The 144,179-nt window shown below is 36.1% G+C and overlaps 1 protein-coding gene across 1 annotated transcript; it reads right to left on the bottom strand.

Moving 5' to 3' along the window:
* Positions 1-34,998: 34,998 nt before the first annotated feature.
* Positions 34,999-143,183, bottom strand: LOC103000372 (uncharacterized). The gene is made up of 4 exons (XM_007180439.2): positions 142,919-143,183; positions 129,433-129,562; positions 124,992-125,166; positions 34,999-36,310 (listed from the first exon to the last, which is right to left on the bottom strand). The coding sequence occupies exons 1-4, from the start codon at positions 143,040-143,042 to the stop codon at positions 36,137-36,139; spliced, it is 603 nt and encodes a 200-aa protein (XP_007180501.2). The 5' UTR covers positions 143,043-143,183; the 3' UTR covers positions 34,999-36,136.
* Positions 143,184-144,179: the final 996 nt, after the last annotated feature.

Here is a 144,179-nt window from a genome sequence, read left to right as displayed (position 1 = left end):
ATAAAGATAGAAGGTGTTGCAATGAGTCCTTATTTAATGAGTGGAGAGATCTGTGTGAGGATGCAGAGAGAAGAGGGGCTGGAGCTGAGGACAAGCCCGGCTCTGTGCAGCAGGACTAAATATGGGCAGGGATCTATGGCAGTCGGCAGTTAATAGGAATTAGGGGCATGGCAAAGAACCCAGATGTCTAATGCAGATTCTCTATTGAGTTTTTCTGTGCAGTACATATTGTGTCCTTCTCCTCTGCCTCTTCCTGAAAACTTCAGCAAAACTTTATTTTTCTCTTATACTTTGTAAAGGTAGATTTTCTTTGAGGGGTGGTGACCAGGTGCAGAGTCCTGCTGAGGGGCAAGAAGCAAGGCTGCCTGAGGGGCCCGCCCACATTGGGGATATCCTTATGAAGGAAAATGCACCAAAATATGAGACAGTCATTAGCTGTGGGTACAGAAATAAGAAGGGGATTTTCATTTCCTTCTTTGTACTTTAATGGATTTTCCAAATTTCTGTAATGAATGTGCATTTCTATCATAATCAGAAAAAATGTTTTTTTTTTTAAATGTCGAATGAATAAGTAAGCAAGTCAATGAATGAATGACTTTAAAAAGTGGTAGTTCTGGACTTCCCTGGTGGCGCAGTGGTTAAGAATCCGCCTGCTAATGCAGGGGACACGGGTTTGAGCTCTGGTCTGGGAAGATCCCACATGCCTCGGGGCAACTAAGCCCACGAGCCACAATTACTACGCCTGTGTACCATAACTACTGAAGTTCCTGTGCCTAGAGCCCGTGCTCTGCAACAAGAGAAGACACCACAATGAGAAGCCCGCGCACCACAATGAAGAAGAGCAGCCCCTGCTCGCTGCAACTAGAGAAAGCCCATGCGCAGCAATGAAGACCCAACGCAGCCAAAGATAAATCAATCAATCAATCAATAAATACATTTACAAATAAATAAATTTATTTAAAAAAGTGGTAGTTCTGAGAAAGACTCTGAAGTATACTCTCAAATGGAAATTGCTATATTTACAATCAATATAAGAAACCCCAGAGCCTCTTTTCAGTTTTGGGTTGCCTTTTGAAATAAGACACTTGATTTTAGAATATACACACACATGTGTATTTTTGCCCAATGAGTTCTACAAAGCCTGATTAGTCAAATAATAAATTTGCTTACTTTATTTTCTTGAAAAAAGAAAAAGTTGGATCTTATTTTAGTAAAAAAATAATATTAGTTGTGCCCACAGTTGAAAGTAATTTTAAAAATTCTATTTCTATGTATTTTCCATTAAAAAAGGGAACATAGCAAAATAAGTATGTGCATTTAACAAACTAATGAATGCAGTTGTGCTGACATTACTGTTCTTCCAATTGTCAGCTCCAATGCCTAAGAACATCGATACTCACCAGACAACTAGGGCTTGAATCCTGGCTCCACCACTTACTGGCTGTGTGATCTTAGGACAGTTATTTACCTTCTCAATGTCCTCACCTGTAAAATGGGGATAACACCAATTCCCATCTCAGCATCATTATGAGAATAATAGAAGCATTTTTAGATTCGTCTACATGATCACCTTATATTTGGATACTGCCACATATATTTATGACCATGTTTACATTTGTGTTGATGCCAGTGAACATTTAAAGTACCAACAGTTACATGTTGCTTTTAGAATCCCTGCTCCAGTCTGTATTCCCCCCAGACAGTGTTAATTGCTCTGGGATTCTGGGCATCACTTAACTCCTATCTCTATTATAGCTTGCCGGCATTGCCCTACCATTGTTTGTTTACATGTCTATCTACCCTACTAGACTCCACCCTTTGAAAGCGATGTTTGTGTCTTCTCTCCTTTTATATCCCTGACAGCAAACAGAGGCTTGAGCACCCAATAAATGTTTGCACTCAGTAAATTAAAAAAAAAAAAGTACCAACGGTTAAAGTGCTCATTTGCCACTAACATATACAAACATGGGCACTGACTATTATAGTCATTCTTGTTCACTATTATTGCTCTCAGAGTCTTTTGTCAATTATAAGGACAAAACTCTGCTTTGTAGTAAAATTTCACCGTTAAAAATATTTTAATAGAATAAAACTTTAGCTTCCTAACATTTAGTAAGTTGAGATTATGATTTGACATCAAGATATTAATATTGCAGTACAGTAATGTACTACTGGGTCTTACACTAACAGGAAGAGAACTTAGGTGGACTTAACACATAAATGATGCCCTAGTGCCAAGTAGAGGCCAAATGATATCATGACATTCTGCTCAAAAGAAGGTTTTATAGTGGTTCACATAGAAATAGTGGGAGAAATGAGTCCTTACCTGTCACATTGCAGTATAGCTAAACCAGCCAGAAAAGAAGTCAAACCATAGGAGTCAGCACTTATTTGGTTAGGAGATATATTACGAGTCCTACTTTTTAAGTATTAATTTGCAGTAGTTCATTAGCAGTGTGTAGAAATAAATATATAATAGGATATCTGTTTAATGATATTTCTTTATTAATCAGTTAGGGTTATTAAAATAATTGTTCTAAATAAAGATGTATACATTTGTGTAAATTATATAATTTTAAAATTAACTACAGCATGTGTCACAATAAAGCGATGCCTTAATTATAGTTGTACTGGTTTTGTAGGTTTATTTTTATTTACCCTTTATGTTTTTTTCATTGTATAGCTGATAAAAAGCTACAGGTAAAGGAGTTCATAGCTAGTTTTATAGTGTTACATGTACAGTAACACTATAATAAAAAGAATACAGGCCACAACTGGACATCTGCAAGAATTTTTTATTACTTTCAAGAGTAAAAAGCTGGAGAAATGCTGTACTAGAGTAACCTGCTTCTCTTTGCAGAATGTTTCAAACCATGTTATTACCAAAAATAATGTGCAGTTTTGGCTGAAAAGGTAATACATTTGGCTTCTATTCAAGAAATAGGACAGCTTTGTGGATGATTATTGACAAAGACAATAATGAGAGTGGTGAGGATGACTCTGCAAATCTAAAGATGACCATCTTACTCCCCATCGATAGGATGTGTGCTGATTTATACAGACCCATTGAGAATTTTCATCCACTTATGATAAATAAGATGCGTTTTCAAGTTTCCAGTTCTACATCTATAAAATGAACAGTACCTATATGATTGCTTTAGAAAGTTAAGGTGAGGAGCAAAGGAATGTGTGAAAGTTAAAATAGCAAGAGTCTATAGCTATAAAAATGACATTATTATTTCATTAACAATAATCTCAGGGCCCATTTACTCTCTGAGTTCTTGTTGCTTTTGTTTGGGTGATCAGGCATAGGTTACAAGAGTTGGGCATAGGTAGTTCATTAGTTCTTGACTATAATAAAATACTATTGCTGAAACCTGATTGTTTGCAGAGGCTACACATCACTAAAACTCTGGCACTTTCTAGAGGACCAAGGAAGCTTTCAAAGCAAAAAAATACTGTTAAATCTCTTTGATAAATGTAAAGCATATTGGTATAGATGCACAATGCAAAGCGAAGACTATACCTCCTGAAGCTGGAGCCCACATTACAGAAACTGAGAAACAATTCCAGTGTTACCACCTGAGCTTCTGCCCTTGAATTGATATTAAGTAACCATATCACTCATTATGGCCTCCAGTCTCCCTTGCTGATACCTTTTAATTTTTAAACAGTCCTACTTTATAAATCATATCCTCTTTCATGTGTTCTCTCAGCTAAATAATTAATTTTGCAAGCAAAATATCTAAACAGTACGCATAACAACAATGAAACAGGTTAAAGCTCATTAGCAGCAGGGAGCAGATGTAGTAAAACTCTGCCAGTTCCCCTACATTTCCTTCTCAGCAAGGACTGGGCACCAAGCTGTGAGTTAGTTCTATAGCACAATGCTTGGCTGCTGTTTCAGCAATTGCACCTTATTGCTTCAAGTATAATACTAAGAATTCACTCTGATTTTTGATTTTTCTTTGCAATAATAACGTCTAAAAGGACCCTGCAGAGCTAAAATGTAAAGTTAAGTACCAAGTGCCAGCTAATCAGGAGATTATAAAATTGTAATTGATAAGAAAATAATTATAGATTATAAAGTCATTTTATTTTTAAAAAAACATTAACTTCTTGACAAACAGAGGCACCAGACTCTGGATGAAATCAATAATTGCTCAAGTTAAATTTCCTTGAAATATCATGCAATATCTAACATTCAGTATAACGTTTTACACAACTGGTAAAAGATAACTGTGTAAGGACCAAAGCAATAAATACACTGATTATTATATAAACTAAAAGCAAATGAATTCTGTCAGATAAAACATAATCTCAAATTATTAAACTAGGATTTCTTCCTTCATGTGCAACATTAAAATAGAACCATCTTTTAGGAAACAGAAATATCAGCCAAATTGAGGTGCCTACAGAGGTGAATATTAGCAAGGCTTTATTTAAAAATCTTTTCTAGAGACTAGAAACCTTTCCTGGGGCTAAAAGTAGTACTTAGATGTGCCAAAACACTGTTGGAGAGACAAACCATCAGCATAAATTCACCTGCTAGATTCTGGATATCCAGGATAGACTGTTGGGACACAATTTGTTCAGCAAAATAAACACATGCTGTAGAATCCAATTGATGTAACTTCCAACAAATCAAACTGCGACAGATGTAAATTTAACAATTGATAAATTTATCTGTATATTCTTACAATTCTGTAAATTACTCTCAAAGCTGATGCTCTATGTTTGTTTGCTGTTTTTGTGTAGGTTTAGTTTTTGCAATGGATTCATTCAGCCACATCTGATAGACAAGATGCTTTTAGAAGAATGACATTAACAGTGTTCTAGGAAAGCTACTCTAAATCTTTCAAAGAAAGAAAAAGAAACTAAGAAGTGCAATGCCTGGGAGAGTGGAACCCATATTCTGAATCTTCTAGGCTACGAAAATAAATTCATAATCCTTCTTCTGCAAAGTAACAGGACTGGCATCAAAGCCTGGAGCAGATCTAAGCCTACAAGCAAGGTTAATTAAACTTGCCCCATTTCACGGAAATTAAAATGGCAAGGTCATGAGGATCATTATAGTATGAAAAGTTGACCTAAAAAAAAAGTCACCTATGTACTAAGGTTGATTGCTCTGAATTGCTTGACCCATTTTCCATTGGAAAAGGAGAGAAATTGGGTTTCCTGACATGTCTTCTTTAATGCAAACATTTTTGTGTATCTTCAGATACAACTGGGTCCTATGAGTTTATATCAGTTAGATCACGCCTTTGGGAATGTGGGTTATTCTTCAAACTCAATAGATTGTAGGTAACATTTGAAGTTGTGGTAACAGTCACCTAGGACTTGTGTGTCCTTAAAGGGTACTCAGACAATAGGTCACTTTGTGGTATTAGCATTTTGGTGTGCAGTTTCAGTAGCTCTAAACACAACTGAGCTCCTTTAGCCATCTCCAGCATAGATCCTGTGGGCAGTTTAAGGTTCTTCACTGGAGGTATGAAATTGAAAACTTCCAGGGATTTCTGCTTTAAGGTTTCATTAGATATTGACTAAGGGTAATGGAATTGAATTGAAAGAGATACATATGTAGAAAAATTGACAGAAAATACAGCTGTAATGTGGCAGAGAAACCCAATCCACAGCAAATCACACACAAAAACAACCAGTGCTGTCTGATATTCAACAGGTATGTAAACATGAACAACTGCTGACATTATATCTACCTTTTGAAATAATTTCATCCCACCTGAAAAATCAAATGACAAGAAAAGAGTAATAACTACAAAGTCCTTGAAAGCTGCCTGACCACCAGGACTAAAGGGATGCTCATTGAAACACAGTTCTGCTGATTGGCCTTGTATGAGGAGGAGACAACAGCAGGATACTCAAGGAACTGGAGTATAGCGTTCTAAAGTGTGACATTGCCAAACAGAGAGGGCAGAGAAATGCTCTAAATTACTATTGAAGCAGAAACTAGAGCAAACTGGATTTCACTGTAGATGACTATGACACTGGTGACAGAGCAGCCTGGTATGTAGCTACAAGGAATGGAGTTGTTGATCTTCAGAAAAAAAAAAAAACAAAAAACTTCAGGCTGATTACTGCCTAGAAGACAGAGTTGCAAAAAGTGATAAACCTTTCAGGTGGTAGCTGCTACCAAATACGTGACAATTTTCACATCAAAATTTCTGAGTGCAGAAAGTATTAAAAATCATAGAATTATTAAACTGTAGAATTGGACAAAGCCATAGTCATCATCTCTTAAACCTTCTCATTTTGTAAGGGAAACAGAACTGCAGAAAAACCTGCCTTGCTCACCAGTCAGAAGCAGAGTTAGCACTTGAAGCCACATCTCTGTATGCTTGATCTAGCCATAAACCCTACTCAGAGTGCATTTTAGATGCATCAGCTTTCAAATAGAGGTGTAACCTCTTAAACTAGAAGAATGCCTGTACAATTCCTTTATATCTTCAAAGAAAATCTGGGGAGGGGTCAGTTTGCAAGGTATGACATCTGTATACTCAATTAAAACCTTCCAGGGCTTATTAAATATATGACCCTAATGATAGCTTTGAAATTCTAATCCAGTTGTATCATTTTTAGTCTACCACAAAGGCTTATTTTGATCTTGAAGGACCCTCGGAGGTCATCTTGTCCAACCCTTTCATTTCAAGGAGTAGGCTCTCTCTTAACTCACCTTCATAAGAGTAATCCTTTCCATTCTCTTTATAAACACTTCATTGATACTCATGGAAGGATGAATTATTTAGGCTTCTGGCTCTTCTCTAGATTCCCACCACTCTGTCCCTACCAGTTGAGTTGTTCATTTATAAATGATCAGTTGTCTTTATTCCAAACTTGAATATGCTACTTGCAATTGTTATTGGCATTTTGTACTTTCTCTTAAGTATTACATATTCCTCTGTAATATGAATGTAAAACAAAGCAGAGTTGTTTCTATAAAAATTAAGTTAAATATTTTGGATAGGCTTTACAAAAGTGAAATGTTATTAATAATGTTGTAAGTGTTGGTGAGGATATAGTGAAACTGGAACTCCTTTTCACTGTTGGTGGGAATGTAAAATGGTGCAGCTGCTATGGAGAACTGTACAAAGGTTCCTCAAAAAGTTAAAGAGAAATACCATATGATCCAGAAATCCCACTTTTGGGTATTTATCCAAAAGAATTGAAATCAGAATCTCAAAGAGATACTGCATTTTCGTTTTCATTGCATCATTTTCACAATAGCCAAGAGGTAAGAACAACCTAAGTGTCCGTCAAGGGATTAATGGATAAAGAAAACATGGTATATACATACAATGGAATATTATTCACTTATAGAAAAGAAGAAAATTCTGTCATATGCTACAGTATGGATGAACCTTGGGGACATCATGAGAAGTGAAATAAGCCATTCACAGAAGGACAAATACTGCATGATTTCACTTATATGAGGTTTCTAAAGTAGTCAAACTAATGGAAGCAGAAAGTAGAATGGTGGTTGCCAGAGGCTGGAGGAGTTGTTCAACAGGTATAAAGTGTTAGTCATGCAAAACGAAAAAATCCTAGACATCTGGCGTGTACAACATTGTACACGACAGGCATCTTATTACAAGGTGTGGAAGGCACATGAAATTTGAACTAAGATTTGTGTTCAAAGCCTGACTCTAATATCTGCCTCATTAAGTTGCCTAGAAGATTAAATAGTAGGCTACCTGACTCATGGGAGGTGCTCAGTAAATATCAGTTTCCTTAAAAATATTATTGCGGGCTTCCCTGGTGGCGCAGTGGTTAAGAATCTGCCTGCCAATGCAGGGGACACGGGTTCGAGCCCTGGTCTGGGAAGATCCCACATGCCACGGAGCAGCTAAGCCCGTGAGCCACAACTACTGAGCCTGCGCGTCTGGAGCCTGTGCTCTGCAACGGGAGAGGCCGCGACAGTGAGAGGCCCGCGCACCGCGATGAAGAGTGGCCCCCGCTCGCCACAGCTGGAGAAAGCCCTCACACAGAAACGAAGACCCAACACAGCCATAAATAAATAAATAAATTTATTAAAAAAAAATAAAAATAAAAATAAAAATAAAAATATTATTGCATTGATTTACCATGATAACTGACAAGGAGGTACTATTATCCTTATTTTATAATTACACAGCTAATAATTCAGAAAGCCTGCATACAAGCCCACATCTGTCTTTAAAGCCTGAGCCTTTCCACTACAAGACACTGTTTAATCATAGTGTAATTTTGAGTGGGATTCCAGTCTGAATGATTTAGCCACGTTAAGTTGTAAATGCACTGTCAGTAGCTGAAAGCATTGATATTAACTGAAGATGAACTGGACAGAATTGCCTAGTGGTCCATTTATAAGTTGGGGAACAGCTGACAGATGCAATGGTTTAAATTTCATTAGTGTTAAGTGTTTGTGTCTGTTTTTTGGGGAGGTGGTCTATAATTACTTATGTCCTACTGCTTCTTGGGTCTACTTTTTTATTATTATTGATTTATTATATTTTATGATTTAAAAAGTAGTCATACAAAGTAATTTAATTTAAGGGAGTGTCAAGGGCACAGTTCTACTTTTCACCAGTTAGAATTAGAATTCATGATTTCTGTCCACTATGATTTCAGAAAAATTGCTCTGGGATTTGAAGAAGCATTTAAAGCATGGTGTCAGTAACAAAGTACTATTGTTATTAGTGTTGTTATTGTTCTGCTTTTCCAATTTGAAGATCATCATGGGTTGGAGATGACAGAAACAGAATAGGAAGTGAATGATGATGACGTTTTCTTTCAACTTTTAACTTTACGGTATGCTTCCCAACCAGTGAGATGATCACTTCTTTGTTTTAATTCTCACTCTAAAAGTTGCATTTAAGTGACTTGTCATGATTAAATTTTAGCATTGTCACCAGCTTTAGTTTATACTACATTTTAGTTTTTCTGTCACTATTCTTACGTTTGTACCACATAGGAAGCTAACTGTCTTGGTGTCCCTTTCTCTATTTTTCTCATATTCCTTTAGCTTCTGAGAGTCCATTCCAATGATTTAAGACCCAGAAAACCCCAAATCTAGAATTATCTTCTAAACTTGGAATTATCTTTCCCTGTTTTGACTTCTCCATTGCATTTATTATGGCACTGATTATAATTTACAGTATATTATATTTGCAAATTCCTTGAGGTACCTTTGTAATATTTTTCTCAAAAATAGTTTGTTCAAAATTTTGATGAATTTCAAGATGTATTATCAATCACTTAAAAAATATATTTATTTATTTATATTTGGCTGTGTAGGGTCTTTGTTGCTGCACACGGGCTTTCTCTAGTTGTGGCAAGCACAGGCTTCTCATTGCAGTGGCTTCTCTTGTTGCGGAGCACGGGCTCTAGGTGCGTGGGCTTCAGTAGTTGTGGTGTGCGGGCTCAGTAGTTGTGACTCACGGGCTGTACAGTGCAGGCTCAGTAGTTGTGGCTCGTGGGCTTAGCTGTTCCACAACATGTGGGATCTTCCCGGACCAGGGCTTGAACCTGTGTCCCCTGCATTGGCAGGTGGATTTTTAACGACTGTGCCACCAGGGAAGTCCTATCAATCACTTTTTAATGAAGCAAATGACAAGGAAAAATATAAATTCCATATAATAAGCCATATTTCACTGTGTGTCAAAGGCATTTTACATCAAGCTGACCCATACCTTGAGGTATATCCCTTTGTCATAAAACCAGCTAAGCCCTCCCTAGAGATAGCCGCTTTCTTTTTCTGTGCTGCTCTAATGGAAAGTCCTTCTTTAAGTAGCATCCCCAGAAAGAAGAATGAATTACTATTTTGCTTCAATAGTGATTGAAACAACCACCAGTTTTGAAGGCCTTCTCTGCTTCAGGCATTGTACTTGTCCATTTGGAAATTCTATGAACATCTTCATTTCATAAATGATATAATCAAACATTAGTATGGTTAACTAACTTGCTCAAGAAAGAGGCAGAACAGGGATACAGATCAAAGTCCATTTCAAGTCAGTCTGTGCTCTTCCATTGTGAAGACCCTCCTTGACACTCACTCTTCCCACTGCTAAGATGGATGTAACTTCTAATAAAGCTGGTGGGAATAATTTGTATAATTGATTTGTGCCCTGCCTTATTCTAGAAAGGATTTAAGACAGGAGTGAAACACAATCATGTACTCTGCTATGATGAAAAAAAAAAGAGTTTTAGATTTTACAGTTTAGATTCCAGGACTCCTACTTGGTAGCTGTGAGGAATCTGTTTCCTCATTAATAAAAGGGAATAATACTATCTAACTCCTATTGCTGTTGTGAGAACTATAGGAAGTAACATGTAAAGCTCCTGGCTTAGTTGCTGGTACAAAGTAGATCATACATACTAGTTCCCTCTTCATTCTACCCTGTCCTTTGACCATGACTTGCCTCCCTCTAAGGGGTGGTCCAATTTGAAAGCAGACTAGCTCTATTTTTCCCTATCAACAATTACTTTAAGTTTAATCATTATTTCCCGACAAGTGTCAACAGCTGGAAGTCTCACTCCAAACTTTAGGGAAGGTCTTTAGTGACCACATCCTTCTCGCTACATAGCATAGAGCCATATAACCTGCTTGGGATTAAGTTTGAGTATTGGTCTTTACAGGGTTCTTTGCTGCTTCTTGATGTACACTAAGATACGGATAATTAATTGACAGTTTTATAAGACTATTGAATTTGAACATTTATAGCAACTGTACACAATTTTTATGCCTCTATAACACCAATATCATTCATTTATTTAATGACAGCACTTATCGAGCACCCACTATTTGCCAGGCACCATGACAAGAACCTGTATGATGATAAGGAATGAACATAAGGCAGGCAAGGTATTTCTATCCAGAAACCACCAACCTTGAAGGGGAGGGTGATGAAACAGAGATATAAGTTAATACTGTAACTCAAAATGATGTGCTATATTGAATTATATGAACAGTTCTAATAGATAAAAGAGAGTGTTTCACACGTTTGTAGCACTAAATGCTTATCTTCCATCTCAACACCAGTAACAAATACCAGTAGCAAATATAATGTAAGTGTTAAGAAAGTAAACATAATATCTATGATTAATTTCCAAATAGTAAAATATTTACATAGATTTGTATTACTGGGGGAGACCTTCAAGATGGCAGAGCAGTAAGACGTGGAGATCACCTTCCTCCCCACAAATATATCAAAAATACATCTGCATGTGGAACAACTCCTACAGAACACCTACTGAACGCTGGCAGAAGACCTCAGACTTCCCAAAAGGCAAGAAAATTCCCATGTACCTGAGTAGGGCAGAAGAAAAAAGGAAAAACAGAGACAAAAGAATAGGGATGGGACCTGCACCTCTGGGAGGGAGCTGTGAAGGAGGAAAAGTTGCCACACACTAGGAGCCCCTTCACTGGTGGGGATGAGCAGGGGTGGGAGGGGGGGAAACTTTGGAGCCACAGAGGAGAGCGCAGCAAGAGGGGTGCAGCAGAGAGATTCTCACACAGAGCATCAGTGCCGACCAGCACTCACCAACCTGATACGCTTGTCTGCTCACCCACCGGGGCAGGTGGGCGCTGGGAGCTGAGGCTTGGGCTTCGGGGGTCAGACCCCAGGGAGAGGACTGGGGTTGGCTGCGTGAACACAGCCCGAAGGGGGCTACTGCACCACAGCTAGCTGGAGGGAGTCGGGAAAAAGTCTGGAACTCCCTAAGAGGCAAGAGACCATTGTTTCGGGGTGCGCAAGGAGAGGGGATTCCTGCTCCATGTGCCCACAGAAGGCAGAGCACCACCTAAACAAGCGCCAGAGTTGGGCGTGAGCTGCAGCTATCAGCTCAGAACCCAGAGATGGGCATGAAACGCTAATGCTGCTGCCACTGCCACCAAGAATCCTGTGTGCAAACACAGGTCACTATCCACACCCCCCCAGGAGCCTGTGCAGCCCGCCACTGTCAGGGTCCCAAGATCCAGGGAAAACTTCCCCAGGACAACACATGGCACACCCTCAGGCTGTTGCAATGTCATGTTGGCCTCTGCTGCCACAGGCTTGCCCCGCATTCCAATTGTGACTACCGTACCCCTCCCTCTCCCTGGGCCTGAGTGAGCAAGAGAGCCCTAATCAGCTGCTGCTTTAACCCCTTCCTGTTTGGGCAGGGACCAGATGCCTGAGGGTGGCCAACCTGCAGAGGCGGGGCCAAAACCAAAGCTGAAACCCAGGAACTGTGCAAACAAAGAAGAGAAAAGGAAATTTCTCCATGCAGCCTCAGGAGCAGTGGATTAAATCTCCACAATCAACTTGATGAGGGCTTCCCTGGTGGCACAGTGGTTGAGGATCTGCCTGCCAATGCAGGGGACACGGGTTCGAGCCCTGGTCTGGGAAGATCCCACATGCCACGGAGCAACTAGGCCCGTGAGCCACAATTACTGAGCCTGCGCGTCTGGAGCCTGTACTCCGCAACAAGGCCGCGATAATGAGAGGCCTGCGCACCGCGATGAAGAATGGCCCCCACTTGCCGCAACTAGAGAAAGCCCTCCACAGAAACGAAGACCCAACACAGCCATAAATAAATAAATAAACCCAAAGTTTAAAAAAACAAAAAAAAACTTGATGAACCCTGCCTCTGTGGAATACCTGAATAGAAAACAAATGTTCCCAAAATTGAGGCGGTGGATTTTGGGAGCAACTGTAGACTTGGGGTTTGCTTTCTGCATCTGATTTGTCTCTGGTTTTTATGTTTATCTTAGTTTAGATTTTAGTGCTTGTTATCACTGGTGGATTTGTTTATTGGTCTGGTTGCTCTCTTTTTTAAAAAAATATTTTTTTATTATTATTTTTAATTAAAAATTTTTTTTTCCTTTTTTCTCTTTTTGTTTTGTGAGTGTGTATGTGTATGTTTATTTGTGTGATTTTGCCTGTTTATGTTTGCTTATACCATTTGTCCTAGAGTTCTGTTTGGTTTTTTTGGTTTTGTTTTTGTTTGTTTGTTTTCTTTATGTGAGTGTGTGTGTGTATGTTTCTTTGTGTGATTTTGTCTGTTTAGTTTTGCTTTTCCCATTTGGTATGAGGTTTTCTATCTGTTCGTTTTTTGGGTTTTTTTCTTCCTTTTCTTCCGAGCCATGTGGTTGGCAGGGTCTTGGTGCTCCGGCTGGGTGTCAGGCCTGAGCCTCTGAGGTGGGAGAGCCGAGTCCAGGACATTGGACTACCAGGGACCTCCCAGCCCCATGTAATACCAATTGGCAAGAGCTCTCCCAGAGATCTCCCTCTCAACATTAAGACTCAGCTCCACCCAACAGCCAGCAAGGTCCAGTGCTGGATGCCCCATGCCAAACAACCAGCAAGACAGGAACACAACACCACCCATTAGCAGAGAGTCTACCTAAAATCATACTAAGTTCACAGACACCCCAAAACACACCACCGGACGCGGCCCTACCCACCAGAAGGACAAGATCCAGCCCCACCCACCAGAACATAGGCACCAGTCCCCTCCACCAGAAACCCTACACAAGCCACTGAACCAACCTCAGCCACTGGGGGCAGACACCAAAAACAACAGGAACTATGAACCTGCAGCCTGTGAAAAGGAGACCCCAAACACAGTAAGATAAACAGAATGAGAGGACTGAAAAATATGCAGCAGATGAAGGAGCAAGGTAAAAACCCACCAGACCAAACAAATGAAGAGGAAGTAGACAGTCTACCTGGAAAAGAATTCAGAGTAATGGCAGGAAAGATGATCCAAAATCTTGAAAACAGAATGGAGAAAATACAAGAAACGTTTAACAAGGACCTAGAAAACTAAAGAGCAAACAAACAATGATGAACAACACAATAAGTGAAATTAAAAATTCTCTAGAAGGACTCAATAGCAGAATAACTGGGGCAGAAGAGCAGATAAGTGACCTGGAAGATAAAATAGTGGAAATAACTACCACAGAGCAGAATAAAGAAAAAAGAATGAAAAGAACTGAGGACAGTCTCAGAGACCTCTGGGACAACATTAAATGCACCAACATTCAAATAATAGGGGTCCCAGAAGAAGAAGAGAAAAAGAAAGGGTCTGAGAAAATATTTGAAGAGATTATAGTTGAAAACTTCCCTAACATGGGAAAGGAAATAGTCAATCAAGTCCAGGAAGCACAGAGAGTCCCATACAGGATAAACCCAAGGAGAAACACACCAGGACACATATTAATCAAATGATCAAAAATTAAATACAAAGAAAAAAATATTAAAAGCAGCAAGGGAAAAGCACCAAATAACATACAAGGGAATCCCCATTAGGTTAACAGCTGATCTTTCAGCAGAAACTCTGCAAGCCAGAATGGAGTGGCAGGACATATTTAAAGTGAAGAAAGGGAAAAACCTATGACCAAGATAACTACCCAGCCAGGATCTCATTCAGAGTTGACAGAGAAATTAAAACCTTTATAGAGAAGCAAAAGCTAAGAAAATTCAGCACCACCAAACCAGCTTTACAACAATTGCTAAAGGAACTTCTCTAGGCAGGAAACATAAGAGAAGGAAAAGACCTACAAAAACAAACCCAAAACAATTAAGGAAATGGTAATAGGAATATACATATCGATAATTACCTTAAATACAAGTTGAATAAATGCTTCAACCAAAAGACACAGACTGGCTGAATAGATACAAAAACAAGACCCATATATATGCTGTCTACAAGAGACCCACTTCAGACCTAAGGACACATACAGACTGAAAGTGAGGGGACGGAAAAAGATATCCATGCAAATGGAAATGAAAAGAAAGCTGGGGTAGCAATACTCATATCAGACAAAATAGACTTTAAAATAAAGACTATTTCAAGAGACAAAGAAGGACACTATATAACGATCAAGGGATCAATCCAAGAAGAGATATAACAATTGTAAATATTTATGCACCCAATATAGGAGCACCTCAATACATAAGGCAAATGCTAACAGCCATAAAAGGGGAAATTGACAGTAACACAATAATAGTAGGGGACTTTAACAACCCACTTTCACCAATGGAGAGATCATCCAAAATGAAAATAAATAAGGAAACACAAGCTTTAAATGACACATTACACAAGATGGACTTAATTGATATTTATAGGACATTCCAGCCAAAAACAACAGAATACACTTTGTTCTCAAGTGCTCATGGAACATTCTGCAGGATAGATCACATCTTGGGTCACAAATCAAGCCTCGGTAAATTTAAGAAAATTGAAATCATATCAAGTATCTTTTCTGACCACAATGCTATGAGACTAGATGTCAATTACAGGAAAAACACAACTGTAAAAATTACAAACACACGGAGGCTAAACAATACGCTACAAAATAACCAAGAGATCACTGAAGAAATCAAAGAAGAAATAAAAAAATACCTAGAAACAAATGACATTGAAAACACGATGACCCAAAATCTATGGGATGCAGCAAAAGCAGTTCTAACAGGGAAGTTTATAGCAATACAATCCTACCTCAAGAAACAAGAAACATCTCAAATAAACAACCTAACCTTACACCTAAAGCAATTAGAGGAAGAAGAACAAAAAGAACCCCAAAGCTAGCAGAAGGAAAGAAATCATAAAGATCAGATCAGAAATAAATGAAAAAGAAATGAAGGAAACAATAGCAAAGATCAATAAAACTAAAAGCTGGTTCTTTGAGAAGATAAACAAAATAGATAAAGCATTAGCCAGACTCATCAAGAAAAAAAGGGAGAAGACTCAAATCAACAGAATTAGAAATGAAAAAGGAGAAGTAACAACTGACACTGCAGAAATACAAAGGATCATGAGAGATTACTACAAGCAACTATATGCCAATAAAATGGACAACCTGGAAGAAATAGACAAATCCTGAGGAAAGCACAACCTTCCAAGACTGAACCAGGAAGAAATAGAAAATATGAAGAGACCAATCACAAGCACTGAAATTGAAACTGTGATTAAAAATCTTCCAACAGGGCTTCCCTGGTGGCGCAGTGGTTGAGAATCTGCCTGCTAATGCAGGAGACACGGGTTCGAGCCCTGGTCTGGGAGGATCCCACATGCCGCGGAGCGGCTGGGCCCGTGAGCCACAGCTGCTGAGCCTGCGCGTCTGGAGCCTGTGCCCCGCAGCAGGAGGGGCCGCGATAGTGAAAGGCCCGCGCACCGCGATGAAGAGCGGTCCCCGCACCGCAATGAAGAGTGGCCCCCGCTTGCCGCAACTAGGGAAGGCCCTCGCACGAACCGAAGACCCAGCACAGCCAAAAATAAATAAATAAATAAATAAAATAAATAAATTAAAAAAAAAAAAAAATCTTCCAACAAACAAAAGCCCAGGACCAGAGGGCTTCACAGATGAATTCTATCAAACATTTAGAGAAGAGCTAACACCTATCCTTCTCAAACTCTTCCAAAATATAGCAGAGGGAGGAGCACTCCCAAACTCATTCTATGAGGCCACCATCTCCCTGATACCAAAACCAGACAAATATGTCACAAAAAAGGAAAACTACAGGCCAATACCACTGATGAACATAGATGCAAAAATCCTCAACAAAATACTAGCAAACAGAATCCAACAGCACATAAAAAAGATCATACACCATGAACAAGTGGGGTTTATCCCAGGAATGCAAGGATTCTTCAATATATGCAAATCAACCACTGTGACACACCATATTAACAAACTGAAGGATAAAAACCATATGATAATCTCAATAGAAGCAGAAAAAGCTTTCAACAAAATTCAGCACCCATTTATGATAATAACTCTCCAGAAAGTAGGCATAGAGGGAACCTACCTCAACATAATGAAGGCCATATATGACAAACCCTCAGCCAACATCATTCTCAATGGTGAAAAACTGAAACCATTTCCTCTAAGATCAGGAACAAGACAAGGTTGCCCACTCTCACCACTATCATTCAACATAATTTTGGAAGTTTTAGCCACTGCAATCAGAGAAGAAAAAGAAATAAAAGGAATCCAAATTGGAAAAGAAGAAGTAAAAGTGTCACTGTTTGCAGATGACATGATACATAGAGAATCCTAAAGATGCTACCAGAAAACTACTAGAGCTCATCATTGAATTTGGTAAAGTAGCAGGATACAAAATTAATGCACAGAAATGTGTTGTATTCCTATACACTAACAATGAAAAATCTGAAAGAGAAATTAAGGAAACATTCCCTTTTACCATCGCAACAAAAAGAATAAAATACCTAAGAATAAACCTACCTAAGGAGACAAAGGACCTGTACGCAGAAACCTGTAAGACACTGATGAAGGAAATTAAAGACAATACAAACAGATGGAGAGATATACCATGTTCTTGGATTGGAAGAATCAACACTGTGAAAACGACTATACTACCCAAAGCAATCTACAGATTCAATGCAATCCCTTTCAAACTACCAATGGCATGTTTCACAGAACTACAACAAAAAAATTTTACAATTTGTATGGAAACACAAAAAACACCGATTAGCCAAAACAATGTTGAGAAAGAAAAATGGAGCTGTAGGAATCAGGCTCCCTGACTTCAGACTATACTACAAAGGTACAGTAATCAAGAAAGTATGGTACTGGCACAAAAACAGAAATATAGATCAATGGAACAGGATAGAAAGCCCAGAGATAAACCCACGCACATATAGTCACCTTATCTTTGATAAAGGAGGGAAGAATATACGATGGAGAAAAGACAGCCTCTTCAATAAGTGGTGCTGGGAAAACTGGACAGGTACATGTAAAAGAATGAAATTAGAACACTCCCTAACACCATACACAAAAATAAACTAAAAATGGATTAAAGACCTAAATGTAAGGCCAGACACTATAAAACTCTTAGAGGAAAACATAGCCAGAACACTCTATGGCATAAATCACAGCAAGATCCTTTTGACCCACCTCCGAGAGTAATGGAAATAAAAACAAAAATAAACAAACGGGACCTAATGAAACTTAAAAGCTTTTGTACAGCAAAGGAAACTATAAACAAGGTGAAAAGACAACCCTCAGAATGGGAGAAAATATTTGCAAATGAAGCAACTGACAAAGGATTAATCTCCAAAATTTACAAGCAGCTCATGCAGCTCAATATAAAAAAAACAAACAACCCAATCCAAAAATGGGCAGAAGACCTAAATAGACATTTCTCCAAAGAAGATATACAGATTGCCAACAAACACATGAAAGAATGCTCAACATCACTAATCATTAGAGAAATGCAAATCAAAACTACAATGAGGTATCATCTCACACCGGTCAGAATGGCCATCATCAAAAAATCTACAACCAACAAATGCTGGAGAGGGTGTGGAGAAAAGGGAACCCTCTTGCACTGTTGGTGGGAATGTAAATTGATACAGCCACTATGGACAACAGTATGGAGGTTCCTTAAAAAACTAAAAATAGAATTACCATACGACCCAGCAATCCCACTACTGGGCATATACCCTGAGAAAACCATAATTTAAAAAGAGACAAGTACCACAATGTTCATTGCAGCACTATTTACAATAGCCAGGACATGGAAGCAACCTAAGTGTCCATCAACAGATGAATGGATAAAGAAGATGTGACACATATATACAATGGAATATTACTCAGCCATAAAAAGAAATGAAATTGAGTTATTTGTAGTGAGGTGGATGGACCTACGGGCTGTCATACAGTGAAGTAAGTCAGGAAGAGAAAAACAAATACTGTATGCTAACACATATATATGGAATTTAAAAAAAAATGGTTCTGAAGAACCTAGGGGCAGGACAGGAATAAAGACACAGACGTAGAGAATGGACTTGAGGACACGGGGACGGGGAAGGGTAAGCTGGGACGGAGTGAGAGGGTGTCATGGACATATATACACTACCAAATGTAAAACAGATAGCTAGTGGGAAGCAGCTGCATAGCACAGGGAGATCAGCTCGGTGCTTTGTGACCACCTAGAGGGGTGGGATAGGGAGGATGGGAGGGAGACACAAGAGGGAGGGTATATGGGGGTGTATGTATACATATAGCTGATTCACTTTGTTATACAGCAGGAACTAACACAACATTGTAAAGCAATTATACTCCAATAAAGATGTTAAAAAGAAATAAACTTGTATGATTAAAACAAAAAGGGGGGTTTCAGATCTCTCCTCTTTCTAACAACAATGCAAAGACAGAGAAATTGGGACATTCACTAAATCTGAATTTGCTAAATGATCCCAACTTTACAAAAAAGACAGGGATTTTTCAGTTAAAGAAAATCATATCAACAGACATGCAAACCTAAGATGAATCAATAATATTTGGATACTCTTTAACATCTGCAATTATGGTTTAATAATTTCTCATATATAAGTCCAGCTTTACATTTTTCTTTCTTTTATTTTTGGCTTTCACTTATTAATCTAGATGGTCATGGCAGTTGTTCCTTGGCAGTAATGAAGATAGCTGCATGGAAAGAACAGGAGGAAAGTGGTTTAAATAAGACTGCTTCAAAGAAGGACCATCATCATATACATATTTTTCAGACTAAGAAATTTTAGAGTTAGAATAATGCAAACAGTTTTGGTTTAGAAATCACTAGAGAATTAGCTGGGAGTTTTTGAAAGGCATCTGAGGAATTTTTCCACCTCGTGGATGATGAAGAAAACATCAAGAAAAGTTAATTAGTCAATGCTAAACCAATATGTGATTGGGACAATGACACACACTTGTGAACGAGACTTTCGAGATGGGAAGTCGGAAAACAAAAACCCCATATTGTGAATATGACCAAGGGGGGAAGAGGAAGCAAACAGACATGGTTCAAAGAAGCTCTCAGCAAATGGCATGCCACAGTGCTTCCTTCCAACTCTTATTTTGATGTTTAGTCTTCATGAGGTCTCTAGAATATAATTGACTTTTGCTCAGAGCACCTAATGTGACATGGTTCAAATGAAGACTCAATGCCAGTCTAAGAGGATGACAAGAAAACCTTGTTAAAAAGACTCATTTACTTGTTAACAGAGTTTTTCTATACACTTTTTTATGCTGCCCTCTAGGATTCATTTTTATTTATTTCCTCCTAAGGTTCCATATCTTTTATGACAGTCTTCTTATTCATGTTGCCCAGAAACAAAAGAGCCTGGGGTTTCCTGACACTGGTGCTTTTAAGATATGCTCTATTCCCCAGTTTTGAGCAAAAGTCAAAGGAAAAGATAATATATGAGTACAGGGAGACCCGAAGCTTGACAAAGGATCCCCCTCTTTCTAGAGAGAGAAGAGCTCTGCCTCATTAGGAATAAAAGCCCAGAAGCCACAAACTGACATCAGTCCCTGCAACCCTTGGCTTCTTCAAGTCATCAGAGTATACAATAATAGCCCTATAGTGTCTGAAAGCATGGAAACCTCTCATACCCAATAATAACCTATTTTTCTGGTCATCTTTTTGTTCTAACACAATGCACAGCATGTGTTCGTGTAAACCAAATATACCGATTTGCTATGAACCTGCATATAGGATTATAAAATTCATTAATTGAAGATCCTGTGAAAAGTAGATAATAGCTAACACTAACTGTATTCCAGGTATTGTACTAAGAATTTCCCTTGCATTGTTTCATTTAAACCTCACAGTAACAGTATGTTGAAATGTTATTAATTTAACTGTTTTACAGAAAAGGAAACTGAGGCTTAGAAGGAAAAAGTCAAAAGTTTGGGTAAACAGGTATCAAGAGTCTTGCAGGCATTAAACCCACATTCAAAGCAGAAGGTCTGATTCAAGTATGGAAGACAAGGAAACATTTAGATAGGTGGCTAAAATGCTTGTTTATCCTCACTGCCTTAAGTTTGGAGATTCAATTTCTTATGATGGGTTCTGAGTAGGTCTGATACTCAGCCAATATTTATAGGTAAATCTCCACAGATTATACAGATTATTAAAATATTTTAAACATCCCCTACAGGTTGGTAAAAGTGCCCTGGCCACACTGGCTTCTCATCCAGGATACTCTTGATATAACAACTAATGAGTTAATATGCCCAGTTAACCAGGTTCCAGAAACCTACTCTGACTAATCGATGCTGAGCCAGTCTCTCAAAGCCTTGCCTCCTGGTTACTGCCAGTGGCTCCCACGGGGATCCCCACAGGCTGGCTGGCCCTTGTCCTGTCCTTGTAGCTGTAGCAACTTCAGTCTCCATAGGAATTTGAGGGAGCCAGGGAGAGACAGAAGAATCTGGAAGTCTGGGCTGGCTGGTGGGTTGGGGTGGGTACTATTGTAGATGTAAATATTTAAGATATCATCTCTGATTGGGAGACCAGAAGAAAAATGCAAGTATTGATAAAATGAGGTATTCTCCATTTAATAGAATAGGGTTCTCAATCACATTTAAATGGGATCTACAGGAAAAAGAAAAACTGGTCTCCAAATGCAAACACGAAATTTAAGGTACCACTGCTGGGTATATATCCAAAAAACCAAAAACAAAAACACTGATTGGAAAAGATACATGCACCCCAATGTTCATAGCAGCATTATTTACAATTTCCAGGAATGGGAGCAACCTAAGTGTCCATCAACAGATGAATGGATAAAGAAGATGTGGTATATATATACACACAATAGAATACTACTCAGACATAAAAAAGAATGAAATTTTGCCATTTGCAGCAGCATGAATGGACTTGGAGGGCATTATGCTAAGTGAAATAAGTCAGACCGAGAAGACAAATACCGTATATCACTTATGTGCGGAATCTAAAAAATACAACAAGCTAGTGAATATAACAGAAAAGAAGGAGACTCACAGATATAGAGAACAAACTAGTGGTTACCAGTGGGGAGAGGGGAGTGGGAGGGGTAAGATAGGGGTAAGGGATTAAGGGATTAAGAGGTACAAACTATTAGATATAAAATAATATAAGCTATAAGAATATATTGTACAACATGGGTACACATAACTATAAATGGAGTATAACCTTTAAAAATTGTGAATCACTATATTGTACACCTGTAACATATAATATATACATCAACTATACTTCAATGAAAAAAAAATTTTAAGGTAAAACAGTATAAACAATTCTCAAAATATTAACAAGTGTCTAGATCATAAAATTATCACAAGTGAAAATCGATTATGGTTCAGAAACTCTGCCACTTGTAGTGAAGAGATAAAAATCTCTAAAGCTTTGTCAATTTGTCATTTTTTGGATCAATATTAATCATTTACTTAAGCAATAGCAGAGTCCTTGGTAGAGATTCCAAGGTTAATAAGAAGAGTAAAGTTCTGAAATCCAGTAAATTTCCAATGATCATATCAGCTGGAGTATTAGCTGGAACAGGTTTATACCTGTCCCATCGTTTTGGGGGAGTAGGTGGGCAGTGAGGTACTTATGCTGGGAGAAGAAGAAATGACAAGGGGGGTTGAAAGTAAGGTACTAGCACAAACCTCCCAAATTCTGGGTAGTTGATCTATAGAATACGCTTGTAACAGTTTATGCATTCTTCTACTCTGAAATTCAGTGGTGGCTTTCTGCCATGTTTGAGCTTGCTTTATAAGGCACTTGACAATGTGTTGAAAAGAGGTTTGCTGAGTTATTTGTGTCCTTGCCTTATTTTTTCCACACCACCAGCAAGCAAGTTCTTAAGGGTAGAGATAGCACTGGCAATGAAGTATCCATTTAGGATGGACCTGAATTTTTAGCATTGTTTCTAAGAAAACTGCATTTTGAGCTAAACCAGTTAAGTTATAAGCAAAGCCCTGAGAATCTATATTTAGGTGAATTGTTTATTACTTGAATATTTTACCATTTTCAACTGGGTACCTCCTTTAAATCAAACATTTCTTTGGGATTCTTGAATGAATTATCCATTGTTTTTGGTACTTCCAAATTTTTTGTAATTGTGAATACAATAAATCCATAACCTAGTTACTACTACTAAAGATTAAATTGCATTGGACTTTTGTCTTCAAAGGCCCAAACAAAGAATTCCTGGACCCAGTCATAATGCTTTTGAGCCCAGTCCTCTAAAATATAGGGAATGTTAATACTGTAATTCACAGTAGAGCTCTGCAATCTTTAACGTAATAAAACGCAACCAAAAACTCATATGACTGGAAGAATATTGCTGTCTAGTGTTGAAATGGATCATTTAAAAAATTGGAACTAAGTGCTGAACAGGGAAATCCACAATAAAAAATGGCAGCAGTAAAGGGAAAAAACAGCTTTCATAAAGAATGTCAACATTTCCTTTCATATGGATGCTTCTGCTAAAATATGTTAATCTGATCATTTTGATTTACTGGTTTTGCTTAATATTTACAAAAGGCCAATCATGTAGAATTTTACATCTTGTAGTAGACATTCCATGGAGTTTTAGTATAATCTCCACCACCCCCAAAAGAAAAAAAAAAGATTAACGCTGTGGCCAGGGCTATGAATGCTATAAAAATGAGACAAGATGGTAACACACTCCTTTTGTAAAGTGCAACTAGAGCTTCAAAAGGTGGCCATGAATCTTACTTAACACATGGAAAATATATACATGCCTGAAGTATATGCAATCGATCTACCTCTGCTTCCGGATTTCTAGGTATTTCAGAATATTGTTTGAATTAAGGCATATTATCAGGCTGTGACTGTGTTTCACTTCCATAATAGCAGTTTTCCTGAACAACTCTTAGGCAGTGATCTGAAAAATAGCCACGTGAAGTTCTTGGCTATTTGCTGGAAAAATGGTGAAGAGCCAAGTGACCTCCTAAAAATGCAAATGGGAGAAATTTTTCTTAGCTGTCAGCATCATTCATTCATTCTGGAAATAGTTATTAAATATCTGAAATAGCTGGGCTTCTCCTGAGCAGCCAGTTTGTTTTTATCTCATTGACATTACAGATTCCTTCGCTGATGGCATTTCCCTTTTTGCATAGACTGCTAGAAAGCTCAGAGCCAAATCTGGCAAGGACATAAGACCTCATGGCACACATTTTATATTTAAAAAACCCTAATCTCAACCCTTGCTGGTTTCATTTCATTGTAAGTTAACAAACATGTAGTGAGCATGCAACATGAATCAGGTACTCTACTTGGGTTTTCTCTTTCCAATTTCTGTATTTATTAAAGACAAAACTTTTACATTTTATGTGCCTTTCTAAGCTATTGAATATAGAATTCTAGGTTCCTAATTTTTAAGGGTACAGATTGCAGCCATAAGACCACACTTCTCCAAACTAGAGAATTAACTCGCCTCAATTCCTGGCAAGAAAGATGGTTTTCTATAAATTCCAATCACATCATATGGTTTGGTGCAAAACGAACTATCTATATGCATGAAGCTAATTGCTTAATAGCCCTACTAACATATGCTTTCTGAAAAAAATGTACACACACATACACATACAACAAATGTAATTGGTGGAATCCTTTGCTTAAAGGTCTCTGGAGTCTTAGCAGAAAGTTGTAAGCAAACCAAGAAACTTGCATACAGAATTATTCATTTATTCTACCCTTTGAGTCAAGTGAAAATCAGGAAGCACTATTCGTCTTGAAAAGCTATCTGGGTATTTTCTTTTAAGAGCAATTTCCTCAGGTGAACAAAAATGAAATGTGTTAAGTTTTTCTTGAGGGATAGTAATAGCAAGCATAACAGGATCAGAAGTATTTATCTGAAAAGTCATCATGCAAGAAAGTTGCCAGCTCAATAATTTTTAGAAGTTGAATATTGGTAGTACACTACTCTAAGTACAACCAAGAAGTGATTATAAAGATATAAATGCATTCTTATAAAATAACATTCCAAATACTTTTAAATACAGAAATTATTTTAAAAATAATGTATTGTCCTCTTGATAGAATGGTATCACAAAATTTAATGCTCTCATTTCAAAAGTCCTTGCCTAGGAAGCTCAATCAGAAATCAAGATTCAACATCTCAATTATAGAATAATCATCTCCCTCACAGTTTCATAAAGGAAGCAATGTAACTGTATCATGGAGGTGAGAATTATCTCTTAATCATTTCTGTGTCCCAAATAAATACCTGGCACAGTGCTGAGGAATTAGCAAGAATTCAATAAATGGCATTGGTTGAAAAAATAAATCAATGAAATGGTCAAAGACTGTTAGCGATAGAAGGCAATATTAAGATTTTTTTTTAAGAAAGTTGAAGCCACAGTTGATTTAACTGCCATTTATTTAACTTGTGACTCAGAGAAAAACAATAAAGACTAGACTCCAAATTTCTTGACTTCTAGACCAATTCTTTTTCATGTCATTATTTTTTTTAATGTAAATCAAGGATGACATTATCAAGCTTTTATCTGGAGAGTCCTTGTGTCATAAAAAAGGATGCAGTAATTCAATTACAACACAATGGCTTAATATAATTCAGCAAAATAGCTGAATATAAATGACTCTGGAGGAAGAAGAGCCTCTCGGAGCAGAACAAGACAATGCTCAGTGGAAGGCAAAAGGAGAGTGGGTATATAATAGAAGAAAGAGAAAAAAAATGTCTCTCAAGATGAGGGCACCAGGACTGGGAGAAAGGTAAGGGTCCAGTATTGTGATGTCATTATAATGTATATTCCAGGGAGTTGTTTTAATGCAAAATGATTCTCTAAGAATTAAAAATTGAGCTCTTTAAAGAAGAGGTGCAGTTGAGTGGTTTCTCTTTTCCCACAAGAGAAGTCTTGGCCTATCCAAAAGAAATGTTAGATCCCCAGGAAGATTACCAAATTCTAGGGTTAGCATGTCAAAATGTAAGGTGGTAAGATGTTTCTTTGGTCATCTCAGTTCTTGCCTTGTGTATTAAACCACATCTAAATAGATTAAATAAAAACAGGTAAAATTTTTAACTAGTCCAAGTTAGATACTAGATAATCAAATGATTGGCATTTCTTGATTAGATTGTATCCTAACAAATGACAACATAAAAAAGATTATCTGAAAGAGCTAATTCATTAATACTTTTTGGAAATAGGTGAGTTTTGTATTGATTAGTTATTTCTTTAGTCAAATACTTATTGCATGCCCTCTATGTGTCAGCCATTATGCTAGGTGTTGGAAATATAAAGGTAAGCGTTGCTGTACGTTCCCCGCTTATAGATCTTATTCTAACTGTACATCATTGCAAAAGGAAAAGAAAATAAAAGTCTGCTGATTTTAGAGACTAAAACAACAACAAAACAGTATCTTCCTGAAGAAAGTCTGTATTTTATGCTAGAAAATATATAATATTTATTATGTACAATTGGCCCTCCATATTTGCGGGTGCAGCATCCATGGATTCAACCAACTGCAAATCAAAAATATCTCCCCCTAGAATTCCAGAAAGTTCCAAAAAGCAAAGCTTGAATTTGCCTGGACAGCAACAATTTACATAGCATTTGCATTTTATTTACAACTATTTACATAGCATTTACATTCTATTAGGTATTAAGTAATCTAGAGATGATTAATCCCCACCAGGGATTGATTCCAGGACCTTCTGCAGGTAACAAAAACCACGGATGCTCAAGTCCCTTATATAAAATGGTGTAGTACAATGAGTACAGTGAACCCTCCATATCCGCGGGTTTCACATCCACAGATTCAACCAACCACGGATGGAAATTTTGACCTGCAGTTTGTTGAATCTGCGATGTGGAGAGCTGACTCTATATTTATTGAAAAAAAATTCACATATAAGTGGACCCATGCAATTCAAACCCATGTTGGATCACCTGTATACAGGCAGATGTACATAGGTTATGAGCGAATTCTACGACATTTTATATAAGGGACTTGAGCATCCTAGGATTTTGTCATCTGCAAAAGGTCCTGGAACCAATAACCCATGGATACCAAGGGATAACTGTACTTAGATAACATGAAGGCTGCTTTAAGTAACAAAGGCAAAAATTTTTATCTTTCTGATTATGTAATATATTATAATTGAAGGAAAAAGTTGGAAATAACAAAAAAGTATAAAGAAGAAAACTAAAATCACCTGCAGTCATACCAACAACTCCCCCCCGTTTTCCTATATATATATATATATATATATATATATATATATATATGTATTTTACCAGACTCAGCTCATATTGTATAAATATTTTCATATTTTCTCTATTTTATGAACATTTCTATGTAACTAAAATTCTTCAAAACTTATATATAGTGTCTGAATTCCATTGTATCACTCTTTTTTTTTTCCTCCCCAAATTCTGGCCAAATCTCTTACTATCCTTCACTGAATAACCTATCCTACCTACATTATTAGGAGCTTCTGTCATATTTGATTCACAGAAATGCTAGGGTTAATTTCATGCTTATCTGTTCCATTTTACTAATATAAGTGTAGATTCTGGCTGTAGTCATATCATGCCACTTAAAATATGGTGTTAGAAAATATTTTCATATTTAATATATGATATTAATATATTTAATATATACTTCACCTTTGCTATTCTGAATCCTAACCATTTTAGAATAATTTCTTCATGCTCCTAAAATAATCCCACTAGGATTTTGATTGATGTGCTAACGTTACACCTATACATTAACTGCTATCTTTACAATATTCCCATTCAGAAGCATAATTCTTTACATTTATTTGTCTTTTTATATGTTGCTCAGGAAAGTTTTGTAATTCTTTCCAGATAGGGGTCTTTTGTGCAATTTGTATTAAGGATATTACCAGATATTTTATAATTGTGATTGTTACCATGAATTTATTTTCCCTTTTCCTTACCCCAAAATCAAGATACTATTGATGGATAGGCATTTTTTAAGTATATTATTTATTTTGTATCTTGCCATCTTAATTAATTCTCTTTTTAGTTCAAGTAGTTTTCCAGTTGATTCACTTGGGTTTCTCCATGTTATAATGTGAGCAACATAAATATATGTTTACTTAAGGTAGGAGTCTGAAAATGTATTAGAAAAGGCATATTATGTCAGCCCATTCCCATTATCCCAATTTATCACATTCTTCTGAAACAGGATGAATAAGCCCTGGGCAATTTTAGGTATGTTTGATGTAAATTATATTGTATGTGATTATATATTTCATGAAAATGAAAATTTGCTCTCCTTTTTTCTAATAAATCTTGTATCATTTCATTACATTACTGAATTGTCTAGAACTTCCAGAATAATTTTAAATTATAGTGCTATGCTAGGCATCTTTGCCTTGATCCAGATTTTGATGAGGATTGTCTCTACTATGCACAATATAGTGGCTGTTTTCTAGGCACATTTGAAAGGCTTTCATCAAGCATAAACAATGAATAGTAACTGTATTAATATATTTATTTCCAGTGGTATTGGGAAGACCAAGGATGGTAGTCATACAGCAGAACTTTCATGTTACCTTAGGGAGTTTACTGAATGGAACACTTTCCCTTCTTTAATAATTCTTGGGTAAGCAATACTTCTTTGTGTCCTGAAGTAGTGACTGGATTTATTGGGACCTTCAAACAAGCTTCCATCCTAGAATGTGCTCAACAAAAATACATTTCCACTTAGGGGAAAAGGCTGTAACTCTCTAAGAAAATACTGTATTATTTTAGCTTGTTACAGTGACCTAACTTATCATTTTCTTTTGAGACAGCATAATCTAGCCCTAAGCAATCACTGGTATATTTTAGCAATAAAACAGTTGCTGAATACCATGTAGAGCTTAATGAATTTTATTGACATTTGCATTGTTTCATAAAGAAACATTCTTTAAGATCTGTGATACTATCCAATCTAATATAATTTTTACATGGTTTTCAGTAGCTGGTCATTCAGTGACAGGCCAGTTTTTGCTCACAGGCTGATCCAGTTTAGCACTCACAGACAAGCAGCACAAAAAAATAATTTATTTCCTCTTGGCTTTAACAAAGTCAAGGTCCTGAGAGGGAGAGTGGTGCTAATATATCTGAGCACATCAGTGAGAAAGATGGAAAATCACTTATGGTGCTCAAATAAAAAGACTGCTTCAGGGTAAAAAAGGAGTCTGGAAAAATCTGTTTGGGTACATAGCTTTGCTGGGTAATTCTTTCCCATGTCTGTGGGCAAATAAAATACAATTTTCCCCCACTTTCCATTATGGGAATAAAAAGGAAACATTAAGAGTTAAAAAATATATATACATATCTCTGACTTTCTGTAGATAAAGATTGTTAACAGTATCTCATGTATTTCAAATGTATAATTATTTGATTCAGATGCCTTCTTATTTTCTAAAATCCATTTGAGAAATTTGTGCTCTTTTCTGTCAAAGATTTCATTAGATTCACAGATAGAGCAATATAACATCGTTAAACAGGGAGTGGTAATCTTTTTCAATCCTACTGTGGAACAATGTATAAAAAAGGCAAATGATTTCTAAGCACTTCCAGGGTGCCACTATTCTCCATTTGACCCATGTTAAATGTTCTCATTACAATTATACTTCAAATGAATACAAAATCTCAATTTAATCCCAACCTTAGGAAAATGAAACATATGCTCGGAGGTGAAAGGCCTAACGTTACCTAGTTATTTGAATGCACTGCATGTTCTTAACATGGATCATGAGCGAGCTGTCTTTTAATAAATCATTGCACATTCAAAACAATATCTAGGGCTTCCCTGGTGGCGCAGTGGTTGAGAATCTGCCTGCCAATGCAGGGCACACGGGTTCGAGCCCTGGTCTGGGAAGATCCCACATGCCGCGGAGCAACTAGGCCCGTGAGCCACAATTACTGAGCCTGCGCGTCTGGAGCCTGTGCTCCGCAACAAGAGAGGCCGCGATAGTGAGAGGCCCGCGCACCGCGATGAAGAGTGGCCCCCGCTTGCCGCAACTAGAGAAAGCCCATGCACAGCAACGAAGACCCAACACAGCCATAAATAAATAAATAAAATAAAAATAAATAAAAACTTAAAAGAAAAAAAAAAAACAAAGAAGCCCTAAACTATAAGACATTGAGAAATTTAAGTTGTTAAAGAGAGCCAGTCTTTACATTTTACCTTGTAAATTACAATAGTAGATAACAACTACACTGAAGTTCATCCTCAAACGTATCAAAATCTTCATCCTCAACCATATCAAAATATGCACTGAACTAGTGCAAATTAGAAGATTCAAAAAAAAAAAAAAAAAAAAAAAACAATATCTAGCTACCAAATAAATGTCATAAACCTGATAACGCAGAAGAAATAAACAGAAACCTGTGTATTTTAACTATTGAATTCATGATGAAGTCTCACATGGTTCATGTCGACATTTTTCAGAACTCCTAGTTTTCTTTTAAAACATAACCGATTATATTAATTATTCTGTAGGAGATCATTGACAATGAAATCTAGGGCATAGCTTTTTGATAATCTAACAGCACAATTTTTGTCAATGTCAGCCATCACTTTGTGTCTTTTAAAATTCTACTTTTGCATTAATTTTCAGACTCCTGAGTAGTCTTTTGGTGGAAATTTTACATTATGTTTTTCAAAAAGGAGGCCTGATTTCAATTAACATTTCCTTGACAAGGTAAAACAATATTGTATCTCTAAATTTTTATTTATTTTCCCTTTCATTGTTGGCAATCTCCTAAGCTTGAAAACATTTTTCTTCTCTCTGATTTGACATTTGGCAAACATCAATCGTTCCTGTACTTAAACGTACTGTAGTTGACAGGCTGCTTTTGTTCAATAACTTCAGCTTATATATTGCCTTAGTATGGCAACATTTATTTCTTTATTCACTAGCATGATCAGTTACTGTTATCCTGTCTTCAGAAATTAAGTGGGTTGCCTGGAAAATTATTTTTTTCTGATAAATTTGATTAAATCAAAGTCCGAATGCTCAGGACTAAATTTAGAAATTTATTATTGAGCACCTTTATTTTATTTCCTCTGTAAGAGCATTACATCTTTAAAGAAGATTAGCTGGATAAATATTCTGGTGCTCTTAAAACATTATTAAAAAAAGTTGCTTCCACACAGGCCTTGCTTATTTAAAACATAATTGTAATATCTTTTGTTTGTCTCTAAATAACTTGGGGTCATATGAAATTACAGGAACACAAATTAAATTCTGAGGTTTACTCTTCATGTCTTACTTTTAGGAATGTATAATCTTTTTTGGGGGGGTGGGGGAGGATGGGTCATACCCAAAAGTCTGGATAAGAACTTTTATGAGAAAAATCTCTAGCAAAATACAGTGAAGAGAGTCATTCATTCACTATAAATGTAATTAGACTTTCCATCAATGGAAAGATATAACAAAATTTCTCCAAATATATAAAATTTAAAATAAGAAGAGAAAAATAAAATCTTCCTAAAATAACAATAATCACATAACAATATGACTATACTTTGCAGTGTTGCCTGAGAGGAAGTTTTCCTGTTTGGAGATTCAAAGTAATAGCTGATTTGTCTGTCAGTTTTTAATTCTGTCTCTCAATGCCTAAAAGAGTATAAAGGGAGAAAGGAGAGAGGGAGAGAAACAAACACTGATAATGAGAAAAGTGAGAAAAGATCAGCAAAGGTTCAAGGCTGCAAATATGATACAAAGTTCAGATTAAAAATTATTCCCAAATTTTACTGGAAAGCACTCATATATTTTGTTCCATAAATAAAGGAAATAGAAGGCTTTAGTGACAACAAAATATTCATGCATTTTATTTTACTGAGACTTTGACTTTTTTTAAAGGAACAGTAAATATATGTAGAATATTTAAAATTCCATATCACTTCAGTTAGTGCCAGCCTTTTTCTTGGTTTATTATTGGTCCTGAGATTTCTATCAGAATATTATCTATGCCATTTTCATCAATGCTTCTGAAATTGTCCTAGAGTGTTGGAGAAATCTGGGATCATCAGGATGTATTTGGTCCATTTGTACTTGCCAGGGCAGTAAGAATGCAAGAAGTTTTTGCCCTAAATCATACATAGACAGTCTGTTTGAATGGGATGTCTCTGGATAGGTCTAAGTTGTTTTGTCCTCTTGACCCACCGCACACTATTACATATTTTGACTAAATAAAGCTTGGTCAACTTACTCTTCCAATATAATTACACTGTCTATTTCTATAAGAACTTTTTAAAAAGATTGATCTTATCAAAATTTAGTATAAAGCTTCTATTTCGTTAGTGGGATCACACTATCATTTTGAAAGCATATAATTAAACTCTATTTCCAATCATCTTTATGGATGTAAACTATCCTACCTTGTTTATCACTATGCAATCAACAAACATTGAATTTGACATGTGCAAGGCAGTGAGCTGGATACTGGGAATTTAGTGGTGTCAGTCAGTATTGGAGGTAACTTGATAAATTTATAACTTAAATGTAAATAATCTTTAGTTCTTAATACCATTGTAATTTTTTTCGCAGTAACAAATTCACAAATTGAAAAAACAAAACACTGTTGGACAATGTGTCCTAATTTTTAGTTTGGTAAAAAAGGTCACTACTCAAGGAATTTACATTACTTCCTAAGTAAAATAGTAAGTAACCTGGAGGTAATATCAGAGAGCTCCCAGCAGTGTTTAAATACATAGTAGGTCTTCAATACTAGGGGTTGATAGTATTTTAAAAATAAAACCATGGCAACAGAAGTTTTAGAATGACTCAAACTATCATTTTTAACTTAGCAATTGCAAAAGTAAGGCATGACTATATGCATTCAGTATGCATTTAAAGAATACAAAAATATAAAATACAAAAGTAAAAAGTGAAGACCTCTTTTTCACTGGATTTCATTTATTTCTAGTAGTGCAAATGTGATTCTGGAATGGTGTCAAACATTTGAGAGGATGGTGTATTAACCATCCAGCAGTAACCCTTCCTGGAATAACTCAATTTCAAATTGAGGTAATAAAATATAAGTAGATCCTGAATTATATCCTTATGTCCTTTTGTCTATGGTTATATTAGAACATAATTTTAAGAAATCTATTGAGAGTAAAAACTTATGCAAGAGGCAAATGTAAAGATTCTTTAAGGGTACCTTTTCCCTTTGGCCTCCCACAGGACAGAGGTGATACTGGGAGAGAACCATTACTGAATCTTCACTTTGCTCACTTCTGCATCCTATATTTACATACTGTCTGCTCCAAATATTGCTTTCAACTTTAAAATCCTCAAGACCAAACTGATAGCTTGGTCAGAAATCAGATAAGTAAACACAAAAGGCTTAGAAAAAGAAATACCCATCATATAAAATGCAGTATTAACTGAAAGGTAATTAATGCTACAATTCACATATTGATATCATTAAATGGATACGTGGCAACTGAATAAATTACTCACTTTGCCAGTTACTGTAGAAATTAAAGCATTAAAATTCAGAAGTCAGAGTCCTTGTGATATCATTATACAATAAATATTTGGAATATTTCCATCTATCAATAATGCCATCTGTCCTATCCAATACAAATGAACTACAACCCATATGGCTCCTTTCCCCATTGATTACTCTGATGAATGAGATACCAAAACCACTCATAAAACCATCATATTATACGACACTGTCATTAAAAAGATATGTAGAAAGGAAAAACACAAGATGATACTTAATTTGAAACTGTCAAGTCAATTTAGTAAAGTTTTAACAACCAACATTACGATCCTAAGAAGTATCAGTATGTTGAATAATATTATGGCAGTCTGTATACTCTCCTAGCACCTTCAAAGAAAACCAAAGAACCAAAAAATTTCTGGAAAGAATATAATAGCTTATTATGATATGTTCCAATTACTAATTATTCCAATAAGAATATACTCAAATATCCTTTCAGGCATGGGTAATTAAATTAAAAACACCTTTCTTTCACTTTATAGAGAATTATAAAATGATCACTTAACTTCTGATAGCAAGTCATTGTTAAAGCAAAACTAGATATATTTCTCATATCTTACAGTCCTGGCCATAAATTTCAACTTGGCAAAATGATCTTTCCCAAACTCATTTCCTTCTTAGCTAAAAATGTAATCTCTTCCAACAGCAAAATAATGACATACAATGATTCTGTAGCAAATTACTCTAAGCGGCACTTAAATTGACATTAATAAGCAGGAAACTAAATACCACTAACTGGAACACTCAAATTTTCTGTTTGATATGGTAATTTGCGTTACATTTAGTTGTAAGGTGGGTATGGTTGGCTTGCCTAGAAATCACTTTATTTTTCAAAATCTATAAAGATGACCAATATTTATTTTGCCCCTTAGCCACAATGAAAATATTCTACAAACTTTCCTTAGTGAAACTCTTTCCAAATTGGAACCCACATCTGTGGATACGTAAGAAGAAATACGTTATTAATAAATGTGTTCACTCTATATCAAAACTTAAGTTTAGCTTAAATAATATAGAAGTTTATATTGTCTTATTTTTAACTGGCATTGAATACCAAATGAAGCCACTGAGGGCGGAGGCGGGAGGGAATCTGTGCAATAGCTCAAATTCACATATGTCAGCCACAGCAAAAATTAAATAAAGCACAAAGAAAGCAACTTTCATAAGAATTCTACAGACCCCATGAGTCATGTGCAGAGGAAAGGCTCTCAGATATGCAAGCCTTAGACCCTACTGGATTCGGAGAAACTCCAAGTCATAATCAGAGTAAGAGGCAGCTCGTGGGGACGGCTAGCAAACTCCACCTTGTTAGTAGAGGCAGCAATGAGCAGGCTCATTCATGGAAAACGAGGCATCGCCAAACCAAGCTTTGCCAAATCAGCAACAGGCAACATGACCTCTGTGTTCCTGCTGGAGCTAAAGAAACACTCCCACCTCTACAAATATGAAAGCACATAATTTTAAGAGAAATTTCCAGTTTGAGACACTGATTATTATCTGTTACTGTACCAATGCTACATGATTTTAATTGGATCTTTACATTATATTTTAATATCTGGCAGTGTAAGGTTTTCTTATTCTTCCTCTTCCTCTGTACTCCTCTTTCCCTTTCAGTTTCTTCTTTTGGTAAAAATTTCCAGTCTATTTTTGCCTGCTTTATTTCTCCATATCTATTTCAGAATCATTATGTTAAATACATTCCCTATGAGACTTGATTTTAATGAAATTAAATTTATTTTTAAAATAAAAATACAAAAAAACAGGTATCTTTAAATCATTTCTATTCATAAATATGGTATACCTTTCCAATTTTTTAAAGCTTCATCTTGCCATAAAGATTTATGGTTTTCTTTATTGAGGTCCTGAAATTTCTTATAGGTTTTGATGCTACTGTACATTGCGTCTTTTTCTCCCATTATCTTTTTAAATTGGTAATTGCTGATATTTAGAAAGTAAAAGATTTTTAGAATTTTCTTCATACCTAGCAATCTTACTAAACTCTAAACTTACTAAAACTCTTACTAGTTTTACTGGTTCTCATGTCTCATGCATTTACTAGGTAGACAATGTCACCTGCAAATAATGATTGTATTGTCCGTATAACTTTTAACGTTAAGAAAGAACAGATTCTTGTAAGTTCTTCCTAGAATAAATTCCAGTCATCAGCTTAATCAATTTTTCATTTAAACAGCCCATTACTTTCTGATGACACAACTGTATAAATAATGCTTTGATCTAAATTCAATATATTTCAGAAATGGCTTTTGATGTCTGTGGGATAACTAGGAGTTACAACCCCAAACCAGGGTACAGATCTCATGCTGAAAAATAGAATTTCTGTCAAATATTTTAGAAGAATGGATAGATAAGGCCCTTTTAAAACGTCCTTGGAGACACACGATAAAACTTACCCTAAGTGAGCAAAGTATCAGAAAAATAAATGCCCATCCCCAGAAAGTACGGTGTGACATATGAGCAGAAATGTTTCTAAACAGAGTATTTTTCAACATTTTCTAAGAGCTCTAAGCTGCTCTTATAGAACTCTTAACTTATTGCTTTGGAGAATTAAGATAAAGTTAGTGATGACTATAACTTTCTATTAAGCAATTTTCTTTCTCAGTTGTGCACTGCCACTTACGAGGCAGAACGTAACAGCTCAATCAAATCTTATTATGGATTTAGTTCAAACCCTTATGAAATACACTGAGAAAGACTTGATATTGTCTGGAGGAAACCTCTTCATAAATTGCTCTTCTGTAGACTAGAAATAAAATAGGTACTCTAGGTACCTCTTTATGTGTCCGTAAGTTCTTCTGCCAGGTATCCAGAGCAGTCGCAATGAACTTGCTGCCTGTTATGTTAACAGTGAGCCATGAGAATGTGGTGAAGTCCAGTGCCTCTATGCAGAGCTTCCAGAATTTTCAGGGTGTGGCTCAAGGACATGGGAGCTTCTGTTTGTATTCTGCCACTCACAAGTTTCATTGTGCTAGGTATTAGTGCAATTTGCCCAGCAGGGTACATGACTTCTCCAACCTAAAACAGGAAAAGGAAATTAAAGTGTGAAAAAAGAAAATATACTTCTATCCTCATTCAAGCTGTTTCTGAGTTCTAACTTAACTGGGAAGAAGGAGATAATAATAACACCTACTTTGGTGTGTTATTCTGAGGATTAGGAGTAATGTATGTAAAACATCCGTTTTATAGAGTTTAGTCTCACAGAGGCAAATCAATATATGGTAGCCATCATTAATATTTCTGAATTAAGACTGAAGCAAATAAAGGTGCAGCTCTGAATAATTAACCATTGTATTTGTTTTACAGGGTGAAATTAACACAAGTATATGTGATTAATGCTTTTATAATATTATATGTCTTCATTCATTGGATGCAGCTATCACTAGGACATTGTTCATTCTTGAAAAGTATTTGAAATAAGATTAGGAGAAAGACCTTGTTGTAAGGCTGTGTGTCCCTCGAGGGTGGCACTATGGTTCAATGGGATGAAGGGCTGTGGTGTTTGGGTCCTGAAAGAGGGTTTTCAATATGTGTGTATAAAGGTATCTGCACCTTACCATTTCAGAGACTAAAGACATAGGATTTTTGGCTCCTAACAGTTGATAGATCACATTTTCCTACAAATCATCCTCTATAATTGGACATGAATTATATGAGACCATTTTACAAAGCATCTGCTTTCTTTTCTGTCGAGACATCTACTAGATCTTGCTCCAAAAGAGCAAGGAGGATAATAAAGGCTCTTAACGCTCTGATTTTCATAAAAATTCTGCGAATTTTTTTCACTACTGTAAAAATTAAACATAGGAACTGTTAAGTATATATAGATGCCAAATACAGAGTGGTGGTGAGTAAAAACTTTTTTTTTCTTCTCCATTCTTGAGGTGTATAAATAATTTAATAGAGACTTTGCTGAACTTTTATCATAACTAAAAATTCCTCAATATTAAAGCTCAGTGAAAAGAAATCTCAGTGCCTGGAAGACAAGGCAATCAAACCATGTGACAGTCCCATATGCAACTCCAAATCTGTCCTCATAACTGTCTGTTGAGCTCACAAAAGAGTCACACATGTAGCTATTGGAAGAATATCTTACACAATTTGGCACACAAGTTCTAAGATTAGCAGCTGAAGAGGGGGAGGAGGAAAAGATGAACATAATAGATTAACTGACACCCATCCACCAGCTTTCTAAATTGTTTGGAATGTTAAAAATATTGTTTTGATCAATCTATATATACACCCTCAAATTTGAAAGAGAAATGCAAAGCATGTTGTGGGTGAAAGAACAAATGGGTTTAAAAAAAAAAAAAAACACTATGAAATATATGTCACTGAACAAGGGAGTCCAGCCAGCTCCCAAGTGGCATGTTAACATGATGAAAAGCAAATCCAGGATGCTGTGAATCAAAGAGGCATGGGTCTATTTTTAAAGGGGCCTGTGTCTCCCCATCCTGTTTGCCAAGTCTGGTTTCTCTGGAGAGGTCCAGCCTCCAAAACAGGTAAGCTTCTAAATGTTCCAAGAGTTACCTACCCAACATTTGACTGCTTCCTGCCTTAAAAGGTCTTCGGCACTACATACATCATCCATGTTAATCACTAGACAAACAGAAGAGCTGTTCAACTAGTTCACTTCCCCTGTTCGTGAACAGATTGTTTGAGACATAATATGAATACTAATTAATGATAAAATATCTGTGAGTGTTTTGAAATATGGACGAAGATAGCACTTTTAGAAAGGCGCCCAGAGAGAGCTTTTGTAACAAGCCCCACTGGTCATATGAAGGGTCAGGGTACAACTTGGATATATGAGAGCAAAATTGGCAGAGATTTTGGCTCCAATTCAGTGGGAAACTGTGGATGATTTTTTTTTTTGAATGGGGGGTGTAGGTTGACTTTCTTTTTAACCTTTTCCCTCTGTTAAATTGGAAGAGTTTAAAATGAAAATTCTCTTCAGAAATGGAGAGAAAAACAGCCAGAATTCTGTTAGAGGTCAACTTGAGTAGATGGACGAATGAGACGTATAAATGTTTAATCAGGATTATGGGCCTGTGCTCTGCAGCAAAAGAAATACAAGCAGGTAGGGTCTGTCCTGGTGCTGAGTGCCCTAGGCTGACTCATACTCTCTGATGAAAGGGCTGAGGAAAGTTATTTAAAAGAATATGATCCCTCTTCAATTCAATTCCTGTTTTACAAACAGTTTGCTTAGTCTCAGAGAAGTGTACTCATATACATATGGGAAATATGATTTTATGTTAAAGGGCAAAGTGTTTTATTATATTCAATTACAAAGACCCAATAATATCCTTTGTACTAAAAGCCTAAGTTACTGCTAAAATATGTTATCTCCCCTCCTTTCCTTCTAAAATTGATTATTGTATTTTCTCCCTAAAACCTTTTTAAACTTGCCCCATCTGGTCTCAGAAACTTTATCCTCTAATGCTAGTCTTTGTATTCTCCTTTAATCTTGATATCAAACATGAATGCTTAAATAGTGCTTTATAATCTTCGGGCTTCAGTAACTGCAATTTGTTCTAATGCCAAAGAAAGGAGAAGAGGATTATCTAAAATTAAACATAACAAAGTAATTTATATTTGACTGTAGACTTATTTTTACTTGAATTTTAACAATGGATTATAAAATATTAGAAAAATTCATTTGTCTCACTCAAAGAAATGAAAATGTTTCATGAAAATCTGATTTGGGAAAATTAAACTTGGCCACAGTTTGTATTTCATGTCCAGCTAGCCCTTATCTGTCTGAGGATTAGACTTGGGATTCCTAAACTTTACTGGAATTAGATGATTCTTTCCAAGACTGATTCAAGGTTTGCCATGTCCCAAACCTTCTTGGAGACCCGAGAAATGATTAATTATTTGCATTTCAAAGGTTTTCTTTGCATTCAACTAAATTTAGAAAAAAGATATCAACAAATTTGAAATTATCAAAAGAGATGCTGTTAATAGTTGTTGCCTAAAGTGACAGTAAAGTCCATACAATAAAAAAGGAGGAAGCATAATAAAGACAATTCACTGTAGATAAGAATTTTGTGATACCACACATTTTATGCTTATTGACATCTATTCATATTTCTCTTTCTATGTATTCACCTTTCCCCCACCTCCCAGTAAACTTGCTGTTAGTGTTTGAAGGCTACAGCAAGGCTTTTCCTAAATATTTAGAAAAAAAGAGATAGAATGCCTTCTGAGGTAACTGGACAAATATACACAGTGTCCTGGGGAAGGTCTTTTCTTGCTGATTGGTTTTTAGGGTTAGCCTGACCCCTTGATTTGGGACTTAATATTTACAGGGGTTCCCACTTCCCTAAAGCCATCTCACCTGGAACTTCTCACCTGGAACTTCTCACCTGGACCACCCTTTACATCACACAGAGACCAACTGAAAGCACCTACCCCTACATCCAGGCCCTGTGCCTAAGATCCAAACCCAGGCAGAGAGCTGGAGTTCTGTTTACCTAGATGGTGAGATAGACAATAAACTTAAAGACAGGGGCCATGTCATCTAATTCTTCTGTGTGTTCCAAGTATCCTCATGTTGATGTTATGTTGTCCAGTAAATACTAGAGGTAGTGGTGTCCTCAGAAGTGACAGCTAGTGAACTGATTTACATATAGGTACTTCAGATTTACCAAGAGCATTCAAAGTGCTGTTAGAACTTTTGAGTTGGCTGGATTTCTACTGTTTACATATCAGAGGGTAAAATAGAAGTTAAAATTGTTTTATAAATAAAGATGACATGGGGCTTCCCTGGTGGCGCAGTGGTTGAGAATCTGCCTGCCGATGCAGGGGACACGGGTTCGTGCCCTGGTCTGGGAAGATCCCACACGCCGCGGAGCAATGAAGCCCGTGAGCCACAATTACTGAGCCTGCGCTTCTGGAGCCTGTGCTCCGCACCAAGAGAGGCCGCGACAGTGAGAGGCCTGCGCACCGCGATGAAGAGTGGCCCCTGCTTGCCGCAACTAGAGAAAGCCCTCGCGCAGAAACGATGACCCAACACAGCCAATAAATTAATTAATTAATTAATTTAAAAAAAAAAGAAAAAATAAAGTTGACATATAGAATCATTAGGAGCACAGAGTGTGTAGGATTTTCACCCTTTTTATGTTCTTCTGTTGCTCAGGCCCCAAACCTTGGAATTATCCTTGAATCCTTTCTTTCTTTTTATTTTTTTACTCCTCACTTTCTATCTGCCAAGAAATCCTGTCAGTTGTACCTTCAAAATATATCCAGAATCCAGCCACTTCTCACTAAGTTCAATGTTACTTTCTTGATCCAAGTCACTATCATTTTTCATGTGCATTAATGAAATAACTTAACTGGTCCACTGGCTTCTACTCTTGGTAGGACCCATGCTCAAGCCAGTGCCTAAGTGACACTCTTAACATGTAAATCACATCAGGTCAGTCTTCTGCTCGAAACCCTCTTGGCTCCCCACAGTACTCAGAGTGAAACCCAAACCTCCCCCCTACCCCGCCTCCCCGCTTGTAAGGCCCAGCAAAATCCGACCCTCTCCTCTTACCTCTATGGCATTGCCTATCATTCTCTTGTAACTTCACTTTGCTTTAGCCACATTAGTCTCTTTGCTATTTCTCAAACAAGCCTCAAACCTTGAGCACTTCTGCTTTATCACATTTCCACTGGCTGTTTCTTCTGCCTGGATTGCCATATTCCAGTAATGTGCTTGGCTAAATCCTTCACTTCCTTCAGGTCTCTGCTCAAAAGACACTTCTCAATGAGCCCATCCGTGAGGACCCTATTTAATTGTAACTTCCTTCTCCCTCTACATCATTATCTCCATTCTCAATCTCCCTTATCTTGTTTATTTTTTGTCTCCCCTCTATTAGCATGCAAGTTCCATGAGAGCAGCAGCATAGAACCCAGCACACAGTGAGTGTTCAATAAATATTTGCTGAAAGAATCCATTTCAGAAGCAACACAATGAATGATAAGGAAGGGGTTTAGCCAAGAACATATACTGAAAGTCATGGGAAACACTGTAAAAACCGAAAAAAGAATAAGGAATATCCTTCTTTTTCCAGTCAATGTATACAATGCCTTAGTTTAAAATAAACCAAAAGATTAAGAAAAAAGGCAATCCATACTGTCATGCTTTATTTTAGATGAGCATAGAGAAAATAGGTAACAACTAGGGAAGCAACCATAGTTGTTATTATAGAATAAGAAATGGTTGATGAGAAAAAAGTTTAGAATAACTATCTAATAGGATGCAGTAAAGGACTGAGCTAGGCATGCTAAAAATAGTAAAATCTAAAAATTTCATTCCTTTAAGATTGTATACCAAATATTAAATGCAAACTGTGGTCATTCCAAAGATATCCTAACAAGAGATTAACCTGATATTAATGGCTGAATTGTATTTAAAAATTTTGAAATTTTCTCTTAAGTAAGAGTATAAATCAGTGTTGCATTTCTACTTAAATTTGACTGAAAATGAGTTCTGCAGAATCAGGTATATTATCCCCAACATCTAGCACAGCAGGTATTCCATAAATGCTTATTAATTAGTAGACAACGCACAAGTCAACATACTTTCAGTATGGTGAATTCACCTTGTTTCTTCTTTTTCTGCTTAACTATAGAGCCTCCAATAACCTGTCATTAAATGAGAAAAAAGCAATAAAATATCTGCTTTATTTGCCTGTCTTTTATATAACTAAAAGAAATAACACAGTAAGAACTGTTTTAAGTAAAAACCGTGCTAAGCATTTTATCTGCATAAGCTCATTTGATCTTCACAAATTAATTGGCAGTTACTGTTATTATCTCTCTTTTAGAGATTAGTGCACTGAAACTTGGAGGTCAAGTCACTCACTCAAGGTCATGCAGGTAGTACAAGGCAGACCTGGGACTCAAGTGTAGCGCTGTACGATGTCAAACCCATGCAGTCTTAACTACTAAGTCATATTACCTTTCATTTCCACTGTAATTTTTCTCATCTTTGACTCTGATTATCTCCCCCACACTCCCCAACCCAACCCAACCCAACAATGGATATGAAACATTTCTATACAACATTTAGTAAAGTTTTTGAATAATGTGAAATAGGTTGTCCAAAGTTCTAAAGAAGGATGCAAACTTTAGTGTGGTAGATAGAACTTGGGCTTTGGAGCAAGCAAGACCTGGGTTATGTGCCTTTGTATAAGTTACCCTGTGAAACCAGTTTTCTTATCTGTAAAATGACAATTATGATATCTACATTACATGGTCCTTGAGAGGACAATAGCTAATGTATAAGAAGTGCACAATAAATAAATAGTAACTGTTATTTAATATGATACCACAGACAAAGCACATGTTTTGATAGTATATGGATTTGTTTTCTATATATACTTGGTAGCTTAATTACTCAAGAATTATGGTAGTAACTTTTTCCTTTGACTTGGGCTCTCACTCTGTCTTCATAGTCAATGCTGTTGGTTTACCCATATGGATGAATTTATTGCTTCCTATAATAGTCTGAGAAAGTATTAATAATTTAATACTAGTGAAAAAGTTTGATTTAATGAGTTCTTAAATCATAGCAAATTCTATCAAGGTTTACATTTATATGTAGCATAAAGCTAATTGTGGTCATTCATTTATTTATTCAGCATATTTTTACTGAATGCCTGTATGTGCCAGGCACTAACTGTTGGTTGGGGATACAATAAAAATATATCACCCTACTCTGAAGGAGTCCCAGTCTAGTGAGAAGACCACGAGAGGGTCACTGAATCACTGGGAAGACCCATCAAAATGTATCACAGCAATTTAATAAAGAGACAACAAGTTGAGGCAGTGGCAGTGGGTTGAAGTACTTATATCTATTGATGCTATTCAGTAACTAGAACTGATGGAATGTGATGCTTGATGAGACACATATTTGGAGAGGGCAGAGTGTAAAGGGGGGAATCTAGGCTGACTCATGGGTTTCTAATTTGATAAGCTGTAAAAGTGATGTGCTAAACAAAAATACTTTCTCCTTAAAATCTAACTCATGGAATCATCAGTGATATTTCATTCAATAATAGAACAATGTAAAGGAGAATGATGTTAAATTTAAGTGGAAGAGGATAAATAGAAAATATAAAGTGCTAGCAAATGCAACTAGTTATATCATCACTATATAAATTAGGTGTAATGATATACGATGATAAAAATCACTGGGACTATAGGTAGAAATTTTAGATTACTGGTTCATGAATAACCTTGAATTTTTATTTCTCTTTTGTTCTGTAGCAAATATCCAATATCTATGGCAGCACCAGTGCATTTAAAAAGCATACCAATGTCCTCATTAAGGTGAGACTCAAATGTGGTTCTAACCTTCAACTTTGAGACTGGTGCCCCAGAGGCATTTCAGCACCTGTGTGTCCAACTTGTTTCAACTTGCTGCAGTCACTTAGCAGGAGAAAAGTCTATATCGCAAAGGATTATAATCATTGAACTGGTTTGGTCTTTAAAAAAGCTATTTAGAGTTTCAAGTGCAAGCTGCTTGCTGAACAAAAATCTTCAGACACAATCAACCACAGGATTTCAACTGGACCTCAAGCATTTCACAAAGAAATGATATATCATTTGTCCAAAGAGAATAGAACACCTGTTTCTAAGAGTGATTTAAGTCAATAAGTAATAAACTAAATCTTTGTTATGAATGCTTTCTCGTGTCTAAATGACTGTTGCCCTTTTGGAGGGCAAAGTGTACAAGAGATTCAGTGACCTTCTGACTTGACAGTCAAATAACTACCATTATGTTCAGTCAATATAAATAAGCGCGGTTGACAATGTGCTAATTGGCCATCTCTGGGCAGCTAAGTGTACTTTTGACCTTAATGAGAACCTGATCAATTAATACTTAAGGCAATAAAGACCTCTTGCTGATTAAATTGGACAGAAATTATCTTTTTTTTCAACAGGCTTAGAGCTGCAAAGTGACAAACTTTTAATTTAATATATGAAAATCCTTTCCTTTAATACCCCCCTTATTTAGCTAACACGGTGAAACTGAAGTATGAAATGTGACATCTTTGATTCAACTATTTATGTTTAAAAGCCTTAAAACAAACTGTAATTCAGATACTAAAATGAGAACTTCTCATGTGTATCTGAATTATATATTAATCAACTGAATATGGTCAGAGTTGAAAGAATATACATGTTTTCCTAAAACCTTTCGGTACATATTAAAATTATAAAGAAAATAATGAAATTTGATAGAATCATTTTTCAGTTTGGGACTCTTTTTCTGGGAACTACAAGATGATAGTAGCTAGCATTCCAGGGGCATAGTTTCCTTTTTAATTAAAAAGAAAAATGCTACTATTGGCTTTTATGAAGATATGGGAATGCTATTAAAAGAAAAAGTTCTTTACATTACAACAGAATTTGCCACTTTTAAGTCACAAAGTGGAGACTTCTCTTCTGTAATTTGATCGATATAAAGCAGCATCTCTTTATGTGCTCTGTAGACTAGGTAAACAGTCTCCGTGCTGAAATATGGCCATAATTTGTAGAAGCATCCAGAATTACTATCTGTTTACAATGTATAATATCTGACTTGGCAAAGGGACAAGTTCATCATTTTAGGTTAAAAATTTATCATTTGGCCACAATGACTAAAAATTTACAATTCCTCTCCTTTAACATTCTTCTCCTCTGAGAGCATGTTTTCCTGTTTAAAGCTTTGAAACTCCTTTGGCTCATATGATATATTTGAAAATGCATATAATTTATATAGGAGAGGAAATATGGTTCCTTTAAAAGATACTTAAAAAGCAACAGCTGTTTATCTGCAATAACTGTTTCATGGGGGTTTTAATACAGATAAATATGCAAATATGTCATACTATTTTTAATACACTAGTTTTACACAGTGTAGTGACTCAGAATAGAGCAAACATTCTGTGTATTTAGATTCATAGTGAGAAATATGTACCATTCAAAACTGTTGTTATTGTCATATTGTAGCGAGTAATAAAAATGTATGTCTTGGGATAGTAAATAAAATAGTGCTAAATCATAACAAGGACACTGACAAAGTCCAGCACAGTAGTCGTGCAGATTACACTACCATGTCATCAGTACTGTTTCAAAAACTACAAAGCACTGCTCATTTTTCTCTACTGATGAGATGACATACAGTTAACATCTAGTTGTATTTCTCAAAATGTATTAACGAGTTGTATTTCGCAGACAATATTAACTAGCTGTACTCCTCAAACAATATTAACTAGTTAATATCTAGCTGTATTTCTCAAACAATAAGGCAGTTTAATCTAGACTGGTCTTTGAAGACAGGGCCGACTGGGATTCAAAATTTAGATGAGTAATTCAGGTCATTAAATCAAGTTACCTATTCTGTACAGAAACATATGAGAAATCCATGATGGAGTTAAATTAAATCCCACAGGCTTATTTTGACCTTTCTATGCTAAGCTTTCTCCTAATATTAACCACAATGACTTTTCCCCCATATTTATTATGAAAAATGCCAAACAGCGCAAAGTAGAAAGAGTTATATAGTGAACATCCATATACATCACCACTATTAGCATTTCACTACACCTGCTGTATCCTATATCTTTCCATCTACCACCAATTGTTTTTCTTTTAGATTGACTGCTTGTATTTTTTTAAAAATAGACTTTATTTTTGGGAGGCAGTTGTAGATTTACAAAAGAATTGTGCAGAAAGTGCACAGTTCCCACATCTCCCCCTCAAGCCCTCCTCCTTAGTTTCCACTATTAACATTTTGGATTAGTGTGTTACACTTGTTACAATTGATGGACCAATATTGATATATTATTATTAACCAATGTCTATAGTTTCGTGTTCACTCTTGGTGGTGTACATTCTATGGGTTTTGACAAATGTAAAATGACATGTACCCACCATTACAGTATCTTACAGAGTAGTTTCACTGCCCTAAAAATCCCCTGTGCTCCACCTATTCATCTCTTCCTCCCTAGGAACTCCTGGAAACCACTGATCTTTTTACTTTGAGGTTTTGCCTTTTCCAGACTGTCATATAATTGGAATCACACAGTATGTAGCCTTTTCAGATTGGTTTTTTTCACTTAGTAATACGCATTTAAAGTTGATCAATGTCTTTCCGTGGCTTGATAGCTCATTTCTTTTTTTTAGTTTTTATTTTATTTATTTTTGGCTTCATTGGGTCTTCGTTGCTGCGCGCGGGCTTTCTCTAGTTGCAGCGAGCAGGGGCTACTCTTCGTTGCGGTGTGTGGGCTTCTCACTGAGGTGGCTTCTCTTGTTGCAGAGCATGGGCTCTAGGTGGGCGGGCTTCAGTAGTTGTGGTGTGCGGGCTCAGTAGCTGTGGCCTGCGGGCTCAGTAGTTGTGGCTCGTGGGCTCTAGAGCGCAGGCTCAGTAGTTGTGGTGCACGGGCTTAGTTGCTCCGCGGCATGTGGGCTCTTCCCGCCTGAACCCGTGTCCCCTGCATTGGCAGGCGGATTCTTAACCACTGCACCACCAGGGAAGCCCTCGTTTCTTTTTAGTGCTGAAAAATATTCACCTAAGGACATTTTGGTGGCTTCTAATTTTTAGCAATGACGAATGAAGTGGCTATAAACATCCATGTACAGGTTTCTGTGTGGATGTAAATTTTCAACTCATTTGGGTAAATGCTAAGGAGCATGATTGCTGGATTATATGGTAAGAGTACATTTAATTTTTTAAGAAACTGCCAAACTATTTTCTGAAGTGGCTGTACCATTTTGCATTCCCATTAATAATAAATGAGAATTCCTGTTGTTCCACATCTGCACGAGCATTTGGTGTTGGTGCTTTGGATTTAGTTATTCTGATAGTTGTGAAGTGGATTTAATTTATTTTTAAAGCAAATTTTTATCTTGGAATAATTTTATATTTAGAGAAAAGTTGCAAAGATAATACAGAGACTTCCTGTATATACCTCACCCAGTCTTTCCCAATGTTAACACCTTAAATTACCAGGTACACTCATCAAAATGAAGATACCAACATTGATACACTGATAGCAAGTAAACTCCAGACTTTATTCAGATTTTATCAGTCTTTCCATCAGTGTCACCCTTTTGTTGCAAGATTCATACAGGATTGCATTCAGTTCATCATATCTCCTTAATCTCCTCTAGTCTGTGATAGTTTCTCAGTCTTTTCTAGTTTTCTATAACCTTGACAGCTCTGAGGAGTATGCGTCATTTTGTGCAATTCCTCTCAATTTGGGTTTAACTGATGTTTACCTGGGATTAGACTGAAGTTATGAGTTTTGAGGAAGAATACCACACAGGTGAACTGTCCTTCTCATTACATCATACAATGGGGTACATGCAATGAACATAACTTATCAGTGGTGATATTCCTTGATCTTTTGATTAAGGTAGTGTTTGCCAGATTTCTTCACTGTAAAGTCACTATTCTTCCCTTTTCATACTCTGTTCTTTGGAAGGGAGTTACTAAGACCAGTGCATACGTGAGGGTTGGGAATTATTTATATCAGTATGGACTCATGTATATTTATTTTTATACTTTGGACTTTGTTACTAAATTTTTTTTCCAGCTTTGATCATTGGAGGCTTGTTTGGGATGGCTCCCCGTCTACTTGATATGTCTCCATCCTGTTGTTTTTTGAGCACTTCCTTACTTTCTGACACTATAAGACTCTCCAGGCTCATCTTGTATCCTCCCTGTTTCAGCTATAGAGTCAGCCATTTCTTCAAGGAGTCCTGGTTCTTCTTATTTGGGAGTCGTATTTAGAAAGCAAGATCCAGATGCCAGTGTGCTCACTGCCATGGCAGTGCTACCACAATGATTTTTTTAAACTTGATCATCACTAAGAATGTGACATGAAGAAGTACTCTTTGAAAATTCAACTTTTCTTAAACATTTGAGAGAAGAAAAAAACTACCATTAATTGTTCCATTTTATCCAACGTCTTAGAAAAAACTATACTACCTTCAATAATATTTTTATTTGTGATTTTACTCAGCCCTATTTGGACCTTTATAAAAATTATTTATTAAAAAAATGACGGAAACATCAGAAATAGTTGTAAATGCTCATATATCCATTCAGTTTTATTAGTGTAGTGTTGTAGTCATTGTTTTGTTTTTTTAGCTAAAAAAAACACTACGGTCTTTTGGTATAATTATCTGTACTTCTTTTTTTTTTTTTTTAAGAAATTCACGTTCTTTTATTTATTTATTTATTTATTTATTTATTTATTTATTTATGACTGTGTTGAGTCTTCGTTTCTGTGCGAGGGCTTTCTCCAGTTGCGGCAAGTGGGGGCCACTCTTCATCGCGGTGCGCGGGCCTCTCACCATCGCGGCCTCTCTTGTTGCGGAGCACAGGCTCCAGACGCGCAGGCTCAGTAATTGTGGCTCACGGGCCCAGTTGCTCCGTGGCATGTGGGATCTTCCCAGACCAGGGCTCGAACCCGTGTCCCCTGCATTGGCAGGCAGATTCTCAACCACTGCGCCACCAGGGAAGCCCCTGTACTTCTTTTTTAAAATAAATAATTAATGAAATTTTGGCTGCATTGGGTCTTCATTGCTGCGTGCGGACTTTCTCTAGTTGTCGTGAGTGGGGGCTATTCTTCATTGCGGTGCGTGGGCTTCTCATTGTGGTGGCTTCTCTTGTTGTGGAGCATTGGCTCTAGGCACACAGGTTTCAGTAGTTGTGGCTCGCGGGCTCTAGAGCGCAGGCTCAGTAGTTGTGGTGCACGGGCTTAGCTGTTGACGGCATGTTGGATCTTCCCAGACCAGGGCTCGAACCCGTGTCCTCTGCATTGGCAGGCGGATTCTTAACCACTGCACCACCAGGGAAGTCCCGTGTACTTCTCTTCTTAAACTTCTGAATACATTTCCTTAGTCTTTACCTACATAAGGTAACCAAAATGAATTCATTTACTAGTTACCTGACATTTGGGAGTGGTAATGGAGGATGATTCCTATATATCAATACATTAAAAAACATACAGGAAAGTGTAGCATAATTATAGTTGTATGGATAGCCCTATCCATACCAGTCAAATGGTATATCATCAAAATGGTCTTGTGTTTTGAGGAAAGAAAACTATACTGGGAATTAAGAAATGTGGAATATTCCCTGTGTAGATGTATGTATGTTTAACCATGCTTCCTAAGAAAAAAAAAAATTAAACGCTGAAGAAATATATATGAAGGAAAACTCAAATTCCCTGAAATCCCACTACTCAGAGATAACCACTTTCAATCTTTTAGACCATTCCAATGTCCATTTAGACCTTTTTTTATTTATATACACCCACATTGGGCAATACACCAAGACAACTTAAATATAAACATAAATGTATATGTAACCTTATGTGAGTGGGACCACATATTTGCTCTTCTGCTGCTTTATTTATTGATAAGGATGGAGATCTGTCCTTATCAATAAATGTAGATATACACATATACCAGCCATTCTAATGCTGTATAATATCCCAGGGAACTATTATGCTATAATTCATTTATTAGCTTTCCTATTGTTGGATATTTAAATTGTACCCAAAGTATTGTTGTTATAAAATATATGGAGATCAACATCCTTGTTGTCAGAGTATAACCTTAGGATAAACTTCTAGGAGGAGGATCACAAGGTAAAAAGATATGAACACTTTAATCACGGATAAATATTGTTAAACTGTCCTTCGAAAAGGGTGATAAATGTACACTCTCATCAGGAGAATATTCTCTTAAAATCTTCTTGCTATCTTTGTTTCTGAGTTTAAAACACCATATGGTTAAGTGAGGATTTCTTACTCGTCCTGCATCAGAAGTCTTTCCTCAATTCTGAAACCTCCTCACTCATGATCTCTTTGAGTACTGATTTTACCTTATTTCCCCTATTCTCTTTTTCCAGAGCATAATTGGACATGTTAGACCCCTCTTTCTATCTTTCATGTTTTTAACCCCTGCCTCATATTATCCATGACTATGTCTTGCTGTGCTGCATATGGGATAACTGCTTCAGCTCTATATTCAATTTACTCTGTCTCTCTTTCAGCTGTGTCTAATCTTCTGCTTAATTCATTCCCAGAATTTTAAATTTTAATGATTATAGTTTTTATTTCTAAATGTTGTTTTTTTTTTCTTTCAAACATTCGCCCACTTTTAGTAGTCTCTTGTGTTTTCCAAATACTTCATATTATGTATCCAACAATAATGTATCCAAAAAAGCTCCTAGGGTTCTAATTCTGTTGTTATCTTTTTTTTTTTGTATTTATTTTTTGTTTGTTCATTTTTTGTCCTGATGACTCTTGATGACTCTTCTCTGTAGTAGTCTGTTTTTTGATGCATTCTGTTGTTTTGGATGGTGAACTAATGTTTGGCATGGCTTTATCTGTTCAATGCCTGCAAAGCCTGGGTTCAGTGTGCATTTCTTCAGAGGAATTTCTGTCTGATTCTGCCAGTTGCTCCACATTACCAGTTTACTAACTTGGGACTACTTGAAACTAATTTATCTGCTTGGGGTCTCCAGGACCTCACTGATCATGCAATTTCAAGTCCAAATTTGTTTCAGGATAAACCTGTGTGTTTGAATTCGCAGAGGAATGTATTTTGTTTTCTACTTAGAGCCTAAGCCAAGACACACAAGTTTCCTGTTGTCTCCTTTTTCTGGTGAGCGTATTTTCTCAGATCATCCTTTCAGAAATTACAGCCCTCCAAGGATGCTGGTTTATAGAGAGGCCTCAGATCCTACTCTTCATTTTATGCAGCTCCAAAGCACCATTTTCTGTCCTAAATGGCCATTCAAACACAAGCATTTTGGTCACTATGCTTAGCAAATAATTCTCATCATTTCAGGTTCAGCTTACCAATTTCTTTTCCATTTGTTCCCTTAGAGATTTATTTTACTTTCTTATGAGATCAGTCACAGAATTTAAGGGATATTTTTGTCTGTTTTTTTAAAAAAAAATCCACTATTTTTAGTTGTATGTTTCGGGATATTTTTCAGACTACCTAGGGTTGCAAGAAACTCAGGATATACAAAGTGCGGATTTCAGATAAATAAGGAATACTCTTTTAGTATAAGTGTATCCCAAATAGCACATGAGCCATACTTATACTAAGAGTATTCCTTGTTTATCTGAAATTTAAATTTGACTGGGCATTCTGTTTTTTTGTTTTTATTTTTGCTATATCTGGCAGCTCTAGAATTTAATCCATCATATTTCAGAAATGGAAGTCTGGGTTATGTTTTAAGTACGATTGTGAGAAATCAGACATGGGTGACACATTTACTAAGTCATTACACGTTTGAGAATATAATTTTTCCTCAAATATATCCATTTGGCTGACAGTCATAGTTTTAACCTGAAAATTCTATAGACAATGTTCCAGCATCTTCACATTTGTAATTTGAAAAAATCTGAGTCCCTAAGTCTCCATCCCCCTTTTAAGTGATCTTCTAAATGCATTTTTTATCCTTGCAGTTTAATAACTTAAAATATGTCTTGATATTGGCCATTCTTTATAAGCATTTTCTAAAACAAATTGAACCTTTTTGATCTATAGTTTCAAGGTATTTTTTTTTTCACTCATGGAGACTTTTCTTTATATTTTTGAGGGTTTCATTTATTCTGTCCCCCCAGCATATAATAACCACATGTTAGCTTTCCACTTTTCTTCATATCTATTGATACTTTGGTATTTTTGAGTGCTTGACTCGTTATGACTTCTTATTTTTGTGTGACTTTTCACAATCCTGTCCTCAATCCTGTCTGGGTTTTCTACATTGCTGAGTCTCTTTGCTTTTTAAAATACATTAATTTTTTTTTCTTGTGTTGTTACTTTCCTCCCAATTTCTTTCTTTTGTTCTATGACCTTCTTTTTCACCTTATTCCTTGTCTTATCCCATATTTGATCTATTACTTCATAAAGTCCAAGTTCTCAATTTTCTTGAGTGTGCAAAGCAGTTGCAAGATTTTTATACTATTTTTGAACTGCATTTTCTTCCAAACTATCATCTCTATCTGAATTTTATATGTTGTAATTCATTGCTTCCTTTTTTTTTCTTTTTGATGGGAGTAAGATTTATTTGATAGCTCTCATTTCTGAGTGGGCCATTTTATCCAACCCTCTCTCATTCCAGAATAGTGTGGTTGTATTCCCCAAGCTTTTTCTTTTTTGAATGCCTAGGTGCTCGGTAAATTCTTTGTTAGCATATATGCAGTGGCCATATACCAATGTTCAGTATTATTTGTTTTGTGTCTCAGATATCAGAGGGGATGGGAGGAAGAGTGAGGGAATTCTGTTTTTGATAGCCTTTCCTTCTTTCTCCTTATACATTAGTGGAGTTTGGAGGTGGGTAAATACTATGGGCTTCACTTTGTTTTCCTATGTAATTTAGATATTTTCCTGTGTGGTCTGTATGGTTGAACAACACATTTTTTTCCACTGCCTCCCTGACTTTGTTGGCTGCTGTTTGCTGGTCTTGACCAAGCCAACTGCTCCGTAGAGATTATTCCCCATTTCACTCCTTCTCTCCTTCAGACCGAGAACAGAAATGACCAAACTCAGTGGCTCTTCAAGTCAGGGTTCCAGCTTATTTTATTGAAATAATAAGGGACTGGTACTCCTAAAGGGAATAGTCAACATATTTTTATTCGCCCTATTTTTACCCCTAATTTCTATCCCTCTAAATTTAGGATAAAATTGGAAGGGTATCAGTGAGTTTTCTAAAAACAATTTTATTCTCATATTATCTCCTCATTACACTACTCTCTAGAAGAGGAACTCTGTGTAGAAAGATCTTATTCTAATTTGACTTAAATTGTTCCGTATTTGGATCATGCATTTTTATCCTTCCCTAGTTATAGCGCTGGTCATACAATTTTTTGTTTTTGCTTCTTCTGTTAATTTTTGGTAAGTTCTACAGAAACAAATTTTGTGAAACTACTCTTATGTTACTTGCCATTTTTCCTCTTGTGGTCCATTAAAAAAAAGCTATACCCTTGGGAAAGTCATTTTACTTCTTTAGGTCTCAACTTGTAAAATGAAGGGGTAGCCAACTGACTTATGGGGTCTTGTACATTTCCATGGAGACATGAATCATTAGAGTATGTTCACTATGATGTCAACGTACAGAAAGAGCTGAACAACAAATCTAGCACTCTGTACCTTAACTATTCCATATACAAAGATTAATTTACTCCATTGTTAGTATTCCTATTTATGACTTCAAGTTTCCTTGTCTCAAAATTGGCCTTAGATATGTGCACAGACAGTTCATCTGCAGTAACAGGAGGAAGTCAGATATAAATAGAATATTAAATGTGGAGCAGGAGGGTGTGGGAATTTTCCTCTGATTGCTTCCATTATCTCTGTGAATTAAGATCATCATCAAAGAGTCAAGAGGATGAAGAAATTGTTGGAGGTCTGGGATGAGAGGAGAAATTGTGAACTAGTCATCAAGGAGTTGACAGAGAGTGAATGGATTAGAGAATACAGTAAGATTTCTGGGTTAGCAGAAAGTGCTCAGTAATGGTAAATGCTCACAGATTTAAAGTATACCAGTCAGCATGACTGTGGTTTTTCTTTAGCTATGTTTATAGATGCCCAGGGGCAGGTAAAGAGTGGGCAGTGAACTGGATTACACCAGGGCTGGGATTTGTCAGGTGAGTGTAATGGGGGTGGGGAAAGCACAAGGAAGATGGGGGTAAGCGCATGGAGTGATCACAAAGATGGGCCATTACATCTATCCAGGGAAACAAAGGAAGGACAGCAGGGAGCTATGAAGGAAGGACAAGGAGGGACTGAGAAGAATTAAGAGATGTAGGATTCATGATTATAAGTCCTACAGTGGATTAGAATCCTACAGGTAGTGGATTAGAATACTACAGGTAGTGAACTGGAAAGAGAGGAGGGGGCAATCAGAGTGTTAGACGCTTGAAATGAGACTATGGAGGGTTTGCTGGTTTTGGTAAAATGACAAGGCTCAGTGCATAACCATGAGATTTAGTGTCTGTCAATGAAGAAGAGCAGATAGGTACTGGAAGGACTATCTTGTCTACCTTGGAAGGATATTGTAGTCACCAAGACTTGACAGAGAAACTGGAGTCAAAATATGTAAGGAATGAGGGGAAATAATCTGAGGGTCTGTAGATGACTAAAATAAGAACTTCTGTATAGATCAGTGGAACAGAATAGAAAGCCCAGAAATAAACCCATGCACCAATGGTCAATTAATCTATGACAAAGGAGGCAGGAACATACAATGGAGAAAAGACAGTCTCTTCAACAAGTGGTGTTGGGAAAGTTGGAGAGTTACATGTAAATCAATGAAATTAGAACATGCCCTCACACCATATACAAAAATAAACTCAAAATGGTTTAAAGGCCTAAATGTTTGACATGACACCATAAAACTCCTAGAAGAGAACATAGGTGAAATATTCTTTGATCCAAATCATAGCAATATTTTCTCAGATCAGTCTCCCAAGGCAAAAGAAATAAAAGCAAAAATAAACATATGGGACCTAATCAAACTTAAATGTTTTTGCACGGCAAAGGAGTGCATCAACAAAATGAAAGGAGAACCTACTGAATGGGAGAAAATGTTTGTAAATGATGCAACAAATAAGGGGTTAATATCCAAAATATACAAACAGCAGATACAACTCAATACCAAAAAAACAAACAGCCCAGTCAAAAAATGGGCAGAAGACCTAAATAGACATCTTTCCAAAGAAGATATACAGATGGCCAACAGGCACATGAAAAGATGCTCAACATCGCTAATTATTAGAGAAATGCAAATCAAAACCACAATGAAATATCACCATACACTGGTCAGAATGGCTATCATCAAAATGCCTATAAATAGTAAATGCTGAAGAGGGTGTGAAGTAAAGAGAACCCTCATACCCTGTTGGCAGGAATGTAAACTGGTGCAGCCACTATGGAAAACAGTATGGAGGTTCCTTAAGAAACTAAAAATAGAGCTACCATATGATCCAGCAATCCCACTCCTGTGTCTATATCTGGAAAAAGTGAAAACTCTCACTTGAAAAGATACGTGCACCTCAATGTTCATAGCAGCACTATTTCCAATAGCCAAGACATGGAAACAACCCAAGTGCCCATCAACAGATGATTGACCTAAGAAGATGTAGTTTATATATATAATATATACAATGGAATATTGCCCAGCCATAATAAAGAATGAAATATTGCCATGTGCAGTAAAATGGATGTTTCGCTTAGTGAAATAAGTTAGTCAGGGAAAGACAAATACTGTATGATACCACTTATATGTGGAATCTAAAAAATAATACAAATGAACATATATACAAAACAGAAACAGACTCACAGACGTAGGAAACAAACTTATGGTTACCAAAGGGAAGAGGGGAGAGGAGAGGAACAAATTAGGAGTATGGGATTAACAGATACAGAGTATTATACATAAAATAGATAAGCAACAAGGATTTACTGTATAGCACAGGGAATTATACCCAATATCTTATAATAACCTATAGTGGAATATAATCTGCAAAAAAACACCTGAATCACTATGCTGTACACCTGAAACTAATGCAATATTGTAAATCAACTATACTTCAATAAAAAAATAAAATAAGAACTTCTGCAACATTTTCCTTCTATCAGATTTGCAAATACGAAACGTATTGATAGGTTCCAGTATTGGCCAAGTGTGGGAAGAGTATGGTACAACATTTTCATAGGCAGTCTGGCAATATTTGCTTTGATTCTCGTACTTTCACTCAGCAATTTCATTATGGGGAATTTATCCTACTTAAATAGTTGTACAAGAATGTAAAGACATTTTTTCAAGAGTGTTCAACTGCAGAAGTGTTTACAATAGAAAAGAACTGTAAATAACCTAGATGTCCATCAACAGACAATTGGTGAAATAAATTATCATACACTCATCAATGAAATATCATGCAACCATGAAAAAGAATGAAGGGGGTGGTGTATGTAAAGATATGAGATAGTGCCCATGGTATCTCATTAAGTGTGTGGGTGGGGTAAGGTATAAAATGGTATGTATGCACAAGGTAAGTTCTTTTTGTTGTTAAAAATTTTTTGTGTAAATTCCTGGATTTTAAAAGCTTCTACAGATTCTAAAATAAAAAAAGTAAAGATATTTTAGTACAAAATCAATAAAAGATAAAGACATTGGCTAAAATGAACCATTAAGATTTCATTAGGGTTTTGTGGAATACTCAAGTGACTTGGGAGCAGAGTTGAAGAATGAAGACCACTGGAATTTGAAGTTCATCTCCAGCTGAACACCAACTGCCCTTAGAGACAGACACAGAGGACTCATGCATGGGTCTGGCCATATGTCCACCCTAACTGCACCCACCTCTCCCCACATCACTCACCATGTTCCAGCCACTGTTTTTTCCCCTGTTTTCTAATAACACCAAATTTATTCCTACTTCTTGCCTTTGTGCTATTTCCACTGCATTTAATGCTCTTAGAGACCTTTGCATGGTTGGCTTCTTCTTATCAATCAAGTCTCAGCTCAAATATCACCTTTTCAGATAAATGCTCCACTTACCTGACCTCAAATTCATTCCCTTTTATTTTCTTCATAGTATTTATCACTCTCTAAAGATATCTTATTGCCTATTTGTAATTGTCTGTAACCCCCTGCTGACAGTAGGTACCTACTATGTTTTGTTCACCACTATACTTCTAGTATTCAGAATAGTACTTGGTGCATAGTAGGTGTTTAATATTTATTGAGTGAATAAATGATGGAACAGTTAGGAGATAGTCATATGTCTAATTGACTAAGCCTCATTCTTCTGTCTTGGCCCAGATTGGGCCTATAGGAAATTCCTAGGATATCCATTTCAAAAGCTGTATTTAATGGCAAACCCCTATTCCAACTGAGTAAATATGGTAGGAAGGCTTGTTTTCTTGTTTGCAGGGGTCGGGTGATGAGGTGATGGTGGTGGTAGTGATAATAGAGGTGGTATATCCCATGCTTCACGTACCATAGCCTAACTAACTTCTGGGAATTTTCTGTCTCTCCTTCCACTCAACCCAATTCTGCTAATTCCAACTGGGTTCACAACTTGGCTGAAACACTGTCATGTCTGTAGCTTGAAATTACTTAGGTTCAGATCACAGCGAATTCAAATTTACAGTAAAAACAAGAGACCAGTGGCTATTTATTAATTTCTCTCCTAGCATGTACTTTCCTCTTCTTCCTTTCTAATATTATTCTGAACGTCCAAACTATGACATTTGAATAATATTGACTCAACTAATGAATTGAAGCTAAATTTAGGAATGGGCATGTAACATTGGCTTAAGCCCATGAATCCATTACATTTCTATGGCCTTATCAATTGGAATAGAATTGAACATGTGATCTACACTGGATCAATGCAAGTAATCCAGTATTTTTGATGTGAAAAAGAGATATGGATCCCCTCATTTCTACCTGTGCTTCGTGTATGGAGATATAAAGCTTGGAACTGCAACAGCAATGAGGAGAGAGATAGGAGCTGCTAGGAGATCACATCAGGATGGAGTAAACCCAGAGAAAGTAGAGTTAAGAGATGGAACCCGATGATATTGTGTGAATATAGGATCAAGCTACATCTGGAGTGAGATCTATTCATTTCTATATCCTGAAGTCAAAATACTCTTAATGGACATCAAGGAAAACATAGATCTTAAGTTGGGTTCTATTTCCATGTCTGGTATCTGGGGTACAACCTGTTGCAATGTCAATGCTCTGCCCAGAAACCCTTTTACTGTTTTTGTTTCTGTGCACTCACCCTTTGGTGTAATAGCCACATCCTCTTGGGTTGCTAGAGCCACTTGGCCCACAAGTATCAGAGACTGTGTAGTCCAGGGGTAGGGATGTCTACTTCCCTTGCCTCGGTTGGGACAACTCTGTGGCATAATGTGTACTCCAGAGTTCCCCTGAGGCTGCACTATGCCAGCCTTCCTTCTGTTTCCTGTCTGTGCTTCCCTCATAGATCACTTGCATACAAATTTTCATCTAAGGGTCTGGTCTAAGACACCTCAATGTGTGTGCCAGTGTCAATCACTGGCAGAAAGGGTGCAATAAGAATATTAGAACCATGATAAGAGAAGTTTTTCTTTTGCCTAATTTGAATTGGTTCCAGAGAGAACAGAGAGAGCCTGACTGCAAGACAATTCCACAGACTTTTATCAAAAATTCAATGTTGAGTGTGTGTATGTCCCAGAATATACAATGTTTTAAAACTTCAAATTTGTAAAACACTGATAAGATTTTAGCTTTTTTAAAATAAAGAATTATTTCTTAAATACTTGAATTCTTATGTACCAAGGTCAGTGCTTACAGCATGATTCTTTCCCACAGTGTGCTGTACTCACCGTGGGGGATTTGCTGTCTGAGTTGTAGGAAAATATACTGCTGTTGCAAGATATTCAACTTAGAAATTACTGACTGTGCCTTCAAAATTTAATTTGTGTTATGAATATTTTCTTAGTGAAAAAAGAAATAACCAGAAAACCCCCTGTGACTAATAGTTTACTGAAATAACACCCACATATGCTGATTTTAATGTGTGATTAGATTAAAAACGAAGTGCTTTCTAATCTACTATTTATATAGAACCGTGAAGGTTTTTTGGTTTAGGTTTTATATTCTTAGTCTCATTATATGTATAAATATGAGACGTCACATATCTGACATATTAAATCAGCATTACACTATTCATGGAAAACTAATCATTTCATTTTATAAAGTTGACTTATAGGTCAATGTAAGTGGTCAAAAAGTAAGAAATTTCAAGTTGGATTTTGGTGAAATTTTTCAAATAGGAGTAATTTTGGATAGTTAAAAAAGTAATAATGATGGGCCATGGAATCTCTTAAAGGAATTTGCCTTATTGTAATCATAGGCTAGAAAACTTTGTGTTGTTGATATTGAGGTATTTACTATTTATATGTATTATATATGTATTATTATTATTTTCTTTTAATTAATTAATTAATTTATTTATTTATTTATGGCTGTGTTGGGTCTTCGTTTCTGTGCAAGGGCTTTCTCTAGTTGCGGCAAGTGGGGGCCACTCTTCATCGCGGTGCGCAGGCCTCTCATTATCGCGGCCTCTCTTGTTGCGGAGCACAGGCTCCAGACATGCAGACTCAGTAATTGTGGGTCACGGGCCTAGTTGCTCCGCGGCATGTGGGATCCTCCTAGACCAGGGCTCGAACCCGTGTCCCCTGCATTGGCAGGCAGATTCTCAACCACTGCACCACCAGGGAAGTCCCTATACATGTATTATAATGGTAATCTACCCAGGATTTTGATGTTCTTTCTGTAGACCATCACTACCTATAAGCTGGTGCAATTTGATGAGTTTAGATAAATAATCAGTAATAGGAATAGCTGCTTTAATTAAATAATATGATCTGGAAGTCATTTAGTTACTCAATATCTTCAAGACCTGGATTCTTACATACTGCTTTCCATGACACACTGAGTATATTCTGTTAATAAACACTATTTGAAGTTCACAGTGGACAAAACTGATGGGTAAATAATAAGTGCTTCACCCAAGTTGTATCATCTGGTGAGCCGTTGAGGGCACTGGACCTGAGAATTCTCAAATGAATAGTTAAGTGGTTAAGAAAGTCTTAGGGACATTTGAATAAAATGCTACTTGTAAGCAGTATAAAAATTATACTCATCTGTAAATTTCACTAGTGGATATCATACTTTCAATGAAATACAATTAGGAAATTAGTCTTCAATCTAAGACTCATAATGTTGCAAATATCAATATGAAGAAATGTAAGAAAAAACACTGGCCTTTAGGGTTAGACTTAAGTAAAAATCTGTTTTTTTTTTTTTCTACTGTCAAGTTGTGTGACCTTGGACCACCTAGTTAACATTCTTCTAAGTCTTATTTTGATTATATTAAAAAGGGGATTAAAATATCTTCTATGGAAAGTGACTGTGAAGACTATGTGAGCTAATGTATGGGAAAACACCAAATTTATAATTGACTCTCAATAAATGATAGCTATTATTGTTATTTTTGTTATTGGTAGAAAACTCTTGAGATTAGAAAACTACTTATGGGTTGAATGCTACTCTTAATCCACAGTGATACCAGTCAAACTGGAATGGTTATTAAGGATTTATGGACTGTTCACATAGCCTTATTGTCATCTTCCATAAATTTTTCAGTGCCTCTTATGTGTATGGTACTGTTTAGGCACTAAGAGAATTCAAGAGATCCTTACCCCCAAATAGTTTACAAGCAAGCAGGGCAACAGATGAGCCTACAGCAACCTATATAATATAAGACAAAGTATGATAAGTACTCATGTTTTTAAATAAATGGTTGTTCTCTGTTTTAGGAGTCATAAAGGGGGAAAATGAAGGAAAACAGAAACCACTACCATTTTTTATTGTGATGTTAATACAGATGAGAAAGGGAAATCTTTGGCCATGCAGCTAACAAATGGAAGAGGCAGAATTAACACCCTGTCTGTCCAATCCCCAAGTTGGTGCTTTCAACTTCTATACTAAACTGTACACTGTCTCAGATGCTGTTGTTTTCATACTGTATATCACAATTAATACTGGTTTCCTTGGTTTGGAATGGATACACTTCATTATTGTTTGGCTGCTTGCATTTTCCTCTGCAATTACACTTTGATGGTAATCCTTACACTGAATTTCTACCAGTTTCTGACTTGAAAAGCCAGTATAGAAAGAGTAACTGCAAGCAGTAAATGAAGCCATGCTGTCAGGACTGTGTGGCGAGAATTACTTCCTGTTCACAAAATCACTTTATTGGCAGTAGCTGCCTTTCCTTACTGACGGGCAACATTTTATTAAGACATTTCAATATGTTTCCTGCTTTAATTAGCTATGCAAATGGTACACCACCTTCAGGAGCAAGTATAATACTACTGAGAACTGAGTTCCTTGGGAAGCAAATTCCCAGATCTGCAATTCAATAATAGACTATCTTGGACAAACTTTTCGTATTTCTGTGGTTCTCTTTATCTTCTTGGAAATTTGGGAATAGACAATGTTGCTTAAACAATTCTGTCATTTAACTCCTTCTCTTTTGCATCATAATTATTCACATACTAATTTTATTTGCCTTATCAATGTAAGCTACTTCAAGGCAGTAGCTAAAGTAGTATCTTGCACGTGACCAACAATTATTGGATGAATGACCCACAAAACTGAAATATTTCCAATGAATGTTTGTATGTTTAATGTTCAAGGACAACAGCAGTATTGGATTATAATTCAGTACAGTGATGGAAGGTTTGAGGAGAAAACACTGTTTCCAGTTTTTCAGCTTTCCTTGAAGGCAGGAATGTCAATATTTTTATGCTCAGATAAGAGTGGAATATACCGCATGATGTTTAATTAGTGCCTTTGAGTCAGTATAAAATGAGAATGATTCATAATACAATCAGCATTTTAAAAAATTCCAAACTATAGGCTTTCTATGGCATTTTGCTCCCTATCCTCTTTTTCCTCCCCTCTGGGAACTTGAAGAGTCCCTAGAATGACCTCTTTAGATGCTAAGCTTTCTCTATAGCACTTTACTGTGAAATCTTTTTCTCCTGAAAGCTGGAGGGAGCTTCCTGAATGACTGATTGGTGAGGTGTTCCCTGGACACACTGGTACAAACACCGTGCAACCACTGATTGATGTGCTCACTCTTTCACGAACACATTCATTTTCTCTTCTCTAACTCACACAATTTCTCCATCCCATGATGCATTTATGCATCCATTATCACTGTCTTTCCATTTTTAAGCAGGTGAAAAGTTAATGCTTATAAGGTTATAAGGCTTATAAGGCAGGCCTATCTTCACATATATCCAGAAGAGTGTTTCCCTAAGGGTTTCTTCTACTCTGATTAATCACAATTTTAAGACAACTTCGGAATTATGAAAGAAGGTAGCGTGTGATGGGGGAGTGAAGCTAGACTTCTACTATATACTTGGGTTGAGTCAGCTATTAACACCAGGGCTACAATGGGGGTAAGGAGACCAAAATTCTAGTTAGGGTCCTATCATTGCCTATGAGCTTGGGAAAGTAAATTTAACTTATTGGAGTTCAGCTTCCTTATGTGTAAAATGTGAGGACTGAACTCAATGGCTCTGAAAGCTCCATCTAGCTACAATACTCTATGATTCCTTAACTGCCACCGACAGGTAGTAACATTATGAAGAAATCTGACACTCATGAGAAATTTAGACCAAAGTCAGTACACTTTTGCGGGGAGGTTAATCATGGTACAAATCATGAACGTGATTTAAATATGAACAACATGTCCACTCAGGAAAAATATAGACAATTTATAAAGTAATCTATCATATAACTCAAGATTCTATAAAACCAGAAAAAAGTCTACAATCCACATATAGTTTAGGGGCAAACATTAATCTTGCGAATATTTCTGGGTCATTGTTTACATTGGGGTAAGGAAGAGAAATTATGAGGGAAAGTAGAAATTCAGTTTAAAAACTGGCTAGCTTTTGGGTTTACAAACGAGAGAAAGCCTAATCTGATGCAAGGGAAGGTTGTTTTTATTTTCCAAGAAGACTTATTTCCATATGGCTTATCACTTCAATGAACTGCAGAACAGCTCTTTCAAATCAACCAAATCAACACATTTTAACTTTTCATGAAATTAAGCATTTTGAAGTGTTTTAACTCAAGAGCCTCCCACAATAAAATAACTTACAGTGTTATCTATAAGAAATTAAAATCACATAAGAAGGCTTAAAGAATGTGATCTAGGACATTCTGAAGCAAATGCTAAAAGAGTCTGAGAGATAAGTTTCTTCAGCAGGTTAAAACATACTGGTGAACATTATTTCTTCAATCATTAATTCAGGTAATATTTGTTGAGCACTTAGTTGTCAGGCACAATCTATTGTTAATTTTGTTCGCCCATATATCCTTACTAGAGATGACACAGATTCAGACGATAATTTGTATATTGTGATATCAGTTCCCATGCTCCACCCGTTTCCCTGTGAGAATCTCCCTTTTGAACAGTATTTTCTTCAAAGCTCTGCCTGTCTTTTACTGAGCAATGGGATTAGCGCCATACTGCAGTAAGCAATTTGTTCATCCTTGGAGAGCACATTTGCACTACCCCATGAAACAGGCATTTAAACGGTTTTATTTGTTCACCTGTGTTGAACATTAAGGGGGTAAATTTTCAGTCCAGGGATTTGGCTTTAAAACTCCAATTGATGTTAATGAGAATTGGTAATGAGCCCCTTTTTCTTAATTAGTGGCATCATACCTGTGACTGTAGGAGGCATGGCTCAGAGGTGGGGAGCTTAACGAGGTGATAACAAGGAGAAAATTGTTTAAGCCTGGATTTTGGCCTGGTCCATACTTTACTATGCAAACATACTTTAGGAACTGATGCTTTAAAGTAAATTTATTACCTGGCTTTTATGGCCCTGTAGACCTTCCCTAAGAACAATCTGTCTTTTCTACAAAAATACTCTTGTTCCATAGAGAAAGAGTGACACAGAAGAAGGTAGATCAAAGGAGCAAGAATATGATCCGATTTTCTCTCCTTGTTCATGTAGAGCAAATTTGATGTTGAAACAAGCTATCTCTTTCTGTTCTGTTTGCCTCAATTAAAGAATACCACAGCTTATAAACCTCATTCCACACTGAGGGGCAAAATTCCTTTCTTCAGGTAAACTGAACCTCTAAATATCATTCAGGGTATTACAGGGATGATTTAAGGAAACAAGAGTCTGACTTTTATAGCATCTTTCCTTGAATATTATATGAGCATTCTGGTACGTGGGTAAAAACACAAGTTTTGATCTTGCATATTATATCTACTTGAGATGCTTCTTACTGCTACAGAACATGACCTAATCCAGGAAGAATAAAATGATCACAGAATAATAAAATTTTCACTGTACCTAGCAAAGGACATAAAAGTTGCATTATTGATTTTGTTTGAATGATGTGCTGTAATTTCATATGCCAACAGAGTGGAGCACAAATCCTGGCCTGCCAGCTTTCACTACTGGAACTCACTTTCTTGCCACCAAGTAACTTCTACCAAGTCACAAAATAAATCTGGATTTCTTAACTTACTGAAAATGAATCTCTTTAGCCCCAAGTATTTAATAGGAACTTCAGAACTATAGTAGATCTGCTTCAATCGGGAGAGGAAGGGAAATACCCAAATGCAGATCTGTTGCTATTTCTCTAGTTTACAGTTATTCCATGCCAAAGATAAAGTAACATGCATGCGATTTCTAAATCTTTATCTCTTTGCTCCCTTGACATATTTGTTTCTGATTCTTCAAACTAGTTTCACTGTGCTAGTTTAAAAATATTAATAATAGGGACTTCCCTGGTGGCGCAGCGGTTAAAAATCTGCCTGCCAATGCAAGGGCACGCGGGTTCGAGCCCTGGTCCGGGAAGATCCCACATGCCACGGAGCAACTAGGCCCGTGCGCCGCAACTACTGAGCCCACGTGCTGCAACTACTGAAGCCCGTGCGCCTAGAGCCCGTGCTCCACAACAAGAGTAAGCCACTGCAACGAGAAGCCCTCAAGCAGCAACGAAGACCCAGCGCAGCCAAAAATAAACCAAAAAAAAAAAAAAAAAATATTAATAATAAAAGTAAAAAGCTGTGCATCAAAACAAGAAATAAAAACCAGGTAAAGGTCAAAGTGGCCAGGTGTGATCACTGCATCTACTGTTTTGCTTCAGCTGTCATACATTCATAGACCCAAATCTGAAACCTGGATTAACTGTCTAACAGTTAAATTTGACTGATTTTTAAGGGGAAATGTGTGGATGACAGTATAAAATCAATGGTAAACAGTGCAAAGGGCATAACACATCAGTTTGTCCATGATGCAATCCTTATGTAGAAAAAATATATATTAGAAATCCACATGTTACTATAGGCATATGGTATGCAAGTCACAAACTATCTCTGACTTATTTAAATGGCAAGACTTTTATCACACAAATGTACATACCAACAAAATTAGAATTTTACCCAATCAAGAGGAGCTGTTTGTATAATTCCGAATAATGGTCACATCATTAAAGGGCAAGTAATTCTTAAATTTTCATGCATTGTAATTTTTCTCCCTTGCTCTAGTAATAACTCTAATGAAAACATATCTAAAGTATAAGAATTAACAATGAATAAAGATGGTGAGCTTGCAGGACTACAGGAAGCTGTAGAATTATATTATGAAATTCCAGATCTTTGGAATATTTTATACTCACTTGAAGAAGAAGTGGTCCCTATCATATAGAGGTTAATATAGTGGCTGAACAAATTAGAACTGTGCTCCTTTTACCGAACAACAGGATGGCCCACATACTTGCAGGGACTACAGTCTCTAATGCTGTCCCTCGAGAAAGCAGCCTCTTACGGAACCATATTCATTACTGTGGATGAAATTACTCCACTACCTGGACAAAACCTGGCATATTACAGGGAGTTAGGAAAGACGTAGAGAAAAATATCTAGATTGAAAAAGTTGAGTATTTAGGTTAAAAATACTAGGTTTGGGAATGAGAGAAATTTTCATGGTTGCATTCCCTTTTCAAAGCATAAATTCCTTTCCTCAAAATAAAAAGAAATCTTAAAAATACTTAAAGAGATACATGGTATAAATCCACATTCTTGGGGGTAACAAAGGCATGGATAAATTATTTTATGTAAAAATTCTTTATGGTGGAATGAATAATTATTAAAACTTTCAAGACCTTCCACAGTCTTTATACTGCTTATTTTTTACTTCTTGTCTCTTTGCAGGACAGATTTATAATCTTGGTACTACTTAAATAGAGTGGAGAGTAGAAAGTAATATGCTGCTCCAATTTGGGAGTTAAGAACAACTTTAAAAATAGCTTATTAGTTCTGAATTTGGAGCTGATAATGTCTTTTCTGCTATCATTTAAGTTTGTGTGATGTGTTAGGGAATGGGGAAAACTGGCACAACATAAAATTAGATGAAAATACTTACAAGCACAGCACGAGGTAATAGGAACAGCAGTCAACCAACTTCTGATAAAATTGTATAAGATATAAACTAATGGCTTAACATCCCCAGAAGACTAGAGCTTCCTGTGTCTTCAAACAGAAGGCCATGCCAACAAGGAGTCCCACAACAGGGAAGAGAGGCTTATTGTTAAAATAGATGACTCAAAATGTCAGTTTCTTTGATATTTAACAAACATCAAACTATGAGTTTGGGCTTATTTTTCCACTAATGTTCATGTAACATGGTGGTCCAAATTTATGCTACATGCCAATATAGTCTCAAGGTTTTGAAGGTACAAGAAACACATTATGCAAAAGTTCCTATATGATATTTTATAACTAATATTGTTGAATATTTTTTTTTTATTGATTAATTGATTGATTGATTGATTGCTATGTTGGGTCTTCGTTTCTGTGCTAGGGCTTTCTCTAGTTGTGGCAAGCGGGGGCCACTCTTCATCACGGTGCGCGGGCCTCTCACTATCGTGGCCTCTCTTGTTGCGGAGCACAGGCTCCAGACGCGCATGCTCAGTAATTGTGGCTCACGGGCCCAGCCGCTCCGCGGCATGTGGGATCTTCCCAGACCAGGGCTCGAACCCGTGTCCCCTGCATTAGCAGGCAGATTCTCAACCACTGCGCCACCAGGGAAGCCCCTGTTGAATATTTTTTACATTTCTCTTTTTAGAATGAAATTAGAGTAATGGTGTTTCAAGTATTATGTATTTAAACCTTTCATTAAGCACTTACTATGTATCATTTGTGGATGAATCTGTAAATATAAAGACAAGCAAGATCCAGGATCCAAGAAGCTCAGAATAAGAAAGAGAAGAGGAGAGTGGAGGAAAGCATTGAAATAATAAATATAATAAATATATTAGAAGTGCTTTAGCTGAGCCATTTGTAAAACTTTGTAATCATGCAGATACGGAAGAAATTTTTCACTATGATTTTTAATTTTGCATATGGCATTTTACATTTAATTTTTAAATGTGTATTCCCATGTATTTCCAGTAAGTCACTTAGTGAGGTGAGTTAGTCACTTTTGATTTGTATTACCAGTAGTTTTCATGAGTAGTATCAAGCAATCCACACATATATTCCATTAATCCCTCTTGAGAAGAAGGTCATTGTTATAAAACTGATGGCAGGCTATGGACACCTGGAGGTTTCTTTTTGAGAAACGATTTTGAAAAATAGTGTCTCTATTTATAAAACTAAATTGAATCACCATTTACACAACCTCCCATACTAGACATACCAGCCCTATCCTTGGTTTCTCTATTTTTTTATTCCTCTTCCCCCAATTAATTGGTCATGGGTTCTTGTCAAATCTCCCTCAGACATGTCTCTTTAATCTGTCAAAGTCCTCTCAGTTCCCACTGCCACTGCCTCAGTCCAGACTCCCACCATGTTTCCCTGCCTCTCTTCTCTCATGTCCTCCCAAACCCAGCTGTCAAGTTTTCTTTCCAAAAAACAAGGCCGAGCATGTCACGTTCATACGTAAGAATTCTCTACTCGCTTTGTTGTCTGGAGGATAAAACTCAAACTTCTGAGCTTGGATACAAAGGCCTTCACACTTGGGCTCCAATCTACCCTGCCAGTACACTATGTGCCCTTGCCACATCCAAGACCCTGTACTTATTATCCTCATCCCCCAGATACACTAGTCTCTTTCACAGAAAGCAAAATTGTTCTCTCTCTTTGGAATTTCCCTATTTCTTCCTCTGGAAGTTTCTGAGACATCCAGTAGCTTGTCAGCTACTAGGTATAATCTTTGGTGTCTCTTTGAGCTGTCAATAGACTCTTGTCGTCAGCATTCTCATAGTGCTTTGGAGCTTATCTTTGTAGCTGCCTTTACCATTTTGCTCAGTAATTTATCAGCTTACTTGTCTGCTTCCCTTTATTTCTGCCTTATCTTACTCAAAATCTCTAGCTCCAACCCAATGCCTTGCGCACCGTTTAATACATATATACATCCATTAAACCAAATAAAACTATGGCGTCGGTCTCAATGGTAACACTAACAATATTACTATTAATAAATAATACCAATAGCAAATACTTATATAACACAATGTGACAGACACTGTTCTAACTGCTCTACATATATTAGCTCATTTAAACCTCATGCCAATAGATACTATTATTACCTCCATTTATAGAAAGAGGAAATTGAACCATAGGGAAATTATTTGCCCAGGGACATTTAAGTACCCCCAAATTTCCATGAATAATGTTCACTGGTTTGAAAAGAAATAAACATATAAACAAACAAATGAAGATTTTGTGTTCAAATTTTTTTTTGGAAATCCTGGGTTAAATAAACAAGTTTGTTTCTTGCAGACTTACAGTCTTTATTCTGCCAACAAGCACTGTGATAATGTGAAACTCCATTAAGGGTATGTATGTGTATATATATATATATATATATATATATATATACCCAGATTCTTTAGACACAGAACATTTTGGTGGCCAAGCATCTTGTGGACCTAGAGATCCGTGAAACACACTTTGAAAAACACTGCTGGAGGGTTAGTTAAGTTGACATAATAAAATCTGTTATCAATTAATACTTGCATGCCTCTTTCTCTTCCTCTCCTCCCCCAATCCTGAGCTAGGTCACAAGTTCTGTGGTTCTGCCTAAGGGCAGAGGTAAACAAACTGTCAAAGACAGTAGTTAGTTTCCTTTCTTCCTTCTTTCATTCAGATTTACAGAAACTTTAATTACATGTTAAGAAATACATACTCTTCATAATTTTTTTTTACTGATGTCAAGTATAGTTCTTAATCTTAAATTATAGTATAAAGGTTTTTATGTATAGCTAGAAAACTTCAGCAACTTTCTATGTCCAGTTGAGAAATGTACATTAGAATTGTATCCATCTTCAACTGAGCTTCTATGTGCTTCTAAAGGCAGCAAGCGGGATGTGTACAGGGTTAGGAATAAAGAGACTTGGGTATGCACCAACTAGCTGCGAGGTCTTACTATATGCCTCAGTTTCTTTACCTGTATGCTAAGAATTTTTGAGAAGCAATCTCTCAATCTAATCTAATTCTAAAATTCAAATATATGCAAATTGCTCCTCCAAATTCACTGAAGCATAGAATAGAAAAATATTAACTAAATATCTAAACTACATTGGTGGGAGTCCTTTCTCCATATTATAAAGAAACTTCTACCGAAGAAATTAAATATAAATAGTAGGTCGTAGACAGCATCATCAAGAGAAGTGAAGAACAGGAGGAAAAATAAAGTAAAATTTGTACTGCTTCCTTGGTAAAGACAATTTTTTTTAGGCTAGGGAAATGGCAGATTCTTATATTCTGGTGTACAGGAACTATATGAATAAAACATGGCTGTGCAAATGAACTCGCAACCTTATTCCAAAGCACCATTCGGGAATAATACGTTTAATGTCTCATCAACTTCCCCAGAAAAGTGAGAGTAAACCTGTGCACACAGACAAAACAACCATAACAAAAACCAAGGTAGAAATAAATCTGCTATGGGGAACAGATTTGATCGACATTTGAAGGTTTTCAAAACTCTAAGTAATATGCTAGTCACTTAAAAATATTCCCACATTTCTGCTTTCTCCCATCAGTCTATGCCTTAAGATTCATCTGTCAACTTTGATGAATCGTTTTAAGTATCCCTCCAAGCCTAAAAATCCAGACCACAGAAGGGCCCTCTTTGCTTTGAAACTATCTGATCAATTCATAGATCATTTACCTGCCAGGATTATTTGGTGAAGGTAAAGCGGCACATCAACCAGCAGCATCTGAGGGCTGAGGCGGCAGAACGTCAACAACAAATTGTCATTGGCATTCCATTTATGAACCTTCAAACGGCATCAGATCTTTTCCATGGGAAACCAGATCAGGTCAGACTAGAGCTGAATATTTCTTAACAAGCTAACCATCAAAAGAATTTACGTTTTGAATAAAAAGGCTATCATTTGTTGATTTGAATATCAAAGGGATCCACTGCAAACTCCCAGTCTAGAAAAACCTCCCTAAGCTATACTAGACAGGTGTTTAATAATCTATTATTAAGGCACTATTTCAGGTTACTCAGAATTACAAAAAATAGCTGTAACTATGAAGCTGCAAATGGGACTGCACAAAGAAATGAACGCTATTAACATACTATTAACAATTCAAAAGAATGAGTTGACATACCAATCAAACTTGTTAATTGACTGTCAATGGCCTGTCCCTGAATATACAACATGACTGCATTATAGATTTCAAATGCTGACAGGAAGACAGTTCCATTTGCATTAACTTCATAAACTGATCAACAACCAAACTGCCACATACATTTATAATGGGAAGCTGAATCATTTCAATATTCATGGAGCTCTGTAATTGTAAATTAGGTACTGGCAAACAATACAATACTGTACATATTCTAAAATATCCTAAATTTCATTGACCTACTTTCATCCTGATTTCAAAAGACAGAAAAAAGTTTCATCTTGAAGTGATCATTACTTTAATTTATGGTTTGTGCCTCAAGCAAAATTTGTTTGCAACCCAATTTGCAACTGTGGTTTACAGTTGCAGTCTAGAAGCATCAATGGTCTAGAAAATAGGAAGTATAAAAGGTGATGCAAAAGTGTTCCTGCCTTACTTGGGGTTTTTGAAAAGAGAAATATGAAACAAGACGGTATCATACTTCCTTAGGTGACAGTCAAATGATCCATTATGACAAGATATCTAGCAAATAAACATTAACATAATGAAAAGGAGGTTGCATGTTAGTCCTGCACTGGGGCTTCCTCAAATCTACTTAAATAGACCTGCTGCTCTGAAACCATACTTCAAAATCTTCAATCATCCATCAGTTTGAGAATCAATAGAGTATAAGTGAAGATAAATGAGGGCTAAAGATTATGCCTAACAGAAGGCTTCATGAGAAGTGATCTGAAATTCAATAGTTATCAGCATGAAAATATTCCTTTCAAATGCTTTTATGACCTCTTCAAAAATTAACACTGATTTTTTTTTTAAAAAGCTATTTCCCCAAGAGGTAACTGTTACTTTTGTCTCAGATATTTTTCTCTAATCATTATCTAGGCGTCACTTCTCCACCCACTAGAAGTCGCTCAAACTTTGTTGAGTAATCCTGGAGAATTTGAATGTGTCCTCACGATTTTGGATGCACCAGTTTACTCCCACTGGCTTCAGTAAAACCTGTATTAAAACTTTTTTTGACTTTTCAAATCATTGCCTGTTGCTAAATAGTTAACCAAATGAGTTTATTAGTTAAGTGAGGGTACTGCTAAATAATTTGAATGTTATTCTTAGATTATTATTCATCCTATCAACTAGGATGAATTTTGTCCAACTAAGCAATAATAAATTGTAAATGATATAAAAAAAGTAAATATTTTTAATATTTTGTTTATATTATATTTATTTATATATTTATATAATATATTTATATATATTTATATTACATTATATTATATTTATATTATATATATTTTACATTTTTATATTTATGATATAAAAAGTAAATGATATAAAAGTAAATGATATAATGATATACATTTACATATAAATGAATAAATGTAAATAAATATGTATGTGTATGTATACACACATTATATATCTGTGTGTATATATAATAAATTTTAAATTTTAGAATAATTTTAGATTTCCAGAAAAGTTGCAAAGTTAGTACAGAGAGTTCTTGTATAACCCGCATCCAGTTCCCCTTATTGTTAACGTCTTACATTATCATGATACGTTTGTCACAACGTGTGGACCAATATTGATACATTATTATTAAGTAAAGTTCATATTTTTGGGGAGTTCCTTAGTTTTCACCTAATGTTCTTTTTTCTTTTTATGCCGCATGATCCCATCCAGGATACCACTTTTAGTCATAATATCTCCTTAGGCTCCTTTGACCGACAGTTTCTCAGACTTTCCTTGTTTCTGATGACCTTGACAGTTTTGAGTAGTACCCGTCAGGTACTTTATAAATTGTTCTTCGATTTGGGTTTGCCTGATGTTTTTCTCATGGTTAGACTGTGATTATGGATTTTTGCAAGGAAGACCACAGGAGTAAACTGCCATTCTCATAAGTAATATATTTTTATCTTTGAAAGTTCTCAGGATATTCAATGTACTTAAAATATAATATTTTGTTTATTTAGAAATAAAAGGCAAGTTATTTACATCATCAGTAATAATCTACGAAAGCGGCTGTGTGGATGTAACAGAAAGGCCCCCATTACTAATTAGTAGTGGAGTAGATGCCAAGATCTGTATTCACTGTAGGATTTAGCTATGTCTGGGCATGTCTACAGGACTGGTAGTTTGGGTCCACTAGGGATCCATTTGCAAAAGTGGGAGTCAGTAGGCTACAGATGGGAGTGGAAGAACATACATCTGACCTAAGGGAAAACAGAGAAGTTTACAAACACACACACACACACACACACACACACAGACAAGCTTGCCCATTGACCCTGGGCAAGCTTGTGTGTGTGTGTGTGTGTGTGTGTGTGTGTGCATGCACGTGTTTGTGTGGTAGGGGTGAGAATAGGGGTAGTGGTGATTTCAACCATATCATTTCTAAATTTTATGGCAAGAAATATGCAAAAAGAGCATAAAGAAAAATTTAAAAGAGTCTGTTGATAGACATTAGAGGCAGTGGGCCCACTACTTCACCACTGATAGAACGCTAGTAGTTTGGTAGTGATTCGGGAGAGTGTTGGTGACTTGGGAAAAGAATGGGTACCATTAGCATAAAATTCTGTGCCCTCATTTAGTGTCAGTAATGACACGAGCAGGTATCACCCCCTAGAGACAACATCTGTATAGCAAACCAGGAAAGGAGGAGAAAAAATAGTAGAAGCTCCATCAATAGCCAAGGGTATTAGTTTTTCATGTTTATGTAAGCTATTTCTTAGGAACATGTAATATCTTTGGGAAAAAAATTATAGGGTGGGATTTTTCTCAGAGAGGGTAAAGGATCTAGTCAGAGATATACCAGATTAGACAACTGCTTATCTATAGGCCTGAAAAATACAGGCTAGAGCCAAAAGGCCCTGAAAGATCATTTACATTCTCTGAGTTTCCATAACCATGAAATAGGATCCAACATACCTCAAGAGGTTGCTGTGAGACTGTGTAGATGTGGGAATGATTTTGAAAGTATAACGACTTCTTAAGTAGGTTCTTTGGGTTATATTCAACTCAGGTTTAAGAAATAGGGATTTATATAGGGATACAAGGGGCATTATAGGAAAAGAACTTCAGAAAAACGTCTCATGAGTACTGGAACTAAAGTCTTGTTTTGGATTGAAGGCTGTTTTAAGAACCTCTATAGCAGCTGTTCAGGAATTTTCTATTCATTCAAACAAATATACAGTTATTTTCTTGGTCTCAGTTTTTTTGAGTGTGTATTTTCTCACTTCTCCTATAATTACTTCTATGGATTGACTGGTGGTACTCCTAAATAATTTAAATGTGTTATCCTTAGAACATAAACGCAAGCAATAAAGGGAACTTCTCCAAACAGCCATGTAACCCACCATTCCATAGAGCTTCTCTTCCTGTTAGGTTCTGGTTTCTCATGGATTACAACTTTAGCTCTCCTATGCAACATTACGCTTCCCCCTATTTTATGACATCTTTTTATGCATTCTACCTTAGCAGTCTGATACTAGCCCAACCCATATCTTTTGGGGCAGGAGATTATTCTTGTCACCTCTTAGTTTGTGCCAAGCCATTTGATAAGGTCACTGGATGACGGATGGAATAACTGACCTTGAGCCTTGGACAAAAAGTCACTGATAGTGTGAGAGATAGGGGTGGGGCTCATACTCTGCACAAAGAGCAGGTTAGAACTTTCTCTGTAAAAGAGATGGACAGGACAGTGTCTCTTCGAAGGGAACCATGGACAAGGCAGCTTCCACAAGAGTAAAAGACTAGTGTAAGACATGAAAAAAGACACTGTGATAGTGATATCAGTTGGCTATACAAATTCTAAGCCAATACTCTAAAATCTGCTCCTCAGAAAATCACAGAATTTTAGAGTTGGAAAGGATATTAAAAATCATCTGGTCTAAACTTTTCATTTCATAATTTTCCATTATGTAAATGTACACTGAAGTATTTAGTTATACAATATGTAAATTTTCACTATATAAACTTTTCATTTCATTTTTTAGTGAGAAAACTGAAGTCTGGGTTAAGTGTCTGCTAAGTGTCAGTTAAAGGCCAGAAGTTTCTTTAGAACAGAGCTAGGCTTAGAGCGTAATGTCCCTCTTCTATCCCAAGCTGTCTCAGGAAGCTTAGAGATATGCTAATGTAGCAATAAACCCTTATCAAGATAGAAATTCAATGTTCTATGAACCATTCTCACTCTTTTCTTTCTCCGATACTTGGACATTTATCTTTCTCAGGGTTTCATAAAGACTTTGTTTTCACTAGTTGATGGTATACTTTATTTACCTCCCCAATCCTTTCACCTTCCCTTATATATTTACTGCCCCTAGTACTCCATAGTCTTCTTTTCCTTAAGATTCCTCCTATGTGATCGTCCTTCTGTCCCTTTCCCTGCTTGAAATCTATTAGGCTGTGTTCTAATTTCTATCACATCTTTGTAGAGGCAAGCTTAAGCCAATACTTTTTGCCCCACTTCTCTCAAAATCTATGGGGCAATTGACAGAAGAGAATTATTGGCTTAAGTGTGAATTATTCAAAGTGGAGATTTTGCTGCAAATATAACTATGACTATGCATGTATACTGCACTTCCCATGAGGAGGTGCTGTCTTTGACACATAACCTATCATATAAAGAAAGGATAAGTTCCTGTAATTAATGATAGTATTTATTCACAAGTAATATAACATAGATAATAAGATTTCAATTATGAAGCACTGCTTCACAGGATCTCTTCTAGAATATGCTCTACAGCTCCCTTTTACATTTGCAATAGTGAATACACTGACAATTTCGAACAAGTTAGCTGATATACAGAAATAAGTAATGCCACGATGTTTACTATGTAGAATGCAGTCAAGAGCCTTGAAGCAAGGTCCTTCCCTCCTTCCTCCCCAACTCCCCTGCAAAAAAAAAAGCAATAAGCAGCCAATCTCAGTCCTAAAAGAGCCACATGCTTAAGTTTACACAATCTTAGTATAGTTTCTCAGATGTTTCCTCAAAACTCACTCTACTTTAGTTATGGTTACACCAAGCTTCTTGTCTGTTTTTTCTGCCCACAACAAGTTAGATCCAACAAATTGGAAAGAAGCAGGGAGGAAGTCACTAGACTCAGGCTCACGGATGATAACAAGAAACGACAGCCAGTAAACTAGTAGCCAGGGAGGGGATATAAGGGCTACATAAAGCAAATACAAATACCCAGAAATCCAAGCAGGGATAAATGGTCCTATTAACCTCAACCGCTTTTGGGAGAACTGCTTTAGAATAAAATAATTAATATTCTTCATGTGACCACAAATCTTTAAGAACAAATAAAATCTTCAGTACATTCTTTTTATCATGCAGGGTAAAGTGAAATGTATTTTTAAAAGATTTTTTATTTAAAATATTTAAATAACATAAGTAATCTAAATACTTCACTTACACGGAGTATCTTTTCCTCTGAATTTAGGATAAATGAAGTAGCTTTGGGCTTCCCTGGTGGCGCAGTGGTTGAGAGTCTGCCTGCCAATGCAGGGGACACGGGTTCGAGCCCTGGTCCGGGAGGATCCCACGTGCCGCGGAGCGGCTGGGCCCGTGGGCCACGGCTGCTGGGCCTGCGCGTCTGGAGCCTGTGCTCCGCAGCAGGAGAGGCCGCGATGGTGAGAGGCCCGCGCATCGCGATGAGGAGTGGCCCCCGCTTGCCGCAACTAGAGAAAGCCCTCGCACAGAAACGACGACCCAACACAACCAAACATAAATAATAAATAAGTAATAAATAAAAAAAAAAAAAAATGAAGTAGCTTTGTACAGTGGTTCCTCAACTCACTTTTGCTTTGATGATACAAATTTTCATTTATTTTACCTAGTTCCTTTTTTCTCCTTCCCTATCTCAAGAGGAGACTTCCTTACAACAAAAATTGAGAAAGCCTCTCAATTCCTTCAGAGTATCCTTTTTTGTTTGTTTGTTTGTTTTTGTTTCTGGATGCACTGGGCCTAAGGACATCAATATGATGTGTAGAGGACTCCAGCAAAACTGTTACTTAGCGATATTCATATTTTTTCTGGAAGAACGCTAAGTCATTCTTTTCACTTTATATATTTTCTATATATATAATATTTTAACACCTACCCACCCTTATAGTTATTCACAGGTTAACTACTGATTTATGAAAAGAAATCCAGAAACCAAAGCCCACATTCTATTAGATCATCTCTTCTTGGAAGTCACTTCTGCATACCTTCTTGCCCCATCCCCTACCCAGATGACTTAGTTTTTTTCTAGAATGGGATGCCCAAAATACATTCCTTATGCAGTTTAACTAGGCTTTTATAGAGAAATTTTATCCTTCCTGATGCAGCTCAGCGATAAAGCGTGCCTCCGAGCATGGTGCCCATAACCACACTACTGTCTTTGCTGTTATGCAGAACTAGAAATATTCAGCTAATCTGAAATCCGGTATTACCTTGCAGTCTTTGTTGGCTTTACGCATTTTTTCCCTCCTCTCAAATCTTGTTTTGCCCTGTTTCTCATGTTGACTATCTTTTGCAGAGGCCACTGCATAATTTCCCAGTATTCTGTAGTTCCACCTTGATAGTCACAGATACAGATTTAATTACTCCAAATTATTAGGCATAAACTTTACATATATAATGGAAGGGCTTAAGTAAACCGATATCTCAGGATGAAGTAGAAAAGTAAATCTAGAAAGTTAGGGAAAAAGAAAACTCCTCCTTTGCATTACAGAAAAGAATGAAAATTTTAAGTTAAAGTGACCCAAAACATGGATTAAAAAAGTTTTCATTGAACTTATTGTAGTGAAAGGGAAGTGAATACCATGTATATATAAAAGGTGATATAGGGTGGAGTCATATAATAAAGGGTCTTCTTGAGAACTACTGTGTATGGCCCTTGCACTTATCTATGTTCAGTATCCTGGGAGTTTTATGTAAAACGACTAATAAATATGTTAGAAAGACTACTTATAGCTCAAGATTCTACAACAGTCAATAAGTTTATATACATTCGTACCATTTTTTCATTTCATTAGATACTTAAATTAGATTTATTACTAGAGCCCCTTGCCAACTAAAGAATGTCACTCACTCGCCATCTGGCTCTACAAGAATTAGGTCACTAGCCACTGCAGATGTTGACTCCAACACATCCTGAAAGGAATTCAGGATGCAGATCAGGAATGAGGCACTCTGTGCTCTGGGAAAAACTGGCAGAACAGGCCTTCAGATAGTTAGATAATTTCAGGAGGAAATTTTATGAACCCTGTTTCTTGCATCTCCTCATACCTAGAAAAGCACTAAAATCATTAATGAAGACATCTGCTCCTTGTGAGTAGCAGCAACTTTCTACTGAGATGTGTGCTTGATTGCACATACCCCCTTTGCCAAATCATATATACACTGACCTCCCCACTACCTCCCTGGACCAGTTCCTCGGGATTATTTGAGAGGCTGTCTCCCAGGCTACAGTCCTCAATAAGTCCCCAAATAAAACTGAACTCACAGTTCTCAGGTTGTGCACTGTTTTTTAGTCAACACCCTTAAAATTTCCTATTTGAAAAGTGATACCAGATTTTTTCATGTAATCTCCAAAGTGCTTCAAAAATAAGATGAACACATTTCATAAAAATTTCTAATTCTAATAGTGACTCAGAATACATTTAATCAACATTAACTTTTCCTAGTAATTTTGGAAAAATTGGAAAAATAGAAAAAAATATTCCCACAATTTTTCCTAATTCTTTAAAAATTTTTCTAAGTGATTTTTTAGAAATCTTGATGAATAGCCATTTATGCAAAATTTTCTTTACTTCCTAATTGTACAAATACCTCTTTGTTTTCTTGCCAACCTCTAGAGAGATCTTTACCAAGATACTTTCCAGGAGTCTGCCACTAGATTACTCTCATGCCTACATGTCTTAAAGAAGAAAACTAAAATGGGAAAACCATGCAAAATTTTGCCCTTACAAATAATTAGAAAATTAAAATTTTACCCTCGAATAAGGAATACCCCTTTAAAATATATGAGTCTTGGGGAATTTCAGCTCAGGGTGGATAATTAAGTGCCAAAAGTAAGATCTCTATTTGACATGATAAGGAAAAAAGACATGAAAACTTTCTAATGAAGAGAGATAGCTCAATGGATTTGAACTCATTACTTTTGTAACTAAGGAAAATATTTTATTCACTAGTTTATCATACCAACTAATAATAATACTCTATCTATAGATCACACTTCATCCAGCGATCTCAGACTTCTTATAAACATTTCATTACTCTTCACAAACCTCCACTGAGACTATGGTACCTGGGGATATTAAAGGTATAAATTGACTCTAGAAAGATTGTTTCATACTTTCTCTAAATTCATAAGAGGATAATACCAAGAAAATATTTTAAATGGAACATAACAGTTCATAATTTTTTAATGACCTTTTTTCTAGTCCATTCTGACTTTTCACTCATATGGATCAAGTCTCATTTTACAATTCAGGATTAAAGGAAGGATACAAGTATTAAAATAAGTATTTCTTACAGTTTTCTTTTTTCCTCTAGAGCAAGGAGAAAAAATCTACTTCAAGAACTTATGCAGTGTGTTTCTCCAATGCTTTATAAAAATAAAGAATAAAGCTTTGTTTGTTTTCTTTAGTACTATCTGCTCATTAGAAATTAGATTTCATTTGACATTTATTTCACCTAAATTTTTCTTTTTCCTACTACAGGCAATGCCACACTTCCCTTTCAATATTTTCAAAGCTTTGCTCAAAATAGCATTTAAAGTTTCCACTCTGACCTAACCCAATACTTTAATATCTTTTTTATATTACCCTGTGGCCATGCATAAACCGTAATGGACTCTCTTTTACTCTCAGGAAATACAGGTATACAAGTGTTGTTTGAAAAATAAAAAGGTTTGCTATTTTTAACTTTAATTGTAGATAACAAAGAAATTAAGTAGCTTAAGTAGCTCCTGCATGTCCCAGTTGTGTTGCTGAACTTACCCTCAGACTCAGTGGGTGGGAACAGAGCAATAGTCACGTGGAGTGGCCTTTACATGAGGTATCAGTTTAACAAAACAAAGCACAACACACATATTCATTTGTGCATGTATTCATTCAATGAACGTTTACTGAGCTAGGTACTGAGAACACAGAGATAAATACAACGTAGTCAGGACCGTAATGGGACCCCAATATAATGCCAATACTGTGTGCAAAGGGTTCTGAGAGCAGAAAGGCAGAGTATCTAGCTCTGTTGGGGGTCAGGGAAGACTTCCTTGATGAGATATTCGGCCTCTATCATCTGATTATGAGCATAACATGAAAAGAAGGGTTTGGAGAATCCTCCTGAACATTCAGAAATGATTGAAAGTATATGTCAATGTTTATAATTATTATTGAGAAACAATTATGCCCTTCTAGACTGGGTCATGTTGTCTGTAGTCCACACAGTGAAAAATCATCTATCATGGTTACTAGAAAAATGACCAAACCTACGCTACAGGCTCTAGTGGTCAGAAAATACAAAATACAAAAACAGTACTGTTTTTGACGATAAACACGATAACTTTAAATTAAATGTAGAATATAATGAGAATCAAATAAGATACTTAATTCTAAAGTGTTTTAAAAAAGGAAAAAGCACAATACAAATGTGAGAAGCCATTATTATGAAAAAGCAGTAAACTTTCAAGCCAGTCATAAAAAGCCAAAAAACTTCCTTTTGGTAATCCTTAAATTAAATTACATTTTTCAGAATGTGTCTCTTTCTTGAAGGCATCCACAATCTTCCACATGATGCCTAAGTGTAGCCAGACTGAAGTGACATTCTTTAGGCATTTCTTCAAAGAAAGGAATGAGATCTGACAGATTCCTTTGCACAGGGGAAAAGGCATAGAAGGACAAGGTCTGGTGGGAATCTTAACATTACTCTCTCCATCTGCAAGATAGTCCTTCTCTGCTACACTGTGATAATAGCTTCTGAAGGTGTTAGCACCCAGAAAGACATCTCTCTGTCTTTAAAAAAATTACATAGCTTTCACTTTTGGATTGAGACTAATCTGTTGTCTTTAAAAACATACACACTTATCCCCATACTATGTTAGAGTTCAGTTTACAAATACTAACTTTCACTACTTGACAGGTTAAAAAAACCCAACATAGTCTTTCTTTTATGTTGCTGTCATATGACAGTTGTGGCATTATCAGTATTTTGAAATAATGTAACAGAACACCTAAACTGCTTTGTTAATGTTGAAGAGTGTAGATGGCTACCTCAATAGTCCATGTTTATTGTTTCAACTGGTTGACTCTGAATACAAGTACTTCAGGACACATGTAAGGAATATATTTTTGTAAAAGTATGTGCAATATAAAAACATCTAGGCCCAAAGTAATTTCTACATAAAAAGTAATCCAAAAGCATTTCATTGTATCATGAAAGGCATGGACTGCTGTTCAGTGGTGTTTGCTATTGTACCAAATGCATAGTTATGAGAGTAGCCAATGGAGATGCTTATTATATACTGTGGACCACGACACCCCAAATATGATGCTTATGGGTCTACAAAAGTTTGAAATAGACAGTGTACGGAATAGGCAATCACACTATAGTATACATACACAGGAGAGCTATGGTTGTAGGAGGGAGAAAAGAAAGCATGGTCAGATTATGTATTAAATTAGCTTGATTGGCTTTCATTGGTTTATACATAGATATAATGAAAAAATCAGTTAAGATATATAAGGTATGGCTACAGACCCATTGTTAATCTGTGACAAAGCAGGAATTAAACTTTATTTTAGTTCTGAACTATCTGGATTTTGTACTTTCAATCGATTAATATAAATTTGATACTGTACCAGTCAAAAATCCATTCTGATCGGTCAGTACCTGTTCAATAATGTTGGTATATTTTGAATATTATTCCTTGTTGGTGTTAAATACCTAAAAGAGGTAGACCGGACTACATACTTTCATTATGATTTTATTTAACAGTATCATATAAATATACCTTAAGAATTTGCTTATATAGAGAAGGCTGTATAAAAAAAACCTTGTTACTTTACTAATTTACCCCAAACCCAAACTTCTTTGTCTCACTAGTTCTTGACAAATTTATTGTTTCTTTGTCTAAAATCTGCCTGCTTTGTTTGTTTCTTTAGGCCTTATTTCTATGAGACCTCTGTACGTATGAATTAAATTTTGTTTTTTTTCTCCCACGAACCTGTCCGTGTCTATTTCTTATTTGACCAACCAAGAAAACTCAAGAAAGGTAGGGGGGAAATTTCCCCCTCCCTGGCAGGTTCATGCACTCAAGGGGTTTACTAAGATATATAAAATGGTTAGAGGACAGTTAAGTGCTAAACTGGGTAGAAATAATTATGAAAATCATAGATATTCAGAGGAATTTATAATCACTGTGGGGAGAGGTAGTAGAATATTTGAATGAAGAGGCCAGTCACAAACTGGTCTTGAAAGAATGTAAGGATCTGGATAAAGAAAAGATGAAAAGTTAACAATCCAGGAAGTGGAAATGTTCATGGATGGTATAAAGTGCAGTGAAAACAAAACAAAACAGAGAGCAATGAAAAATAAGGCTGCCAGGGGCTTGATTCAAACAGCTTTGTAAACCGTGGTGAGTGGGCAGGGAGGAGATGCTGATTGGATTGGATCAGATTTCCTGACCTGGACTGGGCCACTTTTACTTATGTGTGCCAAAAGTCACACACAAGGGTACAGATGCTCTTTGCTGCTTTTCTTCTACCCTTGAAACTACATCTGTAAAAGAATTAAGGCCTTCCTCTTGGGTCAACCAGCACTCTCTCTCTGTCACTCTGCTAATTTTCTCACCCATCAGGCTGAAGGATAAGCCCTTCTCAAGAAAGGTACTTACTCCTGCCTCTCAGTCTGTCTGTCTCTATCTGTCTTCCCCAATCCTACCAGCACTTAGCTTCCCAGGAGTTCTTATTATCTCAGGCTTTATTCTGGGATTTGTTTATGGCAATATCTGGCCTTTGCAGTGTGGAGAAGCTGGGTTTAGGCCTAAACCTCCAACTGCTCATCAGTTTTCTAGAATAATCTAGAGGTTCTGCATACCTTGCTAGTATTACATGTAACTCATGTTCTCATTTGCCATTGCTCTTTTTTTTTTTTTTTAAACATCTTTATTGAAGTATAATTGCCTTACAATAGTGCGTTAGCATCCGCTTTATAACAAAGTGAATCAGTTATACATATACAATATGTTCCCATTTCTCTTCCCTCTTGCATCTCCCTCCCTCCCACCCTCCCCATCCCACCCCTCTAGGTGGTCACAAAGCACCGAGCTGATCTCCCTGTGCTATGCGGCTGCTTCCCACTAGCTATCTATTTTACATTTGGTAGTGTATATATGTCCATGACACTCTCTAACCCTGTCACATCTCACCCCACCCCCTCCCCATATCCTCAAGTCCATTTTCTAGTAGGTCTGTGTCTTTATTCCCGTCTTGCCACTAGGTTCTTCATGGCCTTTTTTTTTTTTTTTCCCTTAGATTCCATATATATGTGTTAGCATACTGTATTTGTTTTTCTCTTTCTGACTTACTTCACTCTGTATGATAGACTCTAACTCCATCCACCTCATTACAAATACCTCCATTTCATTTCTTTTTATGGCTGAGTAATATTCCATTGTATATATGTGCCACATCTTCTTTATCCATTCATCTGTCGATGGACATTTAGGTTGCTTCCATGTCCTGGCTATTGTAAATAGAGCTGCAATGAACATTTTGGTACATGACTCTTTTTGACCTATGGTTTTCTCAGGGTATATGCCCAGTAGTGGGATTGCTGGGTCGTATGGTAGTTCTATTTGTAGTTTTTTAAGGAACCTCCATACTGTTCTCCATAGTGGCTGTATCAATTTACATTCCCACCAACAGTGCAAGAGTGTTCCCTTTCCTCCACACTCTCTCCAGCATTTATTGTTTCTAGATTTTTTGATGATGGCCATTCTGACTGGTGTGAGATGATATCTCATTGTAGTTTTGATTTGCATTTCTCTAATGATTAATGATGTTGAGCATTCTTTCATGTGTCTGTAGGCCATCTGTATATCTTCTTTGGAGAAATGTCTATTTAGATCTTCTGCCCATTTTTGGATTGGGTTGTTCATTTTTTTGTTATTGAGCTGCATGAGCTGCTTGTAAATCTTGGAGATTAATCCTTTGTCAGTTGCTTCATTTGCAAATATTTTCTCCCATTCTGAGGGTTGTCTTTTGGTCTTGTTTATGGTTTCCTTTGCTGTGCAAAAGCTTTTAAGTTTCATTAGGTCCCATTTGTTTATTTGTGTTCTTATTTCCATTTCTCTGGGAGCTGGGTCAAAAAGAATCTTGCTGTGATGTATGTCATAGAGTGTTCTGCCTATGTTTTCCTCTAAGAGTTTGATAGTGTCTGCCCTTACACTTAGGTCTTTAATCCATTTTGAGTTTATTTTTGTGCATGGTGTCAGGGAGTGTTCTAATTTCATACTTTTACATGTTCCTGTCCAATTTTCCCAGCACCACTTATTGAAGAGGCTGTCTTTTCTCCACTGTATATGCTTGCCTCCTTTATCAAAGATAAGTTGACCATATGTGTGTGGGTTTATCTCTGGGCTTTCTATCCTGTTCCATTGATCTATATTTCTGTTTTTGTGCCAATACCAAACTGTCTTGATTACTGAAGCTTTGTAATATAGTCTGAAGTCAGGGAGCCTGATTCCCCCAGCTCCATTTTTCGTTCTCCAGATTGCTTTGGCTATTCGGGGTCTTTTGTGTTTCCATACAAATTGTGAAATTTTTTGTTCTAGTTCTGTGAAAAATGCCAGTGGTAGTTTGATAGGGATTGCATTGAATCTGTAGATTGCTTTGGGTAGTAGAGACATTTTCACAATGTTGATTCTTCCAATCCAGGAACATGGTATATCTCTCCATCTATTTGTATCATCTTTAATTTCTTTCATCAGTGTCTTATAATTTTCTGCATACAGGTCTTTTGTCTCCTTAGGTAGGTTTATTCCTAGATATTTTATTCTTTTTGTTGCAATGGTAAATGGGAGTGTTTTCTTAATTTCACTTTCAGATTTTTCGTCATTAGTGTATAGAAATGCAAGAGATTTCTGTGCATTAATTTTGTATCCTGCTACTTTACCAAATTCATTGATTAGCTCTAGGAGTTTTCTGGTAGCATCTTTAGGATTCTCTATGTATAGTATCATGTCATCTGCAAATAGTGACAGCTTTACTTCTTCTTTTCCGATTTGGATTCCTTTTATTTCTTTGTCTTCTCTGATTGCTGTGGCTAACACTTCCAAAACTATGTTGAATAATAGTGGTGAGAGTGGGCAACCTTGTCTTGTTCCTGATCTTAGTGGAAATGGTTTCAGTTTTTCACCATTGAGGACAATGTTGGCTGTGGGTTTGTCATATATGGCCTTTATTATGTTGAGGAAAGTTCCCTCTATGCCTACTTTCTGCAGGGCTTTTATCATAAATGGGTGTTGAATTTTGTCAAAAGCTTTCTCTGCATCTATTGAGATGATCATATGGTTTTTCTCCTTCAATTTGTTAATATGGTGTATCACATTGATTGATTTGCGTATATTGAAGAATCCTTGCATTCCTGGGATAAACCCCACTTGATCATGGTGTATGATCCTTTTAATGTGCTGTTGGATTCTGTTTGCTAGTATTTTGTTGAGGATTTTTGCATCTATGTTCATCAGTGATATTGGCCTGTAGTTTTCTTTCTTTGTGACATCTTTGTCTGGTTTTGGTATCAGGGTGATGGTGGCCTCGTAGAATGAGTTTGGGAGTGTTCCTCCCTCTGCAATATTTTGGAAGAGTTTGAGAAGGATAGGTGTTAGCTCTTCTCTAAATGTTTGATAGAATTCGCCTGTGAAGCCATCTGGTCCTGGGCTTTTGTTTGCTGGAAGGTTTTTAATCACAGTTTCAATTTCAGTGCTTGTGATTGGTCTGTTCATATTTTCTATTTCTTCCTGGTTCAGTCTCGGAAGGTTGTGCATTTCTAAGAATCTGTCCATTTCTTCCAGGTTGTCCATTTTATTGGCATAGAGTTGCTTGTAGTAATCTCTCATGATCTTTTGTATTTCTGCAGTGTCAGTGGTTACTTCTCCTTTTTCATTTCTAATTCTATTGATCTGAGTCTTCTCCCTTTTTCTCTTGATGAGTCTGGCTAATGGTTTATCAATTTTGTTTATCTTCTCAAAGAACCAGCTTTTAGTTTCATTGATTTTTGCTATTGTTTCCTTCATTTCTTTTTCATTTATTTCTGACCTGATCTTTATAATTTCTTTCCTTCTGCTGGCTTTGGGGTTTTTTTGTTCTTCTTTCTCTAATTGCTTTAGGTGCAAGGTTAGGTTGTTTATTCGAGATGTTGCCTGTTTCTTGAGGTAGGCTTGTATTGCTATAAACTTCCCTCTTAGCACTGCTTTTGCTGTGTCCCATAGGTTTTGGGTCGTCGTGTCTCCATTGTCATTTGTTTCTAGGTATTTTTTGATTTCCCCTTTGATTTCTTCAGTAATCACTTCGTTATTAAGTAATGTATTGTGTAGCCTCCATGTGTTTGTATTTTTTACAGATCTTTTCCTGTAATTGATATCTAGTCTCATAGCGTTGTGGTCGGAAAAGATACTTGATATGATTTCAATTTTCTTAAATTTACCAAGGCTTGATTTGTGACCCAAGATATGATCTATCCTGGAGAATGTTCCATGAGCGCTTGAGAAAAATGTGTATTCTGTTGTTTTTGGGTGGAATGTCCTATAAATATCAATTAAGTCCATATTGTTTAATGTATCATTTAAAGCTTGTGTTTCCTTATTTATTTTCATTTTGGATGATCTGTCCATTGGTGAAAGTGGGGTGTTAAAGTCCCCTACTATGATTGTGTTGCTGTCAATTTCCCCTTTTATGGCTGTTAGTGTTTGCCTTATGTATTGAGGTGCTCCTATGTTGGGTGCATAAATATTTACAATTGTTATACCTTCCTCTTGGATCGATCCCTTGATCATTATATAGTGTCCTTCTTTGTCTCTTGTAATAGTCTTTATTTTAAAGTCTATTTTGTCTGATATGAGAATTGCTACTCCAGCTTTCTTTTGATTTCCATTTGCATGGAATATCTTTTTCCATCCCCTCACTTTCAGTCTGTATGTGTCCCTAGGTCTGAAGTGGGTCTCTTGTAGACAGCATATATATGGGTCTTGTTTTTGTATCCATTCAGCCAGCCTGTGTCTTTTGGTGGGAGCATTTAATCCATTTACATTCAAGGTAATTATCGATATGTATGTTCCTATTCCCATTTTCTTAAATGTATTGGGTTTGTTATTGTAGGTGTTTTCCTTCTCTTGTGTTTCTTGCCTAGAGAATTTCCTTTAGCATTTGTTGTAAAGCTGGTTTGGTGGTGCTGAACTCTCTCAGCTTTTGCTTGTCTGTAAAGGTTTTAATTTCTCCATCGAATCTGAATGAGATCCTTGCTGGGTAGAGTAATCTTGGTTGTAGGTTTTTCTCCTTCATGACTTTAAGTATATCCTGCCACTCCCTTCTGGCTTGCAGAGTTTCTGCTGAGAGATCAGATGTTAACCTTATGGGGATTCCCTTGTGTGTTATTTGTTTTTTTTCCCTTGCTGCCTTTAATATGTTTTCCTTATATTTAATTTTTGACAGTTTGATTAATATGTGTCTTGGCGTGTTCCTCCTTGGGTTTATCCTGTATGGGACTCTCTGTGCTTCCAGGACTTGATTAACTATTTCCTTTCCCATATTAGGGAAGTTTTCAACTATAATCTCTTCAAAAATTTTCTCAGTCCCTTTCTTTTTCTCTTCTTCTTCTGGTACCCCTATAATTCGATGCCATTGCTCTTTGTATATTTATTTCCCTTGAGAACCTCACGAGGGCAAGGTATGAATGGTAGGACAGGATATGGAAACTCCTGGGTCTTTTAGGGCAATGCTCTAACAGGATCTTAATGCTACCAATTCAATCTAACAGAAGCTAGGCAAAATAATTTGAACTTGATGTAGTATGTTAAAGGAAACTGAAGGGATTTCGAACAGTAGAGAATCAATAATAAAATAGTTTTGTAGTCATATCTGCAGGAAGAATTAGGAAGAAGGGAGATGGAGACAAGTGGACCAGATGGAACACAATTGCAGTAGTATATATCTAAGGTAATAAGGATGGCAATGGAAGGAAGGATGATGAAATGCAGATCTGAGAGGCATGATTAAGGAAAAAATGGCAGAGCGTGGTGACAAATATGATATAGATGTGATGATGAAATATGCAGAGATGACTTGAAGGCTCCTCTTTTGGAAGCCTGGAAGGCTGGTGATTTTATAGCATTAAAGAGAACACTGGGGGGACCTCCCTGGGGGTCTAGTGGATAGGACTCTGTGCTCCCAATGCACGGGGCCCACATTTGACCCCTGGTCGGAGAACTAGATCCTGCATGCATGCCACAACTGAGCCCGCATGCCGCAACGAAGACCCAGTGCAGCCAAAATAAATAAATAAATATTTTTTAAAGAATAAAATAAAACAATGATTAAAAAAAAAAGAGAACGCAATAAAGAGGAGAGTCTTTTCTCTTTCTCTCTCTCTCTTTTTTTTTTTTTCCTTTTTTTTTAAAGGGAGATGTAGAAAAAACTTAGTGAAGGTGAGGTGACTACAGGATATCTTCTAATACCGTATTTTTCTGAAACACAAGATTAGAAGGCACAAAGTTATACATGAAGTCATGCTATAGAACCATAAGGACAGATAGGCTAATTAATAGAGGGTATAAAAAATAAATAGAAGGTCTAAAAAGGAACAAAGGGCCAGTACCTGGACTTTGTGGGAGTAACCACAGGTAGGGTACATGAGGAGGAAAAGATAGAAAAAGCCAGGCTGGTAAGGTAGGAGGAGACCAAGGAAAGGCCATTAGTTAGGTAAAGGAGAATGATATACAATTAAAATAAGGAATATTAAGTAGGTTACATGTGAAACAATGCCAAGATGGAGGTTATCAACATGAAAACCACTTTTTGATTATATAAATCACTTAGCAAATGATTATATTGATGCATCATTTAAAATAACTCCTTCATATCAATCCCAAAGTCCTTTGCTGCTATTCAGACTCATTCCCTGTAGCCTATGAAAGTAGAGAGCACACTGTAAGGATCACCTGAATGAAACCCCTTCATATGTTTGAAGACTATTAATTATTCTTGAAGTCATTCCTAAGTTAAATGATTTCAATTCCTTAAGACCTATACTCCTTTTTTTCTTCACTGCTGCCCTATGAACTCTCCCAAATTTATTAGCTATTGATTGTTCTGATTATAGGGTCTGCCTAAATCTATAGGAGTAGGGAGAACCTACGCAATCCCTGAAATCTTTCAACACAGTGAGCTGTTTAGACTTATTAGTCAGTAAGAATAAACTTATTTCATTGAGTTTCAGGACCTCATTTTCTGTTTTTTTTTTTAACATTATCAAGGGTATGTTGTTAAATTCTTAAAAATGTTAACTGGAATACAAGATGTAACAATCCATAGAGCTGTTAGAATTCTATTCACTGGCACCAACTAGAAAAATAATAAATATGCAATAAAAAGAAACAATGGAAATAACAGCTTGTTATAATCTCACTATAATCTTCAGTCTGTGCTATGCTGAAGTGGAAAGTCATTTTCAGAGAAACAATATTGTGGACAGAGTGCACCCCGTCCTGCTAGTCTTGTTAGCTATTTTGTTATTTGTATAGTAAGGTAAAGGCAAGGTAATTTCAAAGGTGAACAGAAGCATCTGGGCATTGGTTTCCAAATCCTGGAAGGAAGTAGGCGAGGTTGAATGTTACAAATTTTTTCCAGCCTTCAAAAACTGTACTTCAAATAGTAGGATGCTGATAATACAGTTATGGCTATTTTTCAGTAGTTATTTCTGTACAGCTTTTAGACAATGCATTTGGTCCACAGTAGTGGAAACTTTGTCTATTTTATTTCTTTAAGGCCATCGAGGAAAAGTTTCAATTGTTTCTCAAACACCCTTTGATATCCTGAGGAACTAACTGTTCCTTCAAAACGCTCTTGCATATGTAGGGAACGGCAACTGCCTAGAAGGATCCAGTTCACCACATATTTTTATTACGGTCATATTTTCTTAACAAAGAAACTGGGAAACAAAGCCACTATTGTTGAGCTTCTGACACAGACAAAATACTTAGATATATTTTCATTTAATTCCCATAGCAGTTTTATGATATAAGCATCATTTCCATGTTACAGCTCAGTAAACAGACTCAGAGAAGTTCAGTAACTTGTCAGAGATCACGTCGCCTGTAAAATGGCAGAAGTGGGGGTTGAAGCCAAGACTGTCTACCTACAAATCCCTGTTCTTTAGTTTTTATCTGATCAGATAGAGAGAAGGAGTGAAAGTTGAGGTGGGGTATGAACATGCCTATGAAACCACTATCAGCCAAATGTAAGGCCTTCCTGAAAAGGGTTAGTTCAGACAAACTTCGTTCACATCGTGGAGCTAACCCTTATCCCCACAAAGCTGCCCAAACCACAGATAGTTCCCTTAGGAGCAGAGGGATTCAAATAGAGGTAAATTGAGCCAAACAAACAACTAAGCATTACCCATCCTTCCTGTTTTTTCTTTTTCCAGTTGGCTCCCTTGCTTTTCACAATTTGAAGACAAGCAGAAAGAAAACATATCTTTTGCAAATTATTTCCTTAGGCAAGAAGATAAAATGAGCATCCAATGAAAACACCCTCAACAATTAAACTCACTTCAAAGGAAAGCATCTGAATCAAGGTGCCATTTCAGGGGGGAACAACAGTAAAAGAAGATGAGTGAACCCAGGCAGAGCATGACTCACCCATCTTGACCACTAGTGCAACACATATTGTGTATAACAGCAACACATAGTGACTGTTTTTCTACTTCTTTGATCAATATTGTTAGGTACTATGCAGGGCAAAGCTGATCTACATTGGTAGTAGAATTCTCTTGCTCAGACATATGGGATGGGGCCTGAAAGAACTGTATAATGGAAACTCTGGGGCTGAGGGCTGCCTATATTCCTCTCTGTGGACTGAAGAAGCAGAGGAAGCTATGTTGCAAGATGAACAATTACTGAGATAGAAGGACAGATGACAGAGGGAGTCCTGTTGGCTTCCAGAGGGGAAGTTTAGCTCAGTGTTCAAGGGCATGGACTCTATAGCCAGACAGCTATGTTTAAACGTGGCTTCATCATTTATAAACTACGTGACCTTGGGCAAGTTACTTAACCTTTTTCTGCTTATCTATTTATAATAGTACCTACTTCATAGAATCCTTGTGAGCATTAAATAACCTAATATATGTAAAGTGCTTATAATAAGGCCTGGTACCTAGGGAGTCAGATGCTATGGACAGACTTGTGTTCTCCCAAAATTCATGTGTTGCAGTCTTAATCCCCAATGTGACTATATCTAAGAGTTAAAACTTTTAACAGGTAATTAAGGTTAAACAAGGCCATAAAGATGGAGTCCTTGACTGATAGGACTGGTGGCCTTACAAGGAGATCTCTCTCTCTCTCTTTCTCTCTCTCTCTCTCCCTTCATGTATATACACTGAGGAAAGGCATGTGAGGACATAGAGAGAAAGCAGCTATTTGCAAGCTGCTTCTGGTCAGGAAGAGAGACTTCACCAGAAACCAAATTGGCTGGTAGTAAGATCTTGGACTTCCCAGCCTCCATAACTGTGAGAAGTTTCTGTTGTTTAAGCTGCCCTGTCTATGGTATTTTACTCTAGCAGCCTAAGCAGACCAATACACATGACATAAACCTTTGCTATCATTATTTTTCTGGTTTCAGTTCCTGGTTCTAGTTCTAGCTCCTAGTGATTTTCAGAGGGCTGGCCAATTCCTACCTTGAGGTTCTAGGAGATAGTACAGCATCCTCATAGTATATTTCCTACTGTTTGCTTAAATAGTCTAAGTAGGCTTCTGTAATTGATAACCAAAAAGTCTTACCAATAAACGACACTGTAGGCTAGGGTAGACAAAAGTCACTTGTAGCTCATGGCTGGGATGAAAGTGTCATGGAAGAGATGGAATTTAAGCTGGAACTTAAAAATAACTAAACTTTTAAAAGGTAGAGAGAGTGAAAATGCACTGATAACGGAGACCAGAGCACAGAGCTGTGTGCGCTGTGCACACCACAGCAGGTACACATCAGGCTCAGTGGTAATAATCCAAATATGAAATTTGGATTATTCTATATTTTTCATAGCTATGGAGAACTATTTTCCAATGTATCTTAAACATATTAAATAAAGGCACAAGTCTCAAATTTAAATATCTAGATGCTGTAATAAAACCTAAGGCATTGTTAAATAGGTAAGGTAAAAATTATTTTTCTCTTTTGTGTTATGTTCAGTGAGGATGCAAATCCCATGAGTTCTCTCAATTTTATTCATAATTCTCATTGCAAAGCATCAGTTTTTTAAAAAGTTCAAGTTCTCTCAGATATCACAGAAAATTTGTTAGCTCTTCTAGGTCTTTGTTGGACAGATAATTCTATGCCTTCTACTGATGAATGCTTCTTCAAATGTAATATTAAAATAGACAAACAATTGCCTATCTGTACCACTTCATTTACAATTCTGAGTGAGCTATCTTGTAAAAGTCAAAAGGGCATCATAAGTCTTGTGCCCTTAAGCAAACTCTTATTTACAGATTTCAAGGGTGAATTTCATCACTACTTTCTTTTAAAACTTTAAAGATAATCAACCCATTCTAAAACAAACTTATCAGGTATATTCCCCCAAATAGCTCATAAGACCCAAGAAAGACACTGCCTGAAAACTATTATTTAAATAGTGTCATTTAAATATGCATTAACATACTTTGACCCCAAATAATTTTTTTAAATTCAGAAAACATGTGCTAATAATACATTTGTTAGCGTCATTTAAAATGTCCTAGAGGAGACATGCCTTTTGACCTGAGCAGGCGGCTGGCAGGCAGGGAAGTCATTTTCTTTTCTACGGCTTTTAGCAAAGTCATGACCTCTCAATTTTCATTCTTCTTTCCAAAAAATCGGCCCACTGTTCAGGTATCATCCCTTTTAGGAAGGCATTCATGAATTCCCAGGCTGGGTAGGAAAAGTTCTCATTCATTCAGTTATCTGTTCATTCCTAAAACAATTATTTGCCTGTAAGTGTCAGGCAAAGATTCTAAGCAAAGAATCTCAAAGAGCCGATACAGCTTAAGGAGGAATGCACAGTAGAGACATATACTGTAGATATTTCGGGTAGCCTATGTCAGCCTTTCAATACCCTTTGGTTAAGATATTGTCACATGCCACAAACTGGCTTTTTATTGTTTGTTTTCACTTAAATTCATTTCCTTGTATATTGTCTTCAGTTAATAAAAGAACAACTTCGGTATCATTTTCTTGAAAATGCTTCAGGATTTAGAGAATATTCAAGAGTATAATATTATTCAATTCATCTTACTAGTCCTTGCTTCTCCAAGACAATCCCCAAATCTTCTGTTCTCTCTTCATAAAAAACTAATATTCCAGATCTTTACTTGCTTTTGTTATTCCTAGCGCATGATGCAGTTTCTGCACATAGATTTTAAAGGGGCTTAGTCTTTACTTTTTTATTGGTTTCCTTCTTTCCCAAACTTGAAAAATAATGTTTGATAATAACATAGATTTGAAGTCAGCTAAAATTGAGATTCACACCCTTATTCCACCAGTTACTAGCTATGTGCTTCTGGACAAAATACACAACCTCTCTGAAACTCAGTTTCCATACCTGAAAATGCGAACAATAACATTCGTCTGAAAGAATGGCTGTGAGGATTAAATGACAAATGTTTAGCTTAGCATGAAGAATACACTGAGTCTCTATGGCTTTGTCCCTGGCCCCTGACCAGTTTCTTTATTAGATCTGAACTACCTTGCAGTTAAGAATGGTCCAGCTATCCAGTGGAGCCAGCCTTCTTAACTCATTGTTCTCATTTACATTGTGGATGTTCTCTCCTAGTAGCCGTATGGCCTTTAAGGGGCATGTCATCTTTTTCCTGGCCTTGACATTATCACATTAACTCCCTTTCCTGGCCAGAAGCAAGCTTCATGTATCTTCCTTTTACTGGTCCAGCTCTCTCCACTTTTCTTGGTGCTCCTAAATGACTCATGACTCCTATGGTCCATCCATCCCCTCCAACTCCAGGGTAAGATCCTATAGAACCCCGTCATCAACACCAAAACACTTTCAACCTAAAGTATAACCACTGGCCACCATTTCTGGCAAGAAAGGTCTACCTATATTCATTGGGCATATAGCATTGTGCACATGCATGCGCTCAAGCACACAGTCCAGACAACTTCTAATGCCTTGGAAAGCTAGTTTTGACACCTGTATATAAGATATATGCCATAGCAATATAAATTGATGGTGGGGAGAACTAGTTCTCCAGGAGTTACATTAGTGATTCTTTAGGTTCTATCTGTGCTGTGGTAATTTCAGATGCTTTAGTCTTTCATCAAGCATACATTTTAGAATCCATGAGTTTTAATCTAGTTCCAAGGGGCTAACAGGACCTAGGAACACTGTTTCTTTTCTGGACACAGTTCTGTTCTGTCAACAGGGAAGCTTTCCATTGTAAGAGTGATCTGATCACCTTTCACAGTAAGACTAGTGGTTTTTTTCTTTTGTCATCTATTGTCACTCATCAACTGCCATGTACTTTCAGACATTTTGAGAGCTTGATGACATCCCACCCTAAAAATTGTTCAGTGTGATCTTACTAGATATTTACAAATAATATATTTCCCACATAGTATACGTAAGAAGACATCCTCTGAATCATCTGTGAGGGATAAAATTACTGTGTGTGAAGTGATGCTTTTTTTTTTTATTCCTAAGGTAAAAGGACTATCATTCTGCTAAATTCTTATCTGAAATGCTCCAAGGAGCCTGTCTACATCATGGACTAACAGACTGCAAAAACTGTCTGGGCAATAAAGATGGTGGTTTAAAAATTAATGAAGAAAAAAAATGAGAGAACACATTGCTTTATTTTATAACTTCAGAAACATTTTAGAATATAAATTATACATACATTTTATAAATTATTTTATAACAGGCAATAGACCCTTACTTTTTTTGAGTGGGGTGGATGGTGAAGGTGGAAAAGTAAGAATAAGTGAGGGAAGGACCACTGTCTTTTCCCCATAATCTTAGTAAAAGGACTTCAGAGCTTATATGGCAAGTTTGAGCCAGAAACAAGTACAATGACTTTTGTATTAAAACTTATGACAGATATAAAAGGAACATTCGTGGGTGAGCCTCCAAAACTTATATACATTGAAATGTATTAGAGATATCTACCCTGGTGGTGAAAAGAAAACTGTATTTAAAATAAGCATATTTTATTCCTTGCCTTGATTATTTTTTAGTTGTTTCCCATTACTAACGACTTTTAAAGAATTTATAGTAACCAAATAGTTTTCTTTAAAACATAACTTTTATATAAAAATCCAATAAATATTAAGTAATTACTTAATCTGTTTCCTTTATATTTAGAAATGAATACTTAGCCTTAAATTCTGTGCATAGTGGTTTAGTTAACATTCTCATTTATTTAAGGAAGTTACCTATCTACCTTGAAATACCTACAATAGACGTCTCTATGGCACAGGCTCAATGACATTCTTGGCTGACTCAATCATCATTTTACCTTTGATTTTCTTCCTTGACACATCTTGCCCACCATAGAGCATCCTAAAGGACAACTCTAAAATGATTGAGTTAATAGGGGCAGCTATTGAAGCTAGGGCAAAATGGAAAAAGCATCCAAACACCGTTAATAATCTTTGAGGCATTAAGTGTATTAGAGAAGACAGGTCAATGAAAGTAGAATGGAAAATGAATGTAGTTATCTTCCTTAAGTCAATTGTACCAGGAAAAATATCACTTCATTCTCAAATAAACCAGTGATTTGGGTTGCATCACAGACTAGGTGGACAGAGAACCATAGACTAGATATCCTTTTGTTAACTTGAAGATCACCATATCCTTTGATAATACAATGCATTTTCCAGGCAAGCACCAAGAACTGGATTGAGTCCAGGTGTAATGACAGCGCATTAATAAGCTAATTCCTTTAGCTACCTCTTCATTTTCCGAGGCTTATTCGCAGAGTGGCAACGCCATTAACTCTGGATGCAGTGCTTTGCTCAGTAAATACTTCTTGGTTAAATTCACTGATTGGGCCTTCTCTGCTCACTCTATCTCTCTGGGAAATAAACTCTAGCATGGTATCCTTCATAGAACACAGAGGAGGCACCATAAATAGTAGGAGAATATACTGACTGAGTGAACGAATGACTGAATAAACAGTTCATAAGACAGTGGAGTTAAACTAGCACTGCTAGGTTAGTGGTCACTAGGTAGAGCAACAGAATAAAGCTTAAAAATATTGCAAAATTTGATCTATCTATTGCATTACGCTGGTTAATCAATTTAGAAAACTTTATATGAAAAATATAATTAAAACTCTTATTTTATTAAAAATTTTGGGAGGTGGGTGGTGAAACATACATATTTGAAAAAGCTTTTCATCATTTGTCATAATATTCTGCAAAGAAAGCTAATAATTTCTTTGCTTTTTTGTTTGTTGGTTTCTCCTCTGAAGGTTATGTAAGAGTACTATGGCTTTGACATTTAGGGGAAAACGCTGAAGAAGTTCTAATCTAGGCAAACTATTGGGCACTGCAAGCACATTTCCTGCAAGGAAAGAAATTTCGCAGAAGCAACAGGTGCCTTTTTTTTTTTTTCACAGTAGTCTCCATCGAAAAGAAGATAATGGAAAAAGTAGTTAAAATGTGGCATAGACAATAAAAATGGAGTCTACAATCCCAACTCCAAATGCACCAAATATTGTACAGGATATCTACTTATGGGCACGATGCTGAAATTTGGGCTGAAATGTTACAACCCAGCAAACAGGCTTCATTAAAAAAATCTTTTTATGAGTCAAGAGATGATATATTAGAGAAACAAATGTTCACAAAAAAACCTACCTTTGGACAGTTGGGACCATAAAGCAGTTATTATCTCTGATTATTAAAACAGTTTGTTTGAAAGCAATCAGTTTTGAAGAATACAGACAGGAGGGCAAGCTTTAAAACATATGAAGGTTATATAGAGGGCTATTATTTTACAAACAACAAATGATTTAAAATGGTCTGAACTAACAATTATTCAGAGTCACTTTCATGTTATAGAACTCAATAAATAATACTTTTTAAAAACTTCACACAGTTCTTCTTGATCTACTTGTAATTGTAGGGCATTATTAGTTTCATATGTATCATGTTTCCCGATACTGGGTGTTGAAAGATTTATTCATGTTGAGCTGTGCCCTGAGGTAATTTTAGTTTTCGTAAAACCTAATTCCACAATTATAACCATCTGAGAAAATGAGGACTCTTCCTATCTAACACTGTAGTAAGAAGAAACATTTTTATTATAAGCCTGATCCTCACAAGTGATTTTTTTTTTCATTTTCCTTAAACTCCTTACTTAAAAAATTTTTTTCTTATTAGACCCTCAACCCACAAATGTTCAACTGTCATAAAAGATCAGTGTTACTGAACTGCCAGCATTAATCTTTTGTTTGAAATGTATAAAGAAAGACAAATAAAGGAGACATGGCAAAATGTCTCTGTGAAGTAGAAGCAGATATTGGAATGATAAACAATATAACCTGCAAACACTAGTTACAATGTTCTTGGGTTGAAGAAATTCCTAAATATCAAAGACAGCGGCATCACTGTCAGGTGCTCCATAAATAAACCACGGACAGTTCCTGACATTGGACCTTTCCTTCTTGCACTGCTATGCTAAATAAGCATGCTCTCCTTGCCTGTCTGAATTCTACATGCCCATTTCCAGAAATGCTGCTGCAGATAAGTAACACTGTCATGTTCGTTTTGTCAACTACATGCCGATTATCCTTTCCTATCTGCAGTTTGGGAACATTATCAAGGTCAGAAGCAATCTCTCAGAAAACCTTTCTTAATGTGGCTGTATTTGATAATTTCTGTAAGGGGCTTCCATCAATAAGCTTTGCAGAAACACACAGGTATTTTCCAAGACCTGACTCCTAGACCAGGGAGAAAGGAAAGACTTACCAGTAAGGCTTTAGTAATGTCAAACTGAAAAAAGAGTGAAGTCAATCATTCTGCATCTTTTCATTTATTCACTGAAAATGCCTGCCGATACCAGAGGATGGCCTATCCAGTTCTTTGAGATGCTTCCGTAATGACCTTACTTTCTCTACCTTTCTAACCTCTTCCTATGTATTTTATTTTATTTTGACAAATCGTTTATGAAGCATTTGCAACTGATGCACATATCATAAAATTATTTCTGCCAAGCTTCCTCTGTGACCTGCCCGTGGGACATGACATGCTCCAAGATGCATCGCTCTATCAACCCGCATTTTTCCAGGACAATGCAAATTATGACAAATTCCATCATCCTGCATTACGTGCTTCATGCTAATCTCACTAATTCTAAAGAATCAGGAGGGCTTGCTGTTCTGCTGAAGGGCATACTGTCTGATTGAATGATAGGAAAACAACATTTGCCATCCCCTTCTCATAACCCCAGCTGTGGCAACCACTGCCTCACTTCTGCCAGGCAACTGCTCTTGCTGTGTAACTTCCATATGAGAATTATTAACTTCATATCAACTGAGCTGTCTTACAGGAAAAATACATAATCACCAATCAAGATAGTTCTCAAGTCCAGAAAATAAAAGGCATTTGGTGGTAAAATGAAAAGAGAAAACATTTTTACTGACTGTTGGATACTCTATTCATTTTTAGCTATTTAAAATGAAGAGTTAAGATCAAACTTATCATTTAAAAAAATCAGACAGTTTCTAGACTGGAATGCTTTTGATTGGAAGTTTTTCTGCTGCTGGGCCACTGCAAATGGCCACCTGAGAAGTCTTAAGAGTCAGACAGCTAACCTTGAGGACAATCCCTCTGTGCTTCAGAAGGTGGCAGTATTACTACATGAAAGAAGTCTAAAGTCTATGTGATATTCTATGACCACATTGCTGAAATAAACATGTTTAATTCCCAAAGAAACATATATTTTATCCAGTGGCATAATTTACTTATAACATTAAAACTCAAACATGGAGCAATTTGTAGCAATAACCATGATTATGCTGTTAGTGGCCCAAATGTCACTGTCTAGATTAGGCTAAATGATACCTAGCACGGAAGAGCTTCTATGATTTATTTTTTATGATCATGGGTAGAACTTGCATGCTTAACAGGCTCACCAGAAAACTGTCTTCAATAAATAAAAAAGGATGAAAAGATTGAAAGAATCTCATATTATTGTTTGGAGATGTGATTGTAAAAAATTGTCACAGGAATGAGGTAAATTTTAAATTGCAGAGACACTTCCCCCACCCCGCCAAAAAAAAAAAAAAAGGTAAATATCTTGAGCATTTCTAATGTTATGTTTCAGATTTTAAAGTATTTCACTGCATATAAATCACCTTATAGAATAGTAAATTAAAATACATCTAAGCTGTATTTATGAGTATCTTCTGAAAATGTCAGAACAAAATAAAGACTTTTAAATACATGTAATGCACTAAAATTGATTATTTTAACTACTTCTAGAAAATGCAGTAAATACAAATCTGTTGATAAGTGTTAGGAGTAAAATATCCTATTCAAACCTTCAATAATTTACTTTTGGGGAATTATGGTCTCATGTGTAATTCCACCTGGAAACTACATAATATTATAGACCTTTTTTGGCCATTATCATGTATCAAATTGAAATTGCTATGCATAATCAAGGAAGAAAGAATTGTACTATCTAAGGTAGAAAAAGGATTTTACAATAAACACCCATTTCACTAGTTACTGAAGTAAGGGCAAATTTAAGTCAGCATTTATATCTCTGCTTTAATAAAATGCTGCCTTACTGGTTTAATGTTTTAGTGGGTCCGTATAGAAGCTTCATAGCACACAGCACAAAATGACAGGAAAGTATTACTAAGAAGAGACAGGAGGATCTTTAGCTTTCTACTTTACTCCCAGTGAGACCCAGACCCCTCAGAGGAATAGACAATGTGAGCGTGACTTCAGCAAAGGCACTGGGCACACCCTGTGCATGCTGTGGCTTGTTGACATGAACCAGGGCAGGCAGACACCAATAATACATGAAGTGCGGTTCAGAGGCAATTAGGATCAGTTGTCAAGGCCAGGCCATTAATGAAAGAACATGTCAGAGGAGCTGGAGACTTCAATGGTTGAGGGCAAGAAGGCGATTTAGTGTGACAGATCGAGTCCTTCCAATGTCCTCAGTGGTACATGCTAATACCAGCCTTAACAACCTTTTGTGGCAGTGTATAATGCGACTAACATGGACTTTGATTCAGCAAAATGACTGCTGCCACTGTTAGTCTGTCTCATTCGAACAACAGTAAAAGCATTGCTACAAATAATTATCCACTTCCGTCCCTCCCTCTGCCACCTAATGCATTGCCCTTTGTGCATGCCATAGTGTTGGTCACTAGAAGGCTGGGGTGTTTTTCACTTCTGGTTTATATGATACATGGTATTTTTTATTTGTTTCTTTGGTAGCAGTATAATCCCGGCTAATCAATTACAATGGATTTCAGAAGGCAAAAGAAATAATTAAACTCATCCCATTCTCAGGTAGTTTTCATTAAAAGTTCCCAACACAAGTCAAATGTGTCTAAAAGAAACAATGTCCATTATGTAAGTTACTTACAGGCAATAGGGGAAGTTGCTTACCTAGGCTCCAAAACCATTAGCAGAGAATTAACTTATTCCTCAAAGAAGTGAAACCAGGAGTTACAGAAAATCACCTCACTGACATTGTGTTTTGTCTTTACAATTTGATAGTAATTTAAAATAAAAACCTACATGCCTATGACCTGACAATCAACAATGAGTAGGAAAAATGTTAAACACTGGTTAGGTAAACAATAACAAGGGAAGCACAATATTCTCACACAGTTCAGCCTATAGATTTTTATGTTATGATAAAACTCCACAATATCACACTCTTAAATTGTTTTTATGTATAAATCCTGTAATTTTTAAATTTTTGGCTCTTCTTCCATATTTTCTGCTTATTTGGATAAGATATTCTTATGACCTAATGGAGGGTAAGTGGCAGAAGTTTTCTTATAAACTCTTAATGTTCGCAGTCCCTCCCAATTTTCCAGGATTTACTTCCAGCATCCCAGCTACAAAAGATGATGTTGTAATACCTTAGGGCTTAAGGCAGATAGCTCAGCCTTGTCTGTTTATGAATGACCAGACAGATACCAAGAAAGGTGTTTGGGTAGAGATTAATGGGAATCATGCTGTCAGGGTGGTAACTTTTTATGATACGTACATTTTTTTTTCTGGGTCTTATTTTTTCTTTTCTTCTGAGATAGTCTTCACTTCTTTATTTCTGATTTCATATACCACTGTTGTTTTTCTTGTGATTTTGTTCAATTCTCTTTGCTCACTCTTTTTTTCTGACCTCAGCAATCGCCACCCCTTTCCCCTACGACTTGATTCATTACCAGCTTACGTGCTTCCTCATATAAGCACTTTTTCCCTTTCTCAGAAAGCTTTCAGAACTAAGCCTTCAAAGGAGTACTAGGGCTTCCCTGGTGGTGCAGTGGTTAAGAATCCGCCTGCCAATACAGGGGACATGGGTTCGAGCCCTGGTCCGGAAAGATCCCACATGCCGCAGAACAACTAAGCCCGTGCGCCACAACTACTGAGCCTGCACTGTACAGCCTGCGAGCCACAACTACTGAGCCTGCGCGCCTAGAGCCTATGCTCTGCAACAAGAGAAGTCACTGCAATGAGAAGCTTGCACACCACAACAAAGAGTGGCCCCCGCTCCCCAGAACTAGAGAAAGCCCACGCGTAGCAACGAAGACCCAATGCAGCCAAAAAAAAAAAAGAGTACTAGTGTTAAAAGTTCAAACATTCAAATATTCATGCAATCCCAAAACACATTTCTATAAATAAATAATTATTTTAATAAAAATATACTTAGGCAAAAAGGTTACTGTGCTAAAAATATATTTCCTTTTAGTTGTATCCAAAGTAAACATACTTTGCAAACATCTGGCAGTGTTATTAAGCCATTATTACATTAAAAATATACTGTGAATGTAAATTGTCTATCTGGTCCTAAACAATGATGAATATATCCCCTTCTAGAGAAATTCAGTAGATGAATGATCAACTCTTGGTCAGTCTATAGGACATTTAGCTTAAGCTCAGCCCTCCATGTCTGGGTCTCTTTTGTAAGACAAGATCTTTCTGCAGCCTGATATGAGAGTATTTGATACCTGTTTTTCTCCCTGAACTGTTAGCACTATTATGATAATGGAACTGATTCAGCTGGTGACAGGAACGAGTTTTCATTATTTTTTCAGGCTCCTAGCCTTCATGACACAGAAATAGACCTACTGGGCTAAAAGTTAATAGCACAAAGCTAGGAATGACACTCCCCAGTGGTAGGACTTCAGATTTTGCTGAAATAACAATGACTATGTTTATTCATTTGTATAATAAAACATTTCAAATCTATCAAAAGAAAATTCTGGGAAACCTCCTATTAAAAAAGTACAGTTTTTTGAAGTGAGCGAATTTTTTGAGATGGCCTTTGATACTGTGTTCAGTCTCTCTCCTTCTTTTTTGAAAACCTGGTATTTGTCATCTGTCATAATGTGTCTACTTTGAGTACAACATTTTAAAGGTATTATTTTGTTTTCTAAAAACTCTGAGAAGATTTGTTTTCCTTACAAGCATAATTATATCTAGTTTCTTCTATCAGTGCTTCATATTTTAATAATATGTTGCCATTTGGGTACAGCTATAACCATAATAATGAACATGGGGCTCAAAGATCACTAAATATATAGATGGCATGAACCATTAGCAAGAAATATTCTACACCATAGAAATCACACATTAAAAAACCCTGAAATTCACTATAGAATTTGCTGTTAAGCAAGGCATCTTTCTGTGTAATTAATATAAATCTCTTTACAAAACATGCTAGTTTTAATAACAAATAGGGACATTTTACAGGAAAAATAAGGAATAGAATACAAATAAAATTATAATATGAATAATTTAGTTATCTCCTTCTCATATCTCATAATGATATTGTGTAGCTATAATGGACCTAAACTGGAATTATTTCCCTTAAAAAATAAGTTCATCTTTTTTTTTTCTATATGCCATTGAAATTCATATCATCTCTTCCACACAAAAACACATAATTAATCCTAATTGTTTCCAACACTCTGAAGAGAAGAAATGGAATTTGTGGTTTCTCTCTTCTATGTGTGTTAAGCCTTTCTGGCCACAAAGGCACCATTTAGTAAATTACTTCCTCCAAAATGCTGGCCAGTGGCCTCTTGGCCTGAAGGAGTTAATGCAGTTGCAAAAGGTGAGTCACTGAATTCCTCTGTGACAGAAAGATGAAACTCAGTGATTGCTCAGAGGTCTCCTTCTCTGCTATTGAATGATGATCCAGTAAGGAAAAAAAATCACTTCTCACATGCAGGTCTTAACAAGAAAAATGAAGAGTATGCACTATGAATGCACAGAGGGGGTGGGTGTGAAAGGAATGTAACGCTGTTCCTGACCGGTACAAAACTAAAATGGAAACAGAATGAAATCTTCCCTGGAGGTGATTCTTCAACTTTGTTATGACTTTTGTCAAAGATGTGCTAACTCTGTACTACTGTCTTATGATATTTGTCTTGGGTGACACTTGGTAGCATAAGGGAAGAGTACAGTTCCCACAAACCTTTGGCATTCCAACCTCTAGACTCCAAGTCCTACTCAGGTAGGAGAGAGCCCCACAACCCAGGTAGTTAAATCATTTGCTCCAACTTGACCAACTCTGTCTTTCCCAAATAACTGTCTTTGGCATGGCCACACTTCCTGAAGTGCCCCAGTTCCTGAATCGATTCCAAATATGGCCCATTGCTTCCCGGCTTCAGAATGTTGCCATGCTACTTTCTATCCTGTTCTCTCATTCTTCTCACCCCGCTCCACCCCATGCCAAAAGCACCTCCTCTCTCCTAGGTGCACCCTGTCCCCTCAGACACTTAGAGAACTGAAACAGTTGTTATTTCCTTAGTCAGAACTAGGTTCTTACAGGAGTTATCTTTGAAGTTGTCTCTAGATTTTTGTTTTCCCCCCAAATTTCCATCTAACAACCCCTCTGGTGATTATTGATAATTAATATAGTCTTTAGATAGTTCTCTGCTTTCAGACACTAGGTTCACAGTATTGTCCCTTCAAGATCGGCTAGGTTATGTCCATGCGGATTGAACTGTAAACCTTCAAAAGGAGCCTCACTAATTGCAGCAAGATGTCCTCCTTGCAAATTCAACAGTATCTCCTGTTGGTTCTCTTTAGCTCCCTTTGTACTGCTTCACTCCTATCCCCCAGCCTTTTTTGGTCATCAACATCTTCTAGCTCTGATTTCATTAATTCAGTTTATCATAGCTGAGTACCTGCTATATGTCATACACTGCGCTTGAGATACAATAGTGAACAAAAGCAGGTATAGTCCCTTTTGTATGGAGCTTAGTCTAGTAAAGAAGTCAAGTTTGATACAACAATCCCACAGATAGGCATAAAACTGCAGTTGTGACACATGGATAAATAGATTAAAGGTGAGGTGCAAGGTACTGTAAGAGTCTGGTCAGGGAGGTCATATACACTGGCCTCCCACCTCTCCCTACATTATCATCAAGAATAATCAGATCCATGTTCATTTCAGTCCAAGCCTCCCGAGTCATTTTCATTTGACTCCATCTCCCACCCATCTCTGACCTCCCAAAGCCTCCCCCTGGGCCCTACAGAAGGCCCAAACCATCTCACAGCAATAAAATTCCCCATATCCACTATCCCTTCTCTCAAATTTCTCTTCACCTTATTGCTCACAGTGAAACCAGGTTATATTCCAAGTCCACATCTTCCCCTGAGGCTTTCAAAATGGAGCTCTTTTTTTCTTTCCCACCCCACACTCTAGGACTTGGGGCTGGTGTGTCCTTTCCAGTTCCTTAAAACCTATGGCCTCTTAGAAGCACAAACCACCAGCAGACTGTATCACCACATCCCCTACTTTATATCGTCAAGCACCTATCACCTTATCACCGAACTCATTCATGGACTAAGAGAGCATCTATTTCACTGTCTTCCACTGTGCCATTACTCCTGTCATCCTTGGTGGCTTCCATGTTGAGACAGATAATCCATCTGCCTGTGGACTCTCAGGGGTCTGAATCGTACATTTCCAACAACCTGTGTCCCCACTCCAGCTTAACTATCCATTCCTGGGGTCATTAGAGTACAAACTCTAATGTAGACTCTAATGTGTTTACAAAACTACAAGTTTTGGTCCATTAGTAATCATAAAAATAAATAATCTTTGATTTGATTTAATGAGTTATAAACAGTTTTTTTTCTTTTAAGTATAACATAGATTAGATTTTAAAATATTAGCTTATTACATTAAGTAAGGTAAACATTGTTTCATAAACATTTCTTTCAGTTACATGTCATATACATATGAGCATTCTAAGTTGCTTTGAAAATCATATTATTTACTGTGTCCAGTCCAAAAAGTGTGAAAAACACTGACCAACTTTGTCATCACCAATAACCAAATTACTTTCAAAATCTTGATTTTAAACATCTCATTTGCTAACTACCACCTTCTAACTTTAGAGTTTACTTGTTCCAGTCTCCTCCTTCTAGATTTTTTAGAAGACTTCCAATTCACTGACTCTACCACTTTTTACTGTACTCCTACCTCCCCCTTCATATGCTCTCATCCCTCCTTGCCTGTCTCAGATTCCAGGCTCTATTACTTTCATCATACCTTTAACTCCTTTACCCTTTGCTACTCAGTTTTATTTTTTTGTCAAAACCCCAAAAGCTACACCCAACTCTCCAACTGCTTTGTGCCACCATCCAAGCTGCTGAATGTTGCTGGAGAAAAACACATGATTGTGCAGGCAGGCACCACATTAAATTTATGATCACAGATTTCAAGCAGGCCTTTCTTGTTGCCCAGTCCTACTACATTTCCCTAGTATTTTAACTTTCCCATTCTCCTGACAATTTTATTCCTCATCTTCTCTAAGCTGATGACCTGGCTTCTTATTTCATTTTCCCAGTACCAAATCTACAAAGAGATGAGCCCGCATATTGCACCTTCCCTTAGATCACAATAGAATCATCCCTGCTTCTATTTAAGATTAACCACTCCACTTAAAGTTCCCATCCATCTTGCCAACACAAAGGCTTGGATTCTGAAAATACTATTTATCTGTCTTATGTGTTCAGTTTTATCCTCTCATTTGGATTATACCCATTAACATAAAAATATGCTGCAGTGACTTCCACCTGAAAAACAGTAATCTCTTGACCCCAATTTGCAACTGCCCTATTTCTGTTCCTCTATATGGCAAAAATCTTTGAAAGTGTCGTCTATAACCACTGTCTCTTCTCCCACTTGCACTTTAACCAATAGCTATCAGGCTTTTCTCTCCACCAGTCTGTTGAATTCAGTCTTGTCTAAGTTCTCAACAACCCCCATTTTGCCAAATCCAGAAGTCAGTTCCCCATCCTCACCTTATTCTATTCAGAGTAGCATCTGTCCTGCTGCCTAATTCTTCTTTATTGTTCCCCATCGCCTCATTCTTTAAGTACTTCCTTCACTTCTGAGATACCATACTTGGGTTTTCTTTTTATCTCTAACAGATAGACATCCATAAAAGGAGATTAACTGATCTTATTAAGGGTGCTTCAGGATTTGATCCCTCTCCCTTTTACTTTTCTGTCTTTTCTCTGTAGGTAACTTTATTCAGTTTCTAGATTTTAATCTCTATCTAAATGCTATGACTTTCAGTTTTATATCTATAGCCCTGCCCTCTCCCTTGAGCTCCTGACTCATATAATTATTTACCTGCTTGATACAGCCACTTGGATGTCTACCAGATATTGTAAAGTTAAGCTGCCCCAGCCAAAAAAAACAAAAACAGAAACAAAAACTCAATTTTCTCCCACCCCCGCCAAACCTGCTCCTTCTCTACTCTTCCCTATCTCAATTTATAGGACTACCATTCATTTGATGGTCAAGCCAAATATCTAGGCATCATCCTTAATTCCTACCTTTCTTTTACCAACCATTAGCAAATTCTGTTAGCTCTACCTCCAGAATATGTGCCAGATCATCCCTTTTTCTTCATCTCTTATCCCCACCTCCTACCTCTTCAACCTTATCTCTATTTTCTTTCTCACTCACTATGCTCTCCCCACCCCAGCTCCTTCCTGCCTCTTTCTCCAGATCTTCACACGGCTAATCCTTGGGGAAAAGACTTTCCCGACTCTCTAACCCAAAAGTGACACCTCTCCTAATTATTATCTCTCTCTGTGTCCTGATTTATTTTCCTCACAGTACTTAGTAGAATGGGAAATTATTCTATTTGTTTGTGTATTTAATGCCTGCTTCTCCATTAAAATATAAATCTATAAGACCAGGGCTGCATATTCAGCTCCTAGAATGTAGTTGAATGAATGAAAGGGAGCTGACAGTGTGGTTGAGGTGGAAAGAGCAGCGATGGAGAAGGAATAAAGGTGTCAACACTATCAAATATGCACTTCTAAGAAAATATGACTCTGGCTGGAGAGCCAGAGTGATACCACGACCAATGAGGAAGCTGCTAGCATAATCTGGGTGAGTAATGATGGGAGTTTGTACTAAGACTCTGGGGAGAAATGGCAAGAAGTGAATGGATTGCAGAGATATTTAGGAAGAAGATCATTTGATATCCTATCACATTTGGATATGAAAAATGAGAGTAAGGAAAAGGGAGATTTGAAGAGTGTCACCAAGGTTTTGTGTTTGTGTGTCACCGACTTAGGGACATTGGAAGAGGCCAAGGTTTAAGGGAAAAATCATGAATTGTGGTTTGGACATGCTAAGTTTGATTTCTCTTGACACATGTGGGAAGAGATGACAAAATGGCATTAGATATAAAAGGCTGGGGCCTCCCTGATGGTGCAGTGGTTAGGAATCCGCCTGCCAATGCAGGGGATATGGGTTCAAGCCCCGGTCTGGGAAGATCCCACATGCTGCGGAGCAACTAAGCCTGTGCTCTACAACTACTGAGCCTGTGCTCTAGAGCCCATGAGCCACAACTACTGAGCCCGTGTGCCTAGAGCCTGTGCTCTGCAACAAGAGAAGCCACCGCAATGAGAAGCCCGCTTGCTGCAACTAGAGAAAGCCCACGTGCAGCAACAAAGACCCAATGCAGCCACAAAAAAAAAAAAAAAAAGTCTGGAGCTCTCCATAGGATCCAGCAATCCCCCTCCTAGGCATATACCCAGACAAAACTATAAATCGAAAAGATACATGAACCCCTATGTTCTTAGCAGCACTACTTACAATAGCCAAGGTATGGAAACAGCCTAAATGTCCATCAACAGATGCATGGATAAAGAAGATGTGGTGGAATACTACTCAGCCATTAAAAAGAATGAAATAATGCCATTCGCAGCAACATGGGTGACTCTAGAGATTATCATATTAAGCAAAGTAAGTCAGAAAGAGAAAGACAAATACCATATGATATCACTTACATGTGGAATCTAAAATACAACACAAATCAACATATCTACAAAACAAAAACAGACTCACAGATACAGAGAACAGACTTGTGATTGCCAAGGGGGAGGGAGGGTAGGGAAGGAAAGGGAAGGATTGGGACTTTGGGATTAGCAGAGGCAAACTATTATATATAGGATGGATAAATAACAAGGTCCTACTGTATAGCACAGGGAAGTATATTTAATATCCTGTGATAAACTATAATGGAAAAGAATATGGAAAAGAATATACATATATATAACTGAGTCACTTTGCTGTACAGAAATTAACACAACATTGTAAATCAACTATACTTCAATAAAAAAGTCTGGAGCTCTAAGGAATGATCTAGACTAAGGAGATAAATTTGTGAGTCATCTGTATATACATAAGTGGTAACTGAAGTCATATGTATGGATGAGATTACCGAGAAAAGAAGTACAGCATGAAAAAAGAGCCTAGAGCTGAACTCACAAACAAGAGCTCAGCATGCCCGGCAGCCTTCATGCCTGCCTCTGCTTTCATCCTTCTATCTGCACTTAAATTGACTTATCACCAGTTGACCTACATTTTCATCTTGGCTGGTGCCAGGCTCTGCTTTTTTCTGTCCATAATCAGTAGTGGTGATTCACCTATGCTGTTTCTGGCCTTTGTCCTCAAGTGGTTTTACCTTTCTGTAATCATGTTAGTCTTCAAACCCCCCAAAGACTCTCCTGACTACATGGCATCGTTCACCCTACTACACAGAAAGCAGCACAGGGTAGTGGTAAAGAGCCAGAAAACCTGTGTTCAAAATTTGGTTTTGCCAGTTCCTAGTTAGTTATTTATCCTTTCTGTGCTTTGGTTTTCTCATCTATAAAGAGAGAATAATAATACCATCTATCTCACAGGATTATTGTGGGAAGTAGAATTCATGTGAAACCTTAAGAATAGTTTTGGCACATAACTCGTAAAAGCTCAATAAATGTTAGCTACTATGATGATATTTGCCAAGGTAACTGACAAAGCTAGCTTCAAGTCATCATCACTGGTCTAGAACCAGGGTGGGTAAGAAAGGAGCTGGAGTGAGGGGTGAGCTGAAATAGTACTCAATAAGATAGTCAGGGATGGCCTCATAAAAGATAATCTGATGAAAAAGGAGCCAGACATTCAGAGGCAACATCAAACAAGAATAAGCTTGGTATGCTGGATGGACATAAGTAAAAGATAGTGTGGCTGGAGAATGGGGAAAAGGGAGAGAATGACAGGAGATGAGGGAGATGGGTTCTATCATATAGTGCTCATAGACCACAGTGAAGAGCTTGGATTTTATCCTCCACTTAATGTAAAGTACTGAATTACGTAATCAGATTTACATTAAAAATTTTTTTATAGTATTGTGGTAAGACCATGTAGCATGAGATCTACCCTCTTAACAGTACTGTTAAGCGTACAATTTTTAAGTGTACAATATAAAATTGTTATCTATAGGCACAATGTTGTACAGCAGATCTATAGAAGTTATTTATCTTGTATAACTGGAAATTTGTATCTGTTGATTAGCAACACCTCATTTCTCCTTCCTGCCAGCCTCTGGCAACCAACATTCTCCTTTCTGCTTCTATGAGTTTGACTATTTTAGATACTTCATATAACTGGAATCACGCAATATTTGACCTTCTGTGAATGACTTATTTCACTTAGCATAATGTCTTCAAGGTTCATCCATATTGTGTTGCATATTGCAGGATTTTCTTTTTTTAAAAGGCTGAATAATATGCTATTGTATGTATACACCACATGTTTGCTATCCATTCATCCATCAATGGACATTTAGGTTGATTCCACATATTGGCTACTGTGGAACATGAGAGTGCTAATATCTCTTCAAGATTTCCATTCTTATGGATAAATACCCAGAGTGGGATTGCTGAACCATATGGTATTTCTATTTTAATTTTTTTGAGGAACCTTCATTTGTTTTCCATATGAATACCATTTTGCATTCCCATTAACCCAGTGTACAAGGGTTCCAACTTTTCCACATTCTTGTCAACATTTGTCGTCCTTTTCTTTAAACGGCCATCTTAATAGGCATGAGGTGGTATCTCACTGTGACTTTGATTTGCATTTCCTTGATGATTAGTGACATTACCTGTTGGTCATTTGTGTATCTTCCTTGAAGAAATGTCTATTTAAGTCTTTAGACCTTTTAAATTCAGGTTACTAGTTTCTTTGCCTTTGAGTTGTAGGAATTCCTTATATATTTTGGAAATGTACCCATTATTAGACATATGGTTTGCAAATATTTCCTGCTATTCCATAGTTTGCCTTTTCACTATGTTGATTGTTTCCTATGCTGTGTAGTAGCTTTTTAGTTTGATGAAATCTCACTTGTTTATCTTTGCAGATTTATATTCTTAAAAGGTCACCTTAACATTGTAAAGCAACTATACTCTAATAAAAATTTTAAAATAAATAAACAAATATGTCAAAAATTTCTTAGAAAAAAGGTCACCTTGAGTACTATGTGGAGAATGAATTTTGGGGGAAAAAGGAAAGAGGAGAAGTGGGGAAATCAGATAACACAGCTGTTGTAAAACCACGGAGAAGGATGAAGGTAGCTTGGACTAGGATTGTAAGGGTGGGGAAGAAAAACAGACTCTGACTCGGTTCTAGGAGTAGAAGGGGCAGAATTTGTTGGTGCATACAGTGGACGAAAGAGGAAACATGGAAAATCCCCAGGTTTTTGGCTTGAACAACTGGGTGAATATTTATGATGTGATGGGGAAGATTGAAAAAAATGAGTTTGGGACATGGGTAGAAATTAGGTCAGGTTAGGAAACTGTTATGTTACTTACTGCCTTTTACCCTACATGGTAAGTCTGGATATTACTCACATAATTCTGGTGGCTGTTTCCTTGCATTAGTACTGAGGATCAGCGTTCTAAAATATTCTTTGCAACATTTGAGGACTACAAAATCTCCTTGATCATGATTTCCCATGCCCCTGTAAGGTCACAGGAACATACAGTATCGTTATGCTGGGTCCTATTCAATTACATTGCCTGCTTCATAGAGTACCACTAGTACAATGCAATAACCTATTCTATCACTATCTCTGTTTGAGAAAAACCATCTACTTTCCAAGTGTTAGAATTGAATGATCACAATGGAGTTAGTCAAGCCTATTTCTTGACCTGAGCAACAACAAAATAGTCTTGTTTCCAAGTCAAAAAAAGAATATGAGTCAAGAACCAAGGACTTTTCTGAATTTAACACTACATCACGCTAATTCTTTCAGATAGTACCTTTAGGTTTAAAGAAATTTAAAATTAAATGTATTACTAAAACATCCCTTCCAATATTTATTTGACCACATGATTCAATAGGTGACCATATACTTTGTCATCCAAGCCAGTACATTTTTGAAAGTGAGAGAAGGAGTTATTGATAATTACAGGTAAACAATATGCCTGGGATTGTCCAGGCATATTGGGACCTATGGTCACTCATTTCATAAAGCATGATATTTTAAAAATGAAAGTCCAGAACAGCATATGGTTTCATTTAGCTAAATCAGGTGGTAAAATATAAAGAATAAAATGAAAGGAAAATCAGGAATTCTGCATCTACTTAATGTTCCTTCTTTTCTTTGTCTTCTGTTCTATTGATTTAAATATATTTATTTGATTGATTTAATAACTGATGTTTTGAAATGTCTGATTACGTACCTGTGACTTAAATTTGTGGTACAAATCCAGATAAGGTACTCATTTCATTATATCAACCTAGGTCAGATACTAGTGCTTTAAAAATATAAAGAGAAAAATAAAATAAAGAGGATGCTACAGACATATCATCTATACGTTCAAAAGAAAAACTAAACTTATTTCAAAAACCAAATTAATAAAATTATAAAGGTTAAAAAAACTAATTCTAACATTTATTGTAGTTAATAGATAAAATACATATATTAATAGGTTTATTAAATATATGCATACAAAGGAAATATTGTTTACAATTAGAATAAGACTATCATGTCTAAGCTAAATCTGGTCGAATACCAAATCTTTAGTAACCAAAGGGAAAAGGTTCCCCATAATGTAAACATATACTTGGGGATGTTTATTTTCTCATTTCAGTTTCATTTTCAAAATATGCTGTATTTTCTGTGAAACCCATTTTTCATCTGCCCAATTACTAGCACTCTTTTTTCTACTATCAAAAATGATCATTTGTTTCTTTATTATAGTAGATAAAACATCCTTTCATTGTTTCAGCTCACAAGCTGTGCAGATCCTACCCACTGTTCTTGCCTCCAGCACTTCACATTATTGGTGTATTATTTCATGCATGCCCTACTCTTTTATCAATTGCTTTTGAAGTAATGTTAATAGACTAGAAAATTGAGACATTTATGAAGTATAGGCAGTGTTTATGAAAAAATCCATAAAATATGACACAGGCAAGACAAGATAAAAGCAGCATTTTAATAGATTATGGCAAAGGGATCCTGTCAGAGTTGACAACTGACTCCTTCGAGATCACTAATTTTTATGGGATTAATTCTGTGGTATAAAAAATGAAGTTAAACGTCCTAATTAATCTGTAAATAGCATACCCACAATTAAACCTTGTGGCCCCTTCTTGGATTAGGGCTGCAATTTTTGAAAAGTAATTATCTCATATTCATAAGGAAGAAAGTTTTGCTGCTTTCTTTTTTTTTTTTTTTTTTTTTAAGGCATTTCAACTAAAAAATCCACCCGGATTTCAACTCGAATAGCAATCTTCCGATAAGAAAATCAGTTCACAGCTTGGTGTGCAGCCACATCCATTAGACTTGTAGGCGATATGATTATGAACGGTTTATAGATTAAGAAAATAAAATTTGGAGAAATGGTACAGGAGTGAGGTAGTGGAGGAAAACCTAGAGTTTCTCCATATTTGAGCAACTGTTCTTTATTCCACAATTTATAGCACCCAGAAAGGTATTTAGTTCCCTTCTGTTATGGAGGTGATAACATGTGAGGCCCTGTCTCTAACACAGGAGTTAGAAACTACATTATGTAGGAGTTAGAAATAAAGCTGTTGTCCAGCTTTTCCTGACACTGTGGCAGGGTGCTCAAGAAACGTTGGTTCCATTTCCCTTCCCTTCTTCCCCTTTAATATTTGAGTTTTAATAATATGTAGTCAGATGGAAATAAAAATTTATGAAATATTAATTATTTTTGAATATTTTTAAAGGCTTAATGTTAACAATGCATACTAGCCTTTATGATTCACATTCATTATTTCATTGCATCCAGACAACAGCTCCAGAGACAAGTATTATTGCTACCACTTTGTTAAAAATAAGGAAACTGAGGCTCAAAGATGTTAAAAGAATTACCCTAATCATATGTATATGATAGGAGATAGAACAGATTCTTGCATCTAGATCTCCTGACTTGAAATTCTATGCTTTTTTCATTATAAGAATACTGTGAGGTTATGTCTTTGCAATCAGAAATAATCTGTTGATACAGTAAAATATTCTATCAGTTTTGGTGAAGAGAAAATTATTCAAATCAGTGAGCTACCAAGTTAAAAAAAGGGTTTAATGACTACTTACTTTCCATTTGGACATTCAGCTTTTTGGAGGAATGGGAATATATGGAACCATCTTTTTTTTAAGGAGGACAGATATTTTCTTCTTTGAATCCCATGAGAAAGTAGGATTGTGAAAGTTAATCACTTTTTTCATTGATAGTCTATGACCCTGGCAGTAGGTAAGCTGTGGTTGTATTCTTTTAGAAAATAGTGCAGCAACATGGTGTACTACTATCATATTTGAGAGAAAGATCTTTTAAATTGCTATTACTTGGCAAAGTAGTACCAATATTAGGAAAGCAGATACCGACATTCTCAAGATGTAACAATGTCATTTTCTGATTGTTTTTAGTCTTATTATAAATGGTTTAAATATTTTGGCCGAACTGATCAGTTGATGTGGTTAACATGATTAAATGACTTATTTATTTGATGTTTAACTGGTGGAATCCATGTCACACCAGAGGAATCTTGCAGTCTACCCAAAATCTTTTGCATTTCATATGAGAAAATAAGGAACCGAGAGACAGGAAGTGATTTGCTCAAGATCAATACAAATTATGCTGCAGATTCCTGACTAGAACTCACTTATGATTCCAAGTCCAAGTTCCCCTCCAGTAACTTATCGTATCTGATTTTATCGGACTATTATTCAGTCAAAACCTTGGCTATACATTGAATGGAACATTCTTCAACAGGTAAAACATTTAAGAACAGTTAGGCCCAGTATAATAAACGTGATTGCAAAGAGAAGTCCTAAGCTGACAGAAAGAGAAAATAATAAATGGCACCTTTTTCATCTCTAAACTCTCTAATACCAAGAAAACACCTTAAAGCCCTTGCCTTGGGTAAAAATATTTGAAATGCCAAATCTGGTTATTAATTCATCTCGATGTGTGTCGGGAAGGATTACTACAGTTAAGTATATTCTAAGCTTGTTTATACCCAGCATTACTCCTAAAGTTCCAGTAAGAGTGCCTATTTTTATTTTTATTTTTGAAGTGACACTAACCTGAGAAGAAAGAAAAAAACAGTATGTTTAAGCCATTCTTCAAAGTTCATCCATGAAGCTATTTTGATGTGTTTTTTTTTTTAAAAAAGGAGACAAGCTGCAGCTAAATTAGATAGCTTCACTCTCACATTCTCTGAATACAAATAACAAAAGGACGTGATGTACTTACAGAGTTTAATAATCAAATTTGAAATCCTGCTTATTTATGCAGTTACTATGTCCTAGAATTGAAAATAGAGACAACCAGTCACCGAGGATCACTTTTAACATGATTGTTTTCACATCTTTATTTAAGTGCAAATGGGGAAGCCTCCCTGTATGGCATGGTGCACGCGACAAGGAATTTTCACATGGCCAGCCCATGTACTCAGTAATGCCACAGAGACAGGCATAAAGGTTTTTTATTTTTAAGTACTTAATACTCCTTACTAAATAAATAAAGTTGGGTACCTCCGAGTCAAAGAGTTGATTCTACTATATATGGTGGGCGATTCATTTTAAATATCTTTAAATGGTACACAGTGACTCTTTTCTAAGGTATGTCATGCCTCCATGTAATTATCAGTAACATTTCTTACACTCACAAAGTGTTCAATATCACTGATAGAAGACAATGACCACAGTCTTAAAGAAAGTAAAAATATCTTTCATGACTTTAACTGCAACATACTCTGCACTAGCAAAACGAACATTTTCCAAACCACTTTTGTTTTCAGTTCCTGATTACTCCCATGACTCAAACCACTTAGATTTTATGTTTTAGATTACTCCCTTTTACATTCGATTACCACATCAGAAGGGTCATAATTGATTTGAGATCTACCATCTCTCTGCTCGCCACAAAACCACCTGTGTTAAGAGTTTGAGGAATTTTGATGCAAGCATAGAGGAAATTATAGATTCCTGGTTATTGTGCTTAGGCCATTTTAAAAACCTACTTAAATATCTCACATCAATAGGATTCTATATATATTTCTAAGAAAGATCAGTTACCTTTTATTTTTCAACTTTTGTAAGAAATTCTGTCCTTTCTTACAGCCATCAACCAGAAGACACAAAGTAAAATAACATGGAAGTAGAAATAGAAAATTAGTATGTTGGAACAGAAACACATATATTGTTAGATCTCAAGGGTCAACGTGGTAAATCAAGTTGTGTAATTCTTTTGATGGTTATTCTGTAAGTCTTGTGTTAGGTAATGGTATTGTTGGAACAGTAAGCCTTTAACATCTGTGCACTTTGGATCACCTTAAGCCAGCTGGTTCCTCTCAAAATTGCTCATCTTTTGTTCTTATTAAGTTCTGACCTGGGCCCCTAGCCTTAAGACAGCTATGTGCTTTCTGCAGCCAGGATATCCTCTTCAAGACTGTCAGACAATTTCAAATGATTGATGTGCTAGTCTGGTGCTCTGGTATTTTTCCCTTTTGTAAGTCTCCAGTAAATCTACAGCTCATTCTATAAGAATGCTAATTAGGTCTACTCTTACTTAACTTCATGCACATTTTTCTTGTTTTCCTGTATCTTTGGAGGCAAGCTTGAAATTTATAACACAGTGTGTTTCTAAAAACTTTTTTTACAATATTACATACAAATAAAACACATTTTCCACCAAAGGAAACAATTCAATCAGTAAACTTAGTTGACTCTCTTCCCTCTGGAACTGTGCTGCATCCATTGGACAAACCTGAAGCATGTTTCCTAGGTCCACTCTGAAAATTAGAAATCATTTACTCACTTGCCTTTTACTCCTTTTCCCTGTTACTTCTTACTACTTTTACTCTTATTTGGATGGCGCTCTACCCCTTCCCTCATGATCGGAGGCAACCGGTACAGGAGGTCTTGCACTCCTTTATCTCCGAAGCCATTTTGGTTCTGCTCCAGAGGATCACTGAGGGAATCTCATCTCACAAAAGCCACGTGACTACCTGAGTCACAGTCTTCTATCAGGCAAAGCCCAAGCAAGGCAGAATCTGGCTCTTTTAGGTTGTCAAGCTTGCTTCCTTACCATAGAGATGTTTTCATATAAAGACAGACCTCCATCAATCTCAGGGCATTAATTCTAAATCTCTTGGCTTAACACATATTGTACCACGTTTCCCAAACAATCTCATGATTGATTGTCCTTTTTGGGCCTTGCATAACCTCTCATTCTGAGGCTTAGAACTGAATTTCTGGCTTAAACTTCTTGCTTTCATTCTTGACCATATTTGGATTTTTTCCTCTAAATAAGTTACTTCCCTAGTAAACTGCTGGGCCATTAAGGTTCCCAGAGCCCTATAACTATACGGAACACATCCAACATGTGCAACTTGAGTCCAAAAGTAAGACCTGGGTATCTTACAATGGATACCATTGGGTTAACAAACACAATTGGAATACAGATGGATGATTAGGAAAAAAAATATCTATTTAAAATTTACTTGTATGTAAGATAATATTCTTATTCTTAGAAAAAATACACACTGGAGTATATGAGTAAAAGACTATGCAACTAACTTTTAAAAGGTTCAGAAAAAAATGTGTGTGCACGTGTATACACACATACATAAACACATTCATAATATATACATGGTATAGGGCTTCCCTGGTGGCACAGTGTTTGAGAGTCTGCCTGCCAGTGCAGGGGACACGGGTTCAAGCCCTGGTCTGGGAAGATCCCACATGCTGTGGAGCAACTAGGCCTGTGGGCCACAGTTACTGAGCCTGCACGTCTGGAGCCTGTGCTCCGCAACGGGAGAGGCCGCGATGGTGAGAGGCCCATGCACCGCGATGAAGAGTGGTCCCCGCTTGCCACAGCTAGAGAAAGCCCTCGCACAGAAACGAAGACCCAACACAGCCATAAATAAACAAACAAATACTTTAAAAAAATGTATATATATATATATATATATATACATAGTATATATATATATATATATATATACACACACATATATATACATACATATATACACACACACACATACACATATGCAAAGAGAGGGGGGGAGAGAAAGAGTGAGCACACTCATCTGATAAAGGAAATGGGGCAAAATGTCAACAACAGGTGAATCTGGCAAGAAGATATATAAGTGTTCTATGTACCATTCTTATTTTCACAATTCTTCAGTGAGTTTGAAATAACTGCAAAATAAAACCAAAAAGAAACAAAAATTGTGCTTCAGAATGCCAATAGCTTTTACATATCAAGATAGAGTCAACTATGGTGAGGGGATGGAAAAGACCTGAGGAAGGCAGGGGAATTTGTGCAGGAGACAGAAGTCTCTTAATTGAAGTGCCTGGTGGTCAAAAAGAGAAAGAAAATACTTGGAAAACTCATAATTGGAAGGGCAATTCCTATAGAGATGAGAGTACATTCATATGCCCAGAGAAGATTTCTTTATTCTTTATATACCATAAACATTAAGGAACTGAAATATTTGTATTTTATGGGGATGTGTAAAAAATGACTTTGTGTATTAATGTCTATGCTATTTGTACTTCTACACATTAAATGTAATACATCTAACTTGAATATAACAATAAGAGGATCAACACTATGGATAGAGTTAATATGTGCTTCTCTGAAACTTATCAGATAAAGAAAGAGTGCCAAAATCAACAAGCCGAAATGAGAAGGGACATTCAAAGTACATTATTGTGTTACTGGAACATCTGGTACTAACACTGTCAAGTTTACATATGTTCTCAAATACTTATTTATGTAACAATCAAATGCTAAGCATTCCAGCTGCACTTGTAAACTTTTTATGAACTGAAGTCATACGCTCAAGCTCAGCTAAACATACTTGACAGAGGGAGGAGCGTGAGGAAACTGTTAACTCTCGGAACTGAAGTTTCATTGCAGTACAACCTTCTGGCAGTGTTATGGACCAGTGTTTGGTGTGACAACTAAGCTGCTGGCTCATGTGAGATTCATTTCATTCTAGTAAGTAGAATCAGAAATATCCAATCAATGGGTCAAAATCATGATTTAGCAGCTACCTTTTATGGACATAAGTTAGTCAGGAAAGAAAATCATATACAGATTAAAAAAATAAAGCAACATGATGATACTGAGTCATTAAGAAAAGAAATATTTGATACTAAAGTGAAAAAATATTTTCCTCAACACATCCTAGAGCTAGCACAGGTAGGCTGATGGATTGTGGCAATGCATAAATTAGAAAAGATAGCATAAAAAGAGGAGGCGCCGGGCTTCCCTGGTGGCACAGTGGTTGAGAATCTGCCTGCCAATGCAGGGGACACGGGTTCGAGCCCTGGTCTGGGAAGATCCCACATGCCGCAGAGCAGCTAGGCCCGTGAGCCACAACTACTGAGCCTGCGCGTCTGGAGCCTGTGCTCCGCCACAAGAGAGTCCGTGACAGTGAGAGGCCCGCGCACCGCGATGAAGAGTGGCCCCCACTTGCCACAACTAGAGAAAGCCCTCGCACAGAAACGAAGACCCAATACAGTCCTAAATAAATAAATAAATAAATAAATAAAAAGAGGAGGCGCTTTTGTATGGTGATCATCTGATATTGCTCCTAATGAAAACTAATGTATGAAACTTGCCTCCTTAGCGACAGGATAAACTATCTTAAATCCATTTTAAAGAGTACAAAGGCAAGAACAGAGGGAAATAAGTATTTCTACGCTGTTTTTCTCTTCTACTAACAAAAGAAACTGGATAGACATTATATTTCCCTAATCATCGTTTTGATCCAATTTCTAGAGTATGCAATATTGCAAAAAGGAACTCACATAGTTCTTTATTTTATGAACAGAAGATCTAAAGTGATTTCTGCCAGGTTGAGGTTAAAAGGACATAGTTTGGGGGAAAAATATGAATCTCCTCCCCCCTTGATCTGACCAGCAAGATTCTGAAAGTTTCCTTTAGAATCAACCAGATGTTTCAGAGTGATGCATTGATCTTGAGGTGTGAAAATCTGGAATCTATGTGATCTTCCTGCATGCACTTTACTTATGCCAGCACTTGCAATCACAAATCTTGGGCCTAGCAAAAATCTTTTCTTTCCCCCGTGTAGCTTTAGAATAGTGGCTTTCAACCTTAGATATATATAAAAAATCTCAAACCTAGGCCCCTCCCTAGACCAATTAAGTCAGAGTGAAACTCAGGAATCAGCCCCATGTGATAGTGCCAAGACTGAGAACACTGCTTAGAATGAGGATGGGCATCCTTTAGGGATCATGGGATTCGTTTTGCAAATATAGCATTTCTGCAAAATAATTTGGAAGCACTAGGTGCTCTCCATCCTCTAACTTTTAATTAGGTCTGGAATCTGGGATTATTAACACAACAGCTCTGATTCTTCAAAATATACCTCTTCTCCCATTTTGAGAATACCTTAAGGGTTGGCAGGCGAGGATAGGCAGTCTAGACTTCTAAGCCCTACTGTTTCCTCCATTTTAGCTGAAGAAGAATGGAACAAGAACAATGGATTTTTTTCATTTTTGAAAAATTATGAAAAAAAGTAGTAAATTTTGCCTATAAAACTACATTGTTCAATCATGAAGGTGATGGAGAGGGTGGGGTTTAAGTGGGATCTTAAATCATAAGGAGAACAGGACTTAATAATGTTTTAAAAATGCCTTTTAGAACTTTTTGAAACAATGTGGCATATATATGCAAATTTCTGGGCAAACAGTATCAGCCAATGGAATAACTAGAATCCAACTTCAAGAAGAGTGACTCTAAGTCCCCCTCTGCCTGGACAGTTCCAGGTTATACCTATTGTCTCAGAGTAGTTACTAATAGTACCTTCTTTGATGCTCAAAGCATCCTGTTTGGATCATAAATTACATTATAAGGAATTAGAGAGTTTTTATTGAGCAGAGAACTCAGTCTAAAAGTAGAACCAAGATACATGAATTACATATAGTAAGTACTCAACAAATATTAGCTGCTACAAGATTATTGTCATTATTATTAATTCACAAGCAACAGGTTTTAAAGATGGTCTATGTATGAAAAGGAAACAAAAATGCACACCCCAAGATTTCAATCATATCTCTACAATTGAATACTGTTTTTCTCTATATTCCCACATGTGGTCATGTAGTGTCATCTTTGAAAATAGATGGCAGTCTTCTTACTCTTTTTTTGTATACAAAAATGTAATTCAAGATTAATTACAAAAGGCTTTTTGTCTTCAAAATGTCAGAGGGATTTGTATAATGTAAAGATAGCTTTTAAATTGTAACCAAATAAATGGCCTTCCTTATGATTATTATTATCCGAGTTCAGCAAATTACCTTCAATGCTTTGGGACAAGAAGGCAAAAAAATAAAAAATAAAAAAGACAGGAATGGCATTTAGATCTGCTTTAAATACAGCTATCTGAAGTGTTCTCTTGTTTTGACTTATTCCAGAAGGAAAACTTAAAACAATGAGTAAATGAGTATAAGTTACAAAGAGGCATATTTTAGCTCAACATAAGGATTTTTAAAATAGAGTTGTCCAACAGAATGGTTTGTTTCAGGAAATGATGAGCTCCTTTGCTGAAGATATCCAAATTGAGACCGGATAAGCATATGCCAAGGATGCTGCATGAAACATTTCTGCACTGTGTGGGAGATTAGCCAACAGAAGATGATGTCTTAGGTTCCTTCCAATGCTAAATTTTATAATCTTATGTCTATTCCAAACATTAATAACTACTTTAATGATACAAACTCTGAGGGCCTGGTTAAGAAAATGAAAAAGAAGAAAAACAAACAAATAAACTTCTCTTGGGTTCCAGGGAAAGCAGACTATATGAAGAAGCTTTTTTTTAATGCTAAGATAAGAAAAGTTAGTACATTTTAAAAGTATATGTTTTATGATGCATGCAATTATTTTATAAGATTTAGTACAAACAATAAAGCACGCATTTCTACAAGTAAATGAACTGAAGAATAAGAAATCATTTGCTGAATTATTAAATTACACCAAACAAGAGAATAAGAAGCTAGGCAGAAAGCCACTGAAGGACTTGCTGAGCAAGGTTTTCTACAGTCTTACAGTCCTAGGGGGACAAAAACTATAGTTCAGAAACTTCCAAGGGGGAGAGATCTTGATTAAAAACTCCAGGATCTCAGTTAGAAACCCAGGTGTCCACATACCAGAAAAGCAGAGACAAACAAAAGGTAGATTGAGCATCACCAAATCTGCGATTGAGTCCTAGAATTAGAATATGGTAATCTGCCAAGATTCTATTGGCAAACCAGATCCATAGAGAAAGATAACATTATCCAGAGCCACTACAGTTTAGCAAACATAATGTTTGATACTAATAACAAAATAAGAAAACAGACATGACACAAAATAGGACAGGAGAAAAAATCAGATCAATTGATGACCCGTTTATTGGAATTATCAGGTTGGATAAAGAGAGCTATAATTAGGTTCAAAAAATAAATAACATGAAGAATTTATAAATTCTAAAAAATCAAATAGAAATTCTGGGACTAAAAATGTAATAACTGAAATTTAAAACTCAATAGGTGGGCTAAAGAGAATATTGGAAGATGAAGAGAGGATAAGTGATCTGAAAGAAATACCAGAAAGTATTTGGGTTGAAATTTGGTGAATAAAAGAGATGAAATACTAAAAAGTTTATAGCTTTAACATAAGATGAGTAAAAAAGTATACCTAATTGGCATCCTAGAGGAAAAACAGGACAGGAAAAAAAACTGAAGAAATAAAGGCAAAGAATTTCCAAATTGAAAGACATCAAGTCAAAGAAAACTGCAACAAGTCACATCACAGCAAAACTGCTGAAAAAAGACAAAGAAAAAAATGTCCAAATTACAGAAATAAGAATGATAGTTGACTTTTCAATGGTAATAATGAAAGACAGATAACGGAATGACATTTTCAAGTTGCTGAAAGAAAACTGTCATCCTAAGATTTTATACCCACCAAAAATATCCTCCAAAAGTGAAAGTGAAATAAAGACATTAGCAAACAAACAAAAAAGCAAGTGAAATTGTTGCCAGCATATGCCCACTAAAATAAATACAAAAATGAGTTCTTCTGGAAAAAGAAAAATAATTCCAAGGAAACACAGAAATTCAACAGGGAGAGTAAAAACTGTGGGTAAATATAAATGAATACTGACCATACAAAATAGAAACTATGATGTGTTCTGAGGAATAAAACATAGATAGGACTAAAATGTTTGATAACAATAACACAAAGAATGGTAATATATGGACTTAAATATTCTAAGGTCCTAGCATTTTCCAAGAAGTTTTAAATGTATGAAATTATATTAGGTTGTAATAAGTACAAGTTGTATGGTGTATTCTTTGGGATATGTACTAAAACATATAAAAGAATGTATACCTAACATGAAGAAAGTCTGATTAACCTTAAATAATGTAAAGAAGGAAAAAAAAGAAACACGAAACCAGTGAGAAAAGGAGAAAATATTGGGTTGCCCAAAAAGCTCATTCTGGTTTTTCTGTAACATCTTACAGAAAGACCCAAACGAACTTCTTGGCCAACCCGATAGTTAGACGATAAGTATAAACACAGATCCATGACTAATTAAAAGAACTGCTCCAATTAAGTGGCAAATAGTTTCAAACTGGGTTAAAATTACAGCTAGATGCTACTTATAATGGATATTCTTTAAATATAAGAATAGAGAAAATTTGGAAGTAAAAGGATGAAAAAGTACATACCATGGAAACACTAACCAAAAAAATCAGTGCAGTGTATTTATTCTACTTTGAAAGTGGATGTATAGTAAAAGGATATCCATCAGAAAGATAAAACAATTCTAAACTTGCTTTCACATATCTTCAACTATCTAAAGCAAAATTGACAAAGCTTAAAGGAGAACATAATCCCATACAACCACCTCTCTCAATTACTGGTGAAGAAAGGAAAGAAAAAAATCAGCAAAGCTATAGAAGATCTAAAGAATATTAAAAAAAAAAATTAAAGTATAGTTGATTTACAATATTGTGTTAATTTCAGGTATACAGCCTAATGATTCAGGCTTTTGCAGACTGTATTTCAATGTTACAAGTAATTATAAGATATAGGATTTAATTCCCTGTGCTACATAGTAAATCCTTGTTGCTTATCTATTTTATGTATACTAATTTGTATCTGTTAATCCCATACTCCTCATTTGTCCATCCCTCTTCCCTCTCCCCTTTGGTAACCATAAGTTTGTTTTCTATGTCTGTGAGTCTGTTTCTATTTTGTATATGGATTCATTTGTGTTATTTGCTTAGATTCCACATATACGAGGTATCATATGGTATTTGTCTTTCTCTGACTTATTTCACTAAGCATAATATTCTCTAGGTCCATCCACATTGCTGTAAATGGCAATATTTCATTTTTTTATGGCTGAGTAATATTCCGTTATATATATATATTACAACTTCTTAAGCCAGTCATCTGTTGACAGGTACTTGTGTTGCTTCTGTGTCTTGGTTATTGTAAATAGTGCTGCTATGAACATTGGGGTGCATGTACTGAAGAATACTTTTAATAAACCCTCCTTAATTGGCATATATACAACCCTGCACCAAATAATAAAAGAATACATATATATATATATATATATATATATATATATATATATATATATATATATATATATATATATGAATCATTTACCAAAATTGATCATGTGCTGGGCCATAAAGCAAGCCTCAACAAATTGCAAGAGACTAAAATTATCTAGAGTACATTCTTTGACTATCATTTAGTTAAGCTAGAAATCAATAACCAAAAAATTACAAATATATTTGTTTCATATTCCAAACTAAGACTATAACAAATTGGAATTAATTCATATTTATTTTTTGTTAATTACCAAAAAAAAAATTTAAATAGTGTTTTAACTTTTCATAGATCAAATGATATATAGAATTGCTTTTCTTAATTATTTTTGCCTATATATCAAGTTTCCCCTTTTAAAGATGTCACTATATATACTTGGGATCACTAACAAGATAAAGATTATAGTTGAATTGAAAACTTTGTTATTAAAGAAGAGCCAACTTGTCAACTTCCTTCACATATTTAGTTGATTGCCAGAAAAACAAGAAAACATGTCTACGAACCTTGATAGACTGACTATATGGTCCAATGTTAGCAGGTGCCCAATGAGAAATATTCTGAACATGCGGAATCTCTTTAGGATGAAAGAGACCATCATCAATCTTTATGTCACTCTGGCGGATAAGGCAATCTATTGAGAAAAGTACTTCTTCTGGCAACACAGTTTCTACACATACTCTGAAAAATAAACCAAATTTAAAGGAACAACGTAAAACAAAAAAGCAAAACCAAAACCAAGAAAACCAATGTGGAAAGGATCTTCTCTCATTGTTGTAGTTCAAGGTCACTGATGGAACCTAAACATTAATTTCTTGTCCCTCTAAAAATTCTACTGAAGTGACAGTAGAAATATAAATCTAAAAATATATCTGTAGCAATGCTGCAAAGTTAGAGGGTACTACCAGCATGCAAGAATAGGAAGGAATTTATGGAAGGTATAAAACAAAATTGGGAAAGAAAGATTAAGAAAGAATTGCAACAAAGATGAGAATTTGCAGATCCAAAAAGGGAACAGGAAGGACATTATGGGCAATAAATTCTTATACTTTTCACCTCTTTGCCATTTTACCTGGGATTATGTGAGAATTAGTCCATTCACCCTTCCAGTTCACTAAGCTGATCTTTGGCTGTTAAGTCTACTATATAGCCTGAGTGATTTTTTTTAAAAATCACTAATCATTTCATTTTCATAGCAGCTTTTTTTAAAAATAAGCTATTATCCACCTGAATGTCACTAAAGATATTAAATAACTTTGAAGTTTTCTTTATTTCCCAAATTAACTTTGTTCCCACAAAGGTTACATTGTTTTATTGCTGAGTTTGATGTCTCTCTGTGCTTGGGTTGGTTATTCTTTTTTTTTTTTTAATTAATTAATTAATTAATTTTTAAATTTTTGGATTCATTGGGTCTTTGCTGCTGCACGCAGGCTTTCATTTCTCTAGTTTCAGTGAGCGGGGGCTACTCTTCGATGTGGTGCACAGGCTTCTCATCGTGGTGGCTTCTCTTGTTGTGGAGCACGGGCTCTAGGCGTGCGGGCTTCAGTAGCTGTGGCACGTGGGCTCAGTAGTTGTGGCTCACGGGCTCTAGAGCGCAGACTCAGTAGCTGTGGCGCATGGGCTTAGTTGCTCCGCGGCATGTGGGATCCTCCCGGACCAGGGCTCGAACCCGTGTCCCTTGCATTGGCAGGCAGATTCTTAACCACTGCACCACCAGGGAAGTCCCTTGGGCTGGTTATTCTTGAATGTTTGGTTCTTGGTTATCTATTTATATTTATAAGCAAGGATCTTGATTACTGAGCATTGTTACCGGGAGTGAATTTCAAGTGACAACATTCACCTGATTCTGAGAGTGACAATGACTACATGGTGCTGGCCACACTGTCAGGCTGGTTTGTGTACACTGTATATCTTTGGGGTGGGTGTACTTCCTTGTCTTCTGGGGCCCATAAATCAGGGGAGACTCTACCTCATCAAAATCTCCCTTGGGACTCTCTCATATCTTATTTGGATTTCCAAATTTGTGGCTTCATCCTGTACACAGTAGAATCATCCTGAAGGCAGGACACTGGTGCAATTGTTCTACCACCCTAGCCAACCAGACATAACCTATTCTTCTCAGTTCCCTGCAGCCTTTTATCTTGGGCTTATTTACAGACTCCTTTTGTTCTGGAGGATATTTTCCATCTCTATGGAGCTGCAGGCTCCCCTTTGCTGGTACATGCCATCAATCTTATCCTATTTGCTTTATACCTTACAGAAATTTGCACTTCTGATGGCACCCTTCCCTGCTTTCTAAAGTTGCTATGGATTTATTATTGTTTTACATTTCTTCTGTCATTTCAATGAAATTTTGGTAGGATAGAAAGATAAAAGCTGTCAAAATGTGAGTCAGTTCTCTTGAACCAGTATATAAATTTCTATGTCAATTCACTTGAATTATCTGACCAGTTAAATAAATGTAATCTGATAGCACTTCCTAGTTTACTGAAATGGGAGCCATCTGTCTTAATGCCAACTCTCCACTGATGTTTTAGTAAATTCATCCAGACTCTGCTTTTTCAATCTTGCTTCAGCATAAGAAGTATACCCCATCCCTTCTCTACTCCTACCCTCTTTTGTATCTCCAATCTTTCTCCTGTGGGCTCTTCTTTTCTCTTAAAACAGATTTTAAATTTCCCTATTCTAAAAATCTCTCTTCCGTTTCACCTCCCTCCTATCTTTCACAGCCCTCACATTAACTCCTAAGCCCAAAGAGCAATAAACATTGCCAAACACTCACCCTTGAGGAAGGCTTCCTGGGAGTTCCCTGATCCTAACGCTACTGTGGTCCTTGTCCTACCTCTATATCAACTCTTTAGTCTGAAGGTAGTGGGACAGTGGGGATTCTCTCAATGTTGTGTGGAAAGGGTACTAATGCCAAAGATAGAGAAGAATCATGGAAATTGATCAGAAATAGGAAGAAAAGAATGAAAAACAATGTTGAGGCCCTCATAAGTCAAACCTATGTTCTTTTCTTAGTCTTCATTTGCAGTAATGAATACTACTGAACCCTGACTCTCGTTGAAGGTATCTTCCCAAGGATTCCATGGTCCTACTTGAACTCGGTCCTCTTCCTACCTCTTGGATAATTCCTTCTTAGTCTGAAGGGAGTCATATAGTGGGGGAGGTTTCTATAATAGGGAGGGCAATCTGTAGGAGTGTCAAATATATATATATATTTTTGAAATTCATCAAAACTTTGAAGGAATAGATGGAAAACAGGACAAAGCCTGAGAAAACAGTGTTGGAAGCAATATGAATTGAAAGGTGGATTTAACCAGTTAGTTGGGAAACAAAGCAGAAATAACCCTTGGTTTCAGAGCCAATGAGGTCTGAATAGGAGGTTGTAATCTTAGTTCTGCCTACATGGTGGAATGGCTGGCAGATGTCAGGCACTTAAGCCCTTAAGTGTAGCAAATCAGATGAGCATTTCCAATCTCATCTGCCTAATGGGAAAAGAGCTTCTCATATATTGAGTCACTGTCCTCCCCTGGTTCTGGGGGCAGATGGGTTAGCCTGCTCATTGCTGGATGCTGCTTACTGTGGCTACCTGGAATGGGCCTAGAGCAAGGCAGAGATCTTGGAGAAAGTATCAATTTCCCTGCTTAATGCCACAATACTCTATTCTTTTATCCCATGTCTACTAAGTCTTAAAGCATTCTCTCATCAGTAAATTCTTTTCTGCTTATTTACTTCTAGTGGGATTTGGGTTGTTTTATACAAAAATTATTTTTATCTCTAAGCGTGCCATGGAAAGTCTTTTTACTTTCCTTTGTTTTTAAAATATATGTCCCTAGTATAGTGTTCTGCATCAAAATTAAATAAATACCTATTTCTAGAAAACTTCCTATAAAAAATTAACTTTTTTGTCAAACAACTGGAATTTCTTGAAGCATTTTATATTGTACAATCAAAACCATTTTTATTTTCTTCTTTCACTTTTTAAAAATAATTAATTAATTAATTAATTTTATTTTTGACTTGTTGGGTCTTTGTTGCTGTGCTCAGGCTTTCTCTAGTTGCGGTGAGCAGGGACTACTCTTCATTGTGGTGCATGGGCTTCTCATTGTCGTGGCTTCTCTTGTTGCGGAGCACGGGCTCTAGGCACGCAGGTTTCAGTAGTCGTGGCTCACGGGCTTAGTAGCTCCGTGGCATGTGGGGTCTTCCTGGGCCAGGGATTGAACCCATGTCCCCTGCACTGGCAGGTGGATTCTTAACCACTGCGCCACCAGGGAAGCCCTTCTTTCACTTTTTAATTTGAAAGTTATATATTCCAAAATAATTGGAAAAGATAATTAAATATTAGCAAATTGTCCTGATTAGTCTTGTGCAGGCAAAACAACAGCAAAACATCTGATGTTTGGTTGTTTGAGATTATGTCTGAAACCATTTATTTTAAGGATAAGTAAAACAAGGGCAAATTAGACAATTTGAAAATGACCATACACTGGAGGTATAGAGATGAGTAGAGGGAGTAAAAGGAAGAGTGTACTGGTTCCACGAAGATTCATTCTTTACCTCACTGCCAATGTCACTTTCCAATATTAATTTTTCTCTCCTTATATCCCAGAATCCCTTTATTTCTTAAGCCTTACCATGAATGTGTATCTCCATTTGTGAATTACTGACAATTGTTGTTAAGAAATAGTAAGAACTGGTAAATAAGAGAGAGAGATAAAAGAAACCTATGATAATAAACCATGCTAGAAAACATGAAAACCACATAAATTTGAAAAACAACACAACCACTGTACCAATGGAAGAGAGCATGATAACGAACAGGTTTCAAAGTCAGGGATATCAGAGCATGAACCTTGAATGAGGATTAAAGGAGATAACCAGAGAAGTGCCTGGTATCAGGCATTCAGGCAACTTTCCCTTCATGTAGCAGTAACAGTTACATACCTTGCAGGCAGGCAATGCTTGAAGGTGGTCACATATGCTGAGTTAATAGATGAGAAATCTTTCATGTTTTTCAGATAGAGATGGACCAAAATAATATCTTTCAATTCCAATCTCTTAGATTTAATAGTAGCTGCAGAAGGAAACATATATCCGTAAGTTTAGGAAAACTATGAAAATTATTAGTGATATCTTGAGTAGATTTTATACAAAATACTTGCCATTTATAATATTTATATTCTTGACAATGGATTAGTGTGATTGCAGTATTTGGTGATGGTATAATGCAGAGGTTAGCAAACTTTTTCTATAAAGGACCAGATAGTAAATATTTTAAATTTTGCAGGCCAAGAGGCAAAATTGAGGATATCATCTGGAACATAACAAATTATAGAAACTCTAACAAAATGCAGAAAACAAATTGCTTTGTTAACAAAATTCAAAATGTAATAATAGTAATTGAGATCATTAAAAACTACATGTCTACTCATGAGAAGAATGAAGTTCTCTTTTTTTTTTTTTTTCTTTTGGGATAACATTTCACTTAATAAGGGTTCTAAGTTAGTATTCCCTGGCATCAGTTGCAAATGTTCATTTGTAAAAATCCTTCTTAGCTTGTAGGTGGTATCAAAATGGCAGCAAGCTGGCTTTGGCCTATGGGCCTTAGTTTATTGACTTCTACACTAATGGTCTTTAAAGCTACCATAATTTGGCCTTTTATAAAAAAAGAAACATGACTTTAAACTTTAGGTTTTATGAAATAAACCATCTGCAAGTTATCAAGGTTTTCTTCCTGTATGAACTTCATGTTAGTAAGATTAAATCAGTGAATATATTTTAAAGTGTTACCTTATGCTAAAAAAAACCCATTGGTTTTTATTTCAGAATACTTCCAATGAGTAATATCAACGATTTTAATACCTTATGTCTTCGCAAACAATAGTCAGATTAAGGAAATAAACCATTACCGAAATTTCAATGAAAACAAATTGATCTAATTTCTGACCTCTTAAATTGCTTGTAATGTCCTCTACACTAGATCTGAGCTTTGGACACTTCCCAGTTAGATCCACTGAAAATGATAGATTATAAATACTAAAAAGTTAATACCATTTTCTTAAGGATTGTTGATTGTTTCCATATACTGTTATCCCTTACTTTCTCCAAAGTTCTGGAAATGAGATAAATCTTGATTGAACCAAGAAACTAAGAGGATTTAAGAAGATAAAGAAGTAAGAAACCAGAATCACCATCTGTTGAGACTGAAGATTACTAATAAAACAGAAAAGGGCAGTAAAATTCTTGGGATGAACTGAATCCTGGGATGATCATTGACTTTATGGGACTTAATTATTAAGGAACTTGAGGGAAAGTACTTCTCTTTAAGGGTATTCCAGTTAGAACTTCGAATTTCAGGCAAAAGAATGCTTAGAAGATAACTGAGCAGCTAATCATCAATAAAGCAGATAAAAGAAGTAGGATTTAATGTATATTATATATTTTGAATAGAAGAAAATAGAAAACAAAATAACCTTCAAAGAGCTCCGTATGAAGATCTTAAGCTGCTTTTAAAATTAATATTATTTCATTCTTATACACTGAAACATTAAGTCAAATATAATAATCAATTTGCTTCATGTACCAGCAAACAGCCATTCTTGGGATGCCACATTTCTTTTTTTTTTTTTTGTGGGCCACTGAGTTCACTTATTCAACATTCACTGGCTATATTCTTTCTTGAAGGACTAAGAAAAATGTAAATTATTACAAATGTAATAATTTGTAATTATTACAAATTATTAAAAATGTAAATTATTCTGAAGTGTTATAGCTTAACATGCAAGTTAATACTTAAAAGTGAACCAAAGTTTAAAAAAGGTAAAGGAAAATCCCTAAGCAAATATTAAAGATTTAGTATCAAAAGCTAAAAAAAAAAAATTCCGTTTTTGAGGAACTTCTTGCTTCAAGAATTATGAAACATTTGACTATTGGAAGATTTTCATTTTTTGTACATTTCAAAGAAGAACAGACTGCTATTTTTCTGAGTTGTAGTAAAATTCTGTGGAAGAGTAGAAATTCAGCCCAGATGAGCTTTTCCCATTCCTTTCTGTTTGGTGATCCTTTGATAAATATGACACCCAACAGCATTTATACCTAGGAGACAGAGGATACCACTAACAGGCAAAGGATTTAAAGTTCTCATGTCAGAATCCTTCTACAACTTCTCTTAGTCTAGAAGTAAAGAGAATTAGGAACCTTCCTCACTCATATCTTTGGTTTAAACAGTGTCTGATAGCTGCAGAGAGATTTTGAATTGGAACTCATATTACACAAAATGTATCTACATTTGGGACTTGGGGCTCCCAACCCAAAGCTATTCCTTGAGGAAGATGTGCAGGTTATAAGGGTTTCCTGCCCCATTTTCTGGCAACACCTGGCTGGTTTGCTTGCCTACTAATAACCCTTGGGATGGAGCTGCTTCCACTTGTGATGTGTTTGGAGACACATACGTCTTTGCACTGCCATGTGGGAAAAACTAGGTATCCTGCTAACATGCAGCTACTATCAAACTACAGTAGGTAACAGATAGGTCAAAAGGTCCACTATTTTATACATAGCTTCCCAGAAGTTGAAGGTCATCTGTTACTGTGGCCAATCTCTTTTTTCTGATCAAGTCTATACTGGGTAAATGTGCCAAGGAATGCTACTTTGGGACCATCAAGATACGCTATTGCTTTTTAATCCTTTGGAGATTATCCTTCCCATTATTCCACTGGACTATCTAGGTTCATGACATTTTAATGCTAAGAGTTTTAAACTGAGGGATTTCCACATAGAAACCTAATTTTCATCCTAAAAATTAATTCATAAGAAAAAATTTTATTTATTTATGCACCTGTAAACCTCTCACTCCCAAAATGATTTGAGACAGCCACTTGTGAAAATTTACCTTGCTGGTAACTTTGTTAGAATCTGTTATCACACTAATGTTATAGACAAGAGATAATTGACCAAGACTCTGAAAGTGCTTAGTCTCTTGCATTTAGAAGACTATTTCAACTAGCCTATACTAAAACAAACAAGCAAAAAAACTGGGTTATGGATATCTGAGTGTGTTTTTTTTTTTTTGAGTGTGTTTTTTATATAATATTTTTGATCATTTTTGTATGTCTTGAACATCCCATAAATTTCAATAACAATAAAAAGCTACACCATATTTGCCATATTGGTAAAAATAAAAGACATTAATAATAGCCAGTTTGGGCAAGTTTTAGCAAGTGTGACTAAGCTGGAACTCTTATGCACATTTTAGTAGGCATATAAATTGGTTCAAACTTTTTGAATAGCAATTTAACAAAGTGTTCATAGTCCATATTTGTAATATGAAACATAAAATACAGCTTTTGGAAGACAACATGGTCTTCATGATCTTGAGATAGGGAAAGATTTTTCTTAAATGAGACACAGAAAGCATTAACCTTAAAAGACAAGAAAAGGAATGAATTGTTCATCAAAAGACATCATAAATAGAGTAAAATGGGAAGCCACAGTATCTGACACAGCTCACATCTAAAATAGAAAAAGAATTCTTGCCAATTAATTAAAAACTATGACAGATAATCCTGTAGGAGAATGTACAAGAGACCTAAACAGACAAGTTACAAAAGAAGATATCCAAATGGCTAGAAAACATGATCAGAGAACTACAGATTAGAAATATATTGACATACCACTATGTACTCACTAGGATGGCAAATATTAAAAAGACTGACAACACAAAGTGTTGGTGAGGCTATGGAGCTAATGGAACCCTAATACACTGCTGGTGGGAGTTCAAATTGTTTTAAACACTTTAGAAAACCCAGCAATTCTACTCAATAAAAATGAATACACATTTGAACCAAAGATATGTACTAGAATATTCATAGCACTATTATTTGTAAACCCATAAAATACCCAAATGTCCATCATAGAATGGATAAATATAGTACATCCACACAATATGAATACTTTTCAGAAAAAAAAGAAAAAGGTAAGTAATACCCCGACCATTTATACAACAATATGGATGAATTTTATAGCCACAATGTTGAGTGAAATGAAGTGGAAGAAGCCAGGCACAAAGAACACATAAGAATAAATAATAAATATTTACTTTATATAGAGCTCAAAAACAAGCAAAACTAATTATCTGTGGTATTAATTGTGAGAATGGTGTTCACTGTCAGGAAAGGGAGAAGGAATAGTGACTGAGAAGGGCACAAAGCTGTGAGGAGGACTTCTGCAGTCTTCATAATGTTTTATATTTTGACCTGGGTAGCAGTTACACAGGTGTGATCACTGTGAAAATTAACTAATTTGTATATTTGAATTGTGCTCTTTTTTGTGTGCTAACACTTCAACGAGAATGTAAGAAAAAAAGCAGTTTATGGATTTCCTAAGAGATCCTCTCAATATCATTTCATTCATCCTGAGGCGACTGAACAGACGCATTTCTTCTTGCTTCTCAATCTGTACTGCCACCATCTTCTAATAAGTTTAGGTTGTATTATACATGTGTTACTTAATATTTTCTCTCACTGCCATTTCTGTATTACTGCATTTCTCTTTTTCCTTAGAGTGGAGAATGTAAATCTGATAGTATCCAAGAGTCTTTTGGGTTGAAGTTCTTTCTGGATAATTTTATCCTTATTAACTGAAAATAATTTCCTTCTATTTTTCAAAAACTATCTCTCCTCTACCACCTATTTCTGTTCTGTTTATTTGAACCTGGGACCTCCCAGATTTTTCTTCCATGTCTCTCAATTTTTCTCCCATATTTTCCAAACTTTTTGTTATATATTCTGGGACATATCCTTGACTGGTAGGAAGTTATCAGATTATTAACTTATTCTTGTGTTTTGAACTATATTATATGACTCTGAACATCACGTTACCCTCAGGTTAAATATACTTACTTGTAGGAATCCAAATAATTTCTTGAATGAATTTATCAATATGTTTGGAAACATCTTAATTTTCACTGAATTTTTTAAATTTTCACTCAAATATGTTATTTAAACATAGTGAAAGAATAAAGGAAAAATAATGAAGACACTGCTTCTGGATGAGTTAGAAAAGGATTTTAAACTCTCCCTCCTCAAATCTTGTATAATGCAGACATAAAGTAATTAAACTGGATTTTTAAAAAATCAGTATGTCAATTTCTGAACATGACATTTAAAAGACATTCTATTTAAGGATGATGTTATTAATGCGTAACACACTTTAGACGTCATTTTCCTATGAATGCCTTTAAATCAGCTTTCTTATAGAGAATTTTGGTTTTATGTATGGATTGAAACATTTTTTGATTGTGTTAAAATGAACTTATTTGTGGAACAAAAGCCAAGAAAATGTGTCACTTGGGGAAAGAGAGGAAAATATTTTGTTTTCTTTTTTTCTTGGGATATTTTTGTTTACAGAGTGAGCATAGGTTGTTATCAAACTTCCAAATCTGAACAGTAGAGGTGACTTTGTCAGCATCACTTTGTTCCCAAAGTCAGTAGCTTTCCAAAACAGCACAGTTGCCAGCTCACCTCTTTACTTACTGCTACATTTAGACACTTTAACAAAAGTCTATTGTTCACTTTAAGTGGTATCATTTCATTTTTATGTACTGTTTGCCTGAGGTGAATTTATTTATAAGAATTAATGTTTTAAAGTGATTCTACTACTGAATTGCTTTAACAACAGTGAGAAATTATTTTCACAGTCACTAATTAAAAACTAAATGCAGCACCGGAATCCATCCAGTAAGTATTTGTTTTGCTTCAGCACTGAGAAACTATTATTAGAAATCCACTGGAAGTAATTTATTTTATAACCTATGACAAATGTCTACATTTAAATTTCTCACTTAAAAATTTAAAGCTAAGTAGCTTGAGAAAAGTACCTGTATGTTTACTTAATCCTTCAATAACAGAATTAAAACATAGGTATATCACTGACTTAGGGAGAGGCCATATAGAACAGAGGCTAAAAGCAGAAGCAGAAGGGCCAGTTGCTTATGTGTATCCCACCAACTGACTAGTAGTGTAAACTTGGCCTAGATAACTTCTAGTTAACCCAGTTTCATCATCTGTAAGATGGGGATAACAATACCTAACTCACAGGGTTGTTGTGATAATTGAGTTAATATAGGATCAGGCATATAGTAAATACTAAATAAAATTTAGCTAATTATTCACTCTTTATAGTGAGGAGATAATAGAGAATTGTCAGAAGATGCTAAATCAGTAGAGATATAAGTGTATTGTATAAAGTCATGTCATCTTCCAAAAGACCTGTAAATAGAAATTCACAGGAGCAAGGGGAATATGAGGAAAAGATAGACACCCCACTTTTCCTTAAATCCAACAAAAATAGGATGAAGAATATAATAAAGATACGTGTATCAGTTAAATACAAAACCATTCCGTCTTCTCACCGTGCCTTCTGTTATTTTCAAAGCTTTCCAACAATTCCCTTTATGACTTCAAACATTTCCTGTGTCCTATCTCCCAAAGACTAAACATACACACGCAATCATATGAAGCTGAGGAAACTGTAGACCCCAAAAAGAGAAGTAAAGGGTACCAAATGTAACAAACTCCTATGCTTTTTCATCCCTTTGTGATTTTGCACTGGGTTACGTAAAAATTCCTCAGGTTAAGCTTCCAGTTCCCTAAGCTGATGTTTAGACCTGTTCTATTTACAATTCATCCCAAACTAATATTTTTAATTTTTTAATTGAAGTATAGTTGAGTTATAATATTATGTTAGTTTCAGGTATACAACATAGTGATTCAATATTTTTATAGATTATATACCATATAAAGTTGTCATAAAATATTGGCTATATTCCCTGTGTTGTACATTACATCCTTGTATCTTATTTATTTTACATCTAGTAGTTTCTGTGTCTTAACCCCCTTCCTCTATCTTGTTCCAGTCCAATCCTTCTTCCCACTGGTAATGACTAGTTTGTTCTCTGTACTGTGAGCCTGTTTCTGTTTTGTTATATTCATTCTTTTGTTTTGTTTTTTGGATTCCACATATAAGTAAAAACACAGAATTTTGCCTTTCTGTGTTTGACTTATTTCACTAAACATAATACCTTCCAGGTCCATCCCTGTTGTTGTAAATGGCAAAATTGCATTCTTTTTTATGGCTGAGTAATATTCCATTGTGTATATATATTACATATATATATCTCACATTCTCTCTATGCATTCATCTGTTCATGAACACTTAGGTTGCTCCCATATCTTGTCTTGGCTATTGTAAATAATGCTATGAACATTGTGGTTCAATGTTTTCAAATTTGTGTTTTTGTTTCCTTCAGATATATACCTAGGAGTGAATATTGCTGGATCATATGGTAATTTTATTTTTAATTTTTTAATATAAATGGTAAGAGTAGGCATCCTCGTCTTGTTCCTGATTTTAGAGGAAAAGCATTCAGCTGGAAAAAAAAATCTAGGTTAAATGTATTCCTCTCTATCTCTCACCTATCTTCTTTGCATAATTATGGGTATTATTTCCACTAGACTCTAAATTCTGTGAGTGCAGAATATAAACCTATTTCATTCTCTGTAGTAAACCCAGAACGTAGCATGGTACTTGGCACAGAATAGGCACTAAAAAGTGCTTGCTGAATACATGTTATGGAAAGAAGGAATCCTAGAGTTGGGCTGGACAAAAGAAGAAAAGGTGGTAAAATAAAAAGGTGATAAGAGGAAACAAAGACTTAAAATTATTTATCAAGAAAGATAAATCAAATAAAAAATCATTCACTGGACATACTACCCAAAGCAATCTACAGATTTAATGTGATCCCTATCAAATTACCCATGACATTTTTCACAGAACTAGAACAAATTATACTAAAATTCATATGGAACCACAGAAGACCCAGAATTGCCAAAGCAATCCTGAAGAAAAAGAACAAAGCAGGAGGCATAACCCTCCCAGACTTCAGACAATACTACAAAGCTAAGTAATCAAAACAGTGTGGTACTGGCACAAAAACAAGACATATGGATCAATGGAACAGGATAGAGAGCCCAGAAATAAACCCACACACTTATGGTCAGTTAATCTTCAACGAAAGAGGCAAGAATATACAATGGGAAAAAGACAAGTCTCTTCAGCAAGTGGTGTTGGGAAAGTTGAACAGCCACATGTAAATCAATGAAGTTAGAACATGCCCTCACACCATACACAAAAATAAACTCAAAATAGCTCAAAGACTTAAACATAAGACAAGACACCATTAAACTCCTAAAAGAGCTCATAGGCAAAACATTCTCTGACATAAATCGTACCAATGTTTTCTTAGGTCAGTCTCCCAAGGCAATAGAAATAAAAACAAAAATAAACAAATGGGACCTAATCAAACTTACAAGCTTTTGCACAGCAAAGGAACCATAAACAAAACAAAAAGACAACTTACAGAATGGGAGAAAATATTTGCAAACGATGTGAGCAATAAGGGCTTAATTTCCAAAATATAGAAACAGCTCATACAACTCAACAACAAAAACAACAAAAAATCCAATCAAAAAATGGGCAGAAGACCTAAATAGACATTTCTCCAAAGAAGACATACAGATGGCCAATAGGCACATAAAAAGATGTTCAACATCACTAATTATTAGAGAAATGCAAATCAAAACTACAATGAGGTACCACCTCACATGGGTCAGAATGGCCATCATTAAAAAGTCTACAAATAACAAATGCTGGAGAGGCTGTGGAGAAAAGGGAACCCTCCTACACTGTTGGTGGGAATGTAGGTTGGTCCAGCCACTGTGAAAAACAGTATGGAGGTTCCTCAGAAAACTAAAAATAGAATTACCATATGATTCAACAACCCCACTCCTGGGCGTATATCCAGACAAAACTATAATTCAAAAAGATACATGCACCCCTATGTTCATAGCAACACTATTCACAATAGCCAAGATGTGGAAACAACCTAAATGTCCATTGACAGCTGAATGGACAAAGAAGATGTTGTACATATATACAATGGAATACTACTCAGCCATAAAAAGGAACAAAATAATGCCATCTGCAGCAACGTGGATGCAACTAGAGATGATCATACTAAGTGAAGTTAAGTCGGAAAGAGAAAGACAAATACCATATGATATCACTTATATGTGGGATCTAAAATAAGACACAAATGAACCTATCTATCTATGAAACAGAATCATGGACATAGAGAACTGGCTGGTGGTTGCCAAGGGGGAGGGCGTTGGGGGAGGGATGGAGTAGAAGGCTGGGGTTAGCAGATGTAAGCATTTATATATAGAATGGATAAACAACTAGGTTCTACTGTATAGCAGAGAGAACTATATACAATATCCTATGATAAGCCATAATGGAAAAGAATGTATTAAAAAAAAGAACATGTATGTATGTATAACTGAATTACTTTTGCTGTACAGCAGTAATTAACACAACATTGTAAATGAACAATTAAAAAAATCATCTGAAACTAGTGCTACAAAATGATTGCTAAAAAATGAAATTGAAGAATCCTCATAGATAACAATCTATAATATTGAGATTTTTTTCCTATGAATTGTTCCAAATGGGTAGGAACAAAATTCCATTAGTCCAAGCAAGGATACTTCCTTAGGAGTCAGTAAAAGATATTAGAATGTATAAATTAATGGTTTTGAGGAGCACTTAAGCATGGCAAACTATACTATCAGATGATTACAATATACATTAGCTATATTCACATTCAGAATGTGTTGATTTCAAAGACTATAACACACAAATGTTATCTGGTAATATTTGCCATTCTTTAAAATCTAGGGAAATAGATTTGTGAAGGTTGAGAAGAATGTCAGCTTTCAAAAAAATTAATACAAGACACATGCATTCTCCATAAACTATTTATGTTAAGAAGCAACTCAGTCTTAATTTTAATATTACTTAAGCTCAGCTGTGAAATTTTAAATTCCTAAATTTAGATTTCTAAACTCCTCTGGCAAAATTTGTCTTCTTTGGGGGTTATTAAATCAATTAACCTTGCAAAGGGAAGGTTAAAAGGACTTCTGTAGGCTACAATCTCACAGCATGAAAGAGAACAGGCAGAAGCCTGAGTGAACTACTGGTAGGGTTCAAGGAAAGGCTTGTGCTAGCAGATGATCAGCTCTGTTCTTGCTAAAATTTGGCAAAGAATTACACTGTGGTTTCTTCAGATGACAGCATCATAATTCATTTAGCTCTCCCCCTACCTTTTCACAAAAAGGCCAAAACCCCACAGGAAATGTGAGCACTGACATTTTCTACCCAGGATCAAAAACTGACTATTTTGCCAGAAACTGAAAACACTATAGCTAAAACAGTAAATACATAGCAATGTGTTGAAAGAAATAGGCTGCTGGACTGGCCAGTGACACAATCCATCATTTCTATTTTAACTTCTGATAGATAGAAAGGTTAAAAAAAAAAAGGATAAATATATGTTTGGACTGGCAGATTTCCATGCAAATATAATGAAAACCAAATAAATTTTAAAGAATCTCTTTGTATTAATTTACAGATTATGACCTAAAGATTTACACTAAACACTGTGCCTTTAAGGCAAGTTTGATTACACATTTCTATCTGATTTCCAGGCAGTTAAAAGCTAGCTTAAGGGCCATCTAGAAGGCATGATTTCTTTTCTTTCCACAAAATGCTAACGCTTCTTTATCATTCTGTATTCAGTCATGAATTCAGCTGCACAAGCCAAATGTAAAGATTTTATGGGGTGATCTATCATGCGAATTCGTGAACAAGCCTTCTCATGCAGTCACTAAGAGTGATTTCCATTTTTATGAATGAAAAAGAATCTTGCATAAACATTGTTTATTTAAAGTTTTAAATAAAGAAAGATGCAAAACAAAATGGGAGCATTTTGTTTTATATGTCAATATCTTACAAGAGGGGCAAAGTAAGGAATCTGGCTCACATGATTCCCAAGACAGCAGTATCTCCTTTGCATTAAGTACGTAAATGAGATTTATGGCCACTGACCTAATCTTAGATGCCAAAATGTACAGTAGGAACAGCCTTCTGAAAAACTTAATTTAAAATTATGATGTTAACAAAAGCACTTTAGGAAGCAGACAACACACCCGGCATACATGCACACGTTAATCTAAGATACGTGACTACAGAAAGAAGCCATGGTTATTTGCATAAAGCTTTAGAATACATTTCAGAGATAATTCAAACACACAGGTTTTACTTTTTTTCCCTATCACCTTGATGTTTATGAATTTCCAAATAAATACATTATCACTAGACAGTTGATTTTCATCACTAAAGATCACTTAATACCAGATATTCATAGATTCTGGTTTGGGGAAGGCTTAGAATTAAAATAAATAAATAAACCTGTTAATTGTTTTTCTGAATTTTAAAAGCAGTTTCCTTACTCACTAAGTACTAACTAAATTAGCACCTTGTAGAGAAGAAAAGGCTTGAGCTGCTGCAATTATAACACTTTCTTCACTGAATGAGAGAAAGGCGGCTATAACGCCACGAATCCACTGGTAACCACTTGGAGATTTTCCTGAACTCAGTGATTTTTGACCCGAAAAAGAAAAAAAAGAAAGAATAAGAAAGAAAGAAAAAAAACAGTAAATGAAACCTATAATGACAGATGTCAAATCAACACTTTCCTAATACAGTTCCATAAAACAGAACTCCTGGGAGGAAAATAACATCCTGCAGAATAAAATGTCAAGTTAAAGAAACACATTCCTTCCCTTATCACTGGGTTTTAACAGGTGAATTATGCACAGTTAGAGGAGGTAAACATATAGTAACAAATGTTTTTCAAATGATTTCAAAAGTTTTTAACTTTTAAATATAGAGTTGAAGCTCTGAAATGTATTAATACATTTCAGGTATACATAAATATATCATCCCTGAAACAGATAAATTATTCTACTATGTAACTTGTGCATAGGGTTAAAAAGATTTTTAAAGAGTACCATTAAAAAATTGAAGTTAAAATGCAGGATTAAAAAGAACACCGGGTTTTATAAGTTATCTGTACATTCAATTCTAAATTCCTGTCTTAGTTTAGACTGTCCCAAAAGAGGGTCTAAAATAAGAAGTTGGATGTAGGTAACTTATTTGGGAGGTAAGTCACAAAAAGCTGACTGAGAAGGCATAGAGAGCAAGACAGGAGAGGAAAAGCCAACAATGCTATTGAGTGGGTTAATGATCTGAGCAACCAAGGATCAATTCTACTGGGAATTCTCTGAGGCGCTCTGTAGAAGGTGGCTCAGATTGCTCATCTGAAGGATATCAGGCTGGTGTATTTATTCACAATATCCTGTCCCCCATTAGTTGAACGCTGCTGCAAGTGCCAATATTTCCCTCACTCTTCCAGGCTTCCTTGCACAAGGGCTGAGTAAGCTCCCTTGGCTTCAGAGGAAGCCCTGAGGCAGAAGAATGGAGAAATGCACATCCCAAGTTTTGGTAGAACATTGTCAGTGTACCCAGAACTATTAGGCAGTGCTCGACAGCATGTGACAAGGGCACCAAAAACCTGTGCCTCAGATGCCAGGTCACCTACAAAAGTTATCACTGCATTACTTTGAATCAGCTCACAAGATGGAGATTAGTAAGACTCTTCATAAATCTAAAGTTTTTACATTCTAAAATACATTATTATTCCTAATTTTAAAAATCTGAAAACAATCTAATTTATAAAAATGATTTATGTGTTCGTATAACCAATACAATTTCCTTTTTTTTTTTTTTTTTGGTGTGTGAGTGTGTGTGTGCTTTCAGAAGAAATTCACGTTTAAATTAGGCAAAAGGATAAATTTGAAGTTTAAAGAAAAAGAAGCCACTGATGCTAAAAGAAAGAGAAAGTATCACCTAAATAGGTATATGACAAATAATTTTCACATTGTTTCTATACTACAAAATTATTTAAATGGAAAATAATGTAATTTGATCAGTTTTATTCTTTTTTATCTCAGTAAAGAACAATCTGGTTTGGATTAACTCCACATTTTCCAACTAGCTGCTTCAGCATCATGAACAAACACATTGTCTTAATTGTACTTTTTTTTTTTTAAAGGCCATATATCATAGTGGTTAAACTGCTCAGGCCTTGGGGTCAGATGCCTATGTTTGAATTGTCTCTCTGCAACTTACCAGCTGTACAAAATGGGGACAATGATAATACTTAGTTGTATATTTAGTAATTAGTACTTTAGGATTAAATTATATAATACATATGAAGCCCTCAGAAAAGTGTCCATCTCATAATAACTGCTCTGTAACATTACAGATTATTATTATTATGTATTGCTAATAATCTACAAAAGTTAGGAGGTAAAAAGTCATTAACAGTAAGTGTAATTATGTGTGCACTCATATACAATTATACTACAAAGCAATAAAGGAGAAAAAGACTCTGAGTAAAACATAAACTCACTATTTGGTAGAAGGGGAGTCAATGATTTCCAGATGAGAGGCGGAGTTTCATTTTGGTCTTCTTCCTCTTTGAGAGCAAGGATGTTATCCTCATTACAGTTCACCTCACATGAGCAGTTACCCATAAACAGCCTGTCTGAGGATGTCAAATGCTCAGAATAAAGATTAGCGAGCAGAATAAGAAATGATGAATCAGGAAGCTAAAAAAAAGATGAAATTGGATAGATAAATGCAACTTACATTTACTCAAGAAAAAACTAAAAGGAAAAGCAAGAAGTTTATCCATTAGTAGGAAAACACAATATCTGAAAATGGCAAACAGTAGATATTGGTGACACAATGTGGTCAATGACCAATGTGGAATAATAGATTACAATCACACAAATGACTGGTGTATTACAATCATGCAAAGGAGCAAAAGCATTATAATACAATAGCATAGAGTTAGGTTGTGAATTGCTCAAAGAAAAGGGAAAAACATAATGAAGCTATTAAAGGCAAAATGGACAAAGTAAAAAAGCATCAATTAAAAACATTAAAAAAATTTTAAATTCCAGTAGGAAAAAAGGTTGATCATGCAGTGGCAGGCCAGCATTAGAAAGTCATATGTTAGCACAATTACTATATAAGTTCAATTAAATAAATAAACATATAAACTAATACCATAGTCTAAAGTAGGACACAGTAATACAAATAAACTTAAAGCACTGAGCATACCTTTAGGAAACTAAATTTATGTCAATCTGGGATAAATTTGTTATTGCATATTGGCACAATAGATCTAAATTACTATAGGTATCTAATGGGCATCAAATAGGCTTCTTCAAGTCTCCTAATTTTGAATTTAAAAGTAGAATAGAGAAGAATACTTTTTTGAGATTCTATAATTGCAGCTCGAAAAGAAACATCATTTTTTTTTAAAGATGAGAACTAAGGTTACGTTAAAGAACAACTTTCATCAACTAATCCCAACAAACTATGCATTGAATTTCTAGTTTGGTTTAAAATAAGGAGACATACATAAAATATATCTTGAAGTAAATTTGTATTTCACAATAGAAAATAACGTACATTTTCTCCCAGTTTTTAAAAGTTGTTTCCAAGCGGTTTTTAAAACTGAGTTTTCATATTAAAACATAGTGTTCTTATTATATGGGTTTTCATAATATGAACCTGAGAAAAAATGTTGAATGCTTTTCTGTAAAACTAACCAATAAACTTTAGAAGTCAAATTATTCATGCTCATCTGGTCTGTTTTTTTC

This window comes from Balaenoptera acutorostrata, chromosome 3 (genome assembly GCF_949987535.1).
Source record: "Balaenoptera acutorostrata chromosome 3, mBalAcu1.1, whole genome shotgun sequence".
NCBI lineage: Eukaryota > Metazoa > Chordata > Mammalia > Artiodactyla > Balaenopteridae > Balaenoptera > Balaenoptera acutorostrata.
The sequence above is the reverse complement of the archived record's forward strand: the minus strand, read 5'-3'. Positions and strand labels throughout refer to the sequence as shown.

What these genes read in the sequence shown, in the direction of transcription:
- LOC103000372 (XM_007180439.2), bottom strand. Translation starts at nt 143,042, where the DNA reads ATGGGTAACTGCTCATGTGAGGTGAACTGTAATGAGGATAACATCCTT. An exon ending in AAGCATTGCCTGCCTGCAAG is followed by an intron (nt 125,167 to 129,432) that starts GTATGTAACTGT and finishes TTTATTTTTCAG; the next exon opens with AGTATGTGTAGAAACTGTGT. An exon ending in CATATAGTCAGTCTATCAAG is followed by an intron (nt 36,311 to 124,991) that starts GTTCGTAGACAT and finishes TTCCTGTTTTAG; the next exon opens with GTTGGAGAAGTCATGTACCC.